General features: G+C 38.4%; 4 protein-coding genes, 1 long non-coding RNA gene and 1 other non-coding gene across 14 annotated transcripts; 2 read left to right on the top strand and 4 right to left on the bottom strand.

Annotated features, from left to right (window-relative positions):
* The first annotated feature begins 28,889 nt into the window (after window positions 1-28,889).
* On the top strand, window positions 28,890-57,813 carry LOC105058012 (formin-like protein 5). Of its 6 annotated transcripts, XM_073249456.1 has the most exons (19): window positions 28,897-29,188; window positions 29,883-30,586; window positions 30,663-30,884; window positions 30,964-34,154; window positions 34,471-34,597; window positions 44,105-44,176; window positions 45,217-45,315; window positions 45,415-45,456; window positions 48,371-48,451; window positions 48,529-48,579; window positions 48,665-48,746; window positions 51,606-51,700; window positions 52,237-52,308; window positions 52,385-52,501; window positions 52,975-53,043; window positions 53,144-53,210; window positions 56,950-57,092; window positions 57,198-57,459; window positions 57,551-57,813. In XM_073249456.1, exons 1-18 carry the CDS (start codon window positions 29,116-29,118, stop codon window positions 57,285-57,287), a joined length of 5,397 nt encoding a protein of 1,798 aa, XP_073105557.1. In that variant the 5' UTR covers window positions 28,897-29,115; the 3' UTR covers window positions 57,288-57,459; window positions 57,551-57,813. The 6 variants fall into 6 exon arrangements, with proteins under 6 accessions (XP_073105561.1, XP_073105562.1, XP_073105560.1 ...); XM_073249457.1 differs by lacking the exons at window positions 57,198-57,459; window positions 57,551-57,813 and having other exon boundaries at window positions 28,892-29,188; window positions 52,410-52,501; window positions 56,950-57,005; XM_073249458.1 differs by lacking the exons at window positions 52,975-53,043; window positions 53,144-53,210; window positions 56,950-57,092; window positions 57,198-57,459; window positions 57,551-57,813 and having other exon boundaries at window positions 28,892-29,188; window positions 51,606-51,707; window positions 52,385-52,450.
* A 7,477-nt stretch (window positions 57,814-65,290) lies between these two features.
* On the top strand, window positions 65,291-74,197 carry LOC105058011 (probable protein S-acyltransferase 22). Its single transcript, XM_073249082.1, is given in 8 exon segments — window positions 65,291-66,134; window positions 66,228-66,341; window positions 67,722-67,768; window positions 67,823-68,069; window positions 70,428-70,496; window positions 70,587-70,658; window positions 72,080-72,111; window positions 72,835-74,197. Coding segments are annotated over 8 exon segments (1,500 nt in total). The 5' UTR covers window positions 65,291-66,092; the 3' UTR covers window positions 73,712-74,197.
* A 50-nt stretch (window positions 74,198-74,247) lies between these two features.
* On the bottom strand, window positions 74,248-75,806 carry LOC105058004 (uncharacterized). The gene has a single exon (XM_010940756.4). The coding sequence runs from the start codon at window positions 75,500-75,502 to the stop codon at window positions 74,543-74,545; it is 960 nt and encodes a 319-aa protein (XP_010939058.1). The 5' UTR covers window positions 75,503-75,806; the 3' UTR covers window positions 74,248-74,542.
* A 2,903-nt stretch (window positions 75,807-78,709) lies between these two features.
* LOC105058003 (uncharacterized) lies at window positions 78,710-89,912 on the bottom strand. Of its 3 annotated transcripts, none has more exons than XM_073249571.1 (3): window positions 87,734-89,912; window positions 81,345-81,416; window positions 78,710-79,989 (listed from the first exon to the last, which is right to left on the bottom strand). In XM_073249571.1, the coding sequence occupies exon 1, from the start codon at window positions 89,460-89,462 to the stop codon at window positions 88,422-88,424; it is 1,041 nt and encodes a 346-aa protein (XP_073105672.1). In that variant the 5' UTR covers window positions 89,463-89,912; the 3' UTR covers window positions 78,710-79,989; window positions 81,345-81,416; window positions 87,734-88,421. The 3 variants fall into 3 exon arrangements, with proteins under 3 accessions (XP_073105672.1, XP_073105673.1, XP_010939057.1); XM_073249572.1 differs by lacking the exon at window positions 81,345-81,416 and having other exon boundaries at window positions 87,734-88,024; window positions 88,160-89,912; XM_010940755.4 differs by lacking the exon at window positions 81,345-81,416.
* Window positions 89,913-93,625: 3,713 nt separating this feature from the next.
* On the bottom strand, window positions 93,626-95,016 carry LOC105058002 (uncharacterized). Its single transcript, XR_012137205.1, has 2 exons — window positions 94,806-95,016; window positions 93,626-93,963 (listed from the first exon to the last, which is right to left on the bottom strand). It is a non-coding gene; the product is annotated as an uncharacterized protein (transcript).
* Window positions 95,017-95,022: 6 nt separating this feature from the next.
* Window positions 95,023-98,703, bottom strand: LOC140850881 (uncharacterized). Of its 2 annotated transcripts, none has more exons than XR_012137207.1 (3): window positions 98,565-98,703; window positions 96,947-96,999; window positions 95,023-95,241 (listed from the first exon to the last, which is right to left on the bottom strand). It is a non-coding gene; the product is annotated as an uncharacterized lncRNA (long non-coding RNA). The 2 variants fall into 2 exon arrangements; XR_012137206.1 differs by having other exon boundaries at window positions 96,951-96,999.
* Window positions 98,704-144,179: the final 45,476 nt, after the last annotated feature.

Genomic DNA, 144,179 nt, shown 5'->3' with positions numbered 1-144,179 from the left:
AACCTCATCTTTGATTTTAATTGCAGGAAGGCTCCGCCTGGACTCCTACGGGAGCCGGACTCCTCCTACAACCCCAACTTTAAGTAGACTGCGTCCGGACCTCTGCGGGAGTCGGACTCCGTCTTCTATTCCGACTGCAAGAAGACCTCGCTATCAACTCCAACCGAACTTCGGCCGACAGGTCTGGACCCCCTGACAGGCCGTATTAACGGCCACAATTCTGCTCCACTCCCTACGGCGGATCCTACGTAGCTCCATTACCCCCTGACAAGCCGTATTAACGGCCACGATTCTGCTCCACTCCCTGTGGCGGATTCTGTGCGATTCCACCACTCCCTGACAAGTCACGACAGCGGACGCCGCTCCACTCTCCGTAACTGATTCCACATGGCGAGCCACAGCGATAGCCACGATCCCGCTTCACTACCCTCCACAATAAATTCCTCCTGACTCTGGGCGGCCCATGACCGGACGGTTACAGGCATCACTGTCGATTTGTTGCCCCCTCCGTCTATAAAAGGGGAACCCCAGATACGTTATTCGATAAGCTCTCATTTTTACCTAAAAACTCTGCTAAAATTTCTGTTCGAGCACTCCATTCTTGTTGAGGCAGAGAACTGACTTGAGCGTCGGAGGGTCTTGCCGGAGCAACCCCACCTCCGATTTAGACTTCTTTTGCAGGTCCCGACGGCGACCGCAACTCCCTCGACTCCAGCTTCTTCGGTGCAGGCAAATTTTTGCACCAACAATAAATAATCTATTATTTATGATGAAAATATTTTCATCATCAATATTTTCAAAAAAATAAAAAATTTAAAAGATACAAAAATTATAGATTATTTATGATGAAAATATTGCAAAGTAAATAATTTAATATTTGTAACAAAAAAATATTTCTATTATAAATAGCCATTATTTATGATGAAAATATTTTTATCGCTAATATTTCAAAAAAATAAAAAATTTAAAACTATAAAAATTATCGATAATTTATGATAAAAATATTGTATCATAAATAATAAAGTGTTTGTGATAAAAAATTAATTTTCATCATAAATAGTAAATTATTTGTAATAAAACTATATTCATTGCTAATATTTTGAAAGAAAATAAAAATTTTAAAAAATATAAAAATTATAGATTATTTGTGATAAGAATATTACATGATAAATAATATAGTATTTTTAATAAAAAATTATTTTTTATCATAAATAGTTTATTATTTATGAAAAAATATTTACATCATCAATATTTTTAAAAAAATAAAAATTATAAAAATTATAGATTATTAGCAATAAAAATATTACATCGTAAATAATTGAGTGTTTGTGATAAAAACTTATTTTTTATTGTAAATAATCAATTATTTATGATAAAAATATTTTTATCATCAATATTATAAAAAAATAAAAATTATAAAAATTATAGATTATTTACGATAAAATGATAAAAATATCATAAATAATTGATTATTTATGATGAAAAATAAGTTTCCATCGTAAATACTTCATTATTTACGATGAAACAATTTCGTCGCTAATAATCAAAAAAATCAAAAATTTAAGAAAATGACTTCCAACACTGAATCAACCGTCTATAAGATTCAGGAGCAAACCGCCTCAGAAAACTAAATGCAAAGAATTTGATTCAGAAAAAAATGTCAACTTCCAACTGTATAAAGATCAAAATTTTATCAACTGTTCGATGGACTAAATTATGTCATTACTTCTAAACCATCCCAAAAAAATTTGATCAATAATCTCTTGTGACAATAAAATCCTATAACATCTTTAACAGAAAAACGTAACTTCTTGAATGCTGTCCTTAATCTGCGGCAGATGATGCACCACAACAGTCTGATTCTTAGAACCACCAATTGATGTCGATCCTCCATCAAAAAGATCAGACTCTATATAGAAACTAAGGCCAGCAGATCACCTAAAAATTGGTCCAAACAAGGTATCTGTCAAAATATAAGAACATGATCAAAATTTAACTCACGTATAACAAAGATTGTTAGTTAACATCTACAATGTATCAACAGAAAAATGGTTATTATCCAACAGTACATGATAATGTGTTGGTTTACTGATCTCCTGAATGAAAATAAAATATAGATAAATTGATAAAAATTATTTTAAAAATTAGATAAAACTAGATTATGCAAATACTTAAAACAAGAAGATCACTTGTAAAAACCTGTTCACCAACTGTCACTCATCATTGTTGGGTAGAAAAGGAGAGGATTACCCTCTCCTAACCAAAAAAAAACAAAATAATAAGAAAAAAATATAAAAAAATATTATCTTTACACCAGCATAGCTACAAAGATAGAAATCGAACACTATCGGATGATAAATCTTTGTGTCAACCACAGTTCCTAATCATATGAAAAATATCACTGAATTTTCAGGCCACTTAATTGATCAACCCTAACAAAACCATATGAAGATCAACTAGGCTCTTTAGACCAAAATTTTCTTAGATTAAAGAAAACTAATTTTATTTTTGATCATGAATATTCTTTTAATGTCATTTTTTGTTGTTAAATTTTTTGGATGGAAAATTTTTTTTGTGAGAAAAATCTAAAATTAATTTTTTATTAAATTATTATTAAATTTTTTTTACAAAAATTATTTTCAACGAAAACTATATTTACATTACTAATAAAATTATTAATGACAAAAATTTATTTTTCATCATCAATAATTTTTTTTGCAAAATTTTTTAAGAGAAAAATTTTTTTTAGTGGAGATTTTTTTTATAGAAATTATTAGTGATGAAAATCAATTTTTTATTGCTAATAAGCTTATTGACGATGAATTCTTTTATCATCGTAAATAATTTTTTTAGAGAAAAAAAAATTTTAGGAGGAATTTTTTTTGATGAGAATTATTTGCGATGAAAATTAATTTTTTGTTGCTAATAATACAATTAACGATGAAATTTTTATTTTTCATCGTAAATAATATTAAGAGAAAAAAAAATTTTCATGAAAAAATTTTTGATAAGAATTATTAGCGATAAAAATTTTATTTTCATTGCTAATAAAGTAATTAACGATAAAATTTATTTTTTCATCGTAAATAATTTTTTTAAGAGATAAAATTTTTTTAATAAATTTTTTTTTTAGCGAGAATTATTAGCGACGAAAATTAAATTTTCATTGCTAATAATTTTATTAGCGACGAAAATTTTCGTTGCTAATAGTTCTGCATTCAATACACATCAACTCGATGTCCCTTCGCACGAAATCCTTCCCCCCTCCTCTCTCTCCCTCTCCTTGAACTCTCCTCTCTCTCTGAGCTCTCCTCTCTCCATGCTCTCCCCCCTCTCTTCCTACCGGTGAGCCCCTCTCCACCGTCACCGTCGCTGTTTGCTGTCCACATTGCCCACTGTCCGCCGTCCATCGGAGGTAAGGTTCTAACCTTTTTTTTTTTTTGTGTTGATCGGGACACCGAAGGGTGGAGCCATCCGCGTGGGGGGGTTGTGGGTGGCCGGCGGTGCCATGGGGCCGGAGAGGGGGTCGGCCGGTGGAGAGGGGGTCGGCCAGAGGGGAGGGGGTCGGGGGCGAAATGGGGACGGGATGGGATTGGGGGACGGTATAGGGCAGGGGTGAGATGGGACCGGGGAGGGGAAGGCCGGTGGCGACAGAGATGGGACTGGAGAGGGGGTCGGCTGGTAGAGATGGGGCCAGGGAGGGGGCGGTCGGTGGTCGGGGTAGACGGGGTCGGGGAGGGGGCGGTGGCGGTGAAACGAGCCATGGAGTGGGTCGGCCAGGGAGGTGACGGCACCGATGGGGGTCGATCGAGGAGGTGATGACGGGAAAGGGGTCGACCGGGGAGGTGGTCGGTCGGGGAGGTGACGGCAAGGAGGGGCGGATGACAGCGGGGAGGGGTGGGTGACGGTGGGGAGGGAGGAAGGGAAGAGAGAAAGGAGGGGAAAAAAGAAAAGAAAAAAAGGAAAAAAGAAAGAAAAAAGAAAAAAAGAAAAAAAAAAGATCACAGGGGCCGTGTTTGGGCGATGCGGGGTGTGTGATGGTGCCGGAACCACAGGAGCGGGGGTCGCGGGGATCAAGTTCGGGCGGTGCGATGTATGTGACAGCACCGGCACCGCAGGAGCGGGGATCGAGTCCGGGAGGTGCGGGGTGTGTGACGGAATCAATGCCGCGAGAGCGGGGATCGTGGGAGTCAAGTCCGAGCAACACGGGGTGTGTGACGGCGCCGGCGCCATGGGAGCGGGGGTCACAGGGGTCTATTCTGGACGGCGTGGGGTGTGTGATGGTGCCGGTACCATGGGAGCAGGGGCCGTGGGAGGCCAAATCTGGAGCTCGTTTAGGAGAAAAAATATTTAAAAAATATATTTTTAAAAATAAAAAATTATTTATTATTTTTAAGTAAAAAATATTTTTAAAGAAAATAAAAAATCATCGAGTCTTTGGGATTAGGTTTCGTGTTATTATTTTGTGTTAATATTATTTTGCATACTCAACTACTTATAGTTTATTTTATATTTATTGCATAAATTTTTTAGTGTTACTGTTAAAATTTATAATTTTTTTTTGTTCTACTAGCACAATAGACATTGCTGTTGCTTATTATAATTTAATTATTTATATACTATTTTATATACTTTTACTTATTATAATTAAATATAAAAAATATTTTTATTTTTATAGAAAATTCTACTGAAATTTTTGATGAAAAAATTTCAATGCAGAGTTACTCTTTTTTGATAAATTAAAATATAATTTATTTTTTATTATTGTTATTCAATATTATATTTATTTATATGTCAAGAATTGTCAGGAGACAGATGACGACGTTCGCGTTCGCTGTTTACCCCAAAGGCTGAGACACTTTTATCAATTTTCACTGCCGCACCAGCTCCGTCGCCAGAGGATCCTGTACTGGTAGGTCTAATCAGTACATCAAATATATCATAAAAAATATTAAAATTTTTTATATTTAATTTTTATTATTTTAAATTTGATATTTTTTATTTTTTAGAAAATAATTAATTATAAAAAATTAATCGTAAATCAATAAGCAATGGCATTTCAGTACGTGTGGAAAAAGTTCGTATCTAAATTTAAATTGGCATGTAAAAAATATACTAATATCAAAAATTTATCGAATAAAAGAAAAAAAAAAGAGAAGAAAGGAGAAAGAAAAGAAAATATGAGTATTTAATGAAGATGGGATCTGTGGCTTTTGAAAGAGAGAGTGAGAGAGGAGTTTAATTCAAACGTGTGAAGGGTGCACAGGGATTTAAAAAGAGAAGCATGGCTTAAATGTGGGCCTTCACGTGTGCTGGTAATTTAAATATGAAGGGTCTCCACGTGTGGGCTCACAGGGGTCTTGTGTTGTTTTAAAGGTGGGAAACAGAAGGCTTCAAGCGGTCTTTGGTGGCCATATGAGTGCATGGCTCATGAGTCTTTCCCAACGGCTCATAAAAAAAAAAAAAAGAGACAAAGAAAGGAGGCATGGTTGAGCGTGAATTCCGGGAGTGTAGCTGGGAGGTTTGGCGCGGGAGCGTGGCTGGCTGGCATACACGCGAGACCTGTACGCAGCGAAGAAAAGAACGGCTTATTGAACAATCCTATAAGCATAAGACATTGTGATTGAGATTGAGATTGAGATTGAGATTGAGATGGATTCAACTATCAAATCCGATGGGATTTACTTTTCCACGGCATGTAACGTGCTGTATCCACATCGGTAAAACAGAGAAATTCCTTCCCTCCTAAAGCCTAAAAAAAAAAAAAAAAACTCCAGGTTACAAGAGAAAAAACATCCAAAAGTAGGAGAAGCGTAGAGAAGGGGCAGCAAGCATAGCTTTAGATTGCGGAGAAGGCTTCAAAAAAAGAATATTACAGTTCATAATCAATTATCTGAATGTGAAAAATAAAAGAGAGATAATGAGCTTGATAGCCCAATAAATAATGAATATCTCAATTAGATATTTCAGATATTATTATAAATATGAAATTTGAAAATAAATACTATGAATAATATAACAATATATTCCATACTAATTCATGCAAATCAAATCCTTCAAATAGAGTTTTAGAGGTGAGATTGGCACTATCAACTTCTTTGAACTTAGGTTAATTTTTGTTATTTTTAGTGAAACTTTATTTGATGTAAGATATTTAAATTTAGATATCATTTGATTTGGTTAATAAATTTAAATTTTGATTAATACCATTATGAAGCATGGATATCTATTTAAAATATCTTGCATGCTTGTGAAAAGAGTTCTTCATAAATATGCGATGGTTGTTATGATCTTTAGACTCACAATCTCAAGATGAGGGCTTGATAATTAGAATGTAGTTTTCTTGCCAAGTAGCCTTACTTCATCTTGTTAGCATTTTTCTGCCTATATGTGAATGGCAACCTGCACACTACTTTGCCAAGTTCATTCTATTCGGCAAACCATTGTTTTTGCTAAAATATGTGGATAGGCAAAGGAATAGCATAATTGTTATAGGGGTTGCAATTGGATTTGCAAGATGTGAATCATTTTTTCTTTTTGTCTTTTAAAAAAAGTTAAGCAAAAGACTAATCAGCTAGAAATAAAAATTGTAGAGCATTTCTGTTGGGCTTTATTTTAAAATCTAAAGCTAAAATAAATTTAGAGTAGGCTTAGGTTAACTTTGCCTTATTTGATCCATTTGGCTAAAATGCAAATGTATTCGAATTCCTTGATTTCAACCTATATAAACTTATAATAACAAAAATCACATGGAAAAATATTGAAAAAAATTTGCTTTACATGGCCATTAATGTGATAAAAAACTCTTGTCATGCGGTAGGAAGTTAGCCTTCTTGTTTTCCTTTTTCACAGAGGAAGTTTGCCTTCTTCTAAATTTTATGTAGAATGGTATGAACATGCGCTACAGCCAGCCTATGGGTTGTTTAATTCATAAAACTGAATCAGGATATAGAGTGTGTGGGCTTCTTCGTGTCCTTGCTTTTTTAGGACTTTGTTACATATCTATTCATTTTTACTTTGACCTTTGACCTTTAACTTAAAGAAACAAATCCAACCAGAGAGAAATTCTTTGTGCATCGCAGGTGGAGCAAAATGCATGCACCGCTTGCGATGATTGGCTCGGTTGGGGCATGGTATACGAAAAAAAAAAATTTGTAACTCCACACATGAGCCAATCACCGTGGATGATGTGCGCAGTTCTACACGTGCACAAAAAATTTCTTCCAACCAAAAGCAAAGGCCCAATAACTCTAGGTCCTCATGCTCAAAATTCAAAATATAACATAGCCATACTATCTAAGGGTATAATCCACAATAACATGAAGCCAACCAATCATAATTTTAGATAAAATGAATGATCAAAATCCATTATTCATTGAATAATCAAATAAATACCAGTTCAAAGTAATTAAATCCAAAATAAAATACCGAAACCCATATTCTTAAAATTCAAAATGTCACTAATAATAAATTCTTAGTCAATTTAAGAACTAAAACTTTTGCTATAAAATCTTCAAGATTGCTATCACAGACTCTAAGTCTGGATCATCCTTTGTTTCTAATCATATTCCTCTGGATAGAAAAAAAAATTAAAAAAAAATATGAACTATACCAGCTCAATAACTAAATCTTACACTACCGTACTGGATTAGGCATAAATTTGTATATGCATCAATAAATTATTTAGAGAAGATGATTATCATTAAAAAATAAAATTTTTCATAATAATAATAATAAATCATAAATCTATTATGCTCTTGCGCACACACGCGCGCGCGTGCATGCACACGCGCGTGCGCGCGCGCACACACACACACATATATATATATATAAACATAGTTTCCAATGCATAGAATAAACAACTCATAAATCATGCTAACTATATAGATAAAATCATAAATCATCTATCATTTTATCAGATGATAATTTTTAATAATTCTCTCAGACTAAATGCTAAGATCACTATTATATCCATCATAGGGCCATAATCGATAAAATATCAACTACTATTATCTATTGGTAGGGTCATATGCATACTACTATTATCCACTAGCAAAGTTTGATAGGGTCGCATAAATGCTAGCTCTAGATATCAATATTTTGTAATTCTAGGAGACATATATAGCTATCCGAGAATATTTTTCCTATATTTTTTAAAACAAGTATTTTTAAATCATACATAAATAAGATACTAAATAATTTTATTTAGCTCATAGTTTACAAATATTTTTAATAATATTGAAATCATTCTTTTCGTAACAAAATATAAATTTCATAAATATGAAATTCATATTTCATAAATAAATTATTCATATTAAAATATTTATGGAATCATTATTTTATGATAAATCATGAGTTTCATAATACATATGCTCGATCTTTATTTTATAAAAATATAAAATTAATTTTTTATGATAAAATAATTAATAATTCAAAAATAAGTAAAAAATATCAGGTTTACTTATCTCTTCGGCATTGAACCTTTCAGATTCAACTATATTTGATTCATCCAAGCTTATTCAAAGCTATTAAAATCCATCATCAATAATTTTGAAACTCAAGACAACTAAGAACATATTAAAATCAGATAAACTAATCCAATTTGTAGCATTGCAACATGTATGGCTTTATGCCTAAACTAAGACGGAGGAAAGATAAGGTCGACTAGGCGCTGATGCCCAACTAACCAGATCCATTCAAACAAGATGAACACAATGGGTCATAATCAATTATGGCTTAGATAATTCAACAAGTATCAATGGTGATTGGATTCCAGATGTATCCATTAAGGGTTAAGGTGGGGTTAATATATTATATGAATATCAAAGTGATTTTGGGCCTCTTTTGGAAAAGATCATCTTAGGTTCGTAGTAGAGGAGCATGGGGCCCTCTACTAGGATTCATGGATTAGATAGAGAGAGAAATAGGGAGAATAAAGAGAGAATCAAGGGAGAGATTCTTTCTCTCTCCTTTCTTTTTTTTTTTCCTTTCTTTCTTCTTCTTCGTCTTTCTTTTCTTTTTTCTTTTCTTCTTTGTTTGGATAGGGAAGGAAGCTTGGGAGGGTGGTCAAGGGTTTGTTAACCATGGTAGCATAGCCAACTAGCTGCCTGATGGTAGTCAAGTAGGGAACAACTAGCAACAGGCTGCCGACCGATAAAATATATGGAAAATAGGGCTGAACTAACGCCCTTTTCTTGGTTGTCTTGTTCGCTGGCAGTTGAGGCTTCGATGTTAGCCATGGGTCAGTAGAAAGGGGAGGCCAAAGCCCTCGACGATGATCACTAGTGGCAAAGAAACCCAAAGGAGGGGGGGAATCACAAAAAAAATAGGGATAAAATACGGTCTTCTTTCTCTATAGATTTCTGACAAAATTGATGGCCGGTGATGGTGTCTAAGGCTATAGAAAGAAGGGGAGGGGAGAGAGGAGGTGAGGCTGGGGTTCTTACCTTGGCTTTAGTGAGTTTCCGACTCCTATTTCTGGTGAACATAGAGCTAGGGAAATCGATGGAATCTAGGAGAAAGAGAGGGAACAAGATCCGATGATTGCCAGTGGAGGGCTATAAAAGAATAAGTTCCAATTTATAGAAGACTTTCTAGAGTTTTGGTAGCTTCAAGAGTTCATTTTATTGCCAAACTTGATGGAAAAGAAGAATCCCATTGAGAGTCTTCCTCCTAGCTTTCTTTTTTTTTTTTTTCATTTATGGGCTTGGGACTATTTTGGACATGGGCCAATCCATGGAACAAGTCGTCACACTACAACAGCCCATGGAAGCTTGGTGAAGCACTCTTCTGAGTTCTATCCAAGCTGAAGCTTTAAAATATTTGCATTGGCAAGATTGTTAATCTCATGGTCGTTGAAATGTAAATTTTATGTTTACTGTGTATATAAATGATCTCACTACTATCATTGCTAGATCAGAAATGCAAATTCTGATTCATTGTCCTCCACTACTTTTAGTTTGTCACTATGGCTGAACTTTGGCTGCTCCCCAAAGTCGGCAGCAGGCCTATGTTCTATTCATTTTTGAAAAATTTTTGGTGCACTGCGTGCGGTGTGCGGACGTACACACGGCATATGGTGATTGACTTACGTACGGGATCGGACAAAAAAAAAAATTTTTCCCACACCGCTATTTGATCCCGTATGTGAGCCAATCACCGCATGCAATGCGTGCATTCTACACTGCACGTGGTGTATAAAGAGTTTTTCTTTATTTTTAATTATATTTCATATTTTATGTTCCCAAACTCAGTCCATGACCAACTCTACACTCGAAGATGTTTCACATATATTGAGATCCATTCTTTCCTAATTGTTAATAGGATGGACTATAATAGACTATAGCAAAAGATATTCAGAAGGTATTGGCCTCATGGTCACTGAGTTTGGTGTTTAGAAACAATTTGGCAAGGTCATGAAGTTTGCTATTTGACATAAATTCAATAAATTAAACAAATTGAAAAAGTTCAACATATTGAATGATAAAAAATAAATAAATAACCATTAATTAAAGTTAAGATATTCAATAAGTTTAGTGGACAATAGGATAGCCACTTTTCTTGAAGAGGATCAATATAGGAGCCATGAAGAAAAGTTGCGTGAAGTAACACATGAGAGGATGAGAAGCAGAGAACAAGGAGTAAAAGAAAATGAGAATAGAAAAGAAAAATAACTTATCTATTTATTATATTTTTAAAATAAATAATTTGTAATAATTTATTAGTTCATGAATAGATGAATAATTTATAAATTTTTAAATTGTGAAATTTATCTGCAACACATTTATGCACGGATATTTCATCGAATAATTTGTTGAGATAGTTAGATATGAATAATTTATTAACTTTTAATAATTCACCGAGTATTGTGACTGTACTATTTGGTCCCTTCTCCTTAACAATTTTGGTGGGCCACTTGTGTTTGGATCTTGGCATTCGTCTCTACTCAAACTTGCAAGAGTAGATATTTATGATAAATGACACTGATTTTTCCTCCTTTAATTTTTTTTCTTTTCTTTTCTTTAAAAGATTAAAATATTAAATGCTAATTCTGAATTTTATTACATATATAATTCTAGAAAATTATGTCTTAGTCAAACTGTCAAAGTTGCATTGAAACAATCTAAACCTGTTTATAATTGAGAGAAGCCCTAGATCTCTCTTGATTAGTTGTTTAGAGAGAGAATTATGGGTACTGCAAACTTTAGAAGCTTTTTTCTCCTCTCCATTGGGACTCTAATAAAGATATAACCGTGCCTTTAAGAAGTTCTTCAGCCAAAATGGGGCAAGTAATCCATAAAGAGAGAATTAAACTACAAAAGGTTTTCCTTATTTAAATGGGAAAGAGAGATGAAGTCACAATTAAAAGTAGGTGTTCCCTGTTTTCAGAGAAAAGATTAGGCAAAAAGCCTAATTGCTTTCATTCAAGAAATCAAAGTAAAACAAGCAAATTACAAGAAGGAACTCCTGTGCAATGAAAATAAAGAAGAAGAGAATAGAGGAAAAAGAAAGGAAAGACAAGGCAAAGTGAATTAACTCAGAACATCATCTCAGAGATCCAGAATGAGAAACAGCAGCTTTGGCTTCAATTGACATTCTCTTGGTACATATTTGATCCAATCCATTTTTAGGAAAAGTAGGGTCTGGTGATAAATTCTGACACCATTAGTTTTTGGTTTGAAAAAATTGTCTTTCCTCTCTAACCAAATCAACCAATTCAGTACACAAACAACAGTTACCCAAACTTAGATTGGAGTTCATCTAATTAAAAAGGGGAAAGAAGGACCTCCAAATCTGAATAACTGCAGTTTAAAAGGACATGGCCTGGATTCTTTTTCCCAAAATCACATTGGCTATAAGCCCAATTTGTTTTCTTTAAACTATTTGCCTTGAGTACTTGATGCTTGATTAAAAAGATGCTAACACATTTTCTTCTGGCATGCATAGGGGTCTTCCAAATTCCACATAAAAATAGGTTCTTTGATTCCACCAAAAATCAAAACCTTATAACAGCTAACTATAAGTGGGTATTATATTATATTTTTCCACTAGTAAGCTCAGCTCTGCTAGCTAGTGAGAGTGTTAACTTTGATTGCTGGTAAATGCTAACATACCTTAATTACCAAACAATTGCCAACATACCTTTGAATGCATTCTAAAGCATTGAGATATGTAGTGATTTATAAATACAACCATCGCATATCTCAACAAAGTAAGTACATGTCTTAAGATTGGTTGAATAGCTTTCTTGCTAGAACTCATAATTCTCGTATGAATAATTGAGTTTTATTTTTCAACTTCTTTGCTGAAAAAGATATAATTCAAATACCACCATCCAAATTCAGTGAAGCTATACGCCCGTAATGATCTATTTTGTGAGGATCCAAGATTTTTTATAATACAATTTTTATACCATAAAGTCCTATACTACTGTGGATAGTGATCATATTATTCATCTCAAAAATAAATAATTTTTTTTTATCATCATGATGAACTATTTATTATATTAATAGTATCTTATTAAATTTTATAAAATAAATAAAAGATGTCTATTTCTAAGATGAATGATGTGGTAGTCATCCACGATGATTCAGAATTTTGCAGTGAAAAAGTTACACCTCACGAATCCAAATTCTTTTATAAGCCTTACTAATATTCTATTCTTAGTAGCATATTAACACTGTGATTAATGTTGTTGTTTTCTTTTGCATTTCAACCGTGTGTGGTCCACATAAATATCCACATACGGATATAAGGGTCCCATGTAGGCTACTTTTCTTCCATTTCAGCGGTTCAAGTTTTGGAAAGGTACTCTTGGCAGAAGCGGGACCATCAATCACATGATGCATCTTCTGCAAGATGGGAAAAGGCCGTAAAAGCTGCGCCGGTCTTCGTCGGAACAATTTATCGTACCATTTCTTTCCTCAAAAGCGGATTCCGGTCCAATGATTGTCATTAAATTTGTCTCCAAGGAGGAGGCTCATTTTAAGCTAAAACGTTCCAAAGGAAAACATGAAACTATCCTGTGCGAACAAAACCTCGATGACACCTAAGCTCCAGGATCTAGAGGAGGAATCCGAGGCGTGACACCCACCCATATGTAGTTATGGTCACCTCCCGGTGAAAGTTAACCAACTGGAATTAATTATTTTCTTGTTTGGACGAGAATTAGAAATGACATTTGAGAAACGTTAGAAGGCGCTTATTTCATGGGCGATAATGGATCGGCATAACTTATCGAAATCAATGCATTCTAACCGTGATCTAATTATCTAGTCTTGTTTCCAACTATCTGGGATCAGCACGATAGATCTTAAATCCCTGAGTATTCCTGTTGCAATCTTTTTTTGACGAGATAGTCAGTCGAGAGCCAAGTTGCTGTACTTATGTGTCACATGGCAAGATGCCGGAAGAGGATAGTTGGTCGCCGGAAGAGGATGGTTGGTCGAGAAGGCCGAGAGCAAGAGCGAGGATGGCGAAAGGTATCAGTGATGACCTTCGTCCGACATCGAAGAAAAAAGACCTGCTAAGAAAATTTCATTGGAGGTGGCTCCAGTGAGGACCTTCCAATATTCAAGTCAGCAAGATAGCTCAATAGAGAGAAAAGAGCAGCAGAATTTCGATGTCTATATTGGCCAACATACCTAGAGAGATCCCCGCTTACCTCTATTTATAGAAGGAGCAAAGTAGATGGTGAAAGGACAGGTGATCATATTCTATTAGCCGCATGGTGCTGCGTGGGCATCCTTAAATGACTCTGACGGCAGACGCTATCGCGCATGGGGTATAATAAATGACCTCATGGGCACAATTAATGAATTCATAGTATCCCATCATGGCATACGTCAGTCGGTCAGAGTATGGCGACTGAGAGATGTGACCTGATGTGGCCTGTCAGGATGGCATGACGGTCACATTTGGTGCTCGGCTAGTTGGCTAAGGCCCGTGCTATGGAAGTCAGTAGAATGAGCCTGTCGAGGGGTGGCACCCCATCGTCGATTGTTGATTGGTGCACTCGATTGAGAACCGAGTAAGTAGTCTGCTAAATGCTGAGTGTCATTCACCATAGGTGGTGTCTCTAACCCAGTCGACTTAGTACCGACTTGGTTAAGCCTGCTGACCTTAGTCGGCCAGATTTCATCAATAGAAGTCGATGGAGAGCTAATTGGGCGGGACTCGCTGATCTAAATCGAGTTGAATTGTGGTAGCTTGGTCGGTGCAGCTCCCTTAGTCGGCTTAGAGTTGAGGAGTAGGGTAGTCGGTTGGGTAATGAGAATCTATCCCAACACCTACCCCCCAACTTTCGAGTCTGATTGCATAGTTTTAATCGGACAAAGGGAATTCATCATCAGATGGATCCGAGTCACTTTTTCTGCCTATATTCAGCCATCTTGTCACATTTTGAATCGAACCATCACTGCATCATTTTCGTAGAACGTGCAGCGATGCTGTGATGTCGCAGGTCATGCGGCAATAAATGCTGTGGTGCACAAGGTGATCCACCATAATGATAATAGAAGATCGGATGATAGAGTAATAATGAGCAGGCATATCCGAGTCGTCCATATGTCGACCGTCTATTAGCTCAACTCGTGATCATGCAAGTGGTGTGTCGAATAGGTGCTAAGATAGTCGGCTGTGACCACCGCCATGTGTCAAAATCTCCAAGGAGGGCACAATCTTTTGCGTCAATCCTGACCATCGAATGGGCTTATAAATAGGGGTTGGTCCCCCCTTCAGTCCTGCTTCTGGTTTCGGTGCTTTCGCTCCTATCCCTGGTCCTTTGCCTCAAGTAGAGAGCTTAGGTTCTGTCGTAGTCGAGTTGTCTTCTCCATTGCCGGTCCCTCGTCACCTTCATCCTCGTCGGTTCCTTTCTTTTAAGGTTTTTCCTTCATATCCTCCGCTCTTTTTGGAGCTTTTGCCTTTGAGTTTACTTTTCTCCCATGGCTTCTTCCGGTAAAGAGTCCGAAGACAAGAACTCAGTTAGGGATCAAATTTTTTGGACTCCAACCACTTAGAGGGAGATCGAGGAGGTTCCTTGAGATAAACCTGAAGATGCATTCTCTTAATAGGATCGTTTGGACCTTGAAGAGTCGGACGAACAGCCGACTACCAAGGACCTCCTCAGGCCTCTCATTGAGAGGTCCAAGTTAACAGAGGCTGCTGTCGACCGACTAAGGAATCATTTTCATATCCCTAGTTAGTATCCATTGATGGTGTCCGACGAAGAAGGTCGGGTTGTTCATCCTCTCGATGGCTACATCACCATCTATAAGGAGTTTCTTCATTCGAGACTCTGATTTTTTATTCATCCTTTTTTCGTTAATGTCCTCGACCTGTATGAGGTCATTCCTGCTCAGCTTGCTCCTAATTTCTTTAGGATTTTAGCTTCTTTTGTCATTATTTATAATCTTCTTCAGGTTAAGCCCTGAATCTCTCTTTTTCGGGCCATTTTTGTATTGAAGAAATATTCTTGAAAATGAAGATGGTGGTTCTTCAGTCCTCGGCCCCATCGTCAGTTGATTAAGGGTCTTTCTTCTTCTATCCATAGGTGGAAGAATAAATTCTTTTATATTGCTACTGACCACCCGTAGGGCTTCGATTAGATCTGGACCGCTCCCAATCTATCTCCGAACAAGAATGATGTGGTCCTTAAGGAAGATCAGGAGGTACATGATAGGCTCTTCGAAGTCCTGGTTCCTCTGTAGCAGGAGCTTCTAGGGGAACAGTCCTTGTACAACACCAAGATAAGCCCGATAAGCCATTTAGGTAGTCTTCTTTCCCTTAGATTCTTGTAGCTCTTGCTTTACTTGTAGACTAACTCATTTGTTGCCATGGTTATGCAGGCATGCGGGTCTCAACGAAAACTCTTCAAAGTGTCACCAAGAAGAGGATGACAATCGGACCCGATGGACCTTCTCGACGATTAAAGAAGTCGAGAGAAGGTTCACCTCCTCGGGTTTCAAGGAGTACACAGCTGCCATTGCCGCCCCAACCACCATCGGAGCATTCTTCACCACCGCCTCCTACTGAAGTCGTCATGGTTGTGGCTGCTCCTGCTGATGATGATGTGGTCATCATTGAGGCCCCGACTAGGCCAGTTGAAGTAGTTCAAGCCCTCCCAGTTCAAATCGAGTCAGGTGGCAACCAGGCACTTAGTCGGGATGGTGCCAATAAGGGTAAGGCCCCGATGCCCTCCATCTTTACTGCAGACTACGGTCTAGGTACACCTTCCAGGGAGCCCACCATCACAATCAGAATGCGCTTCAAGGCTACCGACCAGGCACTTCAAGATAGCCGACTCTCTGAAGAGTTGGCAAAAATGGTCATGCTGTCTGCAGACTGGGATGTCAGGAAGACTCGCCCGATCTAAAAAATTGAGTCGGGCACCTACACATCATTGATCGGGGTAAGTCTTCGACCTTCCCCCCTTTGGTTCAATCTCAGGTTAGCTTTTGGCTGAGTAGATGACTTAACTAACTTTTTTCTTTTGCAGATGATACATGACATGATTGTTTTGTCTAAGAGGTTGATCGGGTTCATCCGGCTCAATGCCAAGCTCGAAGATTAGGCCCTGACTACTTGTGCTCGGGCTGAGGTTGCTGAAGAACTTCTCCGTGCTACTGAGGAGCAGAAGAAGAGGAGTAGAGAGAAGATCACCCTGTTGAAGACCGAATTGGCATCCTCGGAGATCCAACAGAGGAAAGACAAAGAGGAGTTTGAGAGGTTGAAGGCTGACTACCAGAAGGAATGGAGTCGGCTGAGAGTGCTTTCATTGAGGAGAGTGAGAAGAAAAGGAAGGCTGAAAAGGCCATCGAGGAGGCCGAGAAGACCGAGAAGACCACCACGGAGCTAGAGGAGAGACTGACAGTGACAAAAACTCGGGCCCAGAAGGCAGCTTCTTGGGCTCTGATCGAGTTTCGAAGATCGAAAGAGTACGAGCTGGAGTTTGCTAAGGCTTCTACGGATGCATACCGGCTTGGCTTCGAGGACTGCAAGAAAGAGGTCCTCCAGCTACAACCCAAGCTAGACCTAAGTGCAGTACCAGTCGACAAGCCTGAAGAGAAGTTGGGTGACAAAGAAGAAGAAATCGAGGCCGAAGAAGATCGTCCCAGCCTTTTGCTTAGACTCATTTGTACTCTTTTGCCTTTTGTCTTCTACCTTGTAGCTTTTCTTCAGCTTTGTAATGAATTCTTCTTTTTGTACTGAACTCCTTTTAATGAAATGAAATGATCTTCCCTTTAATATTGATTCATTCGATTCTAATTTGTTTGTTTGCATGATTTTTCTTTTTCGCTTGCCTACTTGTCTTTCTGCAAAATCAACTAAATAGTGAAGTTGGCAAGACTAGGTAAAATAATCGATAGGAAGCAGCAAATCAAGTAGACCATAATCCGGACATATAGACTTGAGAAAATCTCCAAGTCATGTAGTCATTCCTGTAGGTGAATTTAGTCAAATCTAAGGCGTAGTCGTATATCGTCTGTCGTAGATTATTCTGTTGAGCAGGAACTTAAGAAAATTTTTCTCTTTTCTATTTTGAATCGGTTGATCCTTGGTTAGTCGGTAGCAGGCCAACCAACCATAGCTTGTTTTTGCCAGGTCTTACGATAAACTGCAGCCTATTATACTCGTGACCCTTGGGCCTTTGCAAGTATGCTGGCAGTTGCCGGACCATGCAGCTCCGATGATTGGTTGTTAGCCGAACACCGCTATGGTTTTACCTAGGTCTCATGTGCAATCCGACGCTACAGGCCTTGAGCCTTAGCAGACACACTTACGGTTGACAGACCCATCCCAGATTCGTCAATCGGATTTCAGTCGATTAATGCTTCGTCAGGTACTAGCCGATGAGGGAGTACTTATCTTGTAGATTTTCAAGTACTTGAACTGCTGGGCACAGAATTGTAAAGAAATTTTTTTTTTATTGATTAAGATATTCTTACTGATAATACATTCGTAGATTCTCGACGTTTCAGATCCGAAGAATTTTTGTACCATAGTTTTTGATTTTGTAGGTCCCCAGTCGCAAAACTATTGAGATCCTATAGGAACCTTTCCAATTTGGAGATAGCTTTCCTTGCTTGGTCGGTTTGAAGATTTTGATTCTTTTGAGAACTAAGTCTCCCACTCGAAAGATTTTAGATTTGGCTCAGAAGTTGTAGTATCGAGCTACCCTTTATTGGTAGGAGGTCATCCTTAGTTGAGCTTGTCTCAAGATTTTCTCAAGCAAGTCCAGATCAGCTCGTCGTTTGTTCAAATTGATCGATTCATCATAGTATTCTATCTGAATTGAAGGTAGGCTGATTTCAACTAGGATCATGGCTTATGTTCCGAATGTCAATTTGAATAGAGTTTCTCCGATCGGAATCCAAGGAGTTGTTCGGTAAGACCACAGGACATTGTAGAGTTTGTCGGCCCAGCTCCCCTTGGCTTAACTAATTCTCGTCTTCAGGCCTTGTAGAATTATCCTATTGGTTATCTTAGTTTCTCCATTAGATTGTGGATATCCGACTGAAGTGAGTCTGTGGATGATGTGATATTTCACACAAAATTTTTCAAATTTGATGTTGTTGAACTGTCGGCTGTTGTTGGTGATGATTACTCAAGATAGGTCAAATCGATAAATAATAGATTTTCATAAGAAGTTGATAGTCTTCTGCTCCGTTATTTGTACTAGTGGTTTAGCTTCGATCCATTTGGTGAAATAGTCGATGGCCACAATGAAAAACTTTCTTTATCCACTGGCAGGTGGGAATGGATCGAGTATGTCAGCTCCCCATTAGTCAAATAGTCAAGGTGCCAAAATGGTTGTAAGATAACTGGACAGAAGTCTTTGGATATTGGTGAACCTTTGACATAGGTCACACTTCTACACTAAGTTGTAGGCATCCTTCTGCATGGTCGGCTAGCAATATCCTTATCAAAGAATTTTGTAGGACAGTGATTTATCCCTCAGGTGGTTGCCATAAATATCTTCGTGTACCTCCCGAAGAGCATAGTCAACTTCGAAAGTTCGAAGACACTTAAGCAAAGATAGAGATGCTAACCTTCTATAGAGTTGATTGTCAATGATCATGTATCGAGTTGTCAATCTTTTCAATCGGCGTGTCTCAGTAGGATCAGCTGGTAGGGTTCCGTCGGTCAAGTAGTCGACGAATGGGTCAATCCAACTCGATTCATGATCGGCTTAGACTTGGTGAACTTCTTCCTCTAAGTCGATGCTTGGGCTCTCAAGATGCTTAATAAAGATTTTTTCCAGCTTGCCGCAACCAAAGGTAGTGAAACAAGACAAGTAGTCAGCTCGGATATTCTCCGAGCGAGGGATATGAAAGATCTTGAAATAGTCAAAATGCGATTGTAAAGACTTGAGCTTTTATAAATACCTGAAAAAAATAGGATCATGGGCCGCATATTCTCCTCAGGACTATCCGACAACGAGTTGTGAGTCAGTAAATACCCATAGGTGCTTCATATCAAGATCTTTGGTGATCTTCAGTCCGACTATCAGAGCTTCAATTCTGCTTGGTTGTTTGAAGCTTTGAAATCGAATTGAAGTGCATACTCGATCACCAACCTATCAATATTGGTCAAAATTAGGCCCGTGCCACATCTTTGGGTGTTTGAAGCTCGATCCACATATAGGATCCACACAGGTTCTGAGGTCTCTTCTAGGGACTTATCTTCAACTTGGCTGTCTTCGGTTGGAGTGCACTTGATGATGAAATCGGCAAAAATTTGAGTCTTCATCGAAGATCAGGGGATATAAGAAAGATTGAACTTAGTGAGTTCAACCGTCCACTTGGCCATTCTCTCTGAAGTGTCTGATCATTGAAGTAAAATCCTCAAAGAGAGATTGATCAAGATTTTTACTAAATGGGTCTGGAAGTAAGGTCGTAGTCATCGAATAGTTGTTAGAATTATGAAAACAACCTTTTCAATCCGAGAATACCTTGTTTCAGCATCACGGAGCATCCGACTTATGTGATAAATGGGCATCTACACTTTACCTTCTTCTCAAACTAGCACCGAGTTGACAGCTTTAATAATTGTCGCCATGTACATGAGAAGTTCGTCCCTGGTGCTTGGCTTCATTAGAAGTGGAGGAGAGCTGAGGTATTGCTTTAAGTTATCGAAAGCTTTTTGGCATTCCTCTATTTAGATGAAGTTTATCATCTGTTTAAGGGTTTTGAAGAAGAGAAGGCATCATTCTGCAGACTTGAAGATGAACCGGCTTAAGGACGTGATGCATCCCACCAATTTTGGAATGTCCCATCAAAAATTGGGGGCTTCATATTAAAAACCACCTTAATCTTCTCGAGGTTGGCCTCGATGCCTTGCTTCATCATCATAAAGCCGAAAAACTTTTTCGATGTGATGCCGAAAATGCACTTAGTTGGGTTTAGTTTTATTTGATGTCTCCTCAGGATGTCAAAAGCTTCAGCTAAATCATCGATATAGAGAGTAGCTTCAGTGCTCTTTACGAGCATGTCATCACCGTAGATCTCCATATTGCGATCGATCTGACTCTTGAAAATTTTATTGATCAGCCTCTAATATGTAGCTCCAGTATTTTTGAGACTGAACGATATGATTTTGTAGCAGTATAAGCTCTTATTGGTGATAAACGTCATCTTCTTCTCATCTTCAGACGCCATTTGGATCTGATTGAAGTCGAAAAAGACATCTATGAAGCTGAGTAGTTGGTCGCTTGATGTAGCATCGACTAGTTGATCAATTCATGGAAGTGAAAAGCTGTCCTTGGGGCAGACTTTGTTCAAATTGATGTAGTCGATATAGGCCACCATTTGCCATTTATTTTCTTAACCATCATAATGTTCGCGAGTCGATATGGATAAGTTACCTCATGAATGAAGTCGGCTGCTAGTAGTTTGTCAATTTCTTCGTTAATGACTTTCTGTCGCTCCGGAGCGAAGTTTCTTTTCTTTTGTTTCATCGGCCTATAGTCAGAATTGATGTTTAGTCAGTGGACAATAACTTCTGGAAGGATGCCCGGCATGTCCTAGGTAGATTAGATGAAGACGTCAGTATTCTTCCTCAAAACGTCGACAAGCTTCTCCCACAGTTTGCCATTTAACGAAAATCTGACCTGAATGGTTCTAGTCAAATCTTTATCGTTGAGGGGCACTGAGATGAGCTGTTCTACAGGTTCTCCATGATTTTCTTCTTCCATCTAATCTAGTCCATCATTGATGGGGAGAGCTTCAACCAACCTCATTCCTTTGAGAGTGATTAAGTAACATTATCGGGCCAACTGTTGATCTCCCCTCATCTCTTCGGTTCCTTTTCTCATCTGAAAGTGCATGAGTAGGTAGTATGTTGAAACTATTGCTCGGAGCACGTTCAGTTCGAGCCGCCCCAAGATGATGTTATAGGCCGATGGGACTCAGACCATGAGGAAGTTCAGGTGCATGATTGATTACCGAGGTGGCTGTCTAGCGGTGATAGGAAGTTTAATTTCTCCTTCTACTTTGATCGAGTTGCCAGTGAACCCGACTAGAGGAACGTTGACTGGATTGAGAAGGTTAGTAAAAAGTCACATTCAGAAAAAATAATCATAGAAAATCACATCAGCGAAACTTTCATTATCAACAAGATATTGTTTTACATCATAATTGGCTATTATCATTGAAACAATAATAGCATCGTTGTACGGAGTTTGGACTCCTCGTAGATCTTCTTCAGTGAAAATGATGTCGTTGTTTGCTCGCTAGTGCTTGGAGGTGCTTTCGAAGTCGTCTATCCTTCAGAGTCACGATTTCGATGAAATCATGTTGATCATGCTCGTCGCAGGTTGGGTGGGAGTCTCCTCCTTGGGACACGACCGTGGTGGCAGATCGAAAGGCAGCTGTGCAAGTCACTCCCACACATAATTCTCGAGATATTTTCATCTTATCAGATCCTCGATGTCGTTCTTCAATTGGATGCACTATTCGGTATCATGATCGTGATCGTGATGGAATCAATAGTAGTACTTTCGATTGTGAGATGTTGGCTATCTTCATTGGTTGGAGTCGTCAGAGGTAGCTCTCCCCTCTATTTCCATTAGAATCTGTGCATGAGAAGTAGTTAGAGGAGTATCGGAGTTGTACATATTGCCAGAGTTCTTGGACTTTAGATTCTGTCGGAGAGGTGGAACCTCCTTCTCGGTGCAGATCTGACTCGGGCCTACGGAGGTTCCTTCATCTTTTTTTTCTTCTGATCTTTGCCCTCAAACTGACGTTGGTCATTCGCACATTCCTCGACGTGGATGTATTTCTGCGTGCGCTTGAGGAGTTCGATGTAAGATTAGAGAAGCATTTTGTCCAGGGAGTAAGTGAACCTGGAGCTTCACAATCTCCACTTCATGGCCGCGATGGCCGTTGACTCGTCGAGGTTCTTGACCTCCAGGGTGGCGGTATTGAAACGCACCATAAAGTCTCATAGAGATTCTCCATCTTGCTGCCTGATGGAGAATAGACTATCAGTGGTTCGCGGTACTTTCCGGTTGGTGCTGAAATGCACCACAAAAGGTTGCTCGAATTGCTCGAATGAGTTGTTGCTCTCCGACTATAGTTCAAAGTACCATGCTCGTATGATTTTTCAGAGAGTAACCAGAAAGGTAATGCAAAAGAGTGCATCAAAAGCCCCCTACAGAAGCATGAGAGCTTTGCAGCTCTCAAGATGATCAAATGGGTCAGTAAAGCCATCGTATGGGTCCATCTGCGGGATCTTGAACAGACTGAAAATCAACTTATCGAGGATCCGTTGAGAGAAAGGCAGACTGGTGCTGACGTCGAGCTCATTGGTGGGATCCCGATGGTTTATCTGGAGCTGATTCAGGCGGCGATCTAGCTCCTTCAGCTTACGGTTGTATTCATCTAACTACTGTTGGGATTCGTCAGGATGTCATGAGTATCTTGGGGTAGAGCCTTCCCCAGAGGAATTTGACAGAGACCACGGCCTCTTCCCCTTGTGCGAAGCTCATCGAAGGGAAGGAGACTGATGATTGCCAAAGTCGGCATATGGTGCATGTCGAGAGTCAAGATGTGGTGACTGTCGGATGGGTCGAGAACTCACCCGACGGGAGCATTGAGTCAAAGTGGTGGGTCAGAGATTGAGGCCGGTGACTATGTCGGGAAGGCATGTCACACGGTGCCATCTCCTCCGACCGCTGCTGCTGCTGTTGAAGACCATGGACGGCCTCCGTCGATGTCTTCACTGGTTGCACGAGGGCAGGAAGTTGCTAGTGGTCCATTGTCACCACTAGTCGTGAAGTGCTCGATTTTGCGAGAGTCGTCGAAGCTACGTCATGCTGCGATGAGCGTCAAGTGGAGCTTGCAGAAGCATTCTGCACTCTCATCTTAGCCATGGAGATTCTTGGAAGAAAACTTTTTCTTCTCTTTCGATTCTCCTCCTTTCTGGCATGCCAAACTATTGCGGCTCTTTCTCCGATGAGGTAGTGGCCAAGGATCGAGTTGCTGTGCCTATGTGTCATGTGGCGAGATGCCAAAAGAGGGTGGTTGGTCATCGAAGAAGGTGCACAGTCAAGAAGGCCAAGAGCGAGAGTGAGGGTGGCGACAGATGTCGGTGATGACCTCCACGCAGCATCAGGGAAGAGGGACCTACAAAGAAAATCTCTTCAGAGATAGCTCTGACGAGGATCCTCCGACGTTCAAGTCAACAAGATAGCTCAATGGAAAGAAAAGAGCAGCAGAATTTTGACGTCTATATTGGCCAACATATTTGAAGGGGTCTCTTCTTATCTCTATTTATAAAGAGAGCAAAGTAGATAGTGAAAGGACAGGTGATAATGTCAATCATGTTCTATCAGCTGTATAGTACCGCATGGATATCCTTAAATGACTCTGACGGTGGGCGCCATGTCTTCTGTTCGATGCACACGTGGTCATAACGACGGATTCTACCGCGCATGAGGCATAATAAATGACCTCATGGGCGCAATTAATAAATTCATAGTATCCCATCATGGTGCATAGCCAATCGACCAAGATATGGCATTTAAGAGACGTGACCTGATGTGGCCTATCAGGATGGTGTGGCGGCCACTTTTGGTGCTCGACTAGTTGGCTGAGGCCCGTGCCATGGGAGTCTGTAGAATGAGTCTGTCGAGGGGTGGCACCCCATTGTCGATTGTTGATTGATACAGTCGGTTAGAATCGAGTAAGTAGGCGGCTAAATGTTGAGTGTCATTCACCGTAGGCAGCATCTCCAACCCAGTCGGCTTGGTACTGACTCGGTTAAGCCTGCTGATCTTAGTCGGTCAGATGTCGTCAATAGAAATCAGTGGAGAGCCGATTGGGCGGGACTCACTGATCTGAGTCGGGTTGAATCGTGGTAGCTTGATCGGTGCAGCTCTTTTAGTCGGCTGAGAGCCGAGGAGCAGAATAGTCAGTTGGGTGATGAGAATCTACCCCAATAATTTTTATTTAAATTCACTTTTGATATTATTCGAAGTTGCTACATACCCATTCTCACGATCTTTTTCCATGTCAAATTTATTTTTTTTTTCCTTTTTCTCCTTGAAACAAACCATAATACATCAGCATAGAATTTTATTATATATGTTTATATCAGCTCAATCAATTTATTATTTTATCCTTAATTTGAGCAACTCCCTATTGCTTTTTTAATACATCCATTCCTTATTTTATTTTCTTTTATTTTTCTATGCACCTACCTTAAAATTCACAAATTTGCTCTACTCAATTTATTTTTATGTATTTTTTATTATGCAACACTATGAGCCATATAATATGATAGACCTTAAAATTATTCTATAAATTTTTTATTTAACTTTCTAAAATATATACCTATCTATCAAATAATATTACAGATGCACGTCTCCATTTCCTCCAACCATCTTTAATTCTATTATGTATATATATATATATATATGTCTTCATTGATCTCTTCATTATTTTGTACAATAAATCTTAAATAACAAATGATTACTTTAGAGTATTTATTGGTTATCAAATTGAATGGTACCAATCTTCATTTCTATTTTTGCTAACTTTATATTCTATATATTTTGCCTTTGTTCTACTAATTTTGAAAATATTATCATCTAGATTTTGTCTCTGCAAAATCCAATTTAGTATTTATTATAGTTCTCTTTTCATCAATTAATATTATATCATCTATAAATAATTAATGTAACAATTCCTAAGTTTAAAACCAATCTTTGATGCAAGCATATAGTAATTGGAAATACAGTTGTTGCACTGTAATAATTTCTAATAATTGTCAACATCCTAGCATATATATCCTTAGATATTTTTATGTACCATTTATATACATCATTCCTTCTTCAAGCCCTCCAAATTACTTTTCTTTGTACTCTATCATAATTTTTTCTAAGTTAATGAAGACCATATGTGCACTTTATTTTTCTCTATATTTCTTCATACATATATCTTTGAGACATAAATACAATTTGGTCATTTGAAGTAATTCTTATTTTTCTTAACCTTTGTTTGTTTACCTTGGCCATAATTTATAAAGTGACTCATAATTCCTAATTGGATACTAGGAGAAACTTTAGGATTTCAAACTTTCTTTTGAAAAATGCAAAAATATATATAAGATATTTGTTGTTAAAATTTCCAAGTATCAGGTCACGGTCCTTATGTGTAGGTCTTTCCTCTTCTTTTGATGAAAATGTAATCTATTTGTCATAAATTTGATCAACTCTTAAAGCTTACAAAATTCTAATTATATGTGATTGCAATTGCTATATTATAAGTTACTGCAAGTTCAAAAATTGAATCTTCCATTAAATTACTATATCCAAAACTAGATCCTTTATGTACTCTCATATCCCATCCTTTCTTTTCATACGACTTATTTAAGTCACCAGCTGCAAGTAAACTTTTGCTATAGGAGTATTTAACATCAGTCCGTTAATATTTTTTCAAGATTGCTATTTAATCATCTCCTTTAGGCTTACTTGTGATGCATGAGTACTAACTATATTAATAATATCTTCATCTGCATCTAATAGCTATTAATCTACCATTGTCCATTTACATTCATAATTTATCTTCCATTTTCTTATCCATTAGTGTTCTTATATCATTTCTATGATTACCCTAATATAGATGTAATAGTTTAAAACAATCCCATGTATCCTTGGATTTACTATCTTTTCATTTAGTTAAGCAAGCAACGTCCGCTAGTTCTCTACTTTTTATGGTCAAAGTTCCAACATTCCAAGTAGCAAATCTAATTCTCTTCTTATATATCATTAGCTCCTTGACATAATGGAATTTCACCTATCTCCTTACCTTTCAGGTTAGCCATCTCTGTATCATCTTACTACTAGATGCCTTTCTAATCCGAAAGAGCTCTTGCCCATATTGATGCTACAACTGAATTATATTATAACGAGTTGTTTATAGGCAATGACCTAATCAATCCTTTCTTATTTGCCACTCCAACTGGGTCTCGTTGTAGTGAATTATTTATAGACAGTGACTTAACCAATCCTTGCTCGTTTGTACTATAACTTGATTACGTTACAGCTGATTACTGATGGACTACAATCCAATCAACTATTGCCCATTTCTCAACATAATTGTCAGATTGCGACGCTTGGATGGAATGAGGGACACCCCAACATTCACATGTATTAAATTAAGACCCATTTTAAGTTATTGATATCTTCTAATGACCAACTGTAAATGTTATGTTAACCTTCCATCTTTTCCATCCGAGGTTAAGATGGGCCATGGCACTGTTGATTTTATGCAAGGTATGGAAGATAATTGATCGTTAAATTATCAAGTCACTATTGCTAAGCCCAAGAAATTTATCATCCGTATGTTTTTCTTTTTTCTTTTTTTTTTTTTTTTGCCCCACCAAGTTAATATGAGGTTCTTGAGTTGGTAAGAGCCTATTTTCCATCCCAATTAAGATAGAGTTAGCCTTTATAATGAATAATTCCCTACTTGGCATCTTTGATCATCCAGAATCCTATTTTATCTCTCATCATGACAAAGCTTGGCTCTTTGGGGAACAAAAGCTGACCGGTTGTTGGGTTTCACGACGCTCTACTTGTTTCTATGGAATGGACCACTCTCCAACGGTGGATTCGCCCGAAGGAAGGTGAATCGTTATTTCGCATGAAAGGTACACTCTAACCCCATTAACATACATGGGTCCAATTCTTGCTTTGCTTTCGGCTTTATAACAAAGTTGGCAAAGGCGACCGTTAGCTTTTTTTCGCTTTTGGGTGGGCCCAGAGTACTAGGCTAGAATAGGGCATAGTGTAGCTTTTGCTTGCATGCATGCTAGTGGTTGGTACGTCCACATCAGGCTTTGTTTGCTTCTATCATTGGCTGTCAAAAAAAGGTATTGTGCATAACACCTTAGGATCAGATAATAAGATAGCGTATGACCTATTTAAGTGCTCCCAGACGTAGATCTAGGACTTCTTTTTTAGTTTAATAGGTGGTTATGGGATCACTAACATACTATCATTCAGTATTGCTGAAATTTACTATTAGATACTTGAGATTGTATCCATGCATTTACAAGAGTTATACGTTTATGACATACATGACAATATTGGCCAAGTCTTGCACAAGTAACAGATGACTAATATATGCATTACAAGACGTTAGGCTTTGTTAGGGTTGACCGTCTTAAATATATCAAAGAGAAATAAATATAGATATGAATAGATAATTATTTCATCTGTATTTAAATATTTAATTTTATTTTTAATTTTATTTATTTTTATATAGTAGTCATAAAATTTTTTAAAAAAATAAATGATCATATTAATATGTTATTAATTTAATTTACTATTCAATTAGTTATATTTTTGATTCAATAGTTATAAAGTTTAATTATTCCATTTATATCTATACTTCTATTTTTAGTTTTCAATTTATATTTACATTCGTTGAAATAAATATAGATATGAATTTTTTTTATATTTGACTAATATTTACATCTATATTCATGTTTATGAAATAAAATAAGTATGGATATGAATAAACCGGTATCGGTCTATCAAAATCTGACTTGACTATTAGATACCAAGTTGATGATGTCGCTAGCAAGGTTGGTGAGGATTCTACTCAAATTGGTAAATTTGCTTAGGCTAGCTGCTGGCTTAAGTTAAGAAAGATGAGGTGGATAGCAATGGTTGTACTTGGATGAGGGCTTCAGCACCGACGGTCTGATCCAAATAGAGAGGGTATGTCCAGCAGGAATCCTCTGATATTAAAATCAGGTGAGAATCTTAGGAAAATAATGGAGATTTTAGAGAGCCCAGGCCAACTTTGCCAATCTAGACATAATCCTCATGCATCTCATCAGCAACACCGTTAGCTCATGCTCAGCGGTCGGGCCAGCGACAGCAATATCCAATTCCTATCCGAGCTCAGCCTTACTCAAATCCCACCCAATGGCCACGCTGACGGTAATCACACCTCCACTCCCCCACCAAGGCAAGAAATAATAGTGCCCGACCCCAACGCGATCTCGTCACCGCTCTTCTTGCCTTTTCCTTCGGATTCCGCTTGTCCGACGACCTGTCCCTTTCCCTCTCCTCCCACGCCCCCGCCACCCGCCTCCCGCCACGTGCCAACCGGCTCGACACTTCCTCCATTTCCTAACGAACGCATAGAATTCCCAATGCGAATGACACATCTTCCGTCCGATCCACCATGTCAGTCAATCCCATCCGTTAATATCTAGGGCGTGGGCCCCTAAGCAGACAGTGACGCGAGGCGTGATGGCTGGTTCCAGGTCCAACCCCAGTCCGGCTACAGTCCACCTCGGCTCCCCGCTCCCCCCACAGGCCGTACACGGAAAAGGAGAAAGAAAGCGAGAAGAAATAAATAAAAGACGGAGAAAGAAAGCGAGGAGAAATAAATAAAAGACGTTCTCTCTCCCGCTCTCTCCCTGCCACTCTCTCGGTCTTCCCTGTGAGCTCGGAACCCTAGCGATCGATTACCGTCGCGGCCCGGATCTGGATCCTTTGTTGCCCTTCGACCGGTTCTTTGCTCGAACGGCTTCGTGTCGGCGCGGTCGGCTCGCCTGTTTTTTTGGATTGTGACCAGATTGCGGCTGTGACGGAGGATGGCGCTGTTCAGGAGGCTGTTCTACCGGAAGCCACCGGACCGGCTGCTGGAGATCTCCGAGAGAGTCTACGGTAAAATGCGCCACTCTTTCGACCTCTTTTTTCTGCTTGGATCTCGGTTTGTAGTAGCATTTTGCTGGGCTTTTGCATTTTGGCGGGTTCAAGTGTGGGGGATTTGGAAAGTACTTTATGGTCGATGAGTTCTGATGGTTTTTGTCGCTGGTGGTTCGTGGGGTTAACTTAGTTTTTGGAAGTATTTGGTGTTTAATATATGGTGGTCATCAGGAGAGATGTACTGACGGTGGGGCATTTAGAAAATGAGGAGTTTTGGTGTCTTTTTTGGCGGAATCAAAGGATTTTTTAAGAAGTTCGAGTCTTTTCCGAAGATTAAATGCGTTAAGCCCGTGTTTTTGTTTTTTTCCTCAGTGGTCGCATGGCTACGTCACGAATATAGCTACTGTAGAAGTTTAATGCCGGTCAAAGTTAGTTGGTTCTCAAGATAATAGCGCGGAAGCTTAATTTTTGTCTTGCTATATTAGAATTATTTTTGGTTCCACTGGATATATTCTTATTTGATGATTTCAATTTGGATGGTCTTATGTAGCATTTGAAGTCCGGAAAGTTTCCAGTTCTCATCATAGTATTTGCCCGTGTTATAATGTTTCAGAAAGATTGGTAGTAGTTTAATTTCCGTAAAACGTATAAAGGGGGTGTCCTGTTTTGACGATGCTGAACTTCTGATCTTCTGATGACATTGTTCTTGCAGTGTTTGACTGCTGCTTCTCTACCAAAATCCTGGAAGAGGACAAGTACAGGGATTACATGGGTGGTATCGTTGCTCAAGTGCAGGACTATTTTCCAGATGCCTCATTCATGGTATTCAATTTTAGAGAAGGAGATAGGAGGAGCCAAGTTTCAGACATCTTGTCTGATTATAATATGACTGTCATGGACTATCCGCAGCAGTATGAAGGTTGTCCCTTGTTACCTCTGGAGATGATCCACCACTTCTTGAGGTCGAGTGAGAGCTGGCTATCAATGGAAGGGCAACACAATGTGTTGCTGATGCACTGTGAGAGGGGGGGATGGCCTGTGCTTGCCTTCATGCTTGCAGGGTTACTCCTCTACAGGAAACATTACACTGGGGAGCAAAAGACTCTGGAAATGGTTTACAAACAAGCCCCAAAGGAGCTCCTACATCTCTTGTCTCCCTTGAACCCACAACCTTCTCATATGAGATATTTACAATACATATCCAGACGAGGCAGTGGGTCAGATTGGCCTCCGGGAGATACACCCTTCACCTTGGAATGTCTAATTCTTAGAGTCATTCCCATTTTTGATAGGGAAGGGGGTTGCAGGCCGATCATTCATATTTATGGTCAAAACCCTTTAACCCTGGCAAACAGAAATCCAAAGACTCTTTACGCAACACCAATGACCAAGAAGTACCTTCGGCATTATAAACAGGTAATGCTTATACCCATGGAATTCAACGTGTTCCTTCTCTGAAGTTATAGATTTTCAATTTTAACTGTTAATGCAGGCAGAGGGCGTGCCAATAAAGATCAATTGTCATTGTCGTGTTCAAGGAGATGTGGTTGTTGAATGCATCCATATGGATGAGGAACTGGAGCATGAGGAGATGATGTTCAGGGTCATGTTTAACACAGCTTTTGTTCGATCTAATATTCTGACGCTGAGCCGTGATGAAATTGATGTTGCATGGAATGCTAAGGACAAGTTCCCGAAGGACTTCAAAGCTGAGGTATGTTGCTGTGGCTCTTACAAGAAAATGTCTGCTTTTCATGTAATAGGAGTTGAAGCCACGTTCATGTCTCAACCAGGTACTCTTTTCAGACTATGATGCTGTTGAATCTGACTCCACTACAGAAGTTATAGCTGATGATGATGAAACAGAATGTGCCTCCACAGAGGCAACAGAAGAGTTCTTTGAGGCAGAAGAGATATTTAACAATGCGGATTGGCAAGATGGAAAAAGAGAGTTGGATTCTCATACAATTAGAATAAAAAGCTCTGTTGATGATGGGAGCCATAAAACAGATATTTATTATTTTTCCGATGAAGCAAAGAGCAGGTTAGAAACAGGCAATATCGAAGAAGATCTAAAGACTATAATCACTGAAAAATTAACTACCATCGATGACAAAATAGTCAACCTAGAAACCCCAGGTGTGGCTGGTCCAGCTGTGAGTAGATTAGAAACTGGCAATGCCAAATATGATGAGGGAGATGTTACTGAAAAGTCATTTTTTTTGGACAACATGACTGCAGTTCAAGAGAAGAGTGTGCTAGAAAGCAGTTCTATACTGCAGGATTCAAAGGCTATTGATTTTTCAGTGGATGAAGAGAAAAATACATTGAAAATTGGCAATAGCAAGCAGGACATAGAGAGCATTATTACCTTTGTGAGGACCACTGTAGATGATTCGAGTTGGAAGTTAGAAGCTCCAACTGTGGTCGATGAAGCTAATGGCAGATCAGACAAAAGGGATACCAAACCCTGTATGGATGATATTATTACTAGAAAGCAGTCTGCTCTGAATGACAGGAGTCCCAGCTCTGTGACCCAAAGTATGGCAGATAAAGTGCGGCGCAATTCAGAAACACATAATAGCAAGAGGGATATACTCAGTGGTGCTATCCAAGATGAGGCAAAACTGTGTCATGAGGGTAGATTGGGAAATCTAGGTATGGCAGAACAGATAGAGACCAGACCGGATAGGAGCAATGCTAGTTGTGGTGATAAACTTCTTAGCAGAAAGCCGATCACTTTGGACTACACAATTAGATTTGAAGAGAAGAATATAGTAGAAGCAAGCAACTTCAAGCATGAAGTAAAGGATATTATTACTCTTGCTGCTGAAGAGAAGAGACATTCTGGATCATTCAATTTTGAGGAGGATGCAGATGGTATAGTTACTAAAAAGACAATCACTTTGGATAATATGAGTTGCAATTCAGATGATTCAACTCTAGCAGATGCAGCTAACAGCAGAGTAGAACAAAGGGAGTACCGACACAATCAAGACAACCTTATTGTCAGGAAGAAATCTGCTCTGACCGAGAAGAATCACAGGTTAGGAACCCCTGATATAGAAAATGAAACAAAGTACATATTGGAAACCCATGTTTGCAAAAGAGATAGAGACAAGGGTGTTACAGAAAAAAGTTTACCAATGAAGGCTCTCAATCAGAAGACAGGAAATGAGTTACAAAAGCAGAGCACTGAAAAATCTCTGCCGCCCATGTCCAAGAAATCACCAACAAGCATACAACCACTAAATTTTGGTGCATCCAGACAAAAGATTAAACAACAGGAACATCTGGATCACACAAAACTGACAAAACTGAAGACAATACCTCGGTGTACTTCACCACAGGACCCTGATGCTACTACTGTTCATATGCCATCTGATCCTGGATCTAGATATAACAGTGCACCAGGTGCTGTTGCCATTTCTGCTCATCCGAAAGACAATGAAGCAGCTGAAACGGCACAGTTTCCTCCAATTTCTGCTTCTATCTATAGAATTGCAACTTCCTTGGTGCCATCAGTACAATCTGCACTGCCACCAGTTCTGTATTCAATCCAGGAAGTTCCTGATTCTTCCTATACAGCCAGCGTGTCCCAACCTTCTTCTTGTCACCATCCACAGTCACCAACTTCTCAACTGCAAGCTGCTCCACTATCAACACTGCCTCCGCTTCCTCCTTCCTTGGGTACTTCGTCCAATTCTTTTTCTGCACATGCTTCTTTTACTCCATCTTCACCTCCACCACCACCTTTGAGGACAGGAGCTATACCACAAGCATCCCCTTGTGCTCCACCTCCACCTCCACCTCCACCTCCACCATCATTATCTCCCTCTTTTGGGAGCTCATATACTTTAAGACACCTAAGTTCACCTTCACGAATTGGAGTAACATGTTCATCCCTTCCACACCCTCCTCCCTCTACCCCTCCCCTTCCTCCTCTTGTCCACAATGCATTTGCCTCAAATATTCCACCTCCCCCACCACCTCCTCCACCTTTCCATTCTGGTGCATCTACCAAATGCCCATCTCCCACACCTCCCTCACCTCCTCCCCATCCTCCTCTATGTAATCTCTCAAGTTCATCTTCTAAAAGCTCACCTCCCCCTCCCCCTCCCCCTCCTCCCCCAACGCCCTCAAGATCATGTACTAGAAGGCCACCTCCCCCTCCTCCTTCACCAATGCTCCTAGGAGCATCTACTAGAGGCCTTCCTTCACCTTCCCTCCCGCCACCCCCACCTCCACCCCCTCCGTTCATGAGAAGTTCATCATGTTCACCTGCCCCTCATCCTCCGCCATTGCAAAATCAAGGAGGACAATTTAAAGGCCCACCACCTCCCCCTCCACCTCCAATCCAACCAAATGCTAGTGGGTCTGTTGTTCCTCCACCGCCTCCTCCACCCCATCTAAAGGTTGGAGCTTCACCTCCACCACCACCTCCACCTCCACTTCCTATGTTGTCATCAAATAGAACGAAGCTTGCTAGGGCCACCGCCTCCACCCCACCGCCACCGCCTCCAATGCACAGAGGGTCTCCATCTCCACCTCCTTCCCTTGGAGCACGTGGAACTCCGCCCCCACCCCCTCTACCTGGAGGGCATGGAGCTCCACCTCTACCCTCTTCGTCTGGAGGATGTGGAGCACCACCACCACCACCTCCCTCTGGAGGACGTGGTGGTGCACCCACCCAACCAACTCTCCTTGGTACATGTACACCTGCTTCACTGGCCGTGCCTAGGACATCGGATAGTCCTTCACCTCCTCCAGCAGATGCCCCTGGTTCTCAGTGTTCTGATAGAGGGTTATCATCAAATTCCCTGGTGGGGGCAAGAGGACGTGGACTTGCACGTTCTGCGGGCTCAGGTTTTTCATCTTTAGCACCTCGTAGATCTTCACTAAAGCCATTGCATTGGGTGAAAGTAACAAGAGCTGTGCAAGGAAGTCTATGGGCAGAATTACAAAAATATAATGATGCTCCCAGGTATCCTAAAATTTATTTTAGTTATTGCTGGTTCTCCTGTCTCCAAATTCAATGGCATCTTTTTCCCTTTCATGATTGTTGACACTTTTGGCACACAAAATCATATTCTTTCCCATATTGGAACCTTGTTTTTTGCAGTTCAGTTTGATTTAATCTATAGCTGATACTTTGTTGTATATACCATTCACAAACTTTCCTTCCAGAACATTTTTAACAACATTGGTTCACAAATTGTGCTATATGACTCATGAGCTTCTATTGTTGCATGGGTTGTTTTTGGTATTCTCCTCATTCTCACACAACCTTCTGAACACAGTGCTTCAGAATTTGATGTGTCCGAACTTGAAAGTCTCTTCTCTGCGGTCGTCCCAAAATCAGATGGTTACTCTAAATCTGAAGGGCGTCGTAAATCTCTTGGATCAAAATCAGATAAAATTCACCTGGTAATTGATCTATACCAAGACCCAGATAAGTTTACTTTTCTCAGATGTTGCAATATTGGTCCTTGTCTTTTGTCATGCGATCGCAGAAGTTGTTTGATACACTTTTTTTCATTGTCCATGTTGGTTGTGAGTGCTCAAACATTGTATTGTGAAGTTCTAAATGTCATATCTGGTACTTTTTTGCATCCACCTTTGCTGTTATGAGATTTTTTAACTGGGACAATTCTCACCATCTGGCAATTTTAATGTCCAAAAAGAATTATGTGAAAGCAGAGAAGAAATTATCTCATAATTTTCTTCATTATTTGTTTGATGGCACAGAACATGCTGATTGATAATAGTGATTGTTAATTAATTTAAGGAATCACCTCAAGACAAGTAGGTAGAAGTAAATTAGTCACGTTCAATAGAAAAAAGTGAGGATTGTTGAGTTATGCTATAGGAATCGGGGAGTATGATGCACTCATCAAAAGTCGGACAGAGTTTCTGTCAAGTTTGTTTTTTAGAAAAATTAACAGGGAGCTGGAAATCTGATGAAGACTGACCAGAAAAAATCTCGTGCAGTCCAACTTTGTCCAGGATTGGCCAAATATGGTATAATGTGGATATAATCATATTATTTTAGAGTTTGCTCTTCTTAGGGTATTATAAAAATGATACCTTCTGCAGCTCTAGCTTTATTTGAAATGATGAACTCTTAAGTGAATAAATTGTTTTGTTTAAATTTGCCCAAGTCTTTTTAGAAAGTACATTGTGAGAATGATTCTGTCCAATAACTTAAAACAGTTTGGCAGTAGGATTGGAACTTGGGAGAATGAGCTAATATGTTTGAACCAACAATTCTGTTGGGCTTCATAAATTGCTGTAATCTAAACATATAGCTCTGTCTTGAAATTGTTGATTTTTAGTATTTTAAAATTTATATGAAATTTCAGCTTAAAGTGACAAGATGGTTCTCTTTAATTCAGAACTAGTTATAGAGAGATCATATTTCATGTATTTTAATATTTTTATTTTTGTTACTATTACAAAATATATGTTAGGCATTGCCTGACCACTCGGGCCTTTTATTTAAAGCAAAAGTTGCATGCTTATTCATGCAAGTGTTGGTTCTTTCTTTCTTGCTTTTGTGGGTGTGCTTATGTTTGACAGGTCCTCAACTTCATATACATCGTAGGCTTGGTTCACTGAATCATTGTTATGTGCAACTCTCTAGCCTTAAGCAACAAAGCTTCATCTAATCTACATGGGTTTTGCTTTATAGATCAATGTACAATCTACAAATCTCAAACAGATGGCCTTCAACTCAATTGAAGCCTTTTGATCAGTGGTAAATTCCTTGACAAGGTGACTAAGATATTAACTAACACTGCCATGAAACATATGAAGCAATTATGCCCAAGATATTTTCCTAATCAGTACATATTTTTAACCTTATGCAACTAGGGAGCCACTCCCTAATGTTACCCTATATCAGGAATTAAATAATTATGTTTGATATAATGAATTAATTTTGGAATTAAGAATGCAGTATCAATTAACTTAAAAAGGAAAGGTCTAATATGGGGTTTAAGTAGGGGTGAAAGTGGACCGGATGATATTCATTTCGGATCTATTTTCATATCCGAATCTATGTAGATATGGTCAAAAATTTGAGCATCCGACTAATATCCATATCCATGAAATAAAAATAGATATGGATATGGATAGACAACTATCCGATCCATATCCAAATATTTGATTTTGTCTGTAACCTATTTCATTTTATATAGCACATTAGCACAGATTAATTTTTTAAGAAAGTATATAACCATATTAACATGCTATTAACTTGATTTATGATTCACTTGGTGATATTTTGATTCTATGGTCATAAAGTTTAATTATGTGACTTACATCATATTTATATCTATATTTTCAATATCCGATTTGTATCCTTATCCGTTTAAAACAAATATAGACATGAATTTTTTCATCCGACTAATATCCATATTTGTATTTGTACTCATCAAATGAAACAAATATGGATATGGATAAACTTGTATCCAATCTGTTTCCAATCCAATTTCAGTCCTAGGTTTGAGATATATGCTTTTAATCCATACTTGAGTTGAGCTATAAGGTTATTGGTTGAATTTAGGTTTCCCTGCATTCTAATGTTACTGAAGTTTGCCCTCATTCATGGAAGCGGCCAGATGGTTGCAACAGAATGGATAATAGTACATGCAGAAGGTGGGAGGGATAGCACAGGGATACTCAAACTAGGAGAGTGGAGGAAGCATGCAATTCTCTTGGCAGTGTTACAAACAATGGTGGGGGATGGATGTTATTCAGGTGGAAGCCATTGTTCTATTTCATATGAGTGGATTTTGGACTGTCCTTTTGGGCTTATGAATATGAGGATGTATCGCAGGCAATGGATCTTGGATTTTATAACTCTTTGTTGGAGTATGGATAAAGGAGACGAAATGGGAGATCTTAAAATCTAGGACATGTCAACAATAAAAAGAAAAGAAATCTTTTCACTTCCTTTATACATATATTGAAGATTTACTGATGAAGGATTAGACTATTGCTGTAAATATATACTGTTAAAGGGACTTCATTTGATGGTGAGGAATTTTAGAAAAATATTCGAGGGGCATTTTGATGCTAAATTTCTTTCTTCTCTCTCTCTCTCTCCCCCCCCTCCTCTCTAATGGGTGCTCAAGTGGGAACTAGCATTATGGGCTATTTGGAGTTTTGTACTTGAAGTTGGTTGCTACTTAGGTTGCATTGCAACTTAAGTTGCTTTGGTTGATTTATAAGGAAGCTCACTTCTTGTGCTTGGAGAAGAGTTTGGGGAAAAGAGAGGTATATCTAATTAACAATTTGTCGAATAGCTTGTGAGCTAATGCCCAATTGGAGCACTCCATGTATATGGATATGAGAGCATTATGGACGAAGAGGTCAGTGTTGAAGTCACCAACGGCAAAGGCCTAGGCGTGGAACTGAGCCCCATGGGGAGGGAGCAAGCAGTGGCACATGCCTCAAGGAGGATGAAGAAGGTGAATGATAGGGACAAGGGGTTGGCGGCGGTGGAGGAGGTGGCAAAGTGGAGGGTGAGGGTGGTTGGTGAAGCCTGAGGCAAAGGATGTAGCCGTGGGCATCCTAGAGGTGATAGGGGTTGATGACAATATCAAAGGTGGAAGTGAGGAGAGAGGAGGGACATGAGAGCAAGGCTGGGGAGGAGAAGGTAAGGGAAGTAGGAGGAGGAGGAAGAGGAGAGAGGCTTGCTGTGCTGGAGTTCAAGGTAGACAACATGGCCGTGAGCCTCCTAGATGTGGCCCGGGTTGGCGACATCAAGGGCAACATTGAGGAGGGACTTAGGAGCAGGGGTGGGGAGGTGAGGGGGAGGGAGGAGAGAGAATTTTTTAGATTAAGACACCTATTCGAGCAGTCGGAAGTCTTCTTGTGGCTGTTTTAATTGCAAGCTGACCTACCACAAAATAGCCTTGAATTGCAGCCCAATGAGTAGACTTACTATGCAATTTGAGTTACAGATATTGAAACAAGTGGGCTAGCCAGCACCTGCAACTTGAGCTGCATGTGGCTCTATTTACTGGACTCCAAATTGTCCTTAAGTTGGTGGATTTTTAATTAGTAGTCACTTTGGTTACATGTGACATGGGGCTTAATCTATTCCAAAACAAAAATGTTTAAGTCAAAAAATCACTCAGCTGGTGTGTTGTGTTATCATTCTTCCTTTGTATTTGCGTTGTGAATTATGCCACATAATGATGCAATGTGAATGGTGGAAGACGGTTGAGTGACTTTTTCAATTGATTTTTCTCAGTTACCATAGTGCTGACCAAAGATCGCGATATCGGTACCGACGTCGAACAAGTACAGTACGGTATTACCATACCGTGCCGACACACGGTATGCTCCGACGTATCGGTTCGGTATCGGTATAAATTTTTTTTGTTTTGTTTTATTTTTTTTGATCTTCAAGTTATTAATTCATAACCCCAAAATTACATTATATTGCATATTATTGACATATTTGGATTCAATTTTTGAGTTTGGTAGTGGTACAGAGAATCTTGATTCAAAATTTCAAATATATATATTTATTTACATTATATTACAATTCTATCATCCTAAAATTAAAAAGAAAATATATAAATGTATAGTAAAATGTATCTAAACTTTTAAAGTACAAAGCATAAAGAATGATATACTAATCTCGAGATCTGTTCTGCATTTAATATCTCATCGAGTGTCTGTGATGTTCGTAGATATCTGGATCATTGGCATAGTCTGGAGGAATATTAATCCATCTCTCTAACTAAGAAGCATTGTATTCCTGAATATTTATCTCATAAGGCATCCTCTCTGGATTATAAGATATCTCAGATCTTTCACTCAAACTCTGGTTCTAAGAAGTATCCTCGGGATGATGGTATGGCTGTGGAGGAGCCTATCCAAATATGTTGGTAGCAAAATCTGATTCGTAAGATGCTCCAGGCTGCATATAGTAGTAACCATTAGAAGACGATGTCTCGGATGCACCATATCCATATGGATCATAAGGTGGCTGCGGATAATAGGATCCATAATGCGAGAATGATCTAGATATATCTATGGATCCTACTCCACGTGTAAAATCGTCTGCAGCTGTATCATGTGCTGGACGACCTCTAGAAACCCATCGTCTATATGAAATCAACTTTCCATGGTCTCTACCGACTCGTCCACCATAGTCTCTATCTTGTGAGGCATGTGTAAACTGAAACTCACCGGTGAATCGAATATCATCCTGTGGCTGTCTCATAAGCAGTAGTCTCCTGTCCTTCAGTTTCTCTCGGATCATCGGATCCATAACTACTACTAGTACCATCATCATTCTTCCTGATCTCCGAATCTAAATCAGATAGCTCTCGTACTCTCGAGAGTAGTGCATGTGCAACTATCTTCTTTTTCCTTCCCTTGTGCCCCTCTGTGACTGAGTTTTCTATGATTGGGAGGATGGATGTTTTGTTGCTGACCGCCGATCTCGTCTAAATATTTTTCGCTTAAACCTCTATGAGGATGTATTGGATATTGAATCATGTGATGAATGAGTCCTCTGTGTCCCCTCAGGCTGTGGCTGATCAGCTGGAACTTTATGTGGAATATTTTTTCTGTCTAATACCTTGAATCCATCTTGATCTCCTTAGCTACTATACTGGCTGGTCATGGAGAAGACCCCGACTCATCAAGTTCTGATTCTTGCTACTGATCTGCAAGCCATCCGATGATCGGATCGTCATCCTCGTCAGCATAATCATCTAGTATCGGATCAGTGTACTTCAGTTATACTTCTTTCTGAACATATTTTAGCCTCAACTTCAGATTATAGTGAACATATACAAGATCATTGAGGTGCTTTTGTGTCCGATGATTTTTCTGTTTATTATGAATAAGGACGAAAGTCGACCAATTGCGCTCATAGGCACTAGCAGAAATCGTCTAGAAAAGAATGCGGACAGTCACACCTCAAATATTCTACAGATATTTCAAAATGAATCTACCATTCAGCTGTAAAAGTAAAATTATATTTTAAATTTTATGATATTATTAGACATATGATGTTAATCTATGTTGCTCATTATTGATATGTAATTTATTTGGATTATTCTTTTTGCTTACGACAGCTGATGAGACTCCAAAACTGTCTGATCCCTCTTTAAACTGTTTCGTCTGTAAAAAATATATTTATTAAATTTATAAATATATTGTTGAGTACAAATCAAATTCAGTTGAATAATCATATCTGTTTTAAACTAGCATACTTTTTGCAAACACAATGATGCGATTTTTGGATCGGGCACCATCTTATATATCACATTACGAACAGCAATAAGAAGCTCGTTATCTATATCTATCCCGAAATGGTATACTAGAATCTCGAATTCAAATAGTAAGCTGCAGATAAATTTCATATTGATTAAGTACATTTTTACAAGTATAAGAAAAGAAATATTTTAAAGTATTTTTGAATCTGTGCTTACCGGCTAGATGCAAATCTCTACTCATCTGATAGTCCCAACGGTGCTAAATGATGTTAATGTATTTTTGAGCATGCTTCGGATCATCTTACTGATCTGTTTCTTTGTTCTCTCTATTATGTAATATAAGAAGTCCATCTGGGGGTATCTTTCACTATCTATGGCGCGAAGCACCTCGTATAATGGCTTAATAGTCTTTACTATCTTTTTAGCCCACTGCCAAAATGACTGACTCGTTACCAAGTTCTCCACATGACTTCCATCAGTATCGGCCCTCGTATATTTGCTCTTCTGCCACTCGGCACTGACAAACATCTGACATAAGGTTGCTTTCTTCTGAAGAAGATCATCAAGTGCTATGTAGTTGGTAGCAAATCGTGTGACATCCGGTCTTAAGATCTCTCTCCTAGTATACGTCTGCATCAATGAAAGGACCCATGTGTGATTGTAGATGAATCTACTAATAGTCTGAGCAATCTTCACTGCCTGCTGCATCCTACGAATCTTTTCAGTATCCATCAATATAAGATCAATATAATGTGCAGCACATAGGATCCAGTATATCTGCGGTCGTCGCTCTATCAGCAACTCTCCGATAGCCTGATATTGTGGCTCATTATCTGTGATGACTTGCATGACATACTGCTCACCCACTGAATCAATCATCTCCTCCATCAGATCAAGGATATATGCGGCATCGTGCATCTTATCTGAAGCATCAATTGATTTGTGAAAAAATATTTTTCCATTACAGTATGTCAAAAATTTAATGATGCTCCATCTAGTAGGACCAATCCAACCATCACACATCACTGTTAGTCCGTATGTGGGTCATTTATTCTTGTAAGAAGCAATCCATCGCTGCAGATCCTCTTTGTTAATGTCAAGAAGCTGACCATAGATGTCCTTAAGTCCTGACGGATTTACATCCTGGCCGGCAATCTCTATGGCTGAAATGACAGATTGATGGTAAGGATTGCTTGCTGTATTTGTTGGAATATGGTTGAAATGAAATTATGATCCAATAGCTCGCCACATATCATTCTTCTTATCCTTTTTCATCATAGTGTCAATCTTCTGCTGTTTTGAATTTTTGCTGAAAAAAGCATATGGATCTAAATCATGGATGGTGGCTCCTGCTGGAATATCTCTGGAGGACCTCCTACTACTACCAAAAGCTCCCAACAAAGATGAAATACTTCCTCTACCATCGGGCTCTCTGACTGAGGTAGTCCTCCTGAACTCGGATTCTCCCTCATCGATTGTTGATTTAGACTCCGATTTGTAGCATGATGGTCCAAATCGCTCTCTATATCTGGCCATCTCTTTCTGTCAGTACTGATCATCCAAGCTCGTTTGAATAGCAGTCTCAATTTGTGTCTCATTATTTGGAGCGAAAGCCTCCTCCGACTCTCTAAAGTGATAGAAAGGTGGCTCTACAGGTCGACGGTCTACCTCCATCCTCTTCTGTTTTGCCTTTTTCTTCGCTGCTTTCGAATCAGCGAAGTGCTTCTTCATCAACTATCGGACCTTCTGTGGATATTTTCGAAATATGGACACATTAGGATAACCACCAATCAGGTGCTGCTTCAACCTATTCACTTTTCCTTGAACTCTATGTTGCACCATTTGCATTTCTAATGATGTCAAGTCGAGAGCATCTTGCCATGATCCCAACCAATGTTATGCTCTGAATCTTTTTTCTTACTCATTTATGCAAGTATAACAAAACACGGCAGTTTAATAATTATTAAAAAATATTATATATAAATTCAAAAAAATTTTGATAATAATTTTAAAACTCATAAATTCAAAAAATATATTATATACTTTAAATAATATTTCTGAATTAGCTAAAATATAGTACTAATTTTACATTTTTTTTATTTGATTATTTTTTTTATTATTTAAATAATTATACAAATATTTTTTAATTTAAAAAATTTAAAAAAAAAATTGAGGTTAGATTCAAGTAGCTTGGATCATTCTAAACATGATTCAAAATCTCTGATTTTACATTTTTTTGAATTTATTTTTTTAATAATTTTTTAATAAATAAATATATATATTTGAAAAAATATATAATTAATGAAAATCAATAATTTTAGTGTTATCATGTAGATCTTTCAAAGATCTATCACATATGATCAAATCATACCAAAATCATAAAATTTTAGCATAATTTTCTCTTATTTTCTTACTTCTTTGTTCTTATCCTTTTTTTAGTCACAAAAACATAAAAATAGAATATCTACTAAAAGAATAATACATTATCTTACTTCCGATCGAAAATCATCGTCTTCTCGAAGAAGTGCTGCAATTTGATGGAATTTTTTTTCTTTTTTCTAATTTTTTCGGAAGGCTTCGTGTCGTCGAAAGCCTGAGAGCGCCTCTCGGGAGTTATGAGAGAGCTCTTGGGTTTCTATCAGAGAAGGAATCTTGGCCGCCACTAAATGACAGCTCAGGTCCCACCACACCCCCCATGTGATATGTCGGTACGGTTCGATTCAATACTGAACCATACTGAACCGAGCCATACCGCCCGATTTTGGGCGGTATGGCTCCGAACTGTCTGATTCGGTGCGGTTCGGGTGATTTTTCGAAAAAAAAGGCCGAATTGGATCGGCTGGCCGCCGATCTGATTCGGTATGCCCCATATCGGACGGTTCGGTCCGGTACAGCATTCCTTGGTGTTGACCATTCCAAAAGTTATGTACTCATTTCCATGCCTTTAAGCATTCTTCCTATTTTTAATTTGCATGTAGCTTTATTTGTTTTGGTCGTGATGATTATTGCTGGAAAGGCATGAAGTTGGAGTGTGCACCCGCTGTTGGGTAATTAATAGATCAATTGAAGCAGTGAAAGAAAGCTGATCAAAAAGTATCATGGTTGCGTTAAGTTTTTGGTCAGAATGCATGTGTTGATTGCAGGTTAAGGATGGTTGACAAAGTTAAGGTGGTCGACACTTGCAGTTTGTTGCAATAGTTTTTCGTTGAAGATGACTTACATCATTTGATTATGTTTGAGATTCCAAATATTGGCTTGGTATAAGCTTGATGTCATTTGGATGCACAGGACATGGTTAGCACTTCCCTCTTACATGTATGGTGTGGAATGGAAGTAGTCATATGAATTCTCTTTATCGCTTCTTCTCTTCAGCAAAATTTTGTGGTTTTATTTTAGCTCAACTGATGTATAACTACAACTGCTTATTTTTTAACCTTTTTTTTCGTGATGATAGTATGTTTCTTGAATATGTCATCATTTCATAAGCAGCCAGTGTTCTAAACTTCAGCTTTTGTAGCCTTGCACTCATTTATCTTTAACCATGTCTAAACCATAGTACACTTGAAATAAAATCAAGTTGTGAACCAAGATTCAACTGCAAGCTCTCTATGCATTTTGCTCTTTATATTTGCTTCTTAGCTTTTTCTAGTGAAAAGCTCTGGCATTGATTTTCCCCCTCTTTCAATAGATTGAGCTAAGGCGGGCCAATAATACTGAAATCATGCTGACAAAAGTGAAGATGCCACTTTCTGATTTGATGGTAAGCTAGCTGTTGTTAAATTTTCATGTGTGTGTAGACCACAAATTTTTTGCATCTCCATATGCGTTAATTATGGTGCTAATTATGTCTTAATTGCAGTTTTTGTGACTCCTTGTCCACCACTTCTAACCCTACAAAGACATTTGTTAACAAGAACATGAATTGAATTGAAACTATATGCTGGATTATTCATGGGATTGTGTAAGCATATGAAGCACAAAAGACTTTTATCTGGACCTGTCCTGATGTTATGGAGTCGACCTTTTTCACTTTCTTGTGTCTAGTGGTCTCCCGAGAACTATACTTTCACTTGTAAGTTTAGAATCAATTTCCACCTAACTAGCATAACGGAAGGACAACAATAGATATTTCTATTCAAATTTCATTTTGCACCTCATTTGGTTCCAGAAGTCTTGCTCTTCAACAGAAGTTCATTGAAGGATTTCCTTGGTTGTGCATACTGGAAGAAATGCTAGTAACTACCACAAAATTTTTTTAGATTTAGGTATAGAATATTGGAAAAAAAATAATTACTCAAGTATTGAATCTTTTTCAGATTAATAAGTGCATGGCATTGGTTGATAACCAACAAATTGGAGATGGAACTTCGAGTCGTCATTTTTCAAATATTGAATCTTTGCATGTAAAATGTGTTCCTAAGCATTTTCTAATGCTTTGTGTACTATAAAAAGGCAAATGGTTCTGGCATCAATATAGATATCCCTCTCTACATATATGGCAATGTCATTATATTAGTCTATTAGTGTTTATTCCTCTACTAAAAGGTAAAGATACAGCTTTTTCATACATAAATACACATATCTACACTCGAATGCAAGAATGAGTACTTAAATACATGCAAATGTTGCACATATGTGCACTCACTCACTCACATATATAGGTATGTTCATCATCCATCCATCCATTCTACTGGTAATCTTCTTAAAAGTACTAGTAAGCACAATCAGCATTATATTCCAAGCACACTATTTGTTTTCTCTGAAGTTGGAATTGATTTTAGTGATCAAATTTTACCTCAGAGTGCTGTTCTTGCTTTGGATGATTCAATTTTAGATGTTGATCAAGTTGAAAATCTCATCAAGTTTTGTCCAACCAAGGAGGAAATGGAGCTTCTCAAGGTGCATATTTTGAACAGCTCTCCTTTTTATTATCACTTATTAATTGCTTTACTTTTAATCCATTCAATGTAGTAATCTTTTGTTTGTTTTGATTATTAGGAATACAGCAGTGACAAGGAAAAACTTGGAAAATGTGAGCAGGTAAACTATTACAAACTCCAACATTTTATCACCTATCGCTCATAACATATATTATGGGAAATATTGGAATGTACATCTAATCCAAATTTGAGTGGTGTAAGAGAGCGGTTTTAGGCTTAGACATACTCTTTCTTAAATAAAAGCCTAACATCGTGTTGCAGAATTTTGTAAGAAAGAAAATAAGGACAGTGTTTGAGGTAAATCCAGCTAGAATATAAGAACTATAAAATATCTAACTGTGTTCAGTTTGTAATTTCAATTACAACAGTTTAACTTGCAGATAATTGAATTTCAGTTCTGCAGTGACTTAACGTACAACTTGCTACCCATTTAGGAGCTACTAGGTGTATCTGGATATAGAATAAATTGTGACTCCATGTACAACTTGGCTCCATTATATTACAAACTTACCCAAATTAAATGAATCTCAAAATATAACACAAATTAAATGAATCTCAAAATATGATAAAGGGGTACTATACTTAAGCCCCATAAAGTTATGAATTCTGAGGACATTCATCCCTAATTTAACCTCAAGCTAAACAATAATTCTATGAGTTTGTTTCACGTTGTGGATCCTGTGCTATTATCAGTTCCTATCCATGACCAAATCTCCCAATATGGAAAGTTTCTTTGAATCATTTACAAATAACTCCGGCTAACTCTGCTTTTATTTTAGCTCCCCTTTCCCAGTTATTTTGATTGCATCTAAGTGGTCCTTGTTATTATGGCATCTGTAGCCTATGGTTCGAACACATAAACCATGTCCAATGGTTTTCACTCATATTGTCCTTTTTTGTGTGTATATATCGCTATTTCGTTGCCTCCTACTTGTAACACTTATTGGTTGCAAGTTGCAGGGTCCTCATCTTTATCATACTTGCTTATACTTGTAACACTGACATTCATTTGCTCAGGCCAAAACTGAAACCAAAACTGAGTCTTCAAACCTTAGTTATTCTGTTGAATTTGTAGATGTCAATATTTGGGTTTAATCTGATTCAGTTGTGACTTGTGAGGGAATGGAGTCATTACCTAGTTTCAGATTTGGTCAAGTCTTCACTTAGATATTGTAGCAGAGAAGTTGAGAAAGAAAAGGACTTGAAGGAGAATAAAGAAGACTGAGATTGAAAGAAGAAAAGGGAGAATAGGAAGATTAGAACAGATGGAAAACAAAACTTGAAAGGAAATTCTTCTCTTAACTTCTCTACCTTTGTTGCAGCCAGCCGTTCCTCTCCATATAATTAGAAACCTGCCAGCCTCAAGGTTGACTTACCTTCTGGGAATCTTATAAAAAATGGAATAAATAAGAGGGTATAAAACCAATTGCAACTAAAATATCTTACAAAGCTAATAAAAAGAACATTCAACCTCAGTTGTAACCTTGATTTTCTAAATATTTCTGCAATCCTCATCATGGCTTAAATTTTCTGTTGTGACTTACAATTAAAACCTTATTGAAATTTTAAAGAGGTCTAATGGGCTTTAATAGGAAGCACGAATAGTGCCTGAAACTTAGTTCCAGCATCGATTTTCCATGCTATAATTGCATCAAGATCCACCTTTAATCTTCCTTTTGGCAAGTCATTATAAATTAGTGGTTCTATTATGTTGCAGTATCAGTACACATGAGACCTGATCACATGGTTGAACTCTATCTTTAGTTCTTAATGGTCAACTGCATCATAATTTAGCATATAGCTGCTAGGCATAAAGCGAGCCCTGGTTGCCTATTACAGAAACTGTGCATCCTGCTGCATCATGTGATCATATGACTTGACATGGTCTGGTCACTTACATTACTTATGAACATTGTGCACTTGTTTACTGAAAAATTATCTGGTAAAGACTTACCAATTGATGTTATCTAAAGCACTGAAATCATACACTTAATCTTTAAGCTGTCTTATAGTTCCAACTATAATAATTTTGCCAATTATAAATTTGAAACTTAATTGTCAAAGCAAATAATTATCAATACCCAAAATTCTGCAGACTTTTCTATTGTCAGAGAGGTAGAAAGTAAAGCTCCATATATATATATATATATTAACAGATTACTTCAAGTATGCGTTTGGATAACCAATTTTTTTAGGGGCTGTTTGGATGGCCACATAAGTGATACATGGAATATTCTTTTTTATAGATAAGAGTTGGAATAACCTAGCTGGGATAAGGAGTGGCTTTTCCCTGATTGAAGGATTTTTTTCTTTTTGCCTTCAAATCCCTATATTTTAGCTTTCAGATGGAATCTCTTATCACCAAAATTGAGGGATTGTTAATGTTTGCTGACCTTACTCAAACCTATTTAGGTTTTTTTATTTTTTTCTCATCTTCTTCAGGAGGCAACAACTGCTGATCGTACATTATCTGTGGATAAGAAATCAGAGAAAAAGAAAAAAGTGGACGTTCGCAAGTTTATGCTTTTCTCATGCAACTGCTGGAATGTTCATTTCATTATCATGTGCCATGATTGTACAAGGCAAATGCATTATTGTGAATATGAATATTGTAAGAAAAAACCATGTTTTGTATATATGTGTGCGGACACATGTATGCGTGTATGTGTGTTTGTATATGCACATATTTATGTATGCATGTATAGATATGTATCTACATATGCATGCATGTGTATGTATGCCTGTGCATGTACATCTCTTACCATTCATGAAGCTTATGTTCAAAAGCTCCTCTCGAAATGGTTTAATTTTATGAACCATTCAGCATGTAAACCAAATGTTGCCACTTAGTTCCTTTTCTCTGTAGTTTTGGTTATGCACTTTTCTTGGCTCAATGATTCCATGTTAACTGATCAGGATATTCATTTTTGTTAAAAATTCATTATTTTACTCTGAAGTTTATTTTTATGAATTAAATTAAACTCATGCACTTCCTGTTGTAACTGTTTGTATAGTTCTTTTTAGAATTGATGAAAGTTCCACGAGTGGAATCTAAGCTCAGAGTATTTTCTTTCAAGATTCAGTTTGGTTCACAGGTGAACTGTATTTCTTTTTTGATATTATTTGGCAGATCAACTTCATAGAGTTTTGACTTAGTTTCTTCTCTTTTCAGGTTTCAGATCTTAGAAAAAGCCTGAACACTGTAGACTCTGCTTGTGAACAAGTATGCTTGAAGTACTATAACATCTCTTTGCTTTTGCCTCCTAATCTTTTTCTTTCTATAATTTATGTATTATATGACATGTCAGATGCGCAATTCTGTCAAATTGAAGGAAATTATGAAGAAAATTCTATTTCTTGGGAATACATTAAACCAGGGAACTGCAAGAGGTAACTATGTAAATGCATGTGATGCATTGTATATGAATGTTGAACATAAATGCATTGAAAATCTTTTTTCATCAATAATATAGTTAGATATACTAACACTCAAGGTGTTAACTTCCAGCGGGATGTTTGGGGGGGGGCCATCCCACCCTATTTTTGTGAGAAAATAGGATCGGAATGGGGTCAAGACTTCGAAACTCATCCATGTAGGGAGAGAAGAAGAAAGAAAGGAAGGAAAAATGAAGAAAAGAGAGAAGCGAAAGGAAAGAAGAAGAAGAAAAAGGAAAGAAAGGAAGAGAGTAAGTAAAAGAAAGGAAAGAAGGAAAAAGGAAAGAGAAAGAAGAAGAAAACAGAAAAAAGAAATAGAGGAAGGGATAAGCAAAAAAGAAAAAGAAAAGGGCAAAGAAAGAAAGGAAGGTAGAAGGAAAAAAAGGAAGGAAAGAAGAAAATGAAAGAAAGAAAGAAGAAAAGAAGGGGAAAGAGATGGAGGATATCTATTGGAATGCATAACCGAGACCACTGTCGGGATGGGGCGGATGGTGGGGAATCTCATTCCATGGAGAAACCAGAACACTCCCATCCCACGTGATTAAAAACCATGCTAATACTCTCCTAGCCTCTATATATTAGATGCTTACCTTTTGTTATATTATTCAATAAAAGATTTAAGTTAGATTGAGCGCATAACACAAAAGCAAATGCAGCTATCATGCCTTATAGCATTCATTATAGTGGAATGTAGATGGACTCCTTAATGACTGCAAACAGAGCCCAAGCTCCAAGTGTTTATGTAAAGTAGCATATTTTGGTTCAGTTAGAAAATACTATTTTTTGCTTTCATCTTTGGTTGATTTACTGACTGCAGTAACATCAAGAGATATTGATATTTGTCACCTAATTAAATTTATCCCTCTGATTGCCAATCATTCTTATTAGTATAGTATTATTTGTGTCTTACATGTTATTGTAAGAATAACCCCCAAGTCTCACCATCATGTAATTCTCAAATAACATCCCAGAAGTGTATCTCTGATACATATATTCTTTAATTCTTTTTTGAGGCATCCTCCTTTTCTCCTTGTTCTTTTGTATAATAACGAGAAGGCAACAAAATGTCGAAGTTCGGTAATATTCTGCTCAATAATTTTGACAAAAACGTCTGCTCATTATAAATTCTCATCAAATGCCATTCAACATTGTTTTTAAATTTTCTTAAATATGATAGACCAAACAGGTTCTTTGTTCATATTTTTACCCATCACCTGATGGATTATTATCTGGAGGAATATAAGCCATGCCAGTTGTTTTTTTAAGAAGAAGCCTTCAGTTGATCTGGACACCCTCCAGCTGTAAACTTAACATCTTGAGTGCAACATACATGTACTTGTTCATGTGTTGGTAACAATAACCTGTTACCCATATCAGTTTTGGCCAAGACTGAGTTGAAACGTTATAGCAGGTTTGACAGTTTTGGCAATTTTGTTGTGGCTTTGATCTAAAACTTATTAAAATTACAAAAAAAAAAGCCACAAAAGTTGGAAAAACCTTGTAGTAAATAGTATTAGTATACCATTTTAGTGGATCTAGCCTGACACTATTCCGAGGTACCAAAAATTTTTTAAAAAAATTGAAATATCAAGCAAGACTCCAACTAAGTGAAATTGAAAAAAGGGAGGGTCAATACCAATTTGTAGGACCATGTAGCAGCACTAATGGAATTTGTAAGATATGATTCCTGGCACTAAGTTGCAGTAGAAGTGATATGTGATATATCGAGTTTAAATTTCAATCAAAGAATCGACTACATGTTCAAACATATAGAGGAAAACCAAATCAGTGCCTTATGATTTGGAGTAGTACCTAAAGCTTCTTTACTGACCTATTTGGTTTTTTTATAAAAAATTTGTAACCAAGAAAAAACTAATTGTGATTTGGTCATTGTTTTTTCCTTTAGTAGAAAGATATAGAACATCATGACGTAATGAACATCTGTTAGGGGTTTTGAATGGATCAGTTTATCTCCCATGATATGCCTCCAAAACATTCATGAAAAACACTAAGAAAACGATGCATGCTTTAATACTAACAAATTTGAGGAGCAAGTATTCAAGTAAATGTGGTACCCCATTATGGCATAAAGCCAAATATTCGCAATGGAGATGAGCCATATCTCATGATAAGATGATACACCAACCCAAATCCAAACATACACTGAAAACAATACTATGCTTTCTTTGGCATAAATAATATTCTATATAATAAACCACTCATGTAACTAAGAAAATAAAAGGAAATAAATGAAAGCATTTTGTTTGAATCTCTTAGTGTTATATATCCTGCTTCATATGTTCGTTAATGAAGAATTCTTAAGTGTTGGAGGGAAGTGTGTAGCATTACTACAACATGAGCAATGAAAAAATATGTTATAATCTTCTTGAAATTAGTTTTAAGATTTTGTATAGTGCTCCTGAGCAGTTCTCTTTTTATGGTTAAAGTGGGTGCATGATGACCTCTTTTTTTTTTTCTTTTTCTTTTTCTTTTTTCTTTTCTTTCTTTCTTTCTTCTTCTTTTTTATGTTTTCAACATTATGTTAGGCATTTGACCACAGTATTAACTATTCCTTTTCTCCTTGTGTGCCTTTCACTCTACCATTATCTTTATCTGATGATGATTTTAGTTCTAAAATCATCTTACGTACACATATTTTTGCAACCTGCCCACTATGATGTCTCATCTATTTATCATCAGTGCTTCATAATTCTCCTTTATGTTCTTATTATTTATTATTTGTTTACTTTTCCTAGGCCTTCTCTTGTTTTCTTCGTTTTCATTTGAAATTAACGTTTGTAATTCACTCCACAGGTTCAGCAATTGGTTACCGCCTGGACAGCCTTCTAAAACTTACAGATACTCGTGCTACAAATAATAAAATGACTTTGATGCATTATTTATGCAAGGTATGAGGTCTGTTTTCTACTCAGATTGGAGCCCTACCATGTGATGATTCATCATTACGTTGGATAACATCATTGTATCTCTTATTAAGGATAAGGTGTCTAGAATGTTATATTTGCATCAGCAGTGATATAACAGATCGTTTTCTTTGGATTTATTCAAATAGGTACCCAGGCTAATTTTTCTTAGGTGTAAATTCTGCTTGGAAAATTTTACAGTGGGCATATCAGAAGGTAGCATCCTTGATGTGCAAGTAATGGTTTTCTTCATCGGTGCAATATCCTGGCTGCCATTGTGGTTGTAGAATTGATTACTAGTTAGGGGTTCTTATGATATTAGGTTTATTGAGCCATGGATTTGAAAGTAAAAATACATGTTTAGATGAAATAAATAAGTCAAATCATGATTCAAATTGTGTGTCATCCTAATTATACTTTTATAGATTCTTTAAAAAAAAAAAGAAAAAGAAATTTCAACTTATGATTTTTAGTCAATTTTATATCATTCTATTGAAGTTTTAGGTTGTTCTGAAAATCAGGTCCTTGCTGCAAGGTCACCGCATCTTTTGGACTTTCATGGGGATCTTACCAGCTTGGAAGCTGCATCAAAGGTTTCTATCTGTTGCAATTACCATTGTTAATCTTGTTGTTTGAGATTTAGTGTTTCCTGAGCTAACATTTACACAGATACAACTGAAATCATTGGCTGAAGAAATGCAAGCCATTGTCAAAGGGTTAGAGAAGGTTGAGCTGGAGCTCAATGCTTCAGAAAATGATGGCCCAGTATCAGAGGCTTTCCGGAAGGTATATGCATGTATTCTAGCTCTCTATTCATTGCACAATTATTTTCTCCTTATATTTAAGATGCTTCTTTTGAAAAAAAGAAAGAAAAGAAAAGATGGTTTGCTGCATATCATGGGCTCTGTAGATCTAAAAACCAACTCCCCTTTTTCTTTACCACTAGTGGGTTTTCTGATTTTTTTGTAGTTAAAAGTATTTGTATAGGTGTATGTGCATTTTTGTAGCACATCATATGTTGTTGCTCAGTATGTTTCTGTATCAATTTGTCACTTTATCCCTCGAAAGAGGATGAGTTGGCATGTGTCATGGAGTTCATATTGATCAAACTTGTTGGACTTGCTCTGCTGAGTCTTCTTAATTGGGACAGCTTGTGGCAAATCTTACTTGGATTTACCTAACAGTTTCTTATATTGCTTTCAATCTATTGATTTTCTAGGCTTTTCTTCTGACATCTGAATGATCCACATGTTGTTTAGACCTTGATGGAGTTCACTTCTGTTGCTGGAGCTGAAGTTCGATCGCTAACAGCACTTTATACTGCAGTGGTATGCCACCAGCTCTCTTCGGTTCATTGAAACTGCCTTTCTAGTTATGCCCGCAATTGTTTATTTTAATACATCTTTCTTATCTTTTGAGTGCTGACAGGGTAGAAATGCAGATGCGTTAACGCTGTATTTTGGTGAAGATCCTGCACGTTGTCCTTTTGAGCAAGGTGAGTTTGAACCTACTTGCTGTATCCTATTTGCGTTTTCAATTGAAGAAAATCAAATGAATCCTTGCTATTATTTTCAGTTTTTTGAAAAATGCCATCTATCAGTACATGCAATATTCTGATTGATTCCTTATGATTCACGCTTGAGCTCTGAAGTTGCAATTTCAAATATTCTCCAGGCAGAACAATTAAACCATTAGTAATAGGGAGACCCTGCCAACTTGTTGCAGTATTTTGGTGAAAAGTTCCAAATATTGTCTCACTATCATTGTTATTGAGGAAAATAGACATATCTCCTCTTTCTATCTTGTTTTGACTTTTGGTAGGTTAAATTGAACTATATATTCAGTTTTTTTTGTTGCCAGAATATTGATCTATTCTCCAGATCCCTGCCCTTAAAGTTCGTCCACCTCCTGAAATCATGATCTCACATATAGAAAAAGCTTCCTCTTTTTGTCATGCATATTAACGGTTCTGCCAATGCTAAATGCAGCAGCTATATTTCATGTGTATGGGGTGGTTTAAACTTCATAGTTGGTCTTCTCTTTCAACTAGCTATTGACCTGATATATGCCTGCCATTTACTTAACCTTGAACTGAGAATGGCATCAGGACCCTTCCATAGGGAACAACTAGTTGATAGGTTATTAACAGATGCATAGGAAGATGATATAATATTAGCGCTTCCAAAAATTGTCTGTGTTCTGCATGCTGGTATATGTTTTCCTCTCTTTTTTTTTGGTTCAATTAAAGAACAACTTGACCACTCTATTAAATATGACAATGTATATACTTGTCTTTCTTGCTTATAGGCTTCCACTGTTTTGCTTATGATTCCTCCAGCTGCAGTTAATAGCTGTAACAAGCAGATATTTATGAGACATACATGAACATCTGTACGGTTCAAAATTTAAGCAGAAGTTGGTGGCCTTCCTGTCAGTGTCAAACTGTGGTTGCCACTAACCATTTTCCACATGTTACCTCTATGTTTTTTGTGGAAAAATGGGTGAACAGTTTCACCTACGTGCTGTACTGCCCTTTACTGCCCGGTACAGGATATAACTCAACTTTGAGTTGGTACAAGCCCCGTACCATCCTGTAGCATGGCATCCCAATCTGTACTGAGGCATGCTGAGTTGTATTGAGGTGTGTATTTCTCCGTACCAAAGCATACTGAGTTGTATTGAGGCGTACTGAGATAAAAAATGAAAAAAAATGGTTAGAGAGCTATTTCGATATAGGGTGCATATTGTATTGTGCTGAATCGGTAATGCACCAATACGATATGCGACACCGAGGATCTGTTTGGTTTTACAAAACCAACTTCTTAAAAGCCTCCGACTACATGAAAGAGAAAAAAGAAATATGACCTGTGAAAAATGGAGGTATATCGGGATAAATGAAATGTTGTGCTCCCGAAATGTTAGCTGATAGCTAAAAATGCAGTGCATTTTAAACATGGAGAAATTTCTGCCGGAGGATGTCACATCAACTTTGCATGGTTGGAATTTTGAGCAAAGGACCCACAAGATGGATTGAATATGGATCAGATATTAGTGTATGCGTATCTGTATCCATATGTATACGGTGTGTATGAATATAGATATGGTTATTATATGGATGCTAAAATTTTTATGAAGCTGGTATTACTTTGGATACAAATTAGATTCTTGAGCAAAGTTCAATAATGGCAACCGATATTAAATGGTATAATCATAAAAGAAAAGATTAGAAGAACAATGAAAGAGTTGCATTTTACTTATTTGTCTACAATTTGGCAAGGATACATGTGAAGTATGAGTCAGGTTATGAAAATTCTGACATATAGATGTTCTTTACTAATATGTCAAGTATCTGGATTCTTGGATATGAATCCCAAAATGAAACGTAGAATCTGTATCAAACCATGTTTTCATCTCTATATCCAAGTCCATGTTCATATTTGACAAAATTTCTCAGGATCAAAATCTGTATTTGTATCTGACGAGTTTCTACCTATTTTATCCAAACCCATATACGAAATTATTGGATACAAATTTTTGGATCTGAATCCAGTTTGATTCAATATGAATTTGGATCCAGTACTGGACCTACTACTATCAGCCCTACCAACAAGCATAAGCTGAATGAGACAAAGTCGAAGATGGTGAGTATGTGGAATACTAGGATGCTTTGAGTCAAAGTTAGTATATTTTGTGGGGGCAAGGGTATGAAGTGGACAGGTGCAAGATATCCTTGATGAGAAATGGTTTGAGAAGAGAATATCACAGTCAAATAAGAATTAGATGAGGATAGTGAAAAAAATGATTTGAAAGTCATTTGCCAGTTTGGAGGACTAGTCATCATCAGTGGCGGATCTAGAAATTTTGCTTTGTGGGATCTATATAATAAAAGAAACAAAGGAGCATCATAATAAAATAATAAAATATATAAAAGATGATAATGTGTAAGACTTTAAATATCTTTTATAATAAAATATTATAAAGAAGCACCATAGTAAAATCTTAGATATTATTAAATGTTAAAATTATAATGGCTAACCAAAAATTATTTTAATCATATATATTTGATATGAGTGAAAAAAAAGGAGAACATAGAAAAAAACTAAAAGAATGTTCAAAAAAAAAAGTTAAAAGAGTCACTTAATTTAGGTTGAGAAGATAGACAAGAAGAACATATGGTTTTCTATTATATTTGGATTGATTAGGGTATCAAAAATAAATTGATGTAGAGTTTAAATGTAAAGGGTGGATGGATGGGGACCATGGGGTTGGGGTGGGGTATTAAAAAATAAATAGAGAAGTAATGAATAAAGAAAGAGAAAGAATTAGAGAGAGGGAGAGAAAGGTGGGATATGTGAGTCATTAAAGAGAGAGAATGTATGTCATAATTACTCTTTTCATCTTTTGATGTGGTCCTTTTAAGGTATAAAAGCCAAATTGATGTGGGGTTTAAATATAAAAGATGGACGAATGGGGTTGGGGTGGGGTATTAGAAAACAAATAAAGAAGTAATTAATAAAAAAAGAGAAAGAAGGAGAGAGAGGGAGAGAGGTCAAAGTGGTGTGAGAGGGAGAGAGGAAGAGAGAGGAGAACATACGAGTCATGAAAGAGAGAATGTAGGTCATAATTACTCTTTTGATGTGGCGTTTTTTATCTTTTGCTTCTTCAAAATTTTATATGAGATACGCACAATTCATAAAATTAGTGGGGTTAATTTTGGCTTTTCTTACTAGTATATACATATATATATATACCTAATATTATGGGATTGATTTTGGTTTTTCCACTAGTCAATATGGCTTTTTTTACTAGTATATATACATCGTGTCAATTTTTTTTGTGGGGTCAATTGACCCCATATTTTCTTACATGCATCCGCCAATGGTCATCATAGACAAAAAATCAACCTCAGTTTGACGGGATAGGGTTCATTTTCTTTGTTTTTTCCCAGGATGCTGAACCATACCATTTTCCTATTATTATGTCTGGAGTCTCAATAGCTCACCTTGTATGGCTTCTTGTTTTTTAAAGAATTTGCATTCTTTTTTTTTTAGCATCTTCTTGTACATGTTGAGCATGATGAGTATAAATGAAAAGATTTTGATGGTTGATTAGATTCTATGTGCCTAACTCTTTGTGTTTGAATTATCTGTTTGTGACAAACTATCATCTCTCTATATTTGTTCTCGCTCACTCTATATATGATCTAATATTTATTTGCCAAAAACAATATGCAGTGATATTTACTCTTGTAAATTTTGTGTCAATGTTTCGACGGGCACACCAAGAGAATTGCAAGCAGGCTGAGCTTGAGAAGAAAAAAGCCCCAAAAGAGGCTGAAGTAGAGAAGTCTAAAGCTTCAAACAGGAGAAGCGAAAGTGTTAGATCACCTAACTTGTTATTCACCATCCTTTGTGCATGCTTATGATTTCTGTCTGCCTTGTGAATCCTGTTTTCCTTACTAGTTGATTTAAATTTTGCTTAGGACTGGAAGTTAACAAGACTGAGCCAACAGCTGCAGCAGACAACGGAGAAGAAGAAAACTACAAGTCGGCGAGGAAAGGATGTTAGTTGACCTCTAACCTGCCGACACTGGCATTTCAGTCTTGATCTCTGCCTGCCTGGGGAACCCATGCTCCACCATAATGTTTAGCAGTCCTATTTCTGGGAGGACTCAAGGATAGAAAACCTGGCCAGCTGTTCCTGCGAGAATGGCATTGAATTCATGGACATCAAACCTCCCAATGGTGAACACCCGATCATGGTAACTCTTGCCTCTAGTGATACAGTCTTTCAGCTGTGTTACTGATGTCAGCTCTGTTGTTCATGTTGATACAGTTATTCTGGAGGCAGACACCTGACAACCGGCCAAAAGGAGCTCTGGATTGTGTATTCTTGTTTTGTACAAAGCTAACCACTTAGTTCTTTCCATTCTTTTAGTAAATTTACTGCGTTTCCAGTTTAGATAGGCCCAGGCATAGGTCAGGAATTATATAGTAGAGGTGAAAAAAAATAAGAAAGTTGAATTTGTATCTGCTTTTTCACATGTAATTTCGTTATCCAAAAATGCTCGCATGCTGCTGCATTTTGCCGCTCGTTAACTCTCTCTATCTCTCTGCATGAAACTTCTTCACTTTTGTGAACTTGGTGTTCATTGAACTCCATTGGATCGCAAATGCTTCATCATGAGATGAATTTTTTATTCCCTTCTGTGACGTCCTGTTTTTTCTTAAGAAGTATAAAATAATAAGGTGACAAGGCGTTATTCGAGTTCCATTTCTCGACCTGAAAATATTTAGGTCAGTTTCAGCAGGGATAATAGGCTTGATATGGCATGGCTGTATGACAATGGTTTCCTCTTGTTTTTGTGGCTGGAAACCTGTCGTGATTGAACGCTGTTTTTGCTACTCAAAATTTTTATCTGAAGTGTGCTTCTACTTGCCAATGGATTTCTGGAGATTGACCGATTCAACAATGGTAGTAAAATCTCTGAGTATTCTGAAAGCATATCCTATCCAGTTGACAGCTTGGGACGATACGGCCATCTTTCCATAAGATCTTTGTATTCTCTTGTTGGGGAAAATCGACTGATCTCTATTTGCCGATCAATCTTCGAAAAGTCCGACCGATATCCGATTTTGACCCATCAAATAAACGGACGATCTTGAAAGTGACTACTGATTATATGTCGGTTGAGCAGATCGATATTATGTTCAACCGATCGATCGAATCTTCTTTATCGATTCAGATCGGTAAGTGATCGATGTTCGAACTCTACAGACAACAGACTACTTCGATCGTCGGTATTTCAGAGTTACTAATCGATTCCTGACGCATAGTCGATCGATTCATTCAAATACATCATAAACGTCACGGACGGTTACTTCACTGATATTGTGGCGTAATCCATGGGGACTAATAATCCATTGCGAGATTACCGTCCTGTGATTCTACGTCGCTAAATGTGGGATCATATTTGACGGTTACGATCATCTATTCTATAAAAAGGGGTAAGGCAACAGTTTCGGTAAGCTAATTTTGATACGTTGAGTTCTGTCTCCGTTGTCATTCTACTGTTGCCCAGTCTCCTTCTGACTTAAGCATCGGAGGGTCCCCACCGGAGACAACTCCGATCAGTGCAGACTTCATTTTGCAGGTGCTCATTCCCGACGAACAGACGATGAGGGGATTGGTAGCAACAGATTGACGCACCAGGAAGGAGGGAAGAACAAGAAGGAAACTCGCAATGATGAAAATCAGAGCTCAATGATCAGCGGCGACCAAATCAGCGAGACATTTTTTCCGTCGAAAAGAGGCCCCTCCCCTGCCTCTGGTAGCAGAGCCCAGTTCTCCACGCCCCGTGGTTACCACAGACGCTCAGATTGCTGCGATCGTGTAACAAATGAATGTCCTCGTGGAGGCAGTCAAAAGCCTCTAACAACAGCAAACCCAGCCACCACAACTGCCGACGGAACAACCAGTGACACATAAGGTGCCCTCCAGGTATAGCCGCCGTCATCCACGGCGATCTCCGTCCCCTTCACCAGAGCGGCCATCTCGGCTATCTCGTCGGGATGAGCCGCAACATTCACGGTGCTCCCGATGCCCCACCCGCAATTCGTGGCGCCCTTCTCCTTCCTAGTTGGATCGGGCAAGGAAAAGAAAGCGACTGTGAGCACCATCTGCCTCTCCCTCTAATTCATCGGGAGGATCAACCCCTAGGGTCTCCCACCGCCAACGGCTCGAGAACTACGAACGTAAGTTCGAAGAAATCGACTGCCGACTCGCCCAGTTCCAGATGGACAGTCAGAAATCTTCAAATGACTTCGATTTCCATACCGTCCAACCTCCCTCCCAACTTATTTCGGATGAACCGATCTCGAGTCAGTTCAAGATGCCGCACGTGGAGCCCTACGACGGCTCCACTGATCCAGTTGACCATCTCGAGAGCTACAAGGCTCTCATGATGATTCAGGGGGCAACCGATGCCCTCCTCTGCATCGGCTTCCCGACAACACTTCGGAAAGTTGCCAGGGTCTGATACTTCGGACTTCGATTGGGAAGTATCCATTTCTTCGGGCAGCTAGAGCACTCATTCATGGCTCACTTCAGCACCAGCCGAATGCTGCAGCGAACCTCGGATAATCTCTTTTTGATCAAACGAGGAGAGACCGAAATACTCTGAGATTTCGTGGTCCGATTCAATGCGGCCACACTTAAGGTCAGAGACCTCAATGAAGACATGACCATATCGGCCATGAAAAGAGGTCTGAGGGGGTCCCGATTCACGTACTCACTGGATAAGACCTTCCCTTGGATGTATGCTGAATTCTTGTAGCGCGCGTACAAATATATGCGTGTGGATGAAGGAGCTTCTGACCGATGTCAGACAGAAGGCAAGGGTCAGAAGAAGAAGAAACAGAAGAAAGAAGAAGCTCTGACTAAATCAAGTCGGCCACCTACTGATGAACGAACTTTACCTCGACGACGGAGTCCGAGGTCAAACTACGGCAGGTATGACTCCTACACTCCTCTCTCTGCTCCTCGTGCGTAGATTTTTATGGAGATCGAAGGAGCAAAATACTTACGACACCCTCCACCGATCAGAGCATCGTCGAGGGGCCGCGATCGGAAGAAGTACCGTCGGTTCCATCATGATCATAGTCACGATACTGAACAATGCATCTAGCTCAGGGATGAGATAGAGACCCTGATTCGATGAGGCTACCTCAAAAAATATCGATGGGACCTACCGACTCAACCTCCTATCGATCGATGACTCCAGCCGACTGAGGAAGCTGTGAATAACCAACCGACTGTGAGAGTCATCAACATGATCTCCAGACAGTTGGGCTGGGGGCAACTTCCGACGAGGAGTCGACGAAGTGACTGTAGCTCCATAATATAATAACTCCCTTGAAAGATGATGTTCGAGGAATTCAAACTCCTCACTACGATGCTGTTGTTGTTTCAACAATTAGTTAATAAGACTTCTTTCCGAATGCAACCACTCAGAGAATCAACTGCTTCGGTGTCGATTATATTTCGATCTTCTTGTAAAAATCGACATTCTGACTGTGATTTTAAAGCGATATCGAATATACTTCGACTTTGATTGTAAAAGCCAGAAGATCGACGATTTCAACACCGAATATACTTCGGCTTTCACTGTAAAAGTCAGAGGATCGACTATCTCGATACCGACGACATATCGGTTCCTCCAAAGAACCGATCCGTCAACTTCAATTGGAGGCCAGTGCTGGCAACGTAGATCCTCTCTACAAAAGTCGCGCTGCTCACATAGTCAGCTCTCCATTGAAGTAGCTGGCTAATTTGCCGACTTAGTATCAACTAAGAAAGGCAAAATACCAAGACGACAAGGTCGGATTGGGACTACACCGACACGGCCATGGCTGGTCGAGAGATTATCAACATCAATGGGAGGCCAGTGCCGGCAACAAAGATCTCCTCTACAAAAGTTGCGCTCCTCCATAGTCAGCTCGCGATCCAAACAACTAGCTAATTTGCCGACTTAGCATCAACTAAGAAAGGCAAAATATCAAGATGACCAAAGTCGGATTGGAATTATACCGATATGGCCATGGCCAAACGTGGGATATTCGGCTTGCCACCATTTATCAGACAACGCGACGTATGAGCCTGACTAAAGTCCGGACGATAAATATTTGACTTGCCATCGTTATCCTAACTAAATACGTCGGACACCGCTTGACTAGCAGATTCCACAAAGTCTGCGAAATAGTCGGATCTATAATCTACTTTCAGAGATGGATCAATAAGCAAACGCTATAAATTCAATGACACAAGAAAGTATTTCAGAAAAAAAACTTTTATTATCAAAAAGAGGAGTTACAAAATTGGACCGGAGTCCGATCATACAAAAAGAAAAACCAAAGGCGCCGACTAATCTTCATTCCACCGAAGAACTGGCAGGTCCGTCTTGGATCGGCATCTCTGATAAATTTTGCCTTCCAGCTTGGGAGCTATGCATCGGGTCAAACCGTGAAGATGGTTGGCTGATCATGCAGCCTGGCCAACCACATCAGTAGCCTGATCCACTTTTACATGGAGAATGCGGTTAACGACCGCACCCTCCTGGTTGGAGCCCGATCGAAAACTGGAGTTAGAAAATGATTTCAGAGTACGACCAACTACTAAATCATCCTCGATGAAATTTGAGCAGCGGTCGCACCCTCCCCAGAAGAGGAGCTAGGGGCGGGCTTCAGATTTTCGTCCACCAATGAAAATGACTTTGATCATGCAGTTGAGACGGAGACGTGAGATACACAGAAATGGGTCGTCGACCCCACCATTGGCACAGGAGTAAAAAAGCTGACATCGGCCTGAAGCATAATGCCACTTCCAAAACTGACTAACGATCGGACCCCACAACGAAAAAGCCTCCGAGTCCGACAGAGAGTCGTCAGCTGAAACCCACGACCGACCACCCCCTGTGACAACCTCACTCATCGAAAATACTCAAAATCTAGACTGAGAAAAGCGACAAGAGTCAATTTCCGCTCAAAAGCTGCTCTCTAACAGAGTCCTCTTTTCAGAAAAGATAAAATAAGAGATGAGTACTTGGCTGACAAAGCCCCTTTATATAGAGGAATGCCCGACGGATTGGATGAAAGAGGCTAGATCGAAGCCATGCCAGATGACGATGCATGGCAACATCTGAGCCCATCATCGGCCCGACGGTTCGATGCACTTGCATTAGATTGAACCACGTTACCTCTATCTGCATGAACTCTGACCCAATGACGCCCCGACACATGGCGGGAATCTACAAGCCAGAGTTGAATCGCGCGATGTCGATTCACCTTCCCGATATAACGACTGGCGTCGGCTCACCTTCTGCAAACAATGCCTGACACCAGATCTCTCTGCCGATACGATGGTTCAAGGACGACAAAGGGGATGATTGGCCGTATTCCAGAGAATGTGGCGATAAAATCGAGACTCGACATGACGGATAACCACTCCTTTCGCCCAAAGCGATCGACCACGTAGCTACGCATGTGATGACTCGCCATTTGGACTCAAAAATGGGAGGGCAACTGTTGGAGAAAACTGACTGGCCTTCATTTGCCGATCAATCTTCAGAACAGTCCGACCGACATCCGACTCTGACCCACCAAATAAACGGACGATCTTGAAAGCGACTACCCACTATATGTCGGCTGAGCAGGCCAATACTACTTTCAACCAACCGACCGAACCCTCTTGACCGATCCAGATCGGTAAGCAGTCGATGTTCGGACTCTACAGACAACAGACTACTTCAACTATCGGTATTTCAAAGTTACTAACCGACAACCGACCCCCGACGCATAATCGGCCGACTCATTCAAATACATCATAACCATTATGGATGGTTACTCCACTGATATCGTGGCATAATTCATGGGGACTAATAACCCATTGCGAGATTACCTCCCTGTGATTCTACGCCACTAAATGCAAGACCATATCCGACGATTACGACCATCTACTCTATAAAAAGGGGATAAGGCAACAATTTCGATAAGCTAATTTTGATACGTTGAGCTCTGTCTCCATTCTCATTCTACTGTTGCCCAGTCCTTTTTTGATTTAAGCATCGGAGAGTCCCTACCGGAGACAACTCCAGTTAGTGCGGACTTCATTTTTTAGGTGCTCGTTCTCAGCGAACAGACGACGAGGGGATTGGCAGCAACATCTCCAAATAAACTAATATGTTCCAAGATCATTTTCACAAATTTTTTTTATTGCTTAAAAATCTCATTTGGAGATTTTTAGCTATTTTGTTGAGATCAGTGGGCTCATAATTGTTCTTGCTTTCACTATATTTGCTCATCTTCTAAGGTGAGACATCATTAATAACCATTCACCATTGTTTAGTCAGGTCAATGTTGGGTTGGATCCTGGTTAAGAGGAATGGGTCATGGGCTGGGCCAAGGCCTAATGTTGAGGCCAAGGTCTGCCCATATCTGGCCTGAAGATAAATTCTTTGTGCACCGTGGGCGGTATAGAAAATCCGATATGGAGTGCACTGCCTCATTTGATTGGTCTCCATAATCACCGCTTTCCAACACGTATTTAATACCTGTAAATTAGTTTTTTTGTTTAAAAATTTTGTATTACAAAAATATCTCCATATTTTAGAAAAAATTATGACATCCTGTGGCGTAATATAGTCCAGGATGTCATAATATGATCTAAGATATCATAATAGGATAAGGATATTTTTGTCCAATCATTTTTTAATGCGTATTTAATATTTGAAGGTTGGTTTTTTTATTTGAAAATTTTGAATAACAAAAATATCTTTGTTCTTTAGAGAAAAAAAAGTATGACATTTTGTATATATTATGGATGCAGGATGTCTTAATATAGACATAGAATGTCATAATTTTTTTAAAAGACAGATATTTTCATTATATAAAATTTTTAAATAAAAAAATCGATCTGTTGGTATTAAATGCGTATTGAAAAGTGATGATCATATAGAATAATTGGACGAGATGGTATACTCCATATCAGATTTTCTACACCATCCATTGTGCACATAGAATTTTGCCGGGCCTGAATTCTATTGGGCCTTAAATTTGAGCACCGGCATGGCCTATGGCTCTTTCTTCTTCAGCCTTTGAGAAACCATCTGTGCAGAGGTCAGCAATACAAGGGAACTAGCATTCCACACGTGGGACGGGTGGGACAAGGGCTGTATCTTTCGTGTGAAAGAAGGATTCATCCTTCTTTGCATGAATCCACTGTTAGATTGCATGATGATTGCTTCAAGATCCATGTAGATGAATAAAAAAGATCAAAATACTTTGAAAACTGTGCAAAAAGCAATCTAATAGTTGATGTCGTAAAAGAAGATCAATCATTCTTTAGTGACAAAGATACAATCTGAACCCTTGGCACCTTGCCCAAAGTCAGAGCACAAGCCATGGGGGATGGACCTATGAGTTTGGGTTACGATGCATCACACGGCTCATCCTTCTCTGTGTAGTCCCATGGAAATAATATATGGCACAGCCCGTCACCACCTTGCCGTTGCTTTTGCCCCTCTCCTGTTAGAGAGGTTACCCAGAGTAATTTCTTTCTTTTGGAATAGTAGAAGCCAATGCCATCTCATCATATATAACGAGGTTACAGCACCGACAAGAAAAAGTCAAAAAGAACACAATCCACAAAGGGCAACACATTATAAAAGGTAGCGCTGCTGATCTTGAGACCTAGATTGGGAGACATGAGATTCACCTCACGGAACAAATACAGATAGAAGTGCTTCTCAAGCTTTTGACCAATCCCATTAATTAAAATATGTAAGCTTAGTTTCCAAATTGGCTCTTCTATAGAGGAAAGAGGATTCCATACGATTTCTTCTCAAATGATTGAAGACTAGCTCAATATCTAATACTCCATGCCATGAGCTTCCAGACAAACACTAAAGGACCAAAGCAAGTAACAAAAATCATTCACAGTGACAATCTTTTGGTTTTGTGGCATGCCATGTGCGGTCTCTTGTGAACATCTTGACTAACTAAAGCACATAAACCTTATATTTGATGTGGCTCCAGACTAGATCCATCAGTTTCTTTTGAGGTTTAACCTTCTTAGAGAGGGTCCACTGCAGCGATGGGCTTGGCTCATCCTCCCTAAAAGAGGATGTTCTAGCCATTCAGCCAAAAGGGTATGGCAACTACAAGGGGTTAGAACAAGGAGCAATGTCCTTTACAGTGCATGTGGCGCCGAAGAGTATGGTGCAGTCATGGATGATCGGTGTCAAAAAATGGACAGCCATCAAATAAGACAGTCCACGGGTCTATGCCGTATCATGCATGGCATGTGTTATTTGATGACCGTTCTTCTTTGATGGTCGCCATCCATGGATTGGAAGAAGATGATTGGAAGGGCAAAGAGCATAAGTCACTAAAAGCTCTCCCATGTGTGGTCATTAGCCAATCACATTCATCTCACTCATATCCTGTGTCTTACCTTGGATCTGGGGACACAGGAGTCTTTTGAAAATCCTCTGATCGTGTATGAGAGAAAAATATCCAGTTCTATCTACTCATCAATGGATTCTTTTCAGTTACCCCAGTCACAGTCACACTCTCCTTGGGAAAGAGAGGTTCACAGGGCAAAAAAAATACCCCACGGCTCACCACTTCTCCTCATAATAATAAATCTGAGCCCCACTGGATTTATGGGCCTTGAAGCAGGGCTCGTCCAATTGCTGTGACTGCTGCTTGTAGTTATTGCAACCTTGATTGTGGGAGTAGAACAAAGGATTATAAATTGATCCTTTTCTTCTCTATGTTTCCATATCAGTATTGGCATTTTTGGCTCCAATCAGAGGTTGGAAATGAGGAAGCATGGGTGGCAGCTTCCATACCATCTTCTTCTGGTATGGATTTTTTTTTCTTTCCTACTTTTCCCTTGTTTTTGCTTCTCATTTTCTTGAAATAGGTTCTGATTTTTGTCTTACAAAACTGTGCAGGTGGTAGCTGTTGCCGTTTTTCTGGCATTGGGGTTTGCTTTCTATGTATTCTTTGTGCCCCTTGTTGGAAAGAAGCTGTTTCAATATGTGGTGATGGGGACCTACACTCCCCTGGTAAGCCTTTTCACCGACCAATGTGATTCATTCCTCCTCTTTGTTTTCTTTCCTGATATTTTCTGCGTGTTTGAGATGGGACCTATCTGTGGTGGTTGCATGTTGGGTTCTTACATCTTTCGGTTGATGGAGTTGGATATGTTTGCGTGGGCTTTTCTTTGGTTCGGGCTGTCCCCATTTTATATCTTTGCTTGCATGTTTTCTTTTCCTAAGTTTTTTCATGAAAAAAAATGAGGTGCATTTGTTTATTTATACGTTTTGATGTGCATTTCAGATAGTAAGTAAAGATTGTTATAGTTTGCATTGGTATATTTTATGCTTTTATTGCACGATTTCTTGTATTTATAGTGATTATTAATGTGGATTTCATGTTTAAATAATTTTTGACTGCTAAAATTACAGTATGATTCTGTCTTCTATCATAAATTGCAGTGTACCAGAGAACTTTGGGCCTCTCTTGTGACTTGAATATTAGGAAAGACATTGTTAAAATGAAAAAAAAAAAGATTGTGCCTTATCGTGACATGGTGATGTAATAAATCCTGTTATACGTGGAGTGAATTGGCAAGACTAAAAGAGGAGGAATCATTAAAATTGGAAAAAACAATGATTTCATCAGGCCTGACACTTTTTGAGTATCTTGCCCTCTCTATATGTCAAATTCCAGTTGAGATTCTGCTGTACCATCAGAGTTTTCTATTTGGCTGTGCAGATGAAGAATATCTTCTTTCGGTGAAATATAACAGCTTGGTTCTTGCTACATTTTTTTTTTGCTTCAAACAAATTGTTGCACTTGGATGAAATAATCAGCATGTTTCACTTGGATGCCAGATAGCATCCGTATTTTAAGTCTACAAATTATTCCATTGAAGTGATCAAACAAATGTTTTGATCTTAAACAAGTGCAAGGATTACAACATGGTACTTAAAGCTATGGTGGAGATAGGCATAAGTTGAGTTTCCAGTGTAATAAAAGGTCCACAAGTAAGAATACCAAGCTAATTAATCTAATGATGCGGTAATGCCAGAGTTAACCTAATTATCTAACTACAATGGACCGTAATTCTCACATATAATTTGTGATATGATAATCTATATGGTCTGCGCATGTTCTGTTGACAACTATGTGCCGTTCACCTCACTATATAAGCATAACAACTTGAGGTGCCTGTATGCCCATATAATTTAGTTAATTGATATTAGGCACATGCTGAAGCAGTGTGGTTGCCTAGAGATTACAATTTGAGAGGTAGTTATCTTTGTAGAATTAATCTGTAGCATATGCAATGTCTTATTGTAGACCAATGCTGCTTGAAAAATGCAGAAGTACTGATAATGCAGCTGATAATGTCTTCTGTTTATATGTTTCGTGTGCTGCAGCAGATCCTGCAGATCCAGAGGTTTTCAAGTCTAAGAAATATCATCAAGTAGAGAACAGTGTAAAACAAACTCAGCCCAAGGAATTCAGAGGAGCCTTGACAAATGAAGCACATGCTGCAACAACTGGTGACAAATCACTGGATGAGCATATCCACAAAGATGCCATTGATGGAAAAGAGTGTGATAGACTTCAGAGAGAGCTTATCTTGTTGCTATACTTTCTTGGCTGTTTTCTTCAGCTGGTGTCCTTTGTCTTTTAAACTCACTCAGTGCCATTCACATGAACAGTCATCTAAACAGCAAATAAGCGAGGAGAGCATGTTTTTCTGCAGTTTATGTGAAGTTGAGGTATGCAATCTGCATCAGATGATGATGATTATGATGATGATGATTTATTGAGACAGGAAAACATTTGTTACCCATCAAACAATGGCATGCCTTATATGTGCTTGTTTTTAAACTAATGCTAATGTTTGCAGAAGCAAAACATGAATATGCTACAAATTATTTGTTGTGTCTTTTTTCCTTATTGCTTTTTTCTAGTTGAAATATAAGAAAACATTTAATGATTTTTCGTCCTTTACACGAATTAATGGGACATGTTTTCTGGTTATAATTATTTTATGTTCTTTTTAAATACACAAATTATGTGTAACCCGCATTTCACATCTGAAAACTGTGGCTATGATTTGTTTTGGATAAGAAAAGTAGAATTGAAATAATTATGCCACAAGGTTGTTCTCTCTCTTTTTCCTTTTTTTGGCAATAATTTCTGGAACTAGCTTTTGCCTGATGTTGTTTCAATCCATAAAAATACTAGGAGGTAAGCATAAATGATGGCTTTTATGCTGGGAATAGGTGAATAGGTTTCTGTTGGAATAGTTGTGCCTTTTGCATAAGCAAATGTCACTTACATAACTATTCCTTGCTTATGCCTATTTGTTAAATGCTGAATAAGCCTTATCTTTGCTTCAATCCTGGACCAAATGCCACCTTAAGTTAATTAAGCATCCTCAAATTAGCTTTGCACATAAAAATCTCTGTTGGAATATTTTTTCAACAAGGTACTGATGTGGGTCAGCAAGGTGTTACAACACTTTAAACTTAATTCAAGCACAGAACTGCTTTAGTATCCTTTAAAAAGTCAATTTGCAGTGCCAACAAGCCAGTGAAGAAGAAGAATAAGAGGAAGAATAGCAGCCGAAATAAGAGAGGATAGTAGAAAGTAAGGAAGAAATAAAGTAATTGTAGAAGAGGAAGAAAGAAAGAGAAGAGAATAAGAATAGAAGGAGAGAAAGATGAGAAAGCAAAGCTGACCTCAATAAATTCTTTCATTCAAAACAAAGTATATACAATGCTTTTTCATTCAACCCTAACAGATCCTTATGACTTTTAGACGACTTGCTTTCCAAGCAAATTAGGACTCTTAATAGGCAATTAACTTATTCCCAAAAGTATTTTATAAAAAAATTCGGAATAGCACATAACCCTGTATAGAAAGATACCTAAAGTAACCAAAAATCGAATCCTAATGATTCCAACGCAACATATACTCCATTGAAGGCACTTACGCACCAATTTCACTTAAAATAGGACCCTAAAACCAATTCTAAAAATTATCAAAATAGAAGTTTCTAAAAATACAAATACTGAACTATGTTTTTGGGCCATCATTCGCTTCCACTGCGTATAATTTGATCTCGAGATAAGCTTGATCCACCATTGAATCTCTAAGATCTAGATGAAGGCCCACATCAATTTTTCTCGCACTCACAGCATTGATTAATTCGTCTAACATCCATTGCTTGACGATCAAAAAGCTTTGGATGATACTTCTAATGATGATCTTTGTTGAGTCCAACAAATCAGTCAAGAATGGATCTTCATATTGCTTGGTCTCAGTCATTGCCTTGAGGGTTGTGACTTGATCTTGCCATGAGTGCTCTTCATACAAATCTTCAACATGATCATCTTCTACCTTTAGAATACCAATAGACGATTATCTGTAACATCCTCAATCAACAAATCATCAATTGCATCATCTTTGTATGATGGAATTTTGATTATATGCTCTTCACATTGAGATGATTTAATTGCGAGCCCTTTATCAAGTGTTTCTGTAGCTTCTTTGTTCTCCTAGCTCTTGATCTGTAGTTCATCCCTAGAGAGCTTTTCAACTGCTAAAGCTACTGCAACTTTTTTGAAATGAAGCAATCATAGACATCATATTATTTTTGATAGATTCTTCTGTCATTTTCAGTAACCCTTTATATTTTTTTCTTTTTAATTTCACCTTCTAAAGAACATATTGTTGTAATGGTTAAATCACCACTAATATTTATGTATTGTGAAGTGTTGCTAGCATTTGCTAATGACATATTTCTTCTAATTAATTCTCAGTCTTGTGACCATGGTTGGGCATATCTGTTCCGATTGGCATTGTAAGTTTTGCTTCACTGAGTTTTATAGTAATGTAAAGATTACAGACAAATAAATGGAAGAACTAAGTTATTGATTGGTTGCTTAGAATTTTAATACATGTTTAGGCATATCTGTATGTAGATATAGTCTCCAACCTCCATGTCTTTCACATTAACAGGTCCTTAGTTAGCTTCCCCTTGTGCAACTTTTTATGTTGATTGTACCAAACTATGCCATCTTAATCATCATTGTCATGCCAAATAATCCTGTCTGCACATTGTCTAGCTGTTTCAGTACAGTATGCACTGTAGAGTTTGTAACAAATGTGTAGATGGCTTTGATCATAATTGTAGGGTAAGACCTAGGATTTCAGCAAGTTTTTCCTTGTCTTCCCTTAGGTTACTATATGGTTATCTAATATTTGTTTTGTCCTTGGTTTTGTATTGGCTCCACAATTGCATAGGAAGAAAAAACTATAGAAGATTCTTCATCCTCATGGTTTCTGCACTTCTCCTGGTAAGATAAGTGTTTCTTTTCTATTTTACACTGTTTTAGGAATAAGGACTTATATAATGCAACACATCATGAACTGTGTCTATTGGTTTAACCGTTGTTGGATTAACATTCTGTATCTTTGCCACTCGCGACCCCAGTAGCAACCTGTGATACCCAGTCCAATAAGCTGCACGAATCTCAAAGTGGCCAAAGAAAAAAAAATGGAAGTTCAATTAAAAAAACAAGGTTCATTCTCTTTGTGGAAAATCAATCCACTCTCTTCAATCCACTTTACCGACTTCCATTATCCTCCCTGATCTTGTTGTTTAAGATCAATTATCATAGGTTTAGCCCCTTTTCCACCCCTTTGTTGGGCCCATAAATATTTAATTTCTACCATGTTATTATGCCCCGGTTCTCCAGTCCAAGATATTGCCTGTAGTACACATTACGAAATCTGACTTACTCGACAAACTTCAAAAAGCCTTCAATTTCCAACTTGGTCTATGATTCTGGATTTAGAAGCACATTCTGTCCTTGTAGCTGGCCAGAACTTTTATACCATTTTGTTTCTTTTTGTATAGGAATTATTGAAGCAAAATGGGCTGAATCCAGAAATAATAATTCCTCAAGGTTTAAAATATATGACAGTATTATGAATAAATCTAGATATTATGTAAGAAATCCTGCAGCATAACATTGTAACATTTGGCATATTATATACATTAATGAATTGATAAATAAGGACGATAGATGTGCAAGGGCACTATGAAGCTAATAGCAGAAAAAACACAGATTTCTGTTGAGGTATAATAATATCACCTTGCACATGCCATGGCTTAAAATACATGTCTTCGATCAGAACTTTGTGTTTGTAATGGGACAAAACTGACTCGATCTGGAACACACCTAAACGAGTTGAAATTAGTATGTGCCTTTCTTGCCTTCTCATCATTGTTGTGTAGGCCAAAGACCATAGTTTTTTTGTCTAAAGGGCACTCCAGTAGCCACTGGTTTCAATTATCATCTATATCAGCCATCGCACTAGCAATACCATTTACACTTAATTTTGTGCATGGTTATCTTGTTAAGGGCCTGTTTAGATGGTTGGGATGAAATTCCTATGGGATCCGTGGGTTCGGCTGGTACACCCAGCAAAGTTATAGGATTACAAACTAGGTTAGGTCCATATTCATAGATATCCAAAATTGGCTTTGGAGTGGGCTGGTCCGAATCTCATGGGGAGGGGAAAAAAAAAGACTTAAAGCCACTCCTAGGTATTTATAAATATCGGCCTCGCCGAGTCTATAATCCTATAATTTTGCTGGTTATACTGATCCTATCTATGGATCCTATAGGATTTTCAGCCCAATCATCCAAACAAACCCTAAGGAATTTAATAGCCCTTGCAGTGATCATAAGTGCCAAGTCTCATTTGGCAGTTCGACCCTTTTCATCCACATTGTGGTGTGAGGTATCATCTCATTTGACTGTTAGAACCCAGAAGACCTAAGTTATAGGCTAGAACTTGACTGGACACACCTAATCTTACACAAAAAATGTTCCTGCAATTGTGACAGACACCATATCCACTTCTAACAAGAACTAGAACACAATAAGCTCTCAGACATAGGTATCATCTCATTTGACAGTCAGAACCCAGAAGACCTAAGTTATAAGTTAGAACTTGACTGAACTCACCTAATCTTACACAAAAAATGTTCCTGTAATTGCAACATACACCATATCTGCTTCTAATAAAAACTAGAACATGATAAGCTATCCGACATAGCAAAGATCTAAGATTGCTTTTAACAGAACATTCCTAAGGGAACACCTTCGAAAATTGGTCTGCTGAAATACAGATAATCAGCTATTATAAACTTCCCAATGAGAAACCTCCAATATCATATCTTTTGCTTTTCTGAGATTCACTCCAAATATTAGCAGTCTCCTTCTCACCTGCTTAAAAATGACTGATTTCTAACTCAGCAGTTCCATTAAATTCCTTAAAATCCCATTTGTTACTTGAAAACCAAAAATCATAATTTTTTTCAGTTAGCAGCCACAGCCTGAAAAATACATTGGCTTCTGCTTGAGGGCTTAACTTATTTCCTCTGTTCATCCTTTCGCGATGCTTTAAGTCACCATTCAAGGTTTGGATCTTCCATCATGAATTTAAGTAACCTTGCGACAGAAATATGTGCTGGTTTCTCCTTTTCCTGACATTTCTATCTTGGTTTAATATTGGGGAATTGATAAGGAATTCGATTTTTTCTCAGTTTGATTTTGTTCCTCCAGAAATTGGCACATCTGTGAATCCCACAGCTAAGAAGATGATGGTGGAGGAATCAACAAAGAAAAAAAGTGCAGGAACTGCCAAAATTAGTCCGTGGACTCTGGCACATGTTAATGCAGATGAAGTTTCAAAAGCAGCTATAGAAGCTAGAAAAAGGTCCAAGGTTCTGCAGCCAATTGTGAGACGAGAATTGCCACTGGGACATGGCATAGACTATAGCTTTGGAAGTGGCAGTGGCAGGATAGTTCCAAGGCCTGATAACAAAAGCTGGCCTAACAAAAGAGGCAGGTTCCTGGTAGACCTTCCTTTTGAGCCCCTTGCCAAAATATCAGCCAGAACCACTGAGGGTGACGACAGTGACTTGGCTCCAGAGACATCCTCTGGTTTAGCACCTCTGCAGCTTGAAGCAAGGAGTGCTTTTTGGCCAAACAAACCTGTGTCTTCTACAAGAATTGTTGCCTCTTCTCCTGACAGTAGTATAGACTCATCTGATCTGCATCCATTTCACATTTCCTCATCTAGGGCTGAAGAAGTACAGGGGCTCACATCTATTCCTGTCCCAGGCATTGTTGCACAGAAGGGCATTCAGCTCTTGAGATCAACCAGTGATGAGTATGAAGCATCAGGTGGTGAAGACAGTGATCAAATTCCATAAAGAATTGTGCACAGATCATCTAACTGGGCAAACCTAGTCCTCATTTCAGGCTGTGATAAGATGGCAGCTGATTTCAAGGCATCCTCTGCAAGTTTGCAATCTTATACTAGACCGTTTTAATAAAAAATGATGTCTAAGCTTCACATGCTTGGATCTGCTTTGGCAATTAGCGGTCGAAAATGGTCACTGAGACTTGCTGACCATTTCAGATGAAAATGGTTACTGAGAAGATTTCCTTTGGTTGTCAATATTGCAAAGACTGGATCCTGCATGAAACTTTATCAGGTCTTGGAAAAAAAAAAGATAAAAGGAAATGGCTCTAATGCTTAAACTGTGTTATGGTCATTTGCCGTACTTTCACATTCATCGCCTTGTTGGTTTATCATCGATGTTTTGCTGGCATTCCAAGTTGAACTAAGTTCACTTATGCAAGACCATCTACTTGCCAAATACTATCTGATATTATTTCAGACCTCACAAAAAAAAGAAAAAAAAAATTGTCACTATCTTCTAAGATGTATGATGTATTGCAAGCAATAAAGCCATATAAACTCATAAATATTTTTTTCTCTGCAAGATGATCGAAGTGTTCTCCTTGTTATTTAAGGCACTATGAAATTTCAATTAAGGTGTGGCTCTCATTGCATCCAGTACGATTGCTAAGCAATCCTAGCATTCTGATCAGGAGTAACGAACAAAAAAAAATGGAGTGATTGGGGGATTGTGGGGCATCTTTTCCATTCTCTTGGTGGAGCTGCGCTGCAAAGGTCCTGCTTTCATTATAAAATTTGCTGTACATTTTTTTCTCTAGGAAGAATACATTGTTGCATTGATGCCATATATGTGAACTTGCACATCTGAAGCAGTAGCTGAAAGTTATGTTCTTGCAGTCACATAAATAGCAAGAGTCAAAGCAGGAACTCCTCAACTGCATTGAAATCTCTAGAGGTATCAAGCTTGCTGAGCACCTTTGGCTTCTGGTTCACTATCTGTTTGACAATCATATGCATACCAATGTGATCCTTCACCCATCTTGCAGCTCTTCAGGAACATGCAGGTGATGATCGTGTCGAGGACTATGAGGAGTGAATATATATAAGTGATCAAGAAGGCTTCCCAAATGACAGATGGATTCGAATTGCCTGACAGACGGTATGGTCTCATCACCCTGCACTGAAACAAAGCTTCTACTGCAGCCATGCTGAGACTGGCAGGCAGAGCTAGTGTTATGGCAGTTGCTGTCCTGCCTCTGATGAGCACAAGGGCCTTGAGGATGGAGAGATACCCACCACTGTTTTCCATGGCAGAGATGACAATTGCTAGGTTGCAGGCCACCATGGTGTTGGCAATGACTATGGAATAGAAAATGGCACTTGCGGCAGAGAGGACTAGCATGGAGTTGCTTGAAGAAAGATGGAGGATGTCTGCAACATTGAAGACTAGTAATAGGATAGAGAAGATGGTAGCATTAGCAGAGAGGATGGCTAAGGAGTTGGTGAGTTTTGTCAGCAAGAGGGAAGGATAAAGATGGAGAAGAGAGGAGAATGGTGGCAGTGCGAGCCTGCACCGGGGGAATTCATGGATGATTTGGATGACAGATGCTTTGGCAAGGATTAGGAAGATGTGGGTGAAAGGAAGAGTGGAGATGGATGTTAAGATGGTCTGGGAGATCTTGAAGCTGAGGAGGGAGAAGAACTGTGAGGTGGCGGGGAAACCAGCAGCTTCAAAGAGCAGCCGGAGGCGGGAAGAGACTGTTCGGAGGATCGGGGAAGAGGAGAGAGTGAGTGATTGGGAGAGGAGGGTGGCTGCGGAGACAGGGAAGACAAGGAGGGCGGCAGTTGTGGCAAAGGAGTGGTAGCTCTGGAAGAAAGCATGAATAGATCTTCTTGTAATCTCAATGACCTTCCCCATGGTCTGGTGTAGAGATGACTGCTTGGAGAGGGAGTGGCATTTGAATGAAAGAATGCCTAGATCTTCCCCCACTAATAAACCTTCTTCTTTGAAAAAAGGGGTGATCTTGGACCAGGTTGGTTAGCAATGTGGTACTGGCCAACCACTAAACTAACAACTCCCCACCCTACCCCCAAAAGAAAACACTTGCTCCCAAGTTGGGGCCTTCTAGGCATGTCTTCTGCCATAAGTGTTTGGACTCTTCCTGAAAGTATCTTTCCTTTGCCTTACGAGAAAAAGAAAGGGGAAAAAAAAAAAAGAAAAAAAATATATTATCTCCAATATCTATGGCTTGCTTTCAGATCCAACTTCTATGATGCAAAAGATGCCCTTGGATCTGCCGTAATCCTTGGACTCATTTTGAACACATCAAAACAAGCCTTATCTCAGTTTGGCATTAGAATTGAACATATTAACTGGTCGTAAAGAAGATGGGGAGATTAGTCAAGCAGTTGGTGGCATAGGATGTACGAAAACTACATAATTAATTGATGGACCTCTAATATGCCATGATGATTAGTTAGTTGCATTACAGCATTACAATTGGCAAGATAGTTGTTGCTGCTCCATAGATCATAATTAGTACATTAATTAGTGCCGACATGTGATCAGTGGCATTCGAGAGCAAAATTGAAAGAAAATATGATCCTAGAGGGGGACAGATCCAAGGCATTAGTAAAATGTTAGTGGTGGTTAAAAGAGGTACTCGGCAAGCCTGCGAAAAGGAAAACTTTAGAAGGAAATTGATGGCATTCAAAGGGTTCAAGCTGTGGTCTTTGGTCTAATTTTATTTTTTAACTTTTGAATGATCATTTTATCCACCTACTGCTTTGATTTAAGCCAAGTAGAGCCGTGCCAAGTAACTAGTGTAGCAAGAAAAATGGAAGTGGATAGAGATGATGGGGGTATAGGATGAGTTTGGTGTTTTAGTCCTCTAAGCATGTGGCATGGGGACTCATCTAGCTGTCATGCCCCCCTTGCCGCCCTTCTGCTTTGGGATGGAAAGACCTTTATGGTAGGAGTTCACTTAATTTGAGTGGTGGAGGCCCTCATGGTTCCAAGAATTATTGCAGGCCCTCAAAGCGAAAAAAATGAGATAGAGATAGAACACATTTAAAGGGAAATCTATTATGGTCCATTTCATTGGGGGTAATTTGGTATGAAAAAATAAATTTTTTATTAAATTATCATGTTTGATATGAAAAATGGAAGAGAGATGGTAAAAAACTTGATGGACCTTATATAAAAAACTTGATGGACCTCATATTTATTTTTCATAGAAAGAAGGTAAAACTAATATCATGGAGGATTGGTATTTGATAAATTTTTGAATGGTGGTAATTCATACTTAACAAAAATATTCTCAATAAAACTGCATATATAATTATTAAATTTATTCTTATATTTTTTTAAATTTATTTAATAAAGAGTTTTGACAAAAAAAATTAAGATAAAGATGACATTATGCAAAGGGCTATGTGATTATAGTCATTATATAAAAACTAATTAGAGATCACAATGTTGTTCTAGAATTAAAAAATTATTTTATATTAAAAGATATATTTATAAATTTCATCATATTCCTATATAGGATTATTTTCAACCAAACGTAGTAATCTTTTTTCAGTATCATTTTTTGAAGTAATTTTTCTACCAACTAAATATGGTAAAAATTATTTTTTTTCGTAGTCATTTTTTCAGATACATGATTCTTATGAAAAATCAGATTATCTTATAATTTGACACACCCCAATCAAATGGACCCTTAGGATGTTCAAGATGTTATTCGCATACCACCACTCTTTTCCTCACAGGAATTTTTTTTGGGGGGCTTAGATTACTCATGTGGCCTCTACAATTATTATACAAATAATACTAATACTAATACTAATAAGAAGATGATGATGATAATTATTATTATAAAGCAAACAAGTTCTGAGAGAAAAGATGGTCCAATTTATGACAAAACCTTTGTAGACTTGTTCCACAAATAGTATCCTAAATAAATTATGATGCGCTTTATGCATTTTTATTCTTATGATTGCTCTGTTTAACCCCCAAACTGTGTGTGCATGTGCGCTTCTGCGTGCATGCGTATCATTAAAATTTGGTGTATACGAATGCGCACTCACATGAATTTTACCACATTAGCTTTATATGGCACGGTGAAATAGTACATACAATTCAACTAAAAAATATCGGGAAACCTTTCTATAAGTGATAGAAATTTGTGATTAGGTGTTTAAATAGTCTTAGCTTGTCTGATGAGAAGCCAAACGTTTAGCACAGCAATATGATAGGAACAGATACTCGTACATTTGATGATTTGGAAGGAACACATGTCTGGTGAGCAGTCAATTTTTGGGTAGTTAATTGGTGCCTGCAAAGTTCTGAAAAGCAGAACATTATCGTACTATTTTTCTAACAACTTTGTCCCCATCCCCTTATAAAAGTATGGATGCCATCCTTGCGATCACATGATCCCTCTATCCATCCAAAGATATCCCCTAGAAATAAAACACGACGCTTATAGGATGGGGAAGCTGCAGGGCAAAAGAGGTCCTACATGCGATAATTCACCTATGAAAAATATATAATGGACAACCTTTGATTCCAAGGAAGGTAATCTTTTTGCAAATGTCTAACATGGCTATCATATAGGGCAATATGACTGAGCATACAAGTTTGCCATGTTTTCAAGTACAATTCCTGCTATTTGAACGTTCATATATATTAACTGTTCGACATCATCTAGCATGGTGCAATAATGTAGATTTTATCCACCAAACTACTTCAAGTTTAATTTTTAGATTAAATAAGTATAAACAAGGAAAGTGGTAATCTAAACAGATTGTTTGTATCTTTAGTCATCGATGTAATTTTGTAGTTAAGACTCAAACATATGTTAGACCATCAGGAAAATTATACCTCTACTTAGCATGCTCATAAATCTGCTACTTGAAACTGCTATCTTATTTGGGAAATCAACGTTTAAGTCCAACCGTTCTGAGTATGAACAGAATTTGTCAGGATTTCATGGGCATAGAAGCAAGCAGACAAGCACTAAGCCACAAAAACATGATACACTAATACCATAATTAATCAGTGTTGTCTACTGAACGTTCACTTAAAAAAGGGTAGAACTTCATATGTTAAAAAATCCAAGGATCCAAAGGAATTCGTATCATATTATTGAACTGGTTGTCCCAACCCAATTCACACACACACCTAACAAAATGGTAGAACTGCAAATGACAAAAGGAAAAATACAAGGACACAAAGAAATTAATATCATATTATTCAACTGGTTATACCTAACATAGTCACAAGCACAAGAAAAAAAGGCAAAAACAAAGACAAACCTCAGATTGCGACAGCATTTTGCCATTTATAGCTCAGCATGCATATCCATCAACATCAGAAGGGAGCAGATGCACACTCAGCACAAGCTAAGAAAGCACCGAAGTTTGCATCCAAGTAGATGAACAGGACTGCTGATTGTAAGGGCTGGTATATATGGCTTGTTTGGTGAATATCACATCTAAACTTATGGTAAATAAGTAATTCTTTGTACGCCGTACGCAGTACAAAAAAAATGTACCGTCCCACCTAATTGAGCCATTTAGCCATCACTTTTCAACATGCATTTAATGCCTGCAGTTCCGCTTTTTTATTTGAAATTTTGAATGACGAAAATGCCTCTCATCTTTTAAAAAAATTATGATATCATGTGGCCATATTATGATATCCGACGATCAAATTATGACTTCTTGCATACAGGAAGTCATAATTTGATCACAGAATGTTATAAGAGAGGGGCATTTTCATCATTAAAAATTTCATAAATTTTTAATGATAAAAATACTCTTCTCTCTTTATGACTTCTGGAAGAAAAATTATGATATCTTGCATACAGAAAATCATAATTTGACCGCATGATATCATAATATAACCACAGGATGTCATAATTTTTCAGAAGAGAAAGGATATTTTCGTCATTCAAAATTTCAAACGCAAGAGCAGAACTGCAGGCATTAAATGTGCGTTGCAAAACTGTGGCTACGTGGCCCAATTAGATGGGGTGGTGTATTTTTTCTACATCGTATGCAGTGTACAAAGAATTTCTCTATGGTAAATATGTGGTCAGGCCCAAATTATCATGCAAAAGCTGTCAACAAACTGGCAAACTTGTTTCTTATTTGCACAGAAGGATTTAAACTTGCTCAAACAAGATCATGTATCAACCAGCTCATCTAGCAGTCTGCAGTGGCTGCATCTTGCAGCAGTGCTTCTACATCTGTGATGCAATCCATTCCTTGCCAATCCTTCTGGCAGAATATAAATCATGAAGGTCTTTGGCCCCATGGCAGACTTGGTAATGCCATTCCCTGTCCTCATGACGCATCACTTTCAACTAAGTGGTGTTAACTTCATGGTTCCTGATTCGACTGCAGCCACAATGCAAGAATGAACAACGAATAAGACTTTGGATATCATAAATGTTCCCCAAAAATGTGAACTGCATTATTGTATTGATTAATATATTATACAAGAAGGACGAACCACAGTATAAGATGACCATGTATTGATTAACATGGACCACCGTATAAGATGACAATAGCACTGACAGAAATAAAAAGGTCAACATACAGCAACACTAAGGAGAAGACACAGATACGTGCAACTAAAATGGGAGAAAGCCATTTACAGTTATTTGGGCATGTACATTGTGGGCCAGATATGATTGTGAGGAGGGGGCCTGACATGTGCAGCGAAAGGTACAGATTATATTATTGTTGTTGTTGTTGTTTGTTTATTTAAATTGACAGGTTGGGTAGGTGGACACTAAAGAAAACATGGATGAATCAGAGAGAAATTTCAAGACAACATTTCAGAGAATATAATTGGATAAAAACCAATTAGAAAAAGGACAACAAGGCATAACACAATTGGTGAGATAGAGTTTCTAGTTTGTGTTTGCACAGTATAGTTGCTATTCATTTTAATTGGCACCTTCATTGGTGGTATTTTCAATACCTTTCACAAGTGGATGCGAATCTACACAGAATATATGAAAATATCTGACATGATCTAGGGTAGTCATGCATACTGATATCATAAGAAGCTATCTAGAAAAAGATATGCTCCAAGTACACTTTCTGCCTTTGCATCTACAATTAACATTTCAGCCATTCACAAGCATTCACATGTTCTGATCAGATAACTGCATTAATTCAAATTTAATTTCTTGAAATAGTAGAGTGAATGACTAAAGATGCAACAAGAATCAAAATTTAAAATTTTTCCTTGCTACTGGAGCTTACTGAGACCTGTTGCATACATATTTAGGAAGCTAAACAGGTGGATTCCTTAAAATAGTGGCCTTAATGCAGCACTTTTGACAAGGATCAGTATCACCAAAGTGGTTACAGTCCCACTAGGCTACAAGGTCGGTTTGCTGCATTGATAAAGGCCATCTGGCCAATTTCAATGTTATACATCCAGTAGTTTTGAATGTACTTAGGTCTTTCCATCTATTTATGTATGCATATATAGATACATATCCAAAGTTATTAGATTCTATATACGTGTATTCAACAGACACATGAACAAAATTTCCTGAATTAAATCTTGCCTCTTTTCTGTCTAGACTCTTCTAAGGCAGGCTTAGAGGGTGGCTCCTCCACAAGCAAGTACAATGAGTTGTATACTTCCCAACTTACCCTGTAGGTCCTGATGGAAGACCCTCTCTTGCCAAAATTCCAGAACAGTTGGCAAAAGATTTTAAACTTGTGAATCATACCTAGATGAGTATAGCCAAATCCATTTGATGATATAAGACTTGTAGGTTACGCCAAGCCTCCATATGCAGCCCCTAATATCCATGGTAAATAAGGATTCACATGACTAGACTAAAAATTTATAGAACACTTGCTGTAAAAGACATGGACACATTTAATATGCAGCACGTAGGTTGCTATATCTTATTATAACTTATATGATAATAAGTTATGACATGTCAATTTGTAAATTATAAGAGACAACTGCTCACCACCAAATCATAGCCAATAAATTATTTATTCCTTTCTTTCTCTTTCTTCTCCACTTACTCTTCCCTTCTTACATTCTTATTTATGCTCCTTTCCTCATTTTGTACCTGTCCAATTAATATATCTATAATGATTTTTTTTATTCTTTTTCCTCTCCTCATTCTTCTTCTTCTTTCTTCTAACTCCCCTATTTTATTTTCTTCTCTTCTCTGACCTTTTCTCTTCTTCCATTTTTCTGTTTCCATTCACAGACTCCTATTCATTCTATCTATTTTACCTTTTCCCACCCAAAACAAATGTGACCACCTATCAGGTTAGGTGCCAGCCTAGATTCATTTAGAATCCTAACAAGGATGGCAATATCAAAATTTCCCTAAATGGGTTGTACTAATTGCCATCAAAGGCAGCCTAGGCTACAAGTGCTTAGACTTAATCCCTCAGCTGGCTAGCTCAGAGCCCAAGCTGCTAGGTAGCCCATTTATGCTAGTTGAATGCATAGTATATGCTACAGTGGCTCACTGGGCCCAAGCAAGTTGATCTAGGACTATCCTTTAGGTGGATTGAATAGTATGCAGGGAGATTGAGGTATCAAGTGAGCAAGCAAATGGATTATAACTCCCATTTTCATTCAGATTACTGCCTAAACACCTTAGTACAGTTTATAGATTTTGATAATTGTTTTATTTGCATGCTTGACTCATGCTAGACCCAACCCAAAATCAAGTAAAGCCAACTCAACATACACTGCTCATTGGTTGAGCATCAAGATGGAACTTGAGTTCTAATATATAGCCTACCCCCATGATAAAGACATCCCAAACCAATTGCACGTTTTGGCAACTCTCCTAATTTTAGTGTAGTATGACCTGAGTCAATCTTTTGTTGAAGTATGAAACATATGTTAAGAAAAAAGAAAATAAAACAAATGAAGGTAAGAGAAATAGATAGCTAGATAGATAGATAGATAGATAGATAGAGAGAGAGAGAGAGAGAGAGAGAGAGAGAGAGAGAGAGAATAAAAAGTATGAAGAAGATAGACATTGGTAGCAATAAGTTGAAGGAAGGAAAACAAAAAAGCCTCCTTTGGTTGTTCAAATGTCAAAGAGGGGAGTGGATGCATACCCTCATCCCAACCTCTCAACCCTCTTATACATGGATATATGGGCTCCCCTAGTTGGCTAGCTTGGTTAAGTTGGAATCTGAACACTAGCCACGGTTCGTTGGTTTAAGGAGTACTACATCGTACTGGTAGATCGGCATGATTCCACCCTCCGGTTCAAGAAACCAAAGAGGGGGAGGACGAGAAATAGAGTGCAGAAGGGAGGGCTGGAAAAAGCTGCTTGCTGACTTCATTTAAAGTCGACAAAATAACAACCCCCCTTCCCCACAAGGCCCCTGCTTCTTTGGAAATAGGGGAATCGAGGGCGAAGCCCTTTCTCCGGCCCCTTCTAACCTTCCTTTGGCCCTACCTCCCCCCACCCCTCTCTTTGTTGTCTCTCCTTCTCCCTTTTCGGCTCCCTCGTCGACTCTATTGTGTCAGTATGGACTTAGCACGGAATGACACGATACTGTACTAAACCATGCCACCGGGTAGCCGATATGGGTCCCGATCCTAGCATAGCATATCTTCCACTAGCCAAATTAAGAATTTAGAAGTATCGATTTTTTACTGGATCGGTAAAATATGAGGATGTAGTAACCATCACTTAAGAAAGTGCCGCATCCTAGTACCATACTAGGATGCCTTTTTACTTTTTCCTTTTATTTTTTTAAGTTTTTTGTTATTTTAAATGAATGTTAAGTTATAAGAGTGAGCCTTGGTGCAATAGTAAGACTTTCCATGACGACTTGAAGGTTGTGCATTCAAAACACCGAAACAATCTCTCCATATGTGAGGGGAAGGCTGCATACAATAGACCCTCCACAAACCCTGTAGTGGTGGAAGCCTCGTGCACCAGGCCAAATGGCCAACCTTTTTTTAATGTCCTTTTATTTTCAAGATTAAGTAGTTTTTGATGGGGTATATGATGCCAATAATAGTATTGACGCATATGGTTTTAAGAGGATTTGAAAAATTCCGTCCCCCGCTCTCGATCTAAAATCCCACACCACGAAAGCATCTCTATGACTAAAAAAAGAGAGCTGGCACCCGCTTGCTCTCTCTCTCTCTCTCTCTCTCTCTCTCTCTCTTCAAAATGGGTGGATCAATCGGATTAGGCATGTTACCAACCGAACCGGCCATAGTACCAACCTATCTAGGCTGTGTATGGTCAAGATGCACCACATACCCCAATTCGGGTCAGTTTTGGTAATATCATACCAAGACCCAATATCGATATCCCATTAATAAGATCTAATATTAGTGGTATTATATCAAACCAGCAGTACCTTAATTCTTCAGCCCAATTGTTAGTGGGGCTAACCCAAAGAAGACCAACTTTTCCTAATAAAAGTCACTGATCTGCTCCCACTCACTCTTAGTAAATATTGGAAATATTATACAAAAAAAAAAAGTAAATCTTGAATTTAGTCAAAAACAATGACCACCCTATGCTTCTGCAAGGCACAGTCCAGCATGCATGAACCTTGTGAGTGCAGATTAAAAAACCCACAAAGGTGTTGGTGGCCTGAACCAAAAGAGAAGCTAATACTAGAAGGTATCCTCCCTTTTGTCTGCTAGCCAATGTGGTGCCAAGGGGAGATACCTTTTGAGTATAGGAACTTCTGCCCTCTCCAACATGATATGTTGTATGCCCTATGGGTGTGCAAGAAAACCAATCAAACCGCAAAACTGACATGAACTGCTAATTTTGGTTCGGTTTTTTCAAATTCGGTTTGGTTTTGATTTGAAACTTTTAGAAACTGAAAAAATCGGTTCGGTTTCCATTTTGGTTTTGAAAAACCCGATTTAAACAGAACAAATCCATGGGTGTATATATATATATATATAGATATTATACATGAACGGCCATTGGTTCACTTATATTTTACCTTAGCACTATCGGTTTATTGCTTCCATATTTAGTCCACTCAACCCATCTCATAAGCTAACCATTTAGCCCGTCGCATAAGCTGCCCATTTTGCATGGTTAGAAAAAAAATAAAATGGATAGCAGCCCATTTAGCCCATCACATAACTGTCTATTTGACATAAGCCCAATAGCCCACAACCCAATAAATTGAACAGAACCAAACCGATTTTTTGGTTCGGTTTGAATCAGTTTTTCTATATGGTCGGTTTGGTTTTGGCCTCAATTTCGGTTTTAGAAAATCGATTCAAACCTGTTTACTTTGAAAATATACTCCGAACCAATCCAAACCGAACCGTGCACGCCCCTAGCAAGCCCTAAGCATGAAACAAGATAGCATATGAAATAAAATGAGAAAGAAATCTCAAAACATAGAAAATTCAGAAAAAAATATTAAACTTTTTTTATCTAATAGATTTCTATTATATTTATTTAAATTGATTTTCTGTAATCTTCATGTGCAGGTCATGTGTTAAGTTTGGAAGCAATAAGTTTGGATGGTGCATGGTTTCAACAGCTACCATACCCTTCCTTGTTCAGTAGGCTTAATGTGTAATCATGTAGTATTTTGAGCCTTGGATTCAAGGATGATGATGGCTCACAATCTTCTTGCAAATGTTGATATTTAACACTTTTTATGAACTTCTCATATTGTATAACTCTGAAGATACTCAACAAATACTTACTATTTGATAATACATGAGGGTGCAGAACTATTAAGAAAGAAAAAACATGTCTCAATCAACTTGCCTTTATATTAACTCTCAATTATTGGAAAAAGAAGAAAGAGAAACAACTTAATATGAAGTAGAAGTCGATGAACTTTTACTAACACATCTTAATCACATCACTCGTGCTGCTAATATCTTCATTAACCCATGTATCTAGAACATTGTTTCTTACTGCGCATGATGAATATCAAGGTGATAGAATACTAAAACTATGTTTTGTTGATAAAAGGTTTTAATTGCACTTCTAATAGGATTATTTCAGAGAAAACACAAAATGTTTAACAAAAATAGTGGATTCATTTAATATGATATTTTATGATTAAAAAAGGGCCAATTAGTTCCTACTGTGTCGGTTGAAATGTTTCAGTTTTTCAAAGTTTTATCTAGGCTTGGACATGGCTCATGTCTAGAATACTAGAGCTAGTTTTGAAGGCCAATCGTTTACAATGATACAATCTCTCAAGTAAATGCATATTCCTTTTAGGAATCTTAAAGAAAGATCACTAAATCTTGGTCAGCTGAGAACAGCCAATGTAGCACGTCCTACAAAAAGCACCATTTGAGTCGCACAAAGTTTTCAGGGTCTTGCCATTTTTAATCAATATTGATCCTTAAAAAATGAAATTTGCATTGCTGAGTTGTTAGTTGCAATGAAGCATTAAAATTAAGGCAGGGCCCTCATTTTATTAGATGTTGTTTTATTCAATGGATGGGCTTCCTTCCTTTCTTTCTTTTCATTTTCTTTTGTGGGGAGGACAATGATGTTGATCACAGTACACATATTAAAATACAAGCAAACATAAAAACTAGCAAAAAAGGCCTATGTTTCTAAAATAGAATGTAGACTTTTTTTATAAAAAACAAAGAAAAGATAAAATATACACATAACCATTAAGCTTCTTCAACATTAATAATTTGAGTCTTCTTGAAGAAAATTATTGACTCGACTTCAACATTCATCCTTTGCTATAAGCAACCATCCCAAATTCTTTCTCACGTTTTCCAGTTGCAGGATGGTCCCTCCTCCAAACACTTCAACATGAATCAAACATGCTCTCTCAAGCAACCCCCTTTATGTCTTAATTGTATATGTCCTAGCACTGTAGTTCTCCATCCCATAATTGCTGGTGATTTTGCACATCCACCACTAACCCAGCTTTCTTTGTTTTACTAAATGTTCATCCCTTGCATTCTCATTTTGTTGAACAGTGTATTCAAAATGTATTCAAAAAATCAATTTCCTACACAAATAAACTGATCAAATAACTTCCAGTTCTTCAATCATAGTTTCTTGCACATTGTAGAGGGCAAGAATTGGCGATCATTATAGATCACTAATATGGTTAACTTAACAACCTTCATGAAACTTCATCATTTCTGCAAGTAGAATGGGAGAAATCTTAAAATGGTTGCTACAGTAGAGAGTATCAAATCATTAGCATGTTAAATGAATATATGACCATCACAAATATTTTAGTTTAAACTTTACAAATAGTCCTTTCAAACTTTAATCTGATCAATCCATCTTGCTTTCATCAATGGAAATATTACAATGGTTTTATAGCTGCTTCCAAAGGATATATCATGCCCCAAAACAGGGAATTTGGTCTATTGCAAAAATTACATTTTGATCACTGAAGTTTCAAGTACCGGTCCATGTCAGCTGGCAGGTCTCATGCCGGGCTAGTACCAAAACCTAGCACAGATTGACAGGACACCTATTATTTTTTTCAAAAATAAATATTTCTAATTAAAAGGTGTTAATCCATTTTTTGAATTTTTTTTTGTTTTGGCATTCGACAACATGAGACGTGTCATGATGGCTGGTGGTCAGCAACCCACCTGAACCAGCACTTAAATCCTTGTTACCAGTATTGATTAGAATTTCCATAAGGATGCTAGGGAAGATATGTCTTTGAGCTGATGTACATTTGGGGGGGAAAAAAAGAAACTAAATAATATCTTCAAGTTAATCAGAAGTGGCAAGGCATCCGGAAAGAATGATCAAGGAAATGTGGAGGTGGGTATATGTATCATTCATGATAATAGTCATTCATCATTAAGATTCTTTCAGCAATGAAACCATATAGAATAAAAGCAAGAATAAATGATTTTTATCAAAAGCACAGCACCACGGAACAATAACTGCATGCTTTAGTTACATGGTGACAAAAATTAGAAAAATTGATGTTTTCAAGAAAATGTCACCTTAAAATTAACAAAATTCTCTAATTAAGATATCAAAAGTGGCATCCACACATATTGCTTGATAGCATGCTACACATATTGCTTGATAAAGCAAAACAACCAAAGAAAGTACAAAGCATCTGAATATATTTGCAGCATAGCTTTAGAAAGTATCCTATAGGAGATGATACATACCATTTAAACTTGATGATCAAACTTTTGGCTGCCAAAAAAACTCTAGGCAGGAATCTCTGTACCTCAATACAAGCATGCCATCAAAATGTCTCAGCTGGCAACAATATCTCCGTTGTTTGTGGCATGTGCAATGCAATCATTTGAGAGCAACTTTATATCACAAATACCATTCATGCACCATTGAAACTTTCCCAATCTGATGCGTGCATATCAAAAGGTTAAATTTGACATGAACTCAAGGAATTGGTTCTCAACAAGATGTCTCACCTGCTAATCATTCTGGTAATCTAACTGTAGCAAAATAAACTCAAACAATTATCTCATTGGACCTTGCAAGAAGTGCTGGAAAGAGAGATCAAAGACCTTAAAAATGCAAGGGGTATTTTTACTCAATAATATAAGAGCCTTGGGATATACATAGCTTACTAAAATTTTCAAATGAGACCGTAATTTTCAGAGAGAGCTGCATTTTTTCAGACGGCATCGAGCTTCTTAAATCTTGTACTTCCACAGAAGAATTTCCAATCAAAGCTATCCATCCACCACAAATAAAGGGTGGAATGCTCCCTCTCCGGAATCCACATTACCGACTGCTGCAGTTATACCCTCCGCAGTCCTGTCTTTTCTCACTACTCATTGCCCTGGTGAAAATGATGCTGAAAAGGATCATTCTCCCCCAAATACAGTATTATTTAGCATCCACCAACTCAATAGAAATATTTCCCAGTTCTTCCAAGGAATGGTCATCACCATTCAACACTTGCATGCTAGAAGATCTACAAGTGAAGTAGAAGACCGCACTCATCATATAATCCGCAAGCACCACAAATGAATACATGAGGACCAGCAGAGGTCCCTCCCACAGCCGCGACGACCCATCCCCGTAGCTCAACGTTTTCACCCTGTGCTCAAACAACCCCTCCACGAAAGCCATCCCAATCGTCGACCCCAGAAATATCAACAGCCCCGCCTGCGTCTGCCCCTTGATCAAGCGGACCGACCGAACCAAAGCCTGCGGCCCCAACACATCCTCCAAGACTGAGATCACACTGGCGAGATTGCACACTATGATCGTGTGGGCATACACCATGGAGAAGACCAACACAGTGAACAAGGCCGGGTAGACGACGATCTCCGGAGGGTAACCCAAGCCGGAGAATGCATTGCAGACTACGACGAGGAGGGCAAGAAACAGAGCCAGACAGCCGGAAATGGAGACACAGACCCAAAGATAAGTGAATACAAGACGCCTCCAAATCCGGCGCATGGTCCCGAAGAACTCCAAAGCCACGACCTTTTTCCCAGCATAAAAGCAGGCGACCGAGTAGACGATGGAAGCCCGGGCAAGGAGGAGGAAGGTTAGTAAGAGAGGGAAGCAAAAGGCAGAGGAAACAACCGTCCCAGCTAGATGATGGCACATCTGTTTGAGGAAATGGGTGAGAGGGAGGCCGCTGGTAACAGCTAAAAAGACAAGGCGGCGCGAGACGGCGCCGACGGCGGTGGCATCAATGAGGGTGTTGGAGAGCAGAGCGGTGGAAACAGGGAAGATGAGGAGGGCAAGAATTGTCATGAAAGTGGAGGGATCGGCACGGAGGATCCTCACCGTCTCCCGCAAGATCTCCAGAGCGTTCATCGGCGGGACGATGCCGACCTCTAGGACCTCTGGCCGTGGCCGGACGATCTGCGGCGGCGACCGGGGGGAGTTCCGCTTGCCTACCGACCGACCCATGCTATCAAAATCCAATCTTTTTGCCGCTAACTGGTTATTTGGATGTTTTTAAAGATCTAAATATGATGTTAACCTCCAAATGTGTAGTTTTTTCGCATATATATGAATCGGATGGCAAATTAGTACGTGAGAACACCGCTTTGGCAACAGAAATGAAGCAACTCGAGAGAGCCAGAGAGAGAGACGAAGAGAGGGTGGGATCCCAGGGGGCGGCACAGGCAGTGAGGAATTCGAAGAGAGAGATCGTTTGGAGGCGATATCCGAGGAGGAGTTTGCAAGGATCAGAGGAGGGGGAGGGAGGGAAAAGAGGAGGGAATTGGAGAAAAGGGATCAGGAGAGATAGGGGAGAATAGCGTGAGATGGCGGTAAAGCAGGATAACCCGCGACGGTGGAGTGCGGGAGAGAGTGAGAGAGGTGAGATGGAGTGAGATCCACAGGTCCACTTGAGCAAAGTTGGAGAAAACTTTGGCCCATGGCATGAGAAAAAGGAAATTCTGATGATAATTCTTTAATAAAAAGGGAAATGATTTTAGAAGTCATAGCATGCATTACTTCATTGATAAGTTGATTTAGGTGTTTTATGATTTGGAAATGTTTATTTTTTTAATTGAAGTTATGACATATGTGAAGGATAGAAATAGTTGAGTCACTAGCATATAAACTGTCATATTTGAATATAATTTTTTTTATCTATTTATGAAATATAATATAATAATAAATAGATTATATTTAAAATATTATGTAGGTTTGTTAAAATAATCATGGTGCTACTACAATTTGCAATTATTACTTGAAGCAAAGGGTAAATTGTATATGAGAAAATTTGAGCATAAATTATATTAAATCTCAAGACCATAGATATGTCCGTTGCTTGAGATTGAGTTAAAAAAAAAAATAAATTATGAACATGCAATTATTATATATATTTGGTAACAAATTAAAATATATTTATTTTCTATATTTTTTTTTGTTAACATAAGTGTTATGTTATATTAAATAAAATTAAATGTTAGATATATTTATTTCAATTGTTTCATAATTTTTTATATTTATTATAATATTTATATAATAAAATAAAATTTATTATTCCACATAATTATTTGTTTACATTTAGTCACTTATTCTATTGAGTTAATTAATATGTGGCTTTCACATTTTAATGATAATGTGGAATTTGAGAAGGATTAAAATCTTGGCATTAATACTAGTGCCTATGAGTGATTAAAAATCATTATAATCAGTAATTAATTAATACATAACTTATTAATACATTGATTTAATTAATATATTATTTTCACCTCAATATAAGATGGATTTAAATTTTGTCATTAATATAACCTCTGTTTTACTGCACTAGATAATAGATTATGAATTTGCTAATTTGTTTTTTTTGGTAACAGAATTTGTTAAGTTTACTGGACAACAAATGTTTATAAACTATGCCTCGTCCCAAACAACTATATCCTCTACTAAGATGGTACATCCTATATTTTTGGGCTTGGGTTCATTGAATACCAGATGTGGCTGCCTACAAGTTCATCAGCCCTCCCAATGACAAACTCCACCACTGCCCTCCTCTTAGATGGGCAGCGCATGTCCGGATCATTGTTAACATTGGGATTGGTCCCTTATTAAGGATATGTTTAGTTGGTTGGATCAAAAATCTTATGAAATTCGTGGCCTAAGTATAAAAATAATGGACTATAAATAGGTTAGGCCATTTGTTTATCAATATTCAGAACTACTTTTTGAATGGACTGATCCGAATCTCAAAAGGAGAAAAAAATGACCTTGGTATGTCATTTTTTTCTCCGATCCAGACCAGCCCACTCAAAAATGATTCTGGATACTTATAAATATAAAACCTAGTCTACTTATAATCTAATATTTTTTATGATTGGGCCATGAATCCCATAAAATTTTGAGTCCAACCATCCAAACAGATCCTAAAGGATTTCACGTGCAAAGACCTTACAGAGTGGGTCCGCCAAACTCTCACTTATTTGGTATATAGGCCACCAATAATGCAGCTACGAAAGAAAAAGAAGAAAATAAAGATGACTTTTGATAAGGGGATGGACTTCAAAAGAACTATAAAAGCACTTGCGCTTATATTATTAGTCAACCGATGGAGCAACCTAAGCCAACCATTTAAATCAGATGACTAAGATTGCATAATGATGTAGTGTGCATCCATCAATCCAACCTTGGCAACTTAGGAAAGTGATAACCGTCGCTGTTGACCAAGGTGATGACCTTAGCATAAACTAAGTTGACAGTCTTAGCAGTTAATTAAGCCACCAATCATGGTAGTCAACTGAATTGTTTGACTTCGATAATCGAGATGGTAGTTTGAACCATCAAAAGCCAATCTAGTTGACTAACAGTGATGTGCCACATCTCTCTAATTCAAGTAGGGTTGGAAGTTGGCCAAATCGAATCAGGTCACACTCTTGCCCGAGCCCAGTTCGTAACTTTTTTTCGGGCTTCGGGCTGAACTTAGGTCCGAAAGTTTTTAAAAAACTCAAACTCAAACCCGACCTGAGCTTAGGCCTGAGCCCAGCCCTAATTAGATTAGGCCCGCCCAATCAAATTTTCCATAAGCAACCCATCTTCGACTCTATCAACTTCCTTAGCTCCTTCACCTTCACTATCCTCTTGCTCCCTCCGCCCCTACATTAGAGGATGAGGAGGAGGTTGTGCTCGAGATAGAGCATCTCGACGTGGATAAGGTTGTTGAAATGGGATGAGATCTCACTGGTGAAGTTGTTGATGGTAAGATTGAGTAAAATTAACTTGTCGAGAGAGAACAGGGCATCAGGGATCTCGTTGGAGAAGCGGTTTCTCTGGAGATAGACAATTCAGAGCTCCTTGCAGCTGGTAAGGTTTGGCGAGAGGGGGTCGAAGAGGGTGTTAAGGTGGAGGCTAACCACCTGGAGGGTAGTGAGGTTGTCAAGAGTTCCAGCAGGGATCTAGCCCGTGAGACAAGTGACTGGGAGGCGGATCTCGATAACATGGCCACCATTGTATTTCACACCCCCTCATGAGCATTGTGTCGCCGATAGAGGAGAAGGAGGCGCAGACTAATGATCAAGAGGAGCAGTTGAGGATTTGGCTAAGGATGCATGAGGAGGTTGAGATCATAGAGAGGGAAAAGAAGGCGTTCGAGGAGCAAGAGAGCCTCTAGTTGGAGATCGCCACAGTACGGAAGGCTACGGAGGAGGAGGAGGCCCAAAGGGAGAAGATTTTCGAAGAGCCGCAAGAAAAGATCTTATTTCTCTTCCTCATTATATTTCCCTCTAATCCATTTTAATTAATTTGATAATCCTATGTTCTTGCTTTAATTAATATGATAATCCTAAATTTTTGCTCTAATTAATATTTTTAGAGTTCCGAATGAGAAAAAAATAATTTTGAAAATTAAGCTCGGACTATATATTTGGACTTTTGATTGGACTGGATTTTGGATTCGGACCCGAGCTGGATCCTGATCAGACCAAAGATATACCCGAATCCGGCCTGTAAGACAAACGAGCCCTCTAATTAGGCTCAAATCCAGTTTGAACTGTTTCGGATTTAGCCTGAAGTTTGACCTAAGTCCAGTTCTAGCACTAAATTCAAGTATATTTAAAGAAATTAGCCATCATTAAAAGTGTTCCGCTAAATGAGGGGAGGCTATGGCTCGTCTCAGGCCACATCTCTCACACTTTCTTACTCCTTGCGGCTCTCTCAAATTTCTCCGATTCCAAAATCTAGTTTACTTAAGTATCAAAAAGTTCTTTATTGAACAAACTTTGGCAAGCGAATTTCCTTTTGTAATTTCAACTCAAACAAGTTGCTCTTGGCAAGCTTCTCCAGTTAAGTTTGAGCCTGACCATTGTTAGCATTCTTCAACCCAATCGCTCAACTGTTTCACCAAGACAAGTTGAAACCAACAAACATGTAAACATGTTGACCCGAACAAATCTAGGCCAAAAGAAAAAATAGCCTATATAAAAGCTTGTGCTTAGCTCAAAAGGACAGTCATTGTATCTTCTGTGCAAAAAAAAAGATTCCCATTCTTATGGGCAAACCCATTGTTGGACCGTGCAATGATCACTTTGCAGATGGATGAATAAAAAGTGCAGAATGCTTTGAAATCTAGACAAAGCATGATCCAATGGTTGATGTCACAAAAGATGATCAATCATTCTTTCATGCAAAAGATACAATCCGAATCCAGCTCGAGAATCAAATTGTCGAAGTAGTCGATAAGCCACATTTATGCACTTACAACAAAGTTCAGCTGATAGAGCAAGCTGGGCTTCAACATCCCTTTTGTGGAGCCAAGCAAGACCAAGAACAGCACCATGGTCCTGGGAGCCAGTTGCCATCAATCAAGCTTCATAAGCAGTGAAATTGTTGATCACGTGACACTAGTATAGCCATTCAATTTGACGTCCCAGTCATGATACAGTGACTGCATGTATTTGAAAGGCAAAGAGGCAATGAATTGGAAAGCCTGCATATATATAATAAGTGGTATGACCATATGTTCAGGATGATGATAGCGTTGGAAAAATCCAGTGGAGACACCATCAGTTGAAGGCCATCAGAGGACTTTTGTTAAAAGTGGGTCCTGAGGGTTGTTTTGCTTTGAAAAGCACAGAAGTTGCTCTATGGGTGTAAGCATCAAAATGACTTCATTGTCCAAGGTGAGTTCATCATAACTGTTTCCACCAATGGTGTTGGTACAGGTCATTCTAGCTAAGCAACTGAATTTTAAACTATAGTCACAGGATATGGTCAAAGTTTCGGAGCAAGGGGCCCCTCAAAGCCAGAAATTTTGGAACTGAGAAAACACAGGGTGTTGAACATGCGTGATGCACGTGAGAGATGCTGAGGCAAGCAGAGTCAAAATCAAACCCACAAGCAGAGAAATTATTGATTAGAACCATTCTACCACATGGATTTTGGACCATCCAATAAAAAATAATCATGTCATCCATTACTGGAAAAAGATTCACTGTTATCCAAGCTTGGTTGAAAATTTTAAATGGAAAAAAGTTCACAGTGAACCATGATTATCTAGCTAACAACTTTGGTTGTTTTAAATGAAAAAATGTTTACCTTTTTTTTGAATGATATGATAACTTTCTATTGAATGGTCCAAGGTCCACATTTTAGGATGGTTCTAACCAATAAATTCTCCAACAAGCATTAGCTTTATTGTAGAGACAAAGAAAGACTTCAATGTGGTATCCTCATTGTTTATGTACCCATAGCCCCTGCCTTTGTTGCATTGACGAGTTCATGCAACATAAAATATGAAATCCTCGTACAACAAAGTTCAGCAGTACGGACCCAAATATAAGCCATACAGAATTTGAAGAACCATAGCTTCCTTTCTGTTGGTAGAGGATAAAGGAAAACCATCAGTATGAAAGAATCAATGCTTTGTTACTTTATCAGAGCTTTCACCAAGTTGTTTGTTTTGAATCATCATTTAACTTGCAAACATCGAACATTGTCACCACGATTTATCCAAGGGAATATTTCAAGAAGAGATTGACAGCTGAAACCAAAATAATTCATTTGCTTCCAAAGATCACAAGCTTGTGGTAAGAATAGAAATAGGAGAGGTTGCTGCTAACCAATTCAGTTGCCAACTCACCTCAACAACACTTAATAAATGGTTTCATCTCCTTGACTTCTGAAACCTAATAATCAGGGATAGAAGCAAATGTGTACCCTTGGGCTCCCCTCCATGAATAATAGGCAACCCGTGTCTCATAAAATCCTGCAGTCAAATTAAGCAATGCTGCTGAACATATAGACTAATTGACTAGCTATTATAAAATAGTCCTCAACCTATAGAAACAACTGAATAATTAAAAGGCTCAAACAAAATGTTGTTCAGTACTAAAAACAAGCAAATAAGACGTAAGATGTGCAAAGCAACAAACTGAGCATATGAATAGAAATTATATAACTAAAGCCAAAGGGAAAAACCCGCTCAGAAATTTTCATTAAGAGAAAATTTAAGAATCATAAAGCAGTGTCTCCTAAAATATGTTCACAGGAGATCTGTTGGACTGGGTCCTTGTTCAAGTCAATTGTGAAGCTAAGAAAATAAATAATGGTTGTAAGTATTCATCATGAACTTCTCTTTTATGCTATTAGGTCAATATTGGGATATATTTCTGGCAATGCTTTGCCAACAACAGCAATAATAACAAGGATGGCCTTTCCCACATTAAGTTCCTTGAGTGTGCCATTATAACACATGTAAACTGAGAGTGTCAAAAATTTACTGTCATCAAATCTTGGAAACAGAACAAAACATATCAGAATTTTCAAATATATACATGCTTCTTCAACAACTTTGCTAGTCTCTTATTCAAAGCTACTCTTTTTAATCATGGTTTGCTGTACTGAATGGTATTATCTGGTACAGGGCATGCCATATCATAGCAGCAGAGTACCAAGACTCAATATGATCCTGCACCAAGTTTCAGTACCAAGATATCATATAGACATATACAGGGGTGTGCCAGTTGGAAACTGGCATGGTTTGGTAGCGAGACTGCAAACCTTGCTTTTTGTTTCCTTCAAAGTAAATTACACTAGGTGGTTCTCATCAAATTGGTATAGCGTGTGCAAAGATTATGGGGGAAAAATTCAGTTCATGCTAGCTTACCTAATCAAGCATATATTATGTGCCCAGTTCACAATAGGATGTAGATGTTTAGCAAAATTTCTGAGCGCAGATATATACAACCACCATACCAACATACTCCATTTTTCATATTATCTAAGTCATATTGTGATTCAAGAATAATTCTTAAAAAAAAAAAGCAATAGAAAGAACAAAATTAATCTATATCATATACAGTTTCCACACTATTTATTCATATCGAAGTCCCTTTTTTTTTTTTTTTGCAGGAAAGAGTCACGTTACATGAGAAAATAAGAACCAGATTCTTCTTTGGTGGCTTAGATTCTATTCACTATTTTTATATTGGATCTGTAGGCCACATACTCATGGACCTTTCTAATCTTCACATAAATGTGATAAAAGTAGAAGAAAAGTCGCTAACAGGCAAGCCTTTCCAAAAACTGCACCCTCAGCACACCATTTTAGATATTCTTGAACATAAGAAACTTCAATTTTATACTCTTTCAGGAGAAAGAACATGCATCAGAGAAAAACAAAGTAATTTAGAATAGAGATAAAGCTCAATGGCTTAAAACATTTGGAACATAATTTTCGGCAGGCATATGTAAGAATGAGAATAGGTATTCATTCTATGAACTTCACATAGGAACAAAACAAAGTTAGAGAGTTTGCATCTCACACATTGATGGACACATAAACTAAGTTCCCTTTTCGTCATTTTTCCTATTTCTTTTTTAGATAAAAATCATCTCTCTCTTCCTATTGAAGCAACAAGCACCAGCAAAGATTTCTCAGAGGGCAGTATAAATCTATGAGTCATCACAACCTGCCTTGAGCAATCTTCCAGACATAGCTATCCCCCAACAGACATGAGATACCCTGCAGGTAAAAACTTAAAACTGTATTAGGCAGTATAGATTCTCAGGACTAGTTTGACAAGCACCTCTGTCAAAAACAGCAAAGCAAAATGCAAGCAGAATGTCAAGAAAACAACAATAGGCATTTAAAAATCAGCAGAGATGGACACCTACGTAAGAAAGTACATGGTGCCCCATCCCTGATCAACATACAACATTAGAGACAACCATAAGACTACATGGTCCACACACATGCCACAAAAGTGAAGTCTATTTCCTCCTCTCAAGTGGTCACCTGTTTCAATTGCCAAAAAGAAGAAAGAAGCAGGGCCATGTTATCATTCCATTGGCACCCACTCTGATCCTTTTTTCAGAACATTTGCAACAATCTCATGGCATCATAAACCTCCTAGGCACTGAAGAACTCTCCCAGCTCCATTATCTCCTCCACCTCACTATGTATTATGCATTCTAAGGATAAATGATCAAAGTTTCATCAACCAAAACTCAACATCCATCTACCACACACTGCCCAGTCCTGTTCCTGAGGTAGTCAGAGGTAAAGAATTGTTCCCAAGTTCCTCATGCAGCAAGACATGAAATTTCTAAGTAACTTCATGCTCCACAACAACTTTTACACCCATTATAGAGACTACTGGAAGTAAAAGTAATGGACATAATAGGAAAGTCACTATCAGCCATCTATTATGACTCTTTTCTTTCTTGGTAGGAGGAAGGGATTTCAAAATACCATCATAGAAATCAAATAAAGGTTGAAAACAAACCAAACAAAATCACATCCTCTCTCCTATCTCTACAACTCTAAGGGCTCAATGTTCGGGCAATGAAAGAGTGTTATGCTGACAGTCTAGGAGACTGAAGCAACACCCTAAAACGTTTTTGGAAGCAAAAAAAGGTCCAAGGCATGGCCATTTAATTTAAGAAAAGATGTTTATCATATTTGAAGTAAATCACTTTCAGAATGGAACACTATCAAATGATTTTACAACAAAGCAAATTGATATGAAGCTAAAATTGAGGACATAGCAATAGCACTATTTGATGAGTAGGCCAGAATCCAAACCAGTAATCCTAAAGCACTGGTTAAAAATAGTGTATTTTATTCCTATCTTTATCTTAACAAAATTATTGAAGAAAAAAGATGCATGATTCCATAAAATCTGGACTTAGTCAATATTGGTGGATTCTCTCATTCATCATGAAGTGCTGAAATTTTGTGATTCATTAAAATAGGAGAATGAAAAGTTTTCTACATTCATATTCAAGGTAATTTTTCATACAGTTTAGTTTGCATCAAGATTCTGCTAGAGCACCAATTGGTGCATAAGATTACTGACATTGGGACATTCATAAGTTTTTGTGCCCACCATTGCTAAGAAAAAGTTGAAACTAGTTTATGTTTAACACAAGTTTTAAGCATAAGCATAAAAGCAACAGTAATTTTTTAAGAGAGATGAGGGGTAGAATATCTACATGCTCCAAAATTCAGTTTATGTTTTCTTAACAATTATGTAGCACAATGAAATGAAGTACAATGAAATGTAAAAGAAAGGACTGTTTGCATACCAGGAAGGAAAGCAAGAATTCCAAGCAATAAAAATGCATAAGCCTGGGACTGATCACCTGCCATGTGTCCTGTGAACACAAAGAAAGAGAGAAAAAGAAGCGCTGATCCTAGTGCAAGGAGGAAAAGTGCAAGGGCAATTGACTTCCATGGAATCTTCTTGCAGGACTTTGGGATGTAAAGATATCGAAGATCTACATCCTTTTCTTCACCACTACTATCACTGTCTCTCTCATCTGCAGCCAGAGGTTGGTAACGAACATGGCGTCGGGAAGTCATATTGGTCAGCCAAAACACACTTCAGTTCTCTCTAAGATACAGCCACCGTTCTATCAAAATCAAACTGTATGAGATCTGTGTGAAAATACAGAGGAGCAAAACAAAATGCTGGTGAATATACAGGAAGATAATGGAAAACAAAATTCACAAAAGTCATTCATCAGGCATGCCCAAATTCATCTGGAACTGCTTCCCGGACTAAACATCACAATTTAAAATCCACTTACAATATTAGAAAGTGAAGCTCAATTTATTTTGATCTCCAAAACTTTTGCCAATAAATAAGTGAAAAAAAAAGCATGGTCAACCATTTTGAATTGATCGAAGAGTTTGTCTTAGCCTAATGACTTGCATTTTAGAACTTAGAAATCCTTAAGAAGACATAAATCAAGGAATTGTTGGTCCCAAGAAAACTTATATGAATATTGTTGAAAGAAAAACTCAAAAGGAATTCAATTCATTAATTAGATCCCATCTCTTTAACCAGATGAAAAAGAAGTACATAAGGAAAGAAGTACATACTTGGAAAGCAAGTATATATCATATTTAGAGATATACTAAGTTTAGAGACATACTAAATATGTTATTCCTATATAAGAACTTATTAAATAAGTATAATTCCAATACTTTCCTTCAAGCTGGAGCATATATATCAACATGCTCAGCTTGTTATACATAGAGTTGAAAATATCAGAAGACAGAGACTTAGTCAAAATGTCAGTATCTTTTTGAGGGTGTCTCAGATTTGTTTAGCCATTTTCAGGAACATGACACCAACACTAACCTTTTCCTCTATATTATTCAACAACCATGATATAGCACAATAGTCACTAACCAGCCAGTCGTCATAGATAGGATCTTTAAAATTTGAAGGATTTTCAGCCACGTGCTGTGCCTTTCATTGAACATCAATAAATAGTTTGAATGATTGAGCCCACAAAAGATAGTTACTGCCATTGAGCTTTGATATAGTTGTTGTTAAATTCCTTGTCACAGCATCAGAATCGGAGGTTAGAGGCATCGAGAGTTGTTTATTGTTGTGATTTAATGATGCCATAGCAGTCAGAGAGGAGGACAGAAACAATCAGACAGTCAGACAGTAAGAAAGGGAAGAAAGAATACCTTTACATGGCAACCAAAGAAATCACGAGTAGTGTACCACTTTTGTGATTAGTAGATAGCTAGAAAGATAGCCAAAGAACTTTTGCATGGTATAGGAAAGAAACCTATGTTGATTTGTCCAAAAACAGATTGCTCCTCGGGATGCATAGAAGATCTCTCAGCCAATCTTGTAGAATCACAAGCAGATTTCAACAAACAACAAGCAGAAGCATTAATCAGACCTTCAAGATGGCAAAAGATGGACTGAATAGATTGATTTCAAGATTGCAGTAGTAAGGATCCAGTAAGGACAAGAATCCAAAGTCCTAGACGGCGGCTAGGATTTTAGTAAGAACCAGAGGCAACCATCGTTAAAGATCTCTAATGGTGGAGGAAGAGGGAAATGAAGAAGGCTGATGAGAAGATAGAAAGTGGCTGTGGCGGTGGTTTAAAAGGCTTTGAGAAGGAAGGAGATAGGTAGGATTTCAGAGAAGGGAGTTGGAACCTTGGTGCGGCTTGGGCTTTGAACATTGTCGACGAAGAGGAGGGGCTGCGATGCAGGTTGCTACGGCCTGTTGTGGAAGGAGTGGCAGAGGGCTAGGATTGTGGAGAAGGTGCAGCAACCGCTCTGGTACTATGTTGAAAGAAAAAATTCAAAAGAAATTCAATTCATTAATGAGATCCGATCTCTTTAAATAAATGAGAAACAAGTATATAAAAAAAGAAGTACATACTTGAAAAGCAAATACATACCATGTTTAGAGATATACTAAGTTTAGAGACATACTAAATATGTCCTTCCTTTGTAAGGACTTATTAAATAAGCATAACTCTAACAAATATAATGAAAACAAACTTGTAAGCACAATCTTGAATAGAACATATAAAGAAAATACAACACATATCATCCCACATTCTTCCTGTAATATAGACTCCAAAATAGAGACATTGTTTTCCTTAAGGATAGAGAGCAAAATCACTCTATCCTGTTAACTTACTTGACATTATCATACATATATATTTTTTTAGTTTGATGAAAAATTTAATTTACTTGCTAATGCAACTTTTGCTAGTTGGCAGCTCTCCTCTGTGCTACAGCTAGGGAGATTTCCAAGTTTGACCTGAGATGTTCGTGCTCCTAGAGTTGTGACCATAACCGTAACCACCAACCTTGTCTCAACTATTAGAAATCATTTTATTGATCTTCATTCACTAAGAATTTCTATTTAGGATAGCATATGATGTTATTTCTAGCTTTTCTATATCTTTTCTCTCAATCTTCATTTATGTCACCTTAGATCTTCCCTTTTTTTTTCTACACCTTAAACACAAGTTAAAATACCTCTTCTTACTAAAGCCCTCTCAGATCCTCACTCTACAAGCATATACCATTTCAATCAATTCTCCATTGCCATGCCTTTAATTTGTGCAACTCCACATCTCCTCTAAAATACTAATATCTCATTCAACCCTTCCTAGTCTAATCACAAATCTATCTTAACATGCTTATTACCACTACACTTGCCTGATCTTCTTGGACCTTTTTATTGCCCAACATCTTAAGCCATACAACATACCAAGTATTATTTCCATTCTATAAAATTTCCTTTTAAGTTACCAAGGTATGCATCGATCATATGATACCTTGGAAGCATCTATGTATGTAATCTAACCAGGTTCAATTATATTCCAATCACTTTGTGGTGTCTCTTGTCTATCAATCTTATTTGGAATCCCATTTTCAACTTTATTCCTATCATTATTCTATAAAAAAGAAATGCAAAAATGGTTTAGTTACTTGAGCTTATGTCCTGAGTAATAAGATCATAGGTCATCTTCCAAGCAAAGGTTTCACTGCATGAACCAAACAAATCCCAATAAAGGAACTAGCAATTCATGAGAAGAAAATCAAATATAGATATCGATCATCGACTCCCACCATGCCATATTCCCCAAATTTTCCAAAACAAAATCACTTAAAAACTTTTAGAATGAAACATGCCTCATGCATAAAGTACAATCCATAGAAGAACAGAATCAAGTGAAATCCAAGAACACGCAGAACATTTAAAGCGTCCAACCAACTGAAGATACATAGCAAATTTTTGTTGCGAGTACTGGGCAGAATTAGCCAACGAAAGAATATAAAAAAAACCAAAATCCTACATGATTGAGATGAATACATATGTAATGCTAGAGGGCAAAAAAAAATACAAACTATATCCAAAAAGGAGTCTTACCTGGAAAAAAGAACAAAAATCTAGTTTTGAATTTTTTTTAAGAAGTACATTCTCATCTTAACAAATTCCATTAAATTATATGAAATGACCAGAAGAGAAAAGGCAATCAATTACGTTGGATATGCGGTGTATGCAGATAATCAATATCATCCAACCCTAAAAAGAGATTTTTCATGAAAACTACGATCTTTTGGAGAGCTGAAACAGCACCCAGATATCGATTAACGAAACTCTAATCTAATTCGATAACGAAGGGGAGGGGAAACAAAAAGGCAAAGAGAAGTGATCAGACTGTAGATCATGCCCTTTGGGAATTGGTGTTGTAGATCCATGAAAGTAGTTCACCATCATTAATTGAGAAGACGCGGCGTTCAAAAACCAGTCCTCAAACCGCAACGAAGCCTAAAACCGCAGCTGATTGCGGTGATGGTCCAGAAAGAGAATGGCGAGAAGACAAGTAGGAAAGAAGCGGCCGTGCTCCGGAGCAGGCAACAACTAGATGTTGACGCGTTGATTTAAGATTTTTTGCGGTGATTTAAGATTTTTTTAATTTATTTTGTTCGAAAAATATGGGTTTCTTTGATTTTACTTAATTTCTTCATCATTTTAATATATTTATTATAATATTTATTGATTAAATAATATATTCTATACTGCAAAAAAAAAAATTTAAAATTTTTTTATTTATTTATGATTAACTTTAAAAAAAATTATCAAAATAATATCAAACTCAAACTATTTATGAAAATACTGCTCGGGAGAAAGTCGTCTTTTCAAACGCCAACTTTCTTTGCCAACTCACTAATCTGACCATCAGCTAGGAGCCAAGTAGACCAGAGAATGAATCGCCCCTTAATAAGGCAGCTTTATAAATCACCCTTTGATAGTACGTTTAAGTTAATATCCTCATTTATTTTACTCTCCATTAATTTTAAAACATAAATATAAATAAGTAAATACCCCCTCTATTTGGAATCAATACAAATATCAGAAAAATTAAATCCTCAAGAATAAGAAGTCAAAATTTAGGTTTTAGCTCAAAATTTTTTCAAATCCGAAACTTTTAAAACTTTCCTTCTTTAGAACGAATAGGTTAAAGGGTCTCAAAATTTATTAAAAATTATTTTATGACTTACTAACATTCAAGAATTAATTACCATCAATTTTAGTTTCAAAAAATATATATTTTATATAGCCCTCCGTATAGGTCCTAATTTCTTAACTTAAAAAATTTTCAGAATCCGTAATGGTAGATAGTCGCAAATTGTGCCCAACTGACTCCAATAAATTTTGACAAGATAAATTTAATTCAAAGTAGTTTATAATTCAACTTTTGAATTATATAGTTACGGATATAATTCAAAAGTTGAATTATTAACTATTTTGAATTAAAGTTATCTTGTCAAAATTTGTTAAAGTCAGTTGGGCATAATTTACGACTATCTGTCATTACGGATCCTGAAAATTTTCTAAGTCAGGAAACTAGCATCTATACGGAGGGCTATATAAAATATATATTTTTTTAAAATTAAAATTGATGGTAATTGATCTTTGGATGTTAGTAAGTTATAAAATAATTTTTAATAAATTTTGAGACCTTTTAACCTATTTATTCTGAAGAAGGAAAGTTTTAAAAGTTTCGGATTTGAAAAAATTTTAAACTAAAAATTAAATTTTGACTTCTTATTTTTAAAAATTTTAATTTTTTTGATATTTTTATTGATTCCAAATAGGAGGATATTTGCTTATTTAAATTTATATTTTAAAGTTAATAGAGAGTAAAATAAATGAGGATATTAATTTTAAGATAAAAAAAGTCATCCTTTTGAAAGGACGACTTTTTTCTGAGCAGTATTTTCATAAATAGTTTAAGCTCGATATTATTTTAATATTTTTTTTAAAATTAATCATAAATAGGTAAAAAATTCAGATTTAAAAGAACCAGGCAATATCTAAACACAGCTAAAGTTGATATCAGCTTCAAGGGATGAAAGTGGATGAGTTGTTATCCATTTAGAACTATTCCCGTATTCGAATATATCCAGATAAAAATTTGAGCATTCGACTAATATCTATATTCATATCTATATCTATAAAAAAATAAATATGAATATGGATAGATAATCATCTAATTTGTATCCAAATATTTGATTCTATTTATAATTATATTTAATTTTATATAGGGCTCTTGAACTTTTAAAGAAATTATATAACCACATTAATATGCTATTAACTTGATTTATCATTTGCTTTATAATATTTTTTAATTTTATAATCATAAATTTAATTATCCAACTTATATCTATATTTATATCTATATTTATATTCATATATGTTTAAAATAAATATGGATATGAATTTTTGCGTCCAACTATATCCATATCTATATCTGTATTTGTCACATAAAATAAATATAGATATGAACAGTATTGATATCTGATCCATTCGATTTCTGCTCTAGTTCCATAATCAAAGTTAAGAAGATGCTTTCTTAGGACTTGTTTGGTATTATTTTTATTTTTATTTTCAAAAATAAATAAAAAAATAAATAAGATTGAACGATCTATATGATGATTTTTTTATTTTTTATAATTATCTATAAAATTTTTAGAGTTTTTTAGTAAAGACTTATCATTTAAAAAATAATGAAAATAAAAACAAGAAATATCAAGATTAGGGCTGGAACTGGGCTCGGGCCGACCCAACTTCGTGTCGGGCTTTGGACTAAGCCCAAAATAATTTAGGCCAGACTTGGGCCTAATTATAAGGTATATTTATCTTTTATGTTGGGCTTGGATATATTTTTGGTCAGGCCTGGGTCCGAGCCCAAAGTTCAACTTAATCAAAAGCCCAAAGTCCGTCTAAATATTACATAGATGAAATTAGACCACGTCAAATCCCATGATGAATAACATGCCATGCTACCCCTTGTATTTCACTAATTTTCTGATTGCGCACCATCCACCGTACATATGCTCTACGATTTGCCTTATCCAGCATGATTAAGAGCCTCTTTTCTCAGGGCTCTCGAAGAAGGTTCTACCCTTGAGCCTCCTCCTCAGCAGCCTCCAACCTCGAACTCCTTTCTCTTCCTCTCTATGATCTCAGCCTCCTCCTCATGCTCTTAGATTACCTTTTGCTTCTTTTTTCTCATCATGCTACAGCAGCCGTTGGATTCCCCCACCAGTTTTGATGATGCTTCAATGGTAGTCACGTCTGCTATCGAGTATAGAATAATCTGGGAACTCCTCGATTATAACCTTGCCGATGACCACGGTGTTGCCATGCCCCACGTCTTCGTGGCCATTCTCCTTGTCCTTCTTGCTGCTCCGACGACAACGGTCCCGACCTCATCGACGATGGAGGAGACAGAGGAGGGGGCTGGTGATTGGAGAGGGTCACACGAGATGAAAGGCAGCGAAGTTGTATGGAAGCTTCGAGAGAGAGAGAGAGGAAAGAGAGAGAAATAGAGGGCAAGAGAGGGGTTCGAGCCAGGTCTTGGGCTTGGGCTCGGACTGGCTCGATTAGATTCAGGCCAGGCTCGAGCTTGGGCCCGCATCTTAACTTTCAAAATATTTTTGGGTCTAAGTTTGGCTCAAAGTCTGAAAAAATATTTTAGATCGGACTTAGATAAGGATGTGGCCTGATCCTGTCTGGCCTATTTTCGGTCCTAATCAGGATTCTAATTTAAATACTATCTTCAGCATCTATCCCTATGTGGTACTTCATTTATATGCAAAGAAACAAACTACAAAATAATAATGATGCCAACGACCATTTATTTTTTGATACACATAATCCTCCCACTTTTTTTATAAAATTTGGAAATCTGGCATATGCAACATCTTACGAAAAAACTTAGACATTCAAAACAAAAAAAAAATCTTAAAATCATCACTATATTAAAAATATAAAAAAGCCTTGCTCTTGCAGTTTGGGCTAGACATTTGTTCTTTAGTACAGCATGATAATTGCATGACAGTTAGAGCCATAATAAGACAAATTTACATGAACAAAATGCTGACGCCAGTAGAACAATATATATATATATATATTACAAAAAGATGTTTAAAATAAAAATGCTGTGAAACTAGGAAAACAAAAAAGTAAACATATCTTTAAATTGTATGATAGAAAAAAATTACAGAAAACAAATTCTTAAGAGTGTAATCTTATGGCTAACTTATGATTAAGCTTAGATGAAAATTTTAGCTGGAGACCAATTGATCACAGCGCGGTTCCAGCATCTTCCTGGGAAATCCACCACTGTCAACAACAGGACTGGGATTAGGAGCTCTTCTACCCGAGATCTGCTCATACCAATCAAGCAATCTACTCTTAATTTCCTTGTACCATATATCAAGCTCTATTTTCTGGAAATGGAGCTGTAGTTACCAAATCAGCGACAACCAATTTAGTGAACATACTGAGATAAAAATATCAGGCACTGAATTCTGGTAAATATGGAGCCATCACATAAGATCTCAACCAATGCTTCTGAAATATCAGAGAATCCAGTAAATATCTCCAGTTGGTTAGAAGCTAACCAAGTATGATACTTTTTCTTTTGTTTAACTATGAATGACTTTGCTACAATTCTGCATTGCCAAAAGGATCAAATGCTGCTACAGTTCCACCAAACTCGTATATCTGCTGTAATTTCAATCAGAATACCTAAAGGTATAAAATTAGTAATTAAACCACATAATGATGTTGGCTAAAAACATAGCAACTCTAAGCTGTGGCTCCTGCACAAATGATTTGTCCATCTTGTTGTATGCAATATCAAAAGCAGCAAAGCTACAGATCCATCAAAATTGAAGAGTATCAAAATTAAAGACTATGAAAATTGAAGATTATGCACAACATTCTGCTGCTAATTGAAGCTACTCTTGAATACCTTTACAGATCTGAAAGTACACTGTGAGCAGATCGTCTAATCCGAACAGACTAGGAGTAAGATGTCATTCAATTATATAAATAATGGTAAAAAAAATATTAAAGTAGTCTTTGGTATCATGAGCTTGGTTATCCACTCTCATGAGTACACTTATGAGAAAGATGAGAGATACCTTTCACAAATACGCTGGAGTGTAGAGTATGTTTGTTTATGCATCCATATGATCAGTTATTTGTAGTAGCTGCATGTATTGTACTAGTATTAGGCTATAATAAAATCTCTTAAACTAGAGATCGTGGGGTTCAATTCTGACCATCATCGGCTCTCATTTCGGCCCTGATTACATCAATCCTGGTTCCTTGATCTTAGGCTCGGTCTGCCGAGGGGCGTAGATTTCAATCTATATGGGCTTTGGTAGGTTAAGGGATCGGATGGCACGCTCTGGCCTCCTTATTTCAAAATATTCAAAAAAAAAAAAAAGGACAAATCCATCAAAAAAATATAAACAACGTAAGAAAAACTAATAATCTGTGCTAATATTCCTCTCTGATTCACTTCAGAAACTCCAGCTTCTTAATTAGCTTCCAAAAATGTAAGCCAAGTATCATTTCACTTTGTAACTTCTATTAGTTAGAGAATATTGATGTCCAGATAACTTGCATTCCTGAAGCCTAATAAATCAAGCCAGGCATGAAGAGGTTTGCAAAACTAACTCAGATAAAATTTAATAATGAGATGCTATGGATCGATACATCTTCATTATTTGTACTACACAACAAAGCAGGATGTAGATCGAAAAAACTCCAAAGAGACATTTCACCATCAAGACATGAAGCACATGATGAGGATACTAACTGGCTTGGTATGCTTGTAAATTCTCCACCTCTACCTCAAGGCCAGCTTTCTTCTTCTCCTGCTTTGTTCACGTCATTTCCTTGTGCTTCCTCACATGCAATGCCAAGGCTGGTGGAGTCATCAACAACTCTCCCTTCTTCCTTACTGCCTCCAAGCCTAAGCTTCAAGCACACTGACATACCATTGAGAGCATATATATCCAGACATCCATGTCTCATCCCTAGCACCACCCTCACCACCCTTCCGTTCTATTGGCTCTGCGATTTCCTCCGTAAGCTCAAATGGTGAGTAGAGGCATGAAGTCCCCTCCAATGAATCCACGAATCGGAAATCCATAGCTACCGAATCTCCCATTCCTTCCTCCACTATTCCACTCTCTTCCTCACCGACTACCTTACTACCAAAATCACCCACCATCACTAAGTCCTGGTCCAAGATTCTCTCACCTCTCTCTTCCTCCCTGGTGCAATTAGACTGCCCGCTCTCGCTTATATAATCACCAAAAGTAGTATTGTTTGAAAGAGTACAATCTGATACACTTGGATCATTCCAAAAGTCGGAAAATTGGAAGTCGTCGGTGTGATCTAGTCCTTCATCATCACACTGCTCCTGCTGCTGTGGCGGCTTTTGGTTTTCGAGTCATGGAACAGTAGCATCACGACCGGCAGAAGATTTATTGGCTTTGAGCCTCGTGAGGAGGACGCTGTAAATCTTGGAAGGAAGGGCTGGTGGCAAGGAGAGAATGGCCAGATGTCACGTCTCCGATCCGAGATCATGAATCGAGGGTCGCGGCAACAGCCGCATACTTATGAAGAACTCTCTCCATAAGCATGCAAGGCATCTCATCACGATATCAATGCATCACAGCGGAATAAATTCAAATAATTTTTCTTCAACTTTAATTCAAGTAATTAAATCAAATATCTTACATCCAATAAAATTTTACTAAAAATAAAACAATAGATCTAAGTTCAATGAAGTTGACAACGCTAAATCTCGCCTCTAAAAGCTTTGTCCCAATATTTCTTCCCACGCTCGAAATTAATTATCTGAATCTGAAAAATAGAAAGAAAGGAAATGAGTTAGACAGCCCAGTAAGTAACAAGTATCTCTACTAGATATTTCAGATATTATATAATTTTCAAGAATAATGCTGCAAATAAACATAAAAATATATTTCATGCTGATTTAATGCAAATCCAATATTTTCAAATATTCACATATAATATAATTATAAATCCGATTCGATTCAAAACACTCGTAACTCAACAGCCTCGACTATGACCAACGTTTAACCCCCATTGGCGGGGTCCACAGAATACCAGCGCACAACCCCCACTGACAGGATCCACAAATATCAGTGCACAACCCCCACTGGCAGGGTCCACAAACACCAGCGCACAACCCCCACTGGCAGGGTCCACTGAGTACCAACGTATAATCCCCATTGACGGGGCCCACTGAAACATAGTTAGGTTGAGAGCAAAAATTCGATCTGTATCAAAACACTTTGTACCATAATATATCATAATTTTTCATTGAACATGTACATAAATCGATATACCATAATATTTCAAAAGCACTATTCTTTCAAAACATAATTTCATAAATCATACATAATTTCAGAGAATAATTATTTATTTTCAGAATAAATATGGAATATCTCGAGAAGATGATTCATTACTTACCTTTCACGGAGCACTGAATGAACAGATCGACTAACTTATAGGAGATTCTTCCGTGTCTATTATCCAAAATTATATTTTTATATTAATTTTTAATTCAAAATTCAATCTAAATAAATCCCAAATCAAAACCTCACTTAAAATCAGACTTTTCCTAAACTCGATCAAAATCATCAGATGAAGCCTTCCACTACGCTAATCCTAGAGGAATAACTCTAGAGAGAGAAAAATCCATCAAGAAAGAGAAATAATCTAGAGAGAGAAAATTTTAGAGAGAGAAAGTAGAGAGAGAAAGTCTAATTCCAAAGAGAGAAAGTCAGGATTCAGACTGAAAGAAGAGAGAGAAGAGAGAGAAACTCTCTCTCTCATTTTTATTTATTTATTTATTTTTATTTATTTATTCATTTATTTATATATATATATAAGTATATATATATATATTTTATTATTATTATTATTTTTTCTTTTCTTTTCTTTTCTTTTTCTTTCTTTTTTTTTCTCTTTTTCTTCGTTTTCTTCTTTTTCTTCTTTTCTTTTCTTTTCTTTTTTTTCTTCTTTTTCTTTTTCTTCTTTTTCTTTTCTTTTCTTTTCTCTTTTTCTTTTTTTTTTCTTTTTCTTTCCTTTTTCTTTTCTTTTCTTTTCTTTTTTTCTTCTTCTCTCGGGCTCCTTCCAAGCTGAACAGGGGACGGCAGTCCCCTCCTTGTGCCGGGCCGTTCAGGCCGCGGTCGCCACGGCGGAGGCCGGCGGCAGAGGGGGGCCACTCCCCCGGTTACGGAGGAGCATGGCCGGCGGTCGATTGCGATCGCCGGCGCCGGAAAATCTAAGGAAAAAGAGACCGAAACAGAGATCTCTTTTCCGACTGGAAATCGACGACTCCCGTCGCTGGCAGCCGCGCACAAATGCACGGAAGGAAGGGGAAAGAAGAGAGGAAGAGGAGGGAAACTCACCTCGACCTCCGGTGACCTCATCGACGGGCAATCACGGCGAGAATCAAAACGGTGTCCGCGGCTCCGATCGGGAAAAACAGAGAGAAAGAGAGAGAAAGAGGGCCGATGTTAGGTTTCTAGGAAAAGGAGAGGTCTTCTTATAGAGGACCCTAGGACTTCGAGAGGTCCTAGGACTCTCAATTTGTCCGGGTCTCGTCCTGATTTTTTCTCAATTTTTTTTTTTTTTTAATGGGCTTGGGTCTTAGATAGTTGGGCTTGGGTTTGGTTTTGGGCTATGACACCAGAAGTTTGTTCGAGCGTTGGCACCTCGGAGCAGGCAGGCAGCCTCATCATAAGCCCGGGCAGCATCCTCAGCTGTGTCAAACGTACCAAGCCACACCCTTATCTTCTGGACTGTGTCCTTGATCTCCGCCACCCACCGCCCTGAGGGCCCCTGTCGCACCCCGATAAAGTGCTTCCGGGCACGACAAGCACCCCTAAAACCAGCTGCTTCCACCACAGCCTCATTCCGACTTCGGGTCTTGGCAATTCTTGGGTTCTCCTTCTCCTCTGACACTTCAAGGCTTTTTCTCTTCCTCACCATCTTTCTACTCTCCTCTTCCTCAAATTCTTTCCTATCAACCAGATGCGAGGGAGGATGATGCTATGTTCAAATAATTGCATTTGCAGTAGTACATATAAGGGCTGGACGGTGATCATGTATGGACAAATAAAAGAAATGGAATGCTGAAGCCTTTGCTTGGTCTTATCTCCTTCCTTTCCTATCCTATGTTTTTGGCTTTCATCACACTAATGAAGTAATTAGAGTCTTCTTTCATGAGAGAGAGAGAGAGAGAGAGAGAGAGAGAGAGAGAGAGAGAGAGTTTCTTGTTGCATGGCCCTTTCTGTGTGTTGTTTGCCGGTCCATCCATCTTTGATTAGGACTCTTTTTTTATTTTAGTCTTCTGGTGAATATGCTGTTCATTGTCTTATCTGCATCGCTATCTACATTTCTGCTGGTCTGCTTCTGTCCAACGTGATCTGATTTTTATAAGCATATTTGGACTTCCTCACACTCAATACCTTCAGTGGCGAGTATCTCTCGATGTACTCGCAATGAGCTGGCTGAGCCTATCGTGCTTAAAGACCTTCCAAATACATGATCAGATTAAAAATTAAAATAAAGAGGTATGTTGAAGAAACATACAATAATTATAATGAAATAATATGATGGTGTGAAAGAATGTGATTGATTGTGCCAACAAAAAAAAAAAAAAAAGCAGAGGGGAATGTGATTGATGAACATTTGATTTGAACCAATAAATATCTCTGATTATTGATGGTCTTTAAATACATGATATGCATCAAATAAATATTTCCTACCATGCTAGGCAATATTTAAATTTTTGTGAAATAAATGTTGCCATGGACGTGTTTGGGCACCAAAAAATGAATCAAGGATGGATAGATTTAAGTATTTGTGACTACCCCGCAAGCATCCGACAATGAATTCACTGTGTGGTTACGAAAAATGAAAGATAGTAAAAAAAACTCAAAAAACTCTATGGAGCATGGTTTGCATCATAGAGTGTTGTGCAGCATTTGATGGCTGCTATAAGAAGATTGACAGCTATCAATAGTAAGACACTATGTATATATGACACATAAAATCATCTTGTTTGATAGCCATTCTTCTTTTGATAGTGATTATTGAGTGTTGCACAATACTTTATGGTGCAAACCGAGCACCGTAGAGAATCCATGCTCAGTAAAAACTCATGATAAAAAATATCTTTTAACGATAAAAGTAGAAGCAGAGAGGCTGCTGGCGTGGTCAAACTTATTTCACTTTTTCCCATGAAAGAAAATTATTCAGATTAAGTATAATTTTTACCTTGGACTAAGTAAATTTATCCATCATATTTTTTGTTGGTGTTTGAGGGGTTAAACTAATATCTTTCTTTATCCATCATTTAACCACAATTAAACACAAACTTGTTAATTATGCTTCTAGAAGTAGAGTAGGTTGCCATTTGTTGAATTGTGAAGAAAACCAAACTTGTGATCATGATTAGAACCATATATAAAACATTATTACATGAATAACATCTTTAATATTAAATATCAAAATATTTTCAAAAACAAATATCCATAAATCATAGAAATTTGCTTTTGCACTTGCTAGAAATGGGTTGTGTATGGGGTAAGCTAGTCATCTTAGGCAGCTGCGGTTCGCTTGTAGATGACTATCATTGAAGAGTGGGAGAGATCAATTAGGCTAAGATGGCTTTAGGAATCTAAAATAACTAAAAATAGGTCAGAAGTATTTACCATGAACTGATCAATTTGATATTGTCATTGCTGAAGAGCGATAGGAACAATGGTTTCTTCAGAGTCCCTCCATGATCCTTAGATAAACCACTAGAGCTTGAAGACAATGAGATGTGCAGCCACCAAATATAAACTAATTGTCCTAAAATCTTCTAAGACTTGATCACCACTAAGACAAGCTTTTTTTTTTTTGATGTAAATGAGTTAAGGAAGGCCTAACTCAGATATGTATTAGCAATAATCTAGATTACAGTAATAGGATGTAGAGTGATATAGCTTACAGGTTGAAGGAAAACAGAGGTGTCAGAACAGCGAAGTAATCAGCAATTGCAGGGCTCAGATTGCAATAGTAGGATAGGTTTTTGTTATGGTTCTAATAATATAGAGGGTACCAATAGTCTCACATCGATTGTGAGTTAAGAGAAACTCGTGCTTATAAGTAGAAAAAAATCTTTTCCACATGAGGCACCTTTTAAAGGGTAAAACTGTGAGGCCTATGGGATAGAGTGGACAATACTTCACGTGACGGGTTGAGCCCTTGTTCGCAACAATGGCATGCCAAAAAGGGATCAAGGTCTGTCTCGGTTCTTTGGGGCTGAGGTCCACCTCGGCTGACTGTGGGGCTCCTCGGACTGTACACATCGGAGTCCCCCTTGATTGGGGGGCTCTATTGTGGTTCTAATAATGTGGAGGGCATCAATTGTCCCACATCGATTATGAGTCAAGGAAAACTCGCGCTTATAAGGAGAAAAAAATTCTTCCCACGTGAGACGCCTTTTAAAGGGCAAAACCGTGAGGCCTATGGGTCAGAGCGAATAATACCTCACGTGATGGGTCGAGCTTTTGTCTGCAACAATGTAGGGATTAAGGTCCGCCTCGATTCTCTAGGGTTGAGGTCTGCCTCGGCTGACTGTGGGGCTCCTCGGACTGTACACATCGGAGTCCTCCTTGACTGGGGGGCTCTGTTGTGGTTCTAATAATGTGGAGGGTATCAATAGTCTCACATCGATTGTGAGTCAAGGAAAACTCGCGCTTATAAAGAGAAAAATTTTTTTCCCACGTGAGGTATCTTTTAAAGGACAAAATCGTGAGGTCTATGGGCCAGAGCAGATAATATCTCACGTGACGGGCTGAGCCCTTATCCGCAATAATGTAGGGGTTGAGGTTCGCCTCAATTCTCTAGGGCTGAGATCTGTCTCGACTGACTGTGAGATTCTTCGGATTGTACACATCAGAGTCCCCCTTGATTGGGGGAGCTCTGTTGTGGTTCTAATAATGTGGAGGGCACTAATAGTCTCACATCGGTTATGGGTCAAGGAGGACTAGTGCTTATAAGGAGAAAAAAATTCTTCCCACATGAGGCATCTTTTAAAAAGCAAAACTGTGATGCTCATGGGCCAAAACGGACAATACTTCATATGACGGGCCGATCCCTTGTCTGCAACAATGGCGCGCTAGGTAGGGGTCGAGATTCGCCTCAGTTCCTTGGGGTTGAGGTTTGCCTCGACTGACTGTGGAGCTCCTCGGATTGTATATATCGGAGTTCTCCTTGACTGGGGGACTCTGTTATGGCTCTAATAATGTAGAGGGCACCAATAGTCCTACATCGGTTGTGAGTCAAAAAAAACTCGCGCTTATAAGGAGAAAAAAATCTTTCCCACGTGAGACGTCTTTTAAAGGATAAACTGTGAGGTCCATGGGCCAGAGCGGACAATACCTCACGTGACGGATCGAGTCCTTGTCCGCAACAGTTTTTAATAGATCTGATGGCCTATTTGGTTCTACAGCATAGCCAACATAATCTTATTAGACTTCAGTGGGAGTGTTTTGCTGGGTGTTTACAGCTCGACCATCTTGATTCTGCTGAATTTTCTCCAGGAAGCTAATTACTGATTGTCTCACCATAACGATTTGGCTGCAGTCTGCAATCTGATTTCGTTCTGTCCAATATAAGAACAGTCTAGCGATTTACTTTGCTACGATTTACTTTGCTAGAGGATTTGGTAGAAGAGCGTGGAAATTAAAACATCGTCTATTCCTTTCCTTCCATATTCTCCACAATCCCGCAGCAAGCAGCATGTCTAACCCAGCAATCAGATTTTTCCTGATATTCTGTAATCTCCATATGTTCCAAAGATCTGGTAGGAAAGATGGTAGGTCATTTGTGTAGAAATCATTTAGAAGTAAAAACCAGACCGCCCTTGAAAAGGAGCATTGAAGAAACAGATGATCAGTCGTTTCTGATGCAGCATCGCATAATGAACAGCTATCAGTTCCATTCCAACCGTGTTTGATAAGGTTGGATTTTTCCCTGGTATGAGAGATATATATAGGAAGAATTTGACTCTCTCAGGTATTTTGATACTTCATACAACTTTGCTGAAATATGGTCTTGTCTCACCATCCATGAGGAATCTGTAATAGAGGCTGATCGGGAATTTACCGGTTGAGAATTTATCGGTTGAGAACCACTTTCCTTCAATAGAATCTGATGAGTTGGAGAGTTGAATCCTTGACATATCTTTCCAAAACATTTGGAGATCTGGAAGTGCCCTTGGGACTGTTGTCCGAGAACTCAAAATTGTTTGAATCTCTGCTGGGATAGGCCAGTTCTGATTTTGGTTGAATTCAATGTAGGCTTCTGCTACTGTCACATCTTCTTTGCGGGAGAGAATGTATACTTTGGATTATCTGTTAGAGAGAGAGTGATCGTGCAGCCAAGTGTCATTCCAAAATGAAGTACTCAGACCATTTTGGACCTTGAACTTTACCAATGATCTGAACAAACTTTTAACTTGCTGAACATTCTTCCAAAAACTTGATAGCCTCTGATGATTCATCAGTTTCAGTGATATCGCTTGATCTTTGAAGTATCCAGCTTTTACCAATGTATTCCAAGGTTTAGGGGCTTCAGTAAATAATTTCCACCATTTGCACATCAGTAATGTATTGAGCAATTTTATGTTTGTAATTCCCATACCAGTGAAATCTTTTGGGCGGCATATCAAAGACCAGCTGAGCAGGCTTTTGCCAGGTTCATTCTTCTGCTCGCCACTCTATAGAAAGTACCGGCGTAGTTTATCAATTTGCTTGATGATCCCTGATGGCAATAGAAAATTTGACATCTAAACAACCACCGTTGGTGAAATTGCTGTGTTAGTAAGTGTTACCCTTCCTGCTATTGATAATAATTTTCCTTTCCATGCAGCCAACTTTTTTATGATTTTCTCCAGAAATGGTGTCCAGTCTGCTGTCTTGAGTTTACCATAGTGAAGTGGCATTCCCAAATATCTTGAAGGAAATTCTGAGGTGTTGCTTCCTAGGATGTTGGCAATGTTACTCGTCTGATGGTGAGATAAACCCAGCCCAAGTATCGTTGATTTATCAAAATTGATTTTTAACCCTGAGAGCAGTTCAAAGGAATACAGTATAAATTTTAATGAATGTATATGCCTTCAATGTGCATTACAGAAAATTAAGGTGTCATCCGCAAATTGTAAACTCTGAAATTGCCCCGTGATCCTTCTTTCACCAATGCCTTCGATAAGCTTATTGTTAGGATTTGACGCCTCGAGATTCAGCCCACATTGAGCCCACAGTGAGGTTCGCGGCGAAAAACGGAGTCCAACGAGACCAAGATCACCTGAATCGGAGCTCGGATGGAGAAGATACGAGCTTTCGAAGATAGCACGAAAACCGAGGCGGCGGAGGACCGCCGGCGACCGGCGGCGGGCGGCAGCGGCGCGGCCGCAGGCGGCGGCGCGCGGGACGCGCGTCCCAGGCCCGCTGGCCCGCGTGGGACGCGGGACCCAGGCCCGGGCGGGACGCGGGACCCAGGCCCGCGCGGGACGCGCGTCCCAGGCCCAGGCCCGCGCGGGACGCGCGACCCAGGCCCAGGCCCGTGCGGGACGCGCGACCCAGCAGCCTGCTGGCCCATCCCCGGTCCACCGTGGACCGGGTGGTCCACGGCGCGGCCTGTGGACCGCGTGGACGCTTCCCACTCGTTTCTCGCGGTCCACGGCCCTATTCCGTGGACCGGAGCGCGATCTAAGGGTCCAGAGAGCTCCCGGTGTTGATCGGACGGCTTGGGACGTGATTTGGCTTGATTAAGGATTCCTAATCACCCTCTAACCTATGTTTAAGGCTTTAAAAAGGCCTGAGACACAGCAGAGAACGAGAGAGTTTTGGTTTCTCGCCGCCGTACGAACCGAGGAGAGAGAGAGAGGCGTGAGGCGCTGTGAGAGAAGGAGCAGGAGGCTCCTGGACAGCGGTCGCCAGGCTCTTCAGGGGTTCAGGGGGGTCTCCAAGAGAGAGAGCTTTTGTGAGGGGAACTTCATGTGAGAGAGAATTGGGTGTACAAGGGTTGAGGGTGAGGTCTCCTCTTGTAAAATTTTCTTTTCATAGTGAAGTTTGCATGCCCCGTGGAGGCGAGCCCTTTTGTGGCTGATCCACGTATTTTGATTGTTTTTCTTCTGTTTTGTTTCTTCTTTCTTCCTGCTGCATCGCGTGGTACTGAAAGGATCTTGGGAGGTGGTGTTTTGGCCAGACATCCACCCAACAAGTGGTATCAGAGCAAGGCGGTACAAGGACGCAGATTGCAGTGGTGGTGAGCAAGACTGAAGATGGAGAAAACAGGAACAATCAGGATGGAGATCAACAAGTTTGATGGTAAGAGCAATTTCTCCTTGTGGCAGGCAAGGGTGAAGGACGTGCTCATCCAACAGGGGTTGATCGATGCTCTCTTGTGCGATGAGAAACCGACCACCATGGAGGTGCGGGATTGGAAACGGCTACAGATGCAGGCGGTGAGTACCATCCGTATGTACCTGGCGGATGAGGTGGTGATCCATGTGCTGAGCGAGACTTCCCCGACGGTGCTGTGGTCGAAGCTCGAGGAGTTGTACATGGCGAAGTCTCTCACCAACACTCTTTTCCTCTGGAGGCAGTTTTACCAACTGCGGAAGACTGAGGGACAGAGCGTGCAGGAGCATTTGAGCCACTTCCAGAAGATCCTCACCGACCTTCTCAGCGTTGGCGAGAACGTTGAGGAGAAGACCAGGGCGCTGGTTTTGCTGGCGTCGCTTCCTTCTTCGTACGAGTCCTTGGTGACTGCTCTTCTAGTGGGGAAGAGCACTATCAAGATGGATGAGGTCACCGCGGCGATACTCCAGAACGAGGTTCTCAGGAGGGAGAACCCAGCTTCGAGCTCAGGTGTCGATAGCTCAGCTTTGGTGGCTTCTGGAGGTGCAGGAGGCGGTAGACGGAGCGACAGGAGATCGCATCGAGGGCGGTCTAAGTCCAGGAGGGACTTGAGCAAAACCAGGTGTTACCGGTGTGAGGAGTTGGGGCATCTAGCTAGAGATTGCCCTCAACTGAAAAATCGGACGGTGGCTGCTGTAGCGACGGCCGGCAGCGATTCAGATGGAGATGTCCTGGAGATATCTGACGAGGTATCTACTTCTTCCCAGCAGTGGATATTAGATTCTGCATGCCCCTATCATGTGTGTTGCAGAGAGGAGCAGTTTGACTCCCTGGAGAACAGTGAGAGCACTGTATATCTGCCGAATGGATCGAGCTGTGCGATCAGAGGCATTGGGACGGTCAGCTGGAGGACACATGACGGTGCAGTGAGGAGATTGGGGGAGGTCCGATACATACCCGATTTCAGGCGGAATCTTATCTCACTTAGCAGACTGGATTCGAGAGGCTACAGGACGGTAGCTGGTGGAGGAATCCTGAGGGTGCTACGCGGCGATAGGATTGTGCTGGAGGGGAAGAAGGGGAGCAGAGGACATTATTACCTGGCAGGAAGCCCAGTGCGAGGTGGAGCATCGGGAGCCAGGTGGAGCCCAGAGCGAGGTGGAGCTCCAGGAGGCGGATCGGGCACGAGACAGGAGACTCGGGAGGACGAGAGGCGACGTCGCAAGGTAAGATTCCTATTGCCGCAGGATGATGCCCCGAGCAGGTCTCAGGTCAGGAGGAGCACAGCATACGACGGAGATGGGATCGAGCAGCCTGGCTCGACTCCCATGTTTGCCCATCCATGATCAGCAGGCGATTGCCCCAGGGCATGGGGGCGAGGAGATCCAGAAGCTCTCGGAGTTTGGAGGAGGGCGAATATCGAGTCGATGTGGAGATTGTTAGGATTTGACGCCTCGAGATTCAGCCCACATTGAGCCCACAGTGAGGTTCGCGGCGAAAAACGGAGTCCAACGAGACCAAGATCACCTGAATCGGAGCTCGGATGGAGAAGATACGAGCTTTCGAAGATAGCACGAAAACCGAGGCGGCGGAGGACCGCCGGCGGGCGGCAGCGGCGCGGCCGCAGGCGGCGGCGCGCGGGACGCGCGTCCCAGGCCCGCTGGCCCGCGTGGGACGCGGGACCCAGGCCCGGGCGGGACGCGGGACCCAGGCCCGCGCGGGACGCGCGTCCCAGGCCCAGGCCCGCGCGGGACGCGCGACCCAGGCCCAGGCCCGTGCGGGACGCGCGACCCAGCAGCCTGCTGGCCCATCCCCGGTCCACCGTGGACCGGGTGGTCCACGGCGCGGCCTGTGGACCGCGTGGACGCTTCCCACTCGTTTCTCGCGGTCCACGGCCCTATTCCGTGGACCGGAGCGCGATCTAAGGGTCCAGAGAGCTCCCGGTGTTGATCGGACGGCTTGGGACGTGATTTGGCTTGATTAAGGATTCCTAATCACCCTCTAACCTATGTTTAAGGCTTTAAAAAGGCCTGAGACACAGCAGAGAACGAGTGGGTTTTGGTTTCTCGCCGCCGTACGAACCGAGGAGAGAGAGAGAGGCGTGAGGCGCTGTGAGAGAAGGAGCAGGAGGCTCCTGGACAGCGGTCGCCAGGCTCTTCAGAGGTTCAGGGGGGTCTCCAAGAGAGAGAGCTTTTGTGAGGGGAACTTCATGTGAGAGAGAATTGGGTGTACAAGGGTTGAGGGTGAGGTCTCCTCTTGTAAAATTTTCTTTTCATAGTGAAGTTTGCATGCCCCGTGGAGGCGAGCCCTTTTGTGGCTGATCCACGTATTTTGATTGTTTTTCTTCTGTTTTGTTTCTTCTTTCTTCCTGCTGCATCGCGTGGTACTGAAAGGATCTTGGGAGGTGGTGTTTTGGCCAGACATCCACCCAACACTTATGACTTGCAGCAAGTCGCAAAATTTGATTTAAGGCATCTGCTGCAAGAATAAAAAGCTGTGGTGATAGAGGGTCACCTTGATGGAGGCCGCTACCGTGTTTAAAAGTTTTCCCCAGACGCTACGGTGTTTAAAAGTTTTCCCCAGACAACCATTTACGATGATGGAGGACTTCACCGTTGTGATGATACTCCGACTATCCCATCTGCCACTGAAACCCTTTGCACGAAGGAGTTCAAAGAGGAATGACCATTCTACATTGTCGAAAGCTTTCTCAAAATCCAGCTTATAAATTATTCCCTTCTCCTTTGACTTGTTTGCCTGTGAAATGATTTCTTTTGCCGCTGCAAAGATATCAGTTATGTTCCGGCCCTTGATGAATGCTGATTGACTCGGCGAAATTAGACTTTCCAGCTTGTTGGCCAATCTTTGAGACAGGACTGTTGAAAGAATCTTGACAACGCCATTCATCAGGCTGATTGGTCTTAAGTCTTTGACCGAGCAGTTTGATCTTTGTTTGGGATGAGAGTAATGAAAGACTAGTTGATCCTTTCCAAATTCTAATCTGATGATTGTAAAAACTCTAAAAGAATCTAAGATCTGTTTTAATGATCTCTCAATATCGTTTGTGGAAGGCGAATGAGAAACCGTCTGGACCCGGTGATTTATCGGAGGCAAATTGGAAGACAGCTGCTTTGATTTCCTCCTCTTTGAATGGGGCATTGAGATCTGATAAATCTTGAGGCCCATCAGGATATAAGGATTCCCAATCAACTTTTAAATAAGGATGCTCCTAGTGACCAAGTAAATTCTGGTAATAATTACGAAAACAGTCTTGGATTTTCTCCTACTCTGTTATGATTTTGTTTTCAAACCAGAGTTTCTGAAATAAAGTTTTTTCTCCTCCTGTTGCTGACCCAAATGTGGAAGAACTTTGTGTTGCGATCACTGCTATCAAGCCATTGAACATGTGACCGTTGTCTCCATAGAATTTCCTCCTGTTCAAGCAATTGGTCAAAGCTTGCTTTAAGGTTTTCCCGTTCTTCGAGTTCTGTTGATTGCAGGCTTCTTGTTTCTTCCGCTGAATCTAGATGGGTATGTTGTCTAGTATTTTTTCTTTTCCTGGTTAAAATGTTGCCCACTCTAGATCGATTCCAGGTTCGGAGTTTGGTTCTGATTGATCGAAGTTTCCTGACAAGAGATGTGGTGGCGTCTTCGTGGTTTGGTTCCGATTCCCATCAGGATTTAATCATGTTGTCGAACCCTGCAATGGTAATCCAAAAATTCTCAAAGCGAAAAAGTTTGATCGTAGGGGTTGTACCTTGTGCGTAGGGTGCCGGCCTGAGAGGCAGAGGAATGTGGTCCGATGTGGTTCGAGTCAACGTGATGAGGTTGGACATGGGATACTTGGTGAGCCATTCAATCGAGACAAAACACCGATCCAACTTTGCCATCGAGGGAATTCCTCGGAGATTAGACCATGTGAATTGTTTGTTTGATAGTTTTAATTCCATCAGTGCCTCTGAGTTGATAAACTTGTTGAAGATATTGGAGGTTTGCTGAGAATACATTGCCTCTTTTCTTTTGGATGAGAATCTCACTGCATTAAAATCCCCTATTAAAATCCAAGGGAGATTGCTGCTTTGTCGTAATTCCCTGAGTTCAGCAAAGAACTGTTGTCGTTCGCTAATGCTGTGTGGACTATAAACATTGGAGAGTATGAATGAAAAGGATGGTGATTTAGAAGTTAGCTTAATGGACAGAGAGTGGACGCCCTTATTGGTTAAGTCACCATCGAAAGATTTGATGTCCCAGGAGGTTAATAGACCTCCTGCAGTATTAGCCGCATCTAGCGTTCCAGCTAAGGATCATGTATTGAAGTTTTAAAACAGCTAATTAGAAACTGAAGAGGCTAAAAAGAGGCTTGGAGGTGCTGATGGTATTTCCAAAAGAGTATAGCTGTCGATCTGCAAATAGCGCGGGTCCAAGTTTTTACACCAAAAACACCTGCTTGTGCGGCAAGGCTTGAAAACAGCCAAAAGAAAATAAGGTAGATGCTGGGTGATGGCAAAGGTTGGGGTCTGTAGCGCTCTTTACAGACCCTCCTTTGAAATTTTGACCGGTGGCTCATCCTTTTGTATTCGTCTTAACGTGCTGTGCTGATTTCCCACATCGCTGAGCTTCAAAGATCTTCAGTTTGTCTATTTGCCGAGTTTGGTTCTCCCCCTCGAAGAGTAGCCCACAAAGTCTCCCCATTTCAGTGATTTGGGTTCGTGTTAGGGAATTGATGAAGAGGATTTCATCAGCTGTGAGTGCTTCTTCGACCACTCCTACAGCCTTGACGTTCTCAGTTCGCAGATGAGCACTTCGTTTACCCGGAGAGACTTCTGCGAATCTATCTTTAACTGGGTTGACCACTGCCTGCTGGGGTTGGGTGTTATGTTGTGTTACTTGAACTGAGGACGGTGAGTTGCTGAGTGCCTCCAGTATTGTAGAAAATATTTGCTTAATGGGTACCGTTGCTACAGGTGAAGATGAGTGAGTGTGACTTGTAACTGGCTGAGTAGGTTGAGTTGTAGAGGCCTGCAGACAAATATTAGTGGTAATCACAGATTTTGGAGTCAGTTGGATGTCCATAATCTGAGGGATTAAAGTGAGGGAATTTGAATTTGGATTCCCTCGGAAAGGCCCATTTGGGTGGTGAAACAGCATAATGTTCATAGGCTTGTTCCTTGGGTCAGGTCTTGAGAGATAGTGTAGGAGGAGCTGTAGCCAACGGTTGATGTTACAGACCTGCGGCGCAGCTCCTGCCTCTATGACTTGATCTAACCTAGAACCCTTGCTAAGCTGTAGACTATGCTCCTGAGATTTCTCCTGGCTGTCGTCCCTACGTGGCCTCGGTGTAGTTCTACTTGCATTTGGACCGTTAGTTTTTGAACCCAGCCTTTTTCTGTTCTCTGGCCTCGTTGATTCCCTTCCTGATCCAAACCAGTAGTCCCATTCATCGTCATCACCTTCGTCTCCCTCATTTGATGATGATGAATCTGGTGGAATCTGTTCCGAGATGTAATTAATTCTAATCTCAACATTATAAGAGAAAGAACCCACTATGACGTTAGCACTATCCGGAACGTCTTCAATTGTCCCACAAAAGAAATCTAGATCAAAAGTAGTGAGATCATCCCATTTCAAGCAATTCCTACTTGCTCTATGAGGCAGTCCAAAACTCGAGATGATTGCTGCCACAGTTTGAGAATTCCAGCAAACAAGAAGAAGATGGATTAAACTCGCACTCACCTTCAGCTTCAGCTTATGAGGCACGCACCCAAACCCCCCCTCTAGACGAATCCCAGTGACTAACCAATAGTTGGAACCCGTTGCCTCTAATTCTTCCTGCTGACATTAGCTGGTGAACCGCTTCTCTTGAAGGACATGCAACAAAAAAAGAGTTTGGATCATTTAGACATCTGACTGTCCATGAACCTGCAATGTTAGGCTTGTGGAGGAGGACATTTTGCACATCATCTTCCTTGATCGTCCGTCCGAAAGCCTTCACGAATGCTGTCCGGTATAGGAAATCTTTTGTTTCCTCCGTCTCGGAGGAAACAGTCACAAAAACCTTGTGTTGCTCCGTATCTCTTGTTGTTGTTTGTTATCTCTGTGTCGCCATGGTCGTTGGTTCTGTTTCTTGCACTGAAGATGGCTGTAGACGTTCACTACATGAGCGAGCTCTGTGCCCAAATCCTCTGCAGAGGAAGCACTTTATAGGATTTCGGCAGTCCTCTTTCCTATGATCCTTGTCGCCGCAACGAAAGCAGGTATCGATAGGGAAAGGTGTGGCGCGGCGATTTGTTATAAGTGAACATCGGGGTGGCTTTGCCTAGCTCTGGTTGGCCGCTTGTTGCGTGGTTTTTCCGAGTTTTAGTACTTGGCGTCCGTTGTCCTCGTGCTGTTAAGGGCGTTGAAGTAGATACTTGCATGCTGGATAAAATTTCTATGGTTGAACCGGTCATAAAAAAAATTATAGTCGGATTATCATCGCTTGCCACATCTTTAAAGCATACTACGTATGCATTTATCACATAAATTCTTAGGGTTTATCCATTTTTATTTTTTTAATATTTAACGTGCACATAAAGGTGCGTAATATGATTTGAAGACGTGGCAGGCAACGACGAGCCATTATAATTTCTTCCATAATCAGTCCGATCATAAAAATTTTGTCCTTGCATGCTTGGTTGGCTGGAGTGGTCGTACAGTCTTCGGCGATGATCTAGAGTCATCACTGCCATTGAGATGGTCCTGCTGCGAACATTAGCCTTCATTTTTACTGCTGCCGTGCTGCCCAGTGTATTCGTGGCCGTTCTTGCTGACTGACAAACGGCGCTGCTAACGGCGATGGGAGTCTCGAGGGGATGGTAGGCGAAGCACGGCAAGACGGTGTGTCTCCCTTGAGTGTCTCTTTTCTGGAAAAGAACTCTGTCGCTAGCATATGATTAACGTTGCTGTACGCGAGAACTCTTGCAACATTGTTTGAGAACTCCAGTGCTCGAGCTGGGATCCAAGGGATGCTGTTGTATGTTTCACGCGAATGAAGGATTCACCTTCCTCCGCAGTAATTCGCCGTTGGATCATCCACTGGTCACTTTGATATGTGCGCAGGCAGATAAAGGATGAGTTTGGAATGCTTTAAGAGCTGTGCTGTTGGTGATCCAATTGCGGATTCATGTGAAGGAAGGTGAATCCTTCTTTTCTACGAAAGATACAATCCTGATTAATTTTGGACCTAAACCCATTAAACAATTAGGCAAAGCCTGGTTTACTGATCTATATCCCTGAGCCATCTTGAGCTTTCCATTCTTAGGACATCCCGGTGCATCCAGGTCTCAAATTTACCTGGCAAATGGAACCTTAGACGTTGGACCCAATCAGACATAATTTATTGAAGATTAATTCCAGGCTGCACCTTAATCAAAATTTAGGCCTAGTTGAAATCAGCTAATATTAGACTCTTTTTTTGCTTTTTCTCTTTAGTATTCCGATTGCAAATGTATATACAACAAGAGCAGATAAGCATGTTAATACGTGATCCAAATTAAGCTACATTGCATGCAGGATCAAAAGAAAACAAATCAACGATGACACAAGCCAAAGAATGCAGCCAAGACCTAAACCAATTTTTTTTTCTTTTTTTTTTTTGGAAAATCTAGGAAGAAGAAAAGCTCTTCTCCCAAGAGAGAATAGTTTATTACTATTTAAATGACATACACAGGGTTGACTAGATTCTTTTATCTAAATCTACAAATAAGATTTCATGTTGCAAGAGAATGTCCCATCAGGCTTAGGACATAAGCACAAGCCAAGTTGTGCTGGGTAGTTTTGAGGCAGACCTAGACCCAGCCAACCACCACTGTTGGCACCTTGGACAATGGTAATTATGAATTTATAATAATGTTGATAAGGATCCATCATCCCAAATTCAACAAAAAAAAAATTGTGATGATGGTATAATAATAGGAGTCATGTTTGTGGGGGACCGCAAAGGCACGATGCCTTGGCTAAGTAGGTCGTTCACACGGGATGGAAGAGTATTTTAGAGTTTATGTGGAACATGAGTAGAAATGGGTGTGGAAGTTGGGATTAGGGGTGCAATTGGATGGTGCCAGTCGAGATATAGGTAAGGTCGGATGCAAGATTGATAAAAAAGTCTACCAATCTAGATTTAATATATTTATTAAATGAGTCAAAAATTCAGATATGAATTTGGCTATTTCATTAAATAAGTACTCTAATTAGATCTAGAATCGGCTGAATCAAGTTAAATCGATTAAACAGTTAGGCATTACCACACCTAGTTAAGGTAGGAGGGAGATGCTGTAATAACCCTGTCCATTTGGGCCCTAGACCAAGCACAAACTTTAGAAGCCCAAAAACTCCTGTGCGCAGCATATGGGAGAGAGGAGGAAGAAGACTCCTAACCGAAGTCTTCTTCACTTCTGATTTTATCAAGATTGGGCCGATGGGAGTCCGGTTAGATCTAGGAAACCCCTCTATAAATAGACCCTTTCTCCTCTCTTAGATTTTCATCATGGATTGTTGAGAGATCACCGGGATTTCTCGAGGTGATCTCTATGAGTTGCTGAATAGGAAGAAGAGTCATCAGAGCTTTTCTCGACCGTCGGAGCTAAGGTAAGGCTCAATTCTTCCTTCTCTCTCTTTCCTATCTTCTCTTGGCTCAGGCCTAGCCACCGACCACCTGCTTTGTCGAAAAAATCAAGAAAAGAAAATCCCTATTTTTTTCTGTTTTGAATAAGCCTTCCTCCTCCTTGTTCTGGCCATCGGTGCTGCCATCTATGGTGCCACACCCCTGGATTGTGAACCCCCACCTACCTGGTACCTTTTTTGAAGCTCATGGCCGCCAGTGATTGGTCGATGATGGAAGAAACGAAGGAAAAATGGAGGTCCCCTGTTTTTCCAAAAATTTTATTTTTTTTTTGTTGGTCGGCTACTGGCCACTAGCAGTCCCTTGTTTCCATCGCCATCGACCATCTATTACCACCACCTATCGTCAGTCTTCCAGCCACCAGCCACCAAGAATCACCACCCTTCCTCCCCTGTTCGACCAAGCAAAGAAGAAAAGAAAAAGAAAAAAAAAAGAAAAGAAGAAGATGAAAGAAAGAAAAATAAAGAGAAGATTTTCTCTCTCCTATCTCTCTCTCCACTTTTATGTGTCTCTACCCTCTCTCTATTTCTCTCTCAATCTGACCCATGGACCCCACTATGAACTTGATATAAATTTTTCAAAGAGACTCGGACTTGCTTTGATAATTGTGCAATTTGTCGATCCTAATTCGATCCTTGTTAGATATTTATAAATATAATTATCGTTAATCTCCTATTGAGTCACCATGACATGACCTCTAATGATCTTGATCATAGATTTCTCTTTTGAGAAATGTAAAGAGTTTTTCTCTATTTTCTCTTTCTAAAATTTTATCTCTCTTTATGATTTTTTTTCTTTAAAAATCTTATGGATCAGTGGAGGATCTAGATACCTACGTAACCCAAATCATTGGTTGACCCTAGGAGAGTCCTGGACTTATAATGTTTAAAAATTTTTTCATAATTTTTCTATTCTTAATCATACATGATTTTTATGTTTAATCCTGATCATGTAGAGATGTAATTATTGTACAAGAAGGTATCGAACAAAATATCTTGATTTTGGGTTTGTAGATTGAGGAACTCATCAATTTTTATATTTAGATCGATCATCGATAGAGGTAAGAACTCCTGTACATGATCACTATTATATATGCTATTTTACTGTTGGTCATGCATCGTTGATTTTACATCATTGAATTTGTGATTGATGAATTTGCTATGTTTGAGACACCATTATTTGCTTATATGATTTTTAAGCACGAGTATGTTGTATATATATATATATTAGTGATTGATGGCATGATTATATGAGTATGATATATTTATTTTGATCACACTGTAAATTAAAATTGATTAATAAAATTAATATATTATAATTTTATAAAAAAAATATGGTTTGGACTAGTCTCGTCATATGAATAGCCGGTTAGGAGCTTATGCCTGGGATAGCCTCTAGGAGCTTATGCCTAGGATAGCCTATTAGGAGCTTATGCCTCGGACAGCCTTTAGGAGCTCATGCTTGGGATGGCCCATCAGGAGCTCATGCCTGGGATAGTCCATCAGGAGCTCATGCCTGGGACAGCCCCCACGGACTTACGTATGAGATTTTGGGTAAGACCAAGAATGAAGCATGATTTTAATTAGTCCAAAGCTGGAAGGAAAAGATTAAGAAAACTAGATATATGATAAGAGAAATAGATGACATGAAATTCATGCTGAATAAAAGACTTTTACTGGTGATATATGATAATACTTCTCTTTTGACAAGATAGATAATTAACATATATTTATATAGATGTTTGCATTATTTTGGATATTTGATATGAGATTTTATGTTTATTGTTATTTTCAGATTATATTATTACAATAGTATGATATATGAGATTCTTACTGGATTATAAAGCTCACACCTCTCCATTTCTCTTTTTCTTCTCAGTGTTACAGGATGCTCATGATTGGCTATGGTTTAGATTTGCAGGTGAGCGGATGAATAGATAGAGCATTATTGATATCCAGTCGGATGATAGAAGAAATTGAATTTGTAATTGTATAAATTTTGCTCATTATTATGAAAATAGACCATTATTATTTATAGATATTGAGATATTGTAATGAATTATTTTAGGCTTTACATATTCTTTAGGTCTTTGTTTTAAAGAGTGTGCAGCCATCACGTATCCGATTCGATGTTGGGTTCGAGGCATGACAGAGTGGTATCAGAGCTTAAGTTTAAGATCACTAGAGACTGTGACATAAGCAATATCAAATTTTGGGATCATGATCAATAGAGTATGATAGATAATATCAAAGCTTAAAGTTATGATCATTAAGGATGTGATAGAATGATATTAGAGTTTAGGTTATGATTACTAGAGAATATGACTTAAGTGATATTTAAGCTTAAGGTTATAATTATTCGGGATTGTGACATTAGTGATATTTAAACTTAGGTTCTGATCGTAAAGAATATGATAGATATAAAAGAAAGGATTCAATATTTGAATTTCGAATCAATAAATACTACGATAAAATTAATACATAAGTGGTATATGATGTCTATAATAGAATTGATGAGTTATATCTTAGATTTCAATTAGTAGGATTGACCTGAGTATGAGAAGTGTTGACCCTAGAATAAAGTGGGAGGTATTGATATGTTATGTTGGGTATACTCGATAATTTTGGAATGCTAAACTTATGTGGGTGGAGATCATGATAACTTTTCTGATTTTGATGTTGATTATCTAATCATTATAAATTTTGAATTTATCAGAAAGAAGTTAGTTAGGATGTGGTCTAAGAAGAAATTATATTATATGAGAGAAAAATATTTTCGAGCATTGAACTTATAAAAGCATCATACATGAAACTCGAATTTAAATGAAAATATACTTGGATTTTATTATGAGTGTATGAGATACACATCTTGATGAAATATTTGGTTATTCAAAATATCATATTTGGATATGATTCTTTTTTAATCTTTCAAGTTGCATAGAATTTCAAGTCAAAAATTTACTTTTCTAGGTGGATCTAGGGTATTTTGATATTGTTGTTAAGTCGAATAAGAAAATTTATTTTGTTAGAGTATGATATATATATTATGATAAAATTTTTAATAATTTATATTGATTAGATTTCTTAATTTTTTTATAATTATTGAAGATAGTAGAGTGTATTAATTATTCAAGTCAAAGTTTAGATTTCTAAGCTCATCTAAGATATCTTGCTATTATTAAATTTTGAATGACTTATGTAAGTCTTAACATATAAGGGACAAGATTTTGCCTAGATTTATCAATTGATGTGAAGGGTTGTGATGAAGGGAGCACTACAAAAAAAAAAAGTTGATTCTACTTACAAAGATGTTGATTTGAGTTCTTTTAGTTTGTTCAAGTTGGAGTTAATTCTTTTAAAAAAAAAAGTTGATTTGAAAATTGTCTAAATGATTGTAAAGTAAATCCAATGTTAACTTCAAGTAATTTTAGACATATTGGATTCTTGAGAAGTGATAAAGCTTATGCAATAATTTCTAACATAAAAAGTGGATCAAGATTTAATTTTGATGTGCTATACCCAAGGATAGTAAAGATAAAGAAACTTAAAATTTTGCTCTAAATTTTATATGAAGTTTGAAGGTTGGATCTATTTTTGATTGATCTAACATATAAAGATATTCTTATCTTTTGATAAACCTATATAATTTGATAAATTAAGATTAGAGTGCACAGCAAAAGCATGGTGGTTTAAATTGATTAAAAATACTAATTCTTTGATTCAAAAGATATTATAATAGAATATATTAGTTGCAAATAAGAAAGAATTTTATTGATAATGAAAAGATACTACTGATTTTTGACCTAATTTGATCATAGCTATGTAATTTTTATTAGTAGGTTATTTCATTGCAGATAATACTAAGAAATCATAGATATCTCAAGTTTATTGTTAATAGCTTGATAGTTCTTTTGTTAGTTCAAACCTAAAATGTGTTAACACAGATCTCATTTTTTGAAATTTAACATTATTACTCGAACTGACATAGAAGGTTGAGATTTTCTTAAGATGAAAGTCTACCTGTTAAATTTGTTGAAAGATCAAAAGAAGAAAGAAATCGATGATTGTGAAGAGAGCCCGATGCTCAGCCTTTCTTTATTTTCTATAATAGGTAGTCTGAGACAATTATGAATTTTGAGTGAAATGTATTGGATAAATAACTGTGGTATTTTAATACAAGATCAAAATGTTACTATTCTTTAAAAAAATTGAGAAATCAATATAAAAGGAATGAATTTGAGATTTCATATAATTTTGTTATATCAAGTCATGAGAAATAAATAATATGTAAGACATTATTGGAAGCTTGAGAATGACATGAAGAATGTATACTTTCAAAGTATGTACCTCCAACAACACAACTTAATTTTGAGGATGAAATTATTTTAAGAGAGGGAGAATATAATAATCCTACCCATTTGGGCCCTGGACCAAGCCCAAACTTTAGAAGCCCAAAAACTCCTGTGCGCAGTGCGTGGCAAAGAGGAGGAAGAAGACTCCTAATCGGAGTCTTCTTCGCTTCCAATTTTCATCGAGATCAGATAGAGGGTAGTCCAGTTAGGTCTAAAAAATCTCTCTATAAATAGACCCTTTTCCCTCCCTTAGATTTTCACAGTGGATTGTTGAGAGATTATCGAGATTTCTCAAGGTGATCTTTATGGGTTGCTGGACGGGAAGAAGAATCGTTGAAGCTTTTCTCGATCATCGAAGCCAAGGTAAGGGCTCGATCCTTCCTTCTCTCTTTCTTCCCTATCTTCTCTTGGCTTAGGCCTTGCCACCGACCATTTGCTTTGTCAGAAAAATTTTAAAAAAAGAACCCCTATTTTTCTCTGTTTTGAACGAGCTTTCCTCCTCTTTTTTCTGACCACTGGTGCTGCTATCTACGGTGCCACACCTCTGGATCGTGAACCCCCACATACCTGCTATCTTTTCTGAAGCTCATGGCCGTCAGTGATTGACCGATGATGGAAGAAATGAAGGAAAAATGGAGGTCCCCTATTTTTTTGAAAATTTTATTTTTCTTTTGTTGGCCAGCCACTAGTCGTCGGCCATCCCTTGTTTCCATCACCATCAGCCATCTGTTACCACCACCTATCACCGATCTTCCGACCATTAGCCACCAAGAATCATCGCCCTTCCTCCCCTGTTCGGCCAAGCAAAGAAGAAAAGAAAAGAAAAAAAAAGAAAAGAAGAAGATGAAAGAAAGAAAAATAGAGGATTTTCTCTCTCCTATCCCTCTCTCCACTTTTATGTCTCTCTATCCTCTCTCTCTTTCTCTCTCAATTTGACCCATGGACCCCACTATGAGCTTGATATGAACTTTTCAAAGAGATTCGGACTTGCTTTGATAACTGTACAATTTATCGATCGTAGTTAGATCCTTCCTAGATATTTATAAATATAATCATCGTTAATCTCCTATTGAGTCACTATGACATGACCCCTAATGATCTTGATCATAGATTTCTCTTTTGAGGAATGCAAAAAATTTCTCTCTATATTTTTCTCTCTAAAATTTTGTCTCTTTATGATGTTCTCTCTCTAAAAATCTTATGGATCAATGGAGGGTCCAGATACCTACATAACCCAGATCATTGGTTGACACTAGGAGAGCCTTGGACTTATAATATTTAGAGATTTTTTTGTAATTTTTTTATCCTTAATCATACATAATTTTTATGTTGAACCCTGATCATGTAGAGATGCAATTGTTGTATAAAAAGATATCGAGCAAAATATCTTGATTTCGGGTTCGTAGATTGAGGAGCTCATCGATTTTTGTATTTAGATCGATCATCGATAGAGGTAAAAACTCCTGTACATGATCACCATTATATATGCTATTTTATTGTTGATCTTATATCATTAATTTTGTATCGTTAAATTTATGATTGATGAATTTGCTATGTTTGAGATACTATTATTTGCTTATATGATTTTTAGGTACGAGTATGTTATGTCTATATATATGTATCAGTGATTGATGGCATGATTATATGGGTATGATATATTTATCTTGATCATACTATAATTGAAATTAATTAATAAAGTCAACATATTATAATTTCATGAAAAAGATATGATTTGGCTAGCCTCGTCATGTGGATAGCTGGTCAGGAGCTTATGCCTGGGACAGCTTCTAGGAGCTTATGTCTAGGATAGTCTGCCAGGAGTTTATGCCTGGGACAGTCTCTAGGAGCTTATGCCTAGGATAGCCTGTCATAAGCTTATGCTTGGGACAATCCGTCAGGAGCTCATACCTGGAATAGCCCCCACGGGCTTACGCGTGGGATTTTGGGTCAGACCAAGAATTGAGGCATGATCTTGATTAGGCCAAAGTCAAAAAAAAAAAGATTAAGAAAACTGGATATGTGATAAGAGAAACAGATGATAAGACATGAAATTTATGCTGAATAAAAAGCTTTCACTGGTTATATATGATAACACTTCGCTTTTGATAGGATAGATAATTGACATATGTTTAAACGGATGTTTGCATTATTCTAGATATTTGATATGAGATTTTATATTTATTGCTATTTTCAGATTATATTATTACAATGGTGTGATATGTGGGATTCTTACTGGACTGTAAAACTCACACTCCTCTATTTTTCTTTTTCTTCTCAGAGTTATAGGATACTCATGATTGACTATGGTTTGGGTTTGCGGGTGAACGGATGAATAGATAGAGCGTTATTGATATCCAGTCGAATTATAGAAGGAATTGAATTTGTAATTGTATAAATTTTGCTCATTGTTATGAAAATAGACCATTATTATTTATAGATATTGAGATATTGTAATGAATTATTTTAGATCTTGCATATTCTTTAGGGTCTTTGTTCTAAGGAGTGTGCGGCCATCATATATCCGATTTAATGTTAGGTTCGGAGCGTGACAGATGCTATTGAGTGATGCTATTTTTTTTTATCTAGCTCTACCGCTTGGACCAAAGCAAGCAAATGAAAGGAGCATCTTCGCACAAGACCTCCATTTGGCACCAAGGTTGTATCAAGTACATCTGAAAGGGCCCAAATCTATTTCTTTTCCCCTGATAAAAGCCAAAACCAAGGCAAGCTAAATGTTTTATTCAGAGTTTAAACTGGGAAAAAATGACCCATTTTGGAATGCAGCGAAGACCAAATAAAAGATTAGGGTGCATGACTTTGGAAAATAACCTTCCTCGGGTGAAAGCTATGCTAATTTTCAACAGTATTTTCCCTTGACTCATTTTGTGATCATGTATCGCTACTTGGACAATGACCTTCTTCATGTCAAATCAGCATCTTTCTAGCTACCTATCTATTGTAAATGCTTTTTTGGCACAAGAACATTAAATTTGGATCCAATTCATAGTTTTAAATAGTTTATACAATTGATTGTCAACTTAAGATGCAACCTCCATTTTTTTTATCGTATGACTGGCATTAATGGTATCCAGAAAAAAGAATGTTGAGATGATGTATTGAATATTGTGGCACCTATGATAAGATAGCTTTCTAGAGATTACTCTTGGAAAGTGCTGGCAGAGGACTCTCTTGTGGTAGAAGCCTCTTGTATGCTTATGGCTAGTATTTGCCATGTTGGAAAATATACATGACTTAAGTGGACTTTATGGTCATATTCATGTATATATCTTCTCCTTTAATTAGTTTCTATGAATGAATATGAGAAATTCAAAGGGCTCCATGACCAAAGTTATTATAATGAATCTATTAATTTGGTACATTGGCCAAAGGAATGTACTTTTCAAATTTGATTATAGAAATTTGGATACATATTAAAAGATTCATCTAATCCAGAAGGAAGTCATTAAGAGCCTTCATTAATGGCATTACTCTTAATGGGAAGGGTCGCTTTGGCACTTTATATAAGAGGTTCTTTGCCCCTCTCTCCATATAAGTACACATTAATAAGTACAAAAATAGAGAGAGTATAAAGGAGAGGGAAGACCAAAGGTGCTCAAAGCAAACAAGGTGCTCAAACCAAAGATGGAATCTTAGTATGCTTCTCATATTGCAATAGCTCCAGATAAATAATATTAATTTTGTGATTTATAAAATATAAGCTAAAGTTCCTTTTTTATCTAACATGTGGTATCAAAGCAAGGTTGAAGCTTATGTTTTATAAATCAATGATATGATAATATTAAATGATGGTTGTTTCATGCTAATCATGTTTTAAAGATAAATAGCCCATTTTGGATATGTTCCTTGGGGAACTTAAAGGTTTATTGACTACTATAGAGTAGATTTAATTGATTGATTTGTGGTCACCAAAGTAGCTCAATCATGAGGATGTTATGATATGGTCCAATAAGCAATATTTTGTATTATGATTATAGGAGTGTAAATGACCCAAAGGTAATTTACTATGTCTATTATCATAGAAATGTTATTATACCTAGAGATATATAACATCTTGATTATAGTAGATAAAAGTGACTGATAGATAACTAACTTATAGAGTGAATCAATCGTATGTCATTATCTTAACCCAAAGGTGAGATATGATGATGCAATAGATTGCTCGCTGAATAGTTGATAAAAGTGACTAATAAATAACTCACTTATAGAGTGAATCAATGGCATGTCATTATCTTCACCTAGAGATGAGATACGATGATGCAATAGATTGCTCACTGAAATATCTAAAAAAAAAAACTCATGATATGACTGTGTGTATTTCAGTTATTACACCAGATTCGCTTTTAGGACATCTATCTAGTATCTTAGAATTGAATAGTTCTAACTTCTCAGATTGGTAAGAGCAAGTTCAGATCACTTTGGGATGCTTAGATCCAGACTTATGTCTTCGTATAGATGAACCAGCGAAGCATTCCGATAAAAGCCACTGCATGAAAAATCTTTTTGACCGATGGCTATTAGTGATGGCAATTTTGCCATTGCTAATAATAATTTTTATCGATGATAAATGGCGACCAACAAATTTACTGTCGCAAAAAAAAAAATAGCGACGGTATTTTTGACTTTTAGTGATGGTTAGTTGCGTCGCTAATAAAAAGTAATTTTATTTTTTTAATTTGATTATAGGATTATTAGTGATGGAGTTATCTTATTAGCGATGATATTTTACCGTCACTAATAATCCTAAATATTTCTCCCTGATCCCCCCTCGCCCCTCAATTCTCATGATTTTTATCTAATTATGCGCCCTTATTTCCCCCACCCCTCTCTCATTTTTCCCCGCCAGCAACTGACCCCCTCCCCTTGATTTCCCCCTTTCCAAGCCTCCAAATCTCATTTTCCTCCATCGGTGGCCGACCGACCACCGGATCTCACTTCCTTGAGCCTTCGGTCCTCGTCTATCGGATCCCGAGCCCCTTGGTCGCCTCCCATCTCTCTCAGCCCCCAGCCCGCCTGTCCCCAGCCGCCTCCGATCCCCCTCTTTTCCCCACCATCAGTTCGGGCTTCTTCGAGTCCCCAACTGCTTCCTCGAGCCTCGATCCTCTAACTGCCTCCCTGAGCCCTTGGCCCGCCTCCCCCTGGCTGCTTCCCCGAACCCCCATCCGTCGGATCCTGAGCCACCCGACTACCTCTCCGAGCCCTCGGCTCATCTCCCCTAGGCTGCCTCTGGCCCCATCTTTCCCCCACCATCGGATCCAGCTTTCCCAAGCCACCGGCTGCCTCTCCGAGCCCCGAGGCCCCGAGCCATCGGACCGTCACCCCTGCCTCACCCCTTTGGATGCCCAGCCATTCCCATCAATCTCATCGGTCGCTGCCTCACCATGCCACCTCGCCATGCCACCTCGTCGTGCAGCCCGTGCCTATCAAGGTTGCTAGTCACCGCCTCACTGTGCCCAACAACCTCGCCGTCTCATCGTGCTCATCCACCGACTGCCTAAGGTAGATCACCACCATTCCACCACTCAGCACTATCGACATCTCCTCCTTTCCATCCCGATCACCTCATCGTCGATCAACCACCGTCGATCGCCTCACCACCACTCTTTTCCTCTCGGATAGCCGCTGTTACTCACCGCCATTAGCCACCATCGGCTCTTTTGCCTACTGCGACAATGCCACCGAGAGCCACTGCCCCTCCCCTCACTCGGTAGATCTAAACTTGCTTGCATTGTAGATTTATAGTTTTGATTGATGTGCTGCATATGGGCTTCTTTGGTTTATATCTAGTATTTTTTTGATTAACTTTCAACTCTTAGCAAAATAATTTGATGCTAATACTTGTAGACTCACCAAATAGTTATATGACTCATATCTAAACCTATGTGCTCTATAAATTCTTTCTGAAATTTGCTATGTTGTTAATGTTCTATCAGTTTGTTAATATAAAGTTGTAGAGCATAACAACATGTATATCCCTGTATTGGTGTTAGCTTTTATGCCTATCTAATAAGTGAATGTGCTTGTACTTGTGTATATCCATGGTTTTAAAATATGTATTCCAGAATTGTCTGTGCCTATTTATATTAATTTATGCTTGTATTTTTTAAATTATCTTTATTTTTTAGAGTTGGTTGAATTGAGAGAAGGAACCAGGTTGACTCCTCTCAACTTTATTAATTATGAAGTTTATGTGTTGACCCATCAATATTTGATGATCATTATTAGTTGATTTGTATTGAATATGCTATTTAGTACGTGAATATTCTCTTTTGTGTTCTGATCAGAATTTCAAGATTTATCATTTTTATGAATTGGAAAGAACATCGATTTAAGCATTATGAAGATTGCCCTAGCACTCCAAACATCTATCATATAGTAGTTAAGTTAAATTTCCAGAAATTGATTGTGCATTGCCTCAAATGCAGTGTTAGTGGCAAAAGATTTTAATTTATATGCCCAGAATATTTAGAAAACCCTGATCTTAAGGACTTGATGTTTGTTTGTGTCAACAAGCTCGTGATGAAGTTCAACTTAGCAGAATTGCGCAACAACTTTTTGAATGTACCAGGAATTCAATCTTTGATGATAGTTTCAAGGTTTATTTTTCTCTTTTGCAATCTTTCATGCAAATTAACAGAAGGAATTTTGCAGAAGATACTTTAAATAATGTGTGGTAATTGATCATTTGAAGAGCAACTGTTGTCTGCTTTGACTTATATTTTAAATATTTTGAATATTTTGAATGTATCAGACCTGCACCGTCGGACCCACACCGTCATTGCATTATGAGTATTAATGACGGCGACGGCTCCATCCCATCTTTTTAAAATTTTAAATATTTGAAATTAGATTTATTTGATTATTTTAAATTAATAATATTTGAATTTAAATATTATTAATTTAAATATTAATAATATTTAAATTAATAATATTATTAATTTTAATGATATTGTTAATAATATTATTAAAATTAATAATAATATTAATAATATTATTTAAATTAATATTATTTTTGAGAGATGGAACCACTCCGAAAAGCTCTCCAGCGAGAGTAGCCCTATTGCTTTCAATGGCAGGGGTTCGAGGCCAGACCACTGTGAGATCGGCTCTGGTTCACTCATCTATTTCGACAATGGTCAGAGTAGCTCGATAATTGAATTCTAGGCTTTAAGCCCAGTCCAAAGCTCTAAAAATATTTTCAGGCCGGACTCAAGGAGGCCAACATGATACCTTTAAAGTTTACAATGAAATTAGATAGGTTTAGTGTGAATGAAGAAATGAAGTTGCAAACAGTTGAAAATATGTCTTAATTTTTTAGCTCACATGTGCCACCATCTCCATCGGTATCCCTATGCCATGCATCCCTATGCCACTTCCTCATTGCCGCCATCTGCCTGTCGGATTTCTAGCACCGCATTCCCTCCCGGTTCTCTAGCTCACGCCCTACCTATCTCCTTCTCTTCTTTGTATGCCTCTTCCTCCTCTATCGATAAGGTGAGGCAGCTTTGGAAGGTTTGTTGTTCTGTAAACAGCCAGCATAGAGTCATCGTTAGATGGAAAGGAGAAGAAGATGATACGGGAGGGATCTTTTCCCTAGGTTGGCTTCTAAATTTCTTTCTCCTCCTACTCTTCTTCTTTGCATCCCTCTCTCCTTCGTCATTCTTTATTTTCTTTTCTTTTAACTTTTGACAAATTGGGACTTAGAAACTCTCTAACGCTATCTTCTAGATCTTGAAGGAAAATTCTTTGTTGCCATACCAAGCTGCTTTGCCAATTGGAATTTCTCTAGTGCTGGTAAGTTTATCCATTTCCCTTGAATCATCTGATTTTTTTTTCTTTTTTAATCATTTTAATCATTTAACATTCTTTATGATGTCTTGATATTCTTAGGTTCGAATGATGTGGGGTCACTAGTGACCCCACAGTCACATAGAGCAGCGTCTGACTCTCATAGTAGGTAAGTCTATTAATAATTTTTTTACTTGTTTTAAATATTTATATTTAGAAGCTTCACATGTTTAGACTTGAGTCTGGAAAGAGAATCTAGGAGATAAAAATTCAATCTAACTATCCAATTGATGGATCGAGAGTGTCTATTGCTCCGTATCATCGAATGAAATATGTAGGAATAATCTGTTCGAAAATTGAAGTAATATATCAAAATATACGTCTTCATATCGACATATATATTTTCATATCGAAACTTATTAATAATATTTTATTTTTCTTCATAACAGGATGCTGGAACATTCAGCTCTCATCCACCGACTGCTGGAGAGGATGTACAGGAGCAAGAGGAGGATGATGGTAAGGGTTCGAGGTCGGGCCACTGTCAGATCGGCTCTGGCACGGTAGTGCCAAAATTAAATATTTTGGGCCACACGCATGCTACACTGATGTATTCAATGAGTCTATAGCCTTAACCGACAGGCTCGGATAATCTCCAAAAATTTTATCGTGATAGGGATAGATCATTGCAATTATTGGTCTTTAATGCGGTAAACTCTAATACTTTAGATATTCTCTTTTATATTATTTTATCTTTTATTATCTAATATAACATCTTTTATGATGTCTTGATACTCTCAAATTCGAATGACGTGAGGTCATCAGTGACTCCAGTCACATGGACCAGTACCTGACTCTCAGAGCAGGTAAGTCTTTTGATAATTTTCTTTACTTATTTTAAATATTTATATTTAGAAGCTTCACAATTTAGATTTGAGTTCGAAAGAGGAATTTAAGGGATAAAAATTCAATTTAACCATCTAATTAATGGATCGAGAGTGTCTATAGCTCCGTATCATCGAATGAAATATGTAAGAATAATTTGTTCAAAAATTAGAGTAGTATATCGAAATATATATCTCTATATCGATATATATATTTTCATATCAAAATTTATTAATAATATTTTATTTTTCTTCATTACAGAATATTGAAATATCCGACTCTTATCCACCAGCTACTGAAGAAGACATACAAGAGCAAGAGGATGAGGAGGATGATGAGGAAGATCTTACATAATTTTTTTTATATGTATATAATTTTGATACTTGTAAACCAGTATAAAATTATAAAATTTATATTTTTAATATAATATAATTGATTTTATATTTATGATTATGTTAAATAATTATTATTTTATTTATAACAAATTTTAAAAAATATTATTGCTTGTTAATATGATTAAAATAGATTTTAAAATATTTAATTATATTTTTTTTAAAAAAATAAAACTATTAGCGATGGCATCTACTGTCTTTAATAATTTTTAAAAAAAATTATTAAAAAAATTTAAAAATAATTAGCGATGGCAGTAGCGATGACAAAGACCATCACTAATAGTTTTTTAATACTTTAATTAAGAAAAAAATAAAATTATTAACGATGACTTTTATCACTAATATTATTGTGTATTATCGTTATTACTAACGATGAGTTTGTCGTCACTAATAATGATAATTAGCGATGAAATTATTTTCGTCAAATTTTTAGCGATGGCATTCCATCGTTAATAGTATTAGCGATGACAAACTGACTATTAGCGATGGTAATTAGCCATCACTAATAATCAGTTTTTTTATAGTGGCACATCAATTGAAAAGGCTTCTTATGAGAATTGAAAATATTCCAACCATCTGAGACTAATGATTATTAAAGTAAAATTATGAAAAACATTCACAAATCTATTCCAGAATCATCCAAGGTGCGTGAATTTCTGCAAGCTATAAAGCAACAATACAAGGCTTCTGAAAAGGCACATGAAAAGGCATTGGTAGGTAAGCTCATGGAGTCTTTTACTAAACAGTGCGATGGGGTTAGTGGTGTGCATGAGCACATTATGGAAATGAATAATTTGGTGGAACAACTTAAGTCTATGAATATGGTCATTTCTAAACCCTTTCTGGTGCAACCATTCTCAACTCTCTTGCTTCATAATTTGGTCCATTCTCAAATTAAAGAGAGAAGGATAAGTGGACTATGAATGAGCTGATTGCTATGTGTGTTCCAGAAGAAATTAAAGAGAGGAGGAATGCAATTGATTCATATGATATCCTAAGGTCATCATGGAGGCAAACCTAGAAAGGTGAAAAGGTATGGTAAGAAATCAAGAAATAAAGGGAAGAGTTTGCATCTGGCAATGTGGGTCATGATGACAAATGCTATTTTTGCAAGAAGGGACATAAAAAGAAAGATTGCCTGAAATGTAAGCATGGTTTGCAAAGAAAGGTATGCTCCTTTCATTAGTATGTTATAAAACCAATTTAACCTAGTACTTGCTGGTTTGATTTTGGTACAACAATTTATGTTTCTAATACTATACAAGAATTTCTCACAATCCCAATACCGATAACAATGGAAAGATCATTAGTCATGGAGAATAGATTAAACGCCAAAGTTGAAGCTATTGGCACCTTCAAACTTCTTCTAGATACTGGCTTTTCCGTGGATCTCCACAATATATTCTATGTTCCTACTTTTTCTAGAAATTAATATCTGTCTTGACTTGATTTGGAAGGCTATGCATTTAATTTCAAAGATCAAACCCACATTATCCATAAAAATGCTAGCTTGATAGCGAATGGAATTTTATGTGATGGGTTAAATAAATTGCATCTTGATTCCTCTTTTTCTTAGTCTCTTCTTTCCCTACATGTTGATGTTGGCATTAAACGTAATTGTAGTAATAATATTTCATTATTGTTTTTGCATAAACGTTTAGGTCATATTTCTAAAGATCGACTTGAGCAGTTAGTGAAGAATGGAGTTTTACCAACTCTTGACTTTACTAATTTTGGTACCTGTATTGATTGCATCAAGGGAAAGCAAGTAAAAAATATCTAAAAAAGTGCAATTATAAGTTGAGGACTACTTGAAGTAATACATACTATATGTGTGGACAATTCCCTCTTTACCCCTAAAAAGAAAAAATTGAAACCGAGAAATATTCAAGCAATAAGAGAAAATATCTTCTAAAAACCATTGGCGCTGATGAGATGCCAGTTGGAAACCAAAAGCACCTTGATTAGTAACAAACTTATATCAAAACAGCGATACATAAAAAATGATTTTCAAAAAAGAAAATGCAAGAGGAGCTTTAAGCTGATGTTATTGGAATTACCATAACTATCACAAGCCATATACCATATCCATAACTATAACCTTCACCTTCATGTGTAAGCCTTATCTGCTAGAAACTAGCTAAGTGGACTTTACTATATATATAGACCGGGCCCGATTGATCGGATCACAGTCCATATCCAATCGCATCCCCCTCTATTGGATCAATGCACATCCCAAAGCGAGGCATAAAAGGCTAATGGTGTTATTTGGGAGCCGTTTGGCTGATGTAGCAAAGTTTGAAAAAAAAAAGATGAGCTTTAAATGGGACGCGACATAAGGCCACGCGTCGCTCCTGTCTCTTCTCTCCTCCCATCTCTTCTCCTCTCCATGCCCTTTCAAAACTTCAAACCCATGCCTCTCTCTCCCCTCCAAATCCATGCCTCTCTCTCCAAACCCACGCTGCTCTTCTTTTCTCCGGCCACCCTTTTTATCTCCATGGCAGGACTCTCTCCAAACCCACGCTACCCTTCTTTTCTTTGGCCACCGTCCTCACCTCCACCAAAACCCACCCCACCCACGGCCACCGTCTTCACCTCCACCAAAACCTACCCCACCCGCGGCCATCATCCTTGCCTCCACCGAAACCCCCTCCCCCCATTCACGGCCACCGTCCTCCCCTCCATCTAAACCCCCTCCCCCTATCTGCGGCCACCATCCTCCCCTCCATCGACAACCCCCCTCCACCCACGGCCACCCTCTCTTCTTCTCTCTCTCTGACCACCGTTATCATTGTTGAGAAAGCCACCTTGAGATTCGATCCATAATAAGTCCATAATGAAGTCCACGATGAAAAATGGAATCCAACGACCCATATTGATTCCGATGGTGATTAGGCTTGATCTGGGCACTGTAACATGCGATCGAATGGCTCTAGTGCGAGCTGCTCATGATCAGACAGTCCAAAAGGGTTCTAAGATTTGATTTGAGTCTGGTATCCTAGTCAAACACTATTTTGATGATTCTGAAGATTGTATAGCTCCGATTGATGAGCCGTTTGTTGGGTCAGATAGTTAGTGATGTCTTAATCGTGTAGAGAGGCTTCAAGAGAGATTTTAGAAAATTTTTGTAAGAGTTTTGGAGCTTCTTATTGAGAAAACTTTGTACAAAGATTGAGTGATAAGTTTCTCTTATATTTGTTTGATTTATCTTTCTCTCATAGTGTAGCTTGCATACTCCATGGAGGTAGGCTTGAAGCCAATCTATGTTATCTTGATGTACTTATAATATTTTTCTCTCTCTTTCTTTTTTCTTTCTCCCTCAACAAGTGGTATTAGAGCACAATAATTGGTATCAGAACCAGATGGTACCAGTGCTAGATTGTGGTAGTGTTGATCGAGATAGAAGATGGAGAAGACAAGCATAATCAAGATGAAGATCAATCAGTTCGATGTGAAGAGCAATTTTTTCTTATGGCAAGCAAGGGTGAATGACGTGCTCATCCAATATAAATTGATCGACACTCTCTTGTACGAGAATAAGTCAGCCACCATGGAGGAGAAGAACTGGGAGTGGTTACAGATGCAGACAATGAGTACCATTCGTCTATACCTGATGGATGAGATGGTGATTCATGTACTTGATGAGATTTTTTCAACGATACTGTGGTCGAAGCTTGAGGAGTTGTACATGACGAAGTCTCTCACCAACACTCTCTTCCTCTGGAGGTAGTTCTATCAACTATGGATGGATGAGGGACAGAACATGCAAGAGCATCTCAACCATTTTCAAAAGATTCTCATCGATCTTCTCCATGTAGGTGAGAAGGTTGAGGAGAAGATCAGGATGTTGGTCTTGCTAGCGTCACTTCTTCTTTCGTATGAGTCTTTGGTGATTATTTTTCTAGTAGAGAAGCGCATCATCAAGATGGACAAGGTCACCACAGCGATTCTCTAGAATGAAGTTCTTAGGAAGGAGAACCCAGCTTCGAGCTCAGGCGGTGGTAACTCAGCTTTGGTGATTTCTGAAGAAGCAGGTGGCAGCAAGCAGAGTGGTAGAGGATCACGAGGAGGATGATCCAGATCCAAGATAAGGTACCCTAACAAGATCAGGTGCTATTAGTGTGACGAGTTGGGGTATTGTGATAGAGATTGCCCATAACTCAAGGATCGGATGAGGGCTACTGCAGCAACGGCTAGTAGCGAGTCAGAGAATGATATCCTAATGATATCTGATGAGGTATCTATTTTTTTAGCAGTGAATTTTAGATTCTACATGCACTGATCAGTTTGTTACAAAAAAGAAGCTATTTAACTCTCTGGAGAGTAGTGAGGGTACTGTTCATCTGTCGGATGGATCGAGCTGTGCGATCAGAGACATCAGGACAGTCGACTGGAGGACACAAGATGGTGCAGTGAGGAGATTGGGCAAAGTTCGATATATATTTGATTTCAGATGACATCTTATCTCACTGAGCAGACTGGATTCAAACGGCCATAGGTAGATAG

The sequence above is a fragment of the Elaeis guineensis genome, chromosome 15, assembly GCF_000442705.2.
Source record: "Elaeis guineensis isolate ETL-2024a chromosome 15, EG11, whole genome shotgun sequence".
In the NCBI taxonomy this organism is placed as follows: domain Eukaryota; kingdom Viridiplantae; phylum Streptophyta; class Magnoliopsida; order Arecales; family Arecaceae; genus Elaeis; species Elaeis guineensis.
This window is presented reverse-complemented; position numbering and strand designations above follow the sequence as displayed.

Coding starts and splice junctions, on each gene's coding strand:
- LOC105058003 (XM_073249571.1), bottom strand. CDS start 89,462: ATGGGTCGGTCGGTAGGCAAGCGGAACTCCCCCCGGTCGCCGCCGCAG.
- LOC105058004 (XM_010940756.4), bottom strand. CDS start 75,502: ATGGGGAAGGTCATTGAGATTACAAGAAGATCTATTCATGCTTTCTTC.
- LOC105058012 (XM_073249456.1), top strand. CDS start 29,116: ATGGCGCTGTTCAGGAGGCTGTTCTACCGGAAGCCACCGGACCGGCTG. Junction 34,598..44,104: donor AATCAGATAAAATTCACCTG/GTAATTGATCTA, acceptor CTCTTTCAATAG/ATTGAGCTAAGGCGGGCCAA. Junction 48,452..48,528: donor AGATTCAGTTTGGTTCACAG/GTGAACTGTATT, acceptor TTCTCTTTTCAG/GTTTCAGATCTTAGAAAAAG.